At 37.0% G+C, this 144,179-nt stretch overlaps 2 protein-coding genes across 2 annotated transcripts; both read right to left on the bottom strand.

The window, feature by feature from the left end:
* Nucleotides 1-69,093: 69,093 nt before the first annotated feature.
* UPF3A (UPF3A regulator of nonsense mediated mRNA decay) lies at nucleotides 69,094-92,543 on the bottom strand. The gene is given in 12 exon segments (XM_043992442.1): nucleotides 69,094-70,180; nucleotides 74,314-74,608; nucleotides 77,130-77,290; nucleotides 79,504-79,662; nucleotides 79,755-79,810; nucleotides 84,301-84,411; nucleotides 84,521-84,580; nucleotides 84,583-84,618; nucleotides 85,839-85,945; nucleotides 88,309-88,319; nucleotides 88,321-88,416; nucleotides 91,888-92,543. Coding segments are annotated over 12 exon segments (1,605 nt in total). The 5' UTR covers nucleotides 92,227-92,543; the 3' UTR covers nucleotides 69,094-70,006.
* A 9,195-nt stretch (nucleotides 92,544-101,738) lies between these two features.
* Nucleotides 101,739-143,346, bottom strand: CDC16 (cell division cycle 16). The gene is made up of 18 exons (XM_043996782.1): nucleotides 143,088-143,346; nucleotides 141,081-141,135; nucleotides 140,880-140,977; nucleotides 140,369-140,407; nucleotides 139,817-139,957; nucleotides 136,869-137,028; nucleotides 135,753-135,844; nucleotides 133,706-133,839; nucleotides 133,103-133,182; nucleotides 127,152-127,201; nucleotides 126,246-126,319; nucleotides 119,025-119,150; nucleotides 117,629-117,781; nucleotides 116,691-116,754; nucleotides 115,432-115,493; nucleotides 112,989-113,124; nucleotides 111,547-111,637; nucleotides 101,739-103,457 (listed from the first exon to the last, which is right to left on the bottom strand). The coding sequence occupies exons 1-18, from the start codon at nucleotides 143,133-143,135 to the stop codon at nucleotides 103,189-103,191; spliced, it is 1,872 nt and encodes a 623-aa protein (XP_043852717.1). The 5' UTR covers nucleotides 143,136-143,346; the 3' UTR covers nucleotides 101,739-103,188.
* Between the last annotated feature and the right edge of the window lie 833 nt (nucleotides 143,347-144,179).

Here is a 144,179-nt window from a genome sequence, read left to right as displayed (position 1 = left end):
GATCTTTTCAAGGAAGTGATTGGTGGATTCTTTCAATGTCTATTTTACCTTCTGCTTCTAGAATATCAGGGCAATTTTCCCTTACTGTTTCTTGGAGGATGATGTCTAAGCTCTCATGTTTTTCAAGTAGTCCAGTTATTTTCAAATTATCTCTCCTGGATCTATTTTCTAGGTCAGTTGTTTTTCCAAGGAGATTTTTCACATTGCCTTCTATTTTTTCATTCTTTTGGTTTGCTTTATTATGTGTTGATTTCACATAAAATCATTAGCTTCCATTTGCTCAATCATTTTTTTTTTTTTTGGTGAGGCAATTGGGGTTAAGTTGACTTGAGGCTGGATTTGAACTCAGGTCCTCCTGAATCCAGGGCTGGTGCTTTATCCACTGCACTACCCAGTTGCCCCTTCAATCCTAATTTTTAAGCAATTATTTTCTTCAGAGAGTTTTTGTACCTCCTTTTCCATTTGGCCAGTTTGACTTTTCAAGCAGTTGACTTTTTTTTTTCATGACTTTCCTTCATCTCTCTCATTTCTATTTCCATTTTCTCCTCTACCTCTCTTACTTTATTTTCAAATTCCTTTCTGAGTGCTTCTATGGCCTGAGACCAATTCATATTTTTCTTGGAAGCTTTGGATATAGGAGCTTTGACTTTGTTATCTTCTTCTGAAGGTGTATTTTGATCTTCCTTTCCAGGGTCAGCATTTTTTTCTGTCTGCCCATTTTCCTATCCTATTTCTTGACTTTTAACTCCTTCTTAAAGTGGGGCACTGCTTCCAGGGTGCACTTTCCAAAGCTTCAGGGGGTCCAAGGGGGTACGATTTAAGAAGAGGCATGTTCTCCATTCCCCTGGCCTGTAAGTATCCACAGGTCTACTTGCTCTTTAACCCGGGAACAGAATTCTGTTTTACTGTGGTTGCAAGCTTGGGTGTACCTGCACCCCTCCCCAACCTGGGCCGCCACTCAAAATTGCTTCCTGGTTCTGAGCACAGGCAACACAACAGAGTTCTTCCTCAGTGCCAGAAGAGACCTCTGCAATCTCCCCCTGGCCAACTGCTCGACCCCCTCACCAGACCATGATCTGAGTTCTAAAAATAGCCTCTGCAGGGGGCAGCTAGGTGGCGCAGTGGATAGAGCACCGGACCTGGAGTCAGGAGGACCTGAGTTCAAAGCTGGCCTCAGACACTTAACACTTACTAGCTGTGTGACCCTGGGCAAGTCACTTAACCCCAATTGTCTCACACACACAAAAAAATAGCCTCTGCAGCAGCTGATTCCAAGGCTCTGGAGGCTTGTTTCTGTGGCAAGGCCTGCCTGGGGATGGATCTGTGCCAGTGCAGCCTGGGTCTGGGCTCCACTCTCACCCCAGTACAACACATCCTTCCTGCTGACCTGCTAAGCCATCCTTGGCTAGAAAATGATCTTACCCCATCCTTTTGTGGGTTCTGCTGCTCCAGAAATTGCCTAATGTCATTATTTGAAGGTATTTGGTGGGATCTTGAGGAGAGCTCTGGTAAGTCACTGCCTTTATGTCTAAATATTTTAATCAGAAAAAAAGAGAAAGAACAAAATAATTAGGTTTGCAACTTAAAAGCTAGAACGACAACAAATCAAAAACCTACAACTAAATAATAGCAGAATTTATGAAAATCAAAGAAGAGTTTAATAAAATTGAAAAAACCAACTGAACTGATAAGTAAAACTAGGAGTTGGTTTGAGGGGAAAAAAACAAATAAAAATAGATAAGCAATTGGAACATCTGATTTTTTAAAAGAGAGAGGAAAACCTAAATGTTCAAATCAGAAATGAAAATGGAGAATTTGCAATGATTAATGAGCTTTATTTGCTCTGTAATCATTGCAAATTCTCCATTTTCATTTTTGATGAATAAATAAAAAATTATTATAAAATATTTTGCCAAATTATATGCTAATGAAACTGATAACTTAGACAAAATTGATGAATACTTATAAAAAGTGTAAAATGCCAACATTTTAAAAAGAAAAAATAAAGTATTTAAATAACCCAATATCAGTAAAAGAAATCAAATAAGCCATATATGAACTCCCAAAGGGGAAAAAATACAAATAATTAAATCAAGCCCTGATTTTAAATTTTTGTCAGCTCTCCAGGTAGGTCCTTAACTGCTCAAGGCTCAATCTCCCCTCCTATCAATCACAGTAAAGCCATTGCTTTGTCCCAAAGTCCCTGCCACTATTGCTTCCTGTTTCCTTACTGCCCTCTGGAGAAACATCGGTCCATTTTTTTTCTACTGTTTCCACAACAAGTAAAGGCTCTTTTAGCTTTTAACAACCTCCCAGTCTACATGTTCTGGAGCTCTTATAGATTCAAATTGCCTGGGCCTCTGTCCTCACGTGTTATTTGACTATATTGGGGTCAACCTATCTCACCTCTTCAGCAGAGCTTGGGTTTAATTCTTGGCTTTGCATCTTTATTACCTGTGTAACTTTGGACAAGTCTTTTCCAGGTCTCAGCTTCAACTTTTGTAGAATGAGGAGCATGGAGTAAAGAATCTCTGAAGACCCTTCCAGTTCTATCTTCTGAGATAACATTCTTTGATCCGCCTTTTCACCTGCTGGGGATTAAACCTAGTAGCACCTAAAAGGGCTCCTTCTGTAGCGATGAAACACTTCTCCATTCCTTTTCTCTGGCCATGATTTCTATTTCGGTTAGGGCAAATGACTTTTCTTTCTTTTTGCCTCCCTACAATTGTAGCACCTAACATTGAAGTTTTGTGAGGTTAAGGTTAAACATACCCACTCTTCTTCACTGATCTTTTCCACTCCTGTCATGTCCTACCATGAGAGTTGTCTTAAAACTTTAATAAACCTAAGGTAGTTGCCAAAACATTGGCGGGGAGTAGGGAAGAGGAAGAGATGTGAGGAATTCATCTTCTACTGGCATTCTTCCCATTACAACAAAGTCCTTTCAAAACTGTATTTTTGAGATTATGTATCTCATAAATGAGTACTTATCTCAAAATATCCCGTTGGCCAGTCTCCTATAAAGCAGTACATCATTATAGAGATTTAGTATTCTTTCATCAGCTCCTAGGCATGTATAGGCATGCACATAGGTCAGAGGAGAAACCTAGTGGGGGAAATGGTGTAGAATAAAGCAGAAGCCACATAACTACTGCCAGGAATGTTATTATAGAACTGGTGCTAAGATAATTTAGGGTGTGTCCCTACTCAAAACCTCCCCGATAACAAATTGTATTTTCTATTCAGTGGTAGCTCACCATAGAAACTTCATTAACAAGTCTCAGCTAAACATTCTTCTCTGCCATGCTGATATTCCACTAACTCTGTTCATAAAATGTAAGTGGTAATAACCCTTGTGACTTGAAGTTATATAGAAATCCTACTGATGGTTTACTAATATTTAGACTTTTTATAAAACACATAAAAAGATCCCCTGTGGGCCATGCTGGTAATGATGATATACCTATAGGTCTTTTCCTCCTTCCTCTTTTCCCTTACTAGCTTTCTTACACTATTTCTGTCTCTCCTCACTTCTCTGCTTTACTTGTACTTGCTACCTTGCCCTCCTATTCCTAACCTCCCCTCCCCTCCAAGAGTCCTTTCCTTATCCTCCCTATCCCCTTGCCTTATTTCTTTCTGAATTTAGAAGACATTTATACATACATACATATACGTGTGTGTTTGTGTGTATATATATATATTATATATATATGTATATTATATATATTTTATAATATAATGTAATAATATATATATATATAAAATTCCCAGTGAGAGTAAGGCTCCAGCACTACCTGCCTAATCTCTACTAGCTTCTTCTGTATCAGTTTTTTCTTTTATGCCTCATTTGTAGGAGATAATTACTCCTTTTTATTTCTCCATACACAATTTTATTTTTTTTAGAATCACTCGATCATACTCACCTCAACCCATGCCTTTCTTTCAAACTACCCAAATAATGACAACATTCATAAAAGTACTGATACTGTTTTCACATATAAGAAATAAATAATTTGATCTTCTTGAGTCCCTTATAATTGGTCTTTAATATTTACCATATATTTTTCCTGGATGTTACATGTCAAATTTTCCTTTTAATTTTGTTGTTTTTGTTACAAATATCTGAAAGTCTTTCAGTTCATTAAAATTTCCATTTTTTCCCTTTCAGGATTATACTTAACTTTGCTAGGTAAGTTATCCTTGGTCATAATCCCAGTTCTTTTGTTCTAAGGAATATAGTATTCCAAGACCTACAGTCCTTCAGTGTAGCAGCTGCTACACTGTAATTCTTATTGTAGCTCCTGGTGTTTAAATTTTTTTTCTCATTGCTTGTAATATTTTCTCCATAACTTGGGAGCTTTGAAACTTGGCAGTGATATTCCTCTAAGTTTTCCTCCTGGGATCTCTTTCAGGTGGTGATAAGTGGATTTTTTTTCTATTTCTGCCTTGCCTTCTTGTTCTAGAACTTCAGGGCAATTTTTCTGGATAATTTCTTATAATTTTGTATCAAGATTCTTTTTTTATCATAATTTTCAAGTAGTCTGACTATTCTTATATTATTTCTCCTCCATCTGTTCTCCAGATCAGTTGTTTTTCTTAGGGATGTTTCATATTTTCTTCTATTTTTTTTTCATTCTTTTGATTTTGTTTTATTGTTTCTTGGTATCTTAGAGTATCATTAGCTTCCCTTTGGCCAATTCTAGTTTTCAAGGAATTATTTTCTTCCTTAAGATTTTGATTCTTTATTTCAATTTAGTCGACTGTCTTTTCATAATTTTCTTGATTTTCTTGAATTGTTCTTATTTTTTCCCCTATTTTTTCCTCAATCTCTCTTATTTGATTTTTAAAGTCCTTTTAAAGTTCTTTCAAGAACTCTTTTTATGCTTGGGACCATTTGGTGTTTCTTGTTGAAAAAGGAGTGGCTTTTTTAGCTCCATTATCTTCCTCTGAATATGAATCCAGATCTTCTCTATCCCCATGGTAATTATCTATGGTTGGCTTCTCATTTTTATTTATTTACTTTTGTTTTCTTATGATTAGTGTATCAAGCTATTAGTGTAATCAAGTTCTAGTCCTGAGGTGTGGGGAATGATGCCCCAAGGCTCAGGTCATATTTACTGTAATTTTCTGAGTTCTGTCCAACTTAGGGCTCTCTTATCTACTCCTAAGCCACAGCTAGGGCCCCCAGCCATGTTTTCCTGCAAATGCTCTTGCTCTCTGAGGTCCTTCCAGTCGCTGCAAACTATAGCTGTCCTCTCTACCCTGGAACTGAAATCAGAGACTCTTCTCTCCTGCAGATTCCCACAGCCAGCCGGGTCCCTACCTCTCTGTTACTGCATTCACCAGGTGTGTTCTAGCTCCTTCTCCCTGACAGTGGTAGCCCAGGACAAGTCTGGTCAGCACAGCTGGTTTGAGTTCCTACTCAGATGTCAGACCCCAACACTGAGATGAAAGTTGCTAAGGCTGAGGCTACCTCCCAATCCTAGCTTCTTCCAAGGCTTGTTTTTTGTTGATTCTGCAGAGTTGGCCTGGGGGTTTTTACCCCTCGTAGGGGCCAAATTTAATATGGGGAGAGTTAAATGGGTGGCTTGCTGTAATATCAGGGTTCAGAAAATGAGGGACCTCTAGGTCCAAAGCTTCCTCCCCTCCAAACTGCCCTTTTTAGTTATTTCTCCCGGGCTAATAAAAAAGGAGCTTTCCAGCCTCTTTTCCACAAACAAATCAGATTTTAATAAAAGTCAAGGACAAGGGAATAGGGAAGGAGGAAAACGGATAATCTCCCTGGCTCTAGCAAAGGCTGTCTCAAAACCCAAACTCACTTTCAGCTCAGCTAATTCAAAGAGCTGGATTTTATTAACTCACCACCAGGGGTCTGTAATTTCTATGGCAGCCAGTCTCCGGTCCACTCCAAAAGCTCCTCCAAGGCCAGAGAATTGGGGTTCCTTTTTCTATTTTTTTCTCTCTCCCGCAAAGGGGAGGTCCTTCAAGTTGTGTGGCTGAGACTGGTCCTCTGTTGATGACAGTCCACAGCCTCTGAGGACACTCCTCAGGGTTAGCCAAGTTAAACTAGGTTTAACGGGGTGGACTAGATGTGGCTCAAAATCTAATCATCTTAAGTGAGTACTTAGTAGTTTATCCAATTCACACCCAATTCAAACACTAATAAATCAATCAAGTCGGACCCCTGGGCATCTGCCAAATTCCCTTATTTTGCCACACCCTGGAGGTTGGGTCTTTCTTGGGTGGGTTTGGTATGGAGGGAGTCTGCTCAAGTTGTCTTAGGAGAACAGCTGCTTTACTCTGACCTTTTGTTTATTTCTTCAGCTCTACATTTCCTCTGAGGTGATGTTCTATCTTTTTTTGTCTTGGGGGGGGGGGAGCGGCGACAAGGGTTAAGTGACTTACCCAGGATCACACAGCTAGTAAGTGTCAAGTGTCTGAGGCCAGATTTAAACTCAGGTCCTCCTGAAGTATCTTTTTTATGAAAGGAAATTTGGAGAGCTGAAAGTTTTCTGACCTACTCTGCCATCTCCCCAGAATCCTCTTCACCAGTTGTCTTGACTTTTGTCTTGCCACTGGACTTCAGTGACTCTAAAAGAGAGAGTGAGGCTAATGACTTTGTATAGCTTTGCCTCATTTAAAATCCATTCACACAGGATTCAAGATATCACCCTGTGATGTCATTGATACTCTTCTGAATGAAGGGCAAACAACCACAGTACCACAAACAGTAAATACAACATAGGAATGAGAATATCAGTAGAGATGCTAATAATTTATGAGATAAATGACCTTATGTCTCATAAATTATTTTAGCAAGACTCAAGAACATGCCTACATATAAAGGTAAAAAATATGGATAATAATAATAAAAAAAATTTAGCTAGAATGTGGCTATAAGGAAGTAAATTGGAATTTAAAGGCATTACTCTCCCTGGGGTAAAAGCGCCTTATCTCCCCACTATCCCCAACACCAACCACCAATAGGCAAGCAATCCAAAAAGCTTGAAGCATAGCATCTCTCTCTCTCTCTGAAACACTGGCCCTGCTTCCAGCCAGAACCCTATAGCCATTCTCCCGAGGAACAATCCTTTTAGGTGATATAATGGATCATGTGCTAGCCTTGAAGTCTGAAAGACCAGAGCTCAAAACTTGCCTTAGATACATATTAGTTGTCTGACTTTGGGCAAGTCACTTAATCTCTCAGTCTTAGTTTCCTCATCTGTAAAATGATGGGGGGTGGATGTGATGATCTCTTATGTCCCTTCTAGATCTAAATCTGTGTTCCTAGGAACTGCCTCTGTAGGTGGTACTGTCACCACCTCCCTAGCAACCACAGCTACTGAAGACCCTGAAAAAAAGTTCAATGTCTTTGGCACTGTCAAACAGCTTAATGTCAGAGATTCATTTTAATCAATGTGAATGATACTAAAGAAGATTCATTATGATTTGCTTTGTTGCTGCACCCTAAGAATCATGGGACTTTTCCATCTGACTTCCAGCTGAAAGCTTCTATATGTGTCTCCTCCTATTAGAATGTAAGCTCCATGACAACAGAGACTGGCTTACAATTTTTATTTTTGTCTCCAGCACTGTGTTTTGCCCATAATAAATGCTTTTTTATCCATCCATCTATCCATTCTTTCATTTCAATGATGACCCCTTCCTCCAGACATTTTTGGAACTCCTCTTTGAGAATTGCCTGTTGAGCTCTTGGCCCATTTTACTAAGTGTCCTTGATAATGGAAGATCTTTGTCTTTTGAAGATGGATTTGATTTTGGAAATAGCCAAAAGTATTTCATCATCAGGTCTAGTTAATGAGGTGAGTTATCAAGTTGGGGGATACTATTGAGGGTTAAAAATGATATATAAGTGTAAAACTACTGATAGTTCATAATATAATAATGATGGGGACTTTAATTAATTAGCTATACATCTGTTGCTGTTCTTTCTCTGCCAAAAGCAGAGAAGCTAATGCCTGTTTTTATTTTTTTTAATTGCCTTAATGATAATTTCATTCTTTGGAAAGAGGAGAAAACAACAAAGATATAACCCCCATCAACCAGCAGACAACAAGCATTTGTTAAGTACTAACTATGGGCCAGGCATTATGCTAAGTGCTGGGAATATGGAAAAGAAACAGAAAGACTGCCCAGAAAGAGTTTACATTCTAATAGGGGAAAACAACACCTAAAAGGAAGATGAAAAGGGCATTGAGAGGAATAGAGGATGAAGGTACCTGGGGCATGATAAAAATCCAGAGAGTCAAGAATGAAGCCCAGTTAGGGATGAAAACATAGCTCACCTGGATGTCCTGAAAATGGAGAGTCTAGGAGGAACCAGCCAATCTGAGGGAGAGGTCAGAGAGGTAGAAGGTAATTCCATTGTGAGGAGTTCAGGGTAGGAATGAACTTCCAAGGGTGAAAAAGTTTCTGTGACATAGTAGAGAAAGTCAGGTATACAGCCTGGAAGAAGAAGGGACTGATTGCTGAAACACTTAAAGTGTGTTTTTCTTCACTGGAGTAATTAGAACTGCATTAAAAGCATACATTCTTTTCTGAACCGCAACTGCTGCTGGTAGGTGATCATCCTTAAAACTCTTAACAGCTTATTGACTCTACCTATTTCATCGAAATGGACGCTGGCAGCCACACAATACAGGCTAGCTAGAAAATTCCTTAGGCATTCTCATCTTCCTTTCTTAACTGCCTTTACTATTGTTTCTCTTGCCACTATCTCTCTTACAGCTACAAAATTCCTTTCAGCACCTTTCCACTTATAGCATTCCCAGAGTGTTCTGTGCCAATTTCTGGGGTTGAGTGAAAAAGAGGTCTGTGACTTTTGTTCTGTGACCTGAGATTGAAATTACTTGATGCCTTAGAAGATTGGCTTCAGATGTTAACTGTGGATGAAAAATCGTCATGCTGAAGCCAACCCAGGACTGAGCCTCTTTGAATTTAGCTGTGCTGGTCCTCACATGACAGATGAAGAGTCATCATAGTCATCAATTTGAAAAAGTCATCAATCAAAAAAATTGATAGTCATCAATTTTAAAAAAGCCCAAGCATTAGCTGCTCTGCTTTTGGCAGAGAAAGAACAGCAACAGATGTAAGGCTAATTCATTAAAGTCCCCTATCATTATTATATCATAAACTGTGCAATAATGCAAAGCCCATACTTGAAGCCTCTAGAATCTTGAAGTATCTGCTACTCCTTGTGTTCATTGTAGCTTTCAGTAACCTAAAGTAGCCTTTATCCTACAGTGTTGCATTATAGTTATAATTTAATAGCAGATCTTTTTAAAACTAGAGTCTAAAATTAAGTTATCTCAACCTTGCCACAGAATTGACTCAATTGATTTTGTGGCCAATTAAAACTCCCAGATCTTTTTTGGTTAAAGTGTATTGTGTAAGTTTATGCCATCTTGCATATGTATACAGGTAGTTAGTTGCTTTGGTGGGGGGAGGTCAAAATGCAGGACTTTAAATTTATCTAAATTTCCTTTTATTTTAGCCTATCATTCTGCCTTTCATTTGTATGTTAATTCTATCAAATGTATCAGTTATCCATTCTCAATTTATTTACATCATTTGTAAAGCTGATAAGCATATTTTCTACATTTTGACTTGTCATTGATATAGAGGCCTGAGGTAAGCCACTAGAGATATCCTTCCTATCCTGATATTAAAATAATATATTTACTCTGAGGTATCGTCTCACATCTGTCAGAGTGGCAAATATAGCAAAAAGGAAAATATTGTATGCTGATGGGGATGTAGGAAAACTGGGCCCTAATCCACTGTTGATGGAGTTGTGAATGGATCCAACCATTCTGAAGAGCAACTTGGAACTATATCCAAAGGGCTATCAAACTGTGCATACCCTTTGATCCAGCAATGCCATTGCTGGGTTTATATCCCGAAGACAGCCCAAAAAAGAGAAAAAGACCTATATGTAGAAAATATTTATAGCAGCTCTTTTTGTGGTGGCTAAGAATTGCAAATCAAAGGAATGCCCATCAATTGGGGAATGGCTAAACATGGTGTGGTTTATGATTTTGATGAAATATTACTGTGCTATGAGAAATGACAAGCAGGATGATTTCAGAAAATCCTGGAAAGACTTGTATGAACTGATGTATAGTGAAGTGAGTAGGAAAATGTTGTGCACAGTGACAGCAATATTGTTTGATGAAGAATTGTGAATGACTTAACTATTCTCAGCAATACAATGATCTAAGACAATTCCAAAGGACTAATGATGAAGCACACTACCCACCTCCAAAGAAAGAATTGATACTGATTGAACACAGACTGAAGCATGCTACTTTCACTTTCTTTCATTTTTTCTTTTATTCAAGTTTTCTTATAAAAAAAGACTAATATGGTAATGTTTTATATAATTGCACATGTATAACCTATCTGATTGCTTACCACCTCAGGGAGGGGGGAAGAAGGGATAGAATTTGGAACTCAAAACTTTTAATAAAAATGTTTATTATTATTATTTTTTAAAAAAAGGCTTCCTATAGAAGGGGCACTTTAGTAAAGACTTAAAAGAAGCCAGGGAATCCAACTCACCTCTATGTGACTTATTTGTGTTGAATTATTCTGTTAAGTTTCCAAAGGAGGAAAAATACAAAGAGGGAAATGCTAAAAAAGAATAATAATAATATGTTTATAAAGCATTAAAAATAATATGTTTAAGGTTTATAATGAATTTTTCTCCCAGAAACCCTGCAAGGTAGGTAGTTCAATCTGTTAGCACTCTTTGGGCATGGTTTTCATTAAAGGAAAAAAGTCAATATTGATTTAAACAGAGCTCAATAATTGTTGTGTTTAGTGACAAAGTCACTTAGCTTATACTTAGTTATTTCTATTCCTTTATTCATTGCCTGGAGAGGTTTTTTGTATAGTGGATGGTGGGCTAACCTTGGAGTTAGGAAGACAATTATTCACATCCTGTTTTTGACAAATTAGCTGTTTGACCATGGGTAAATCACTTACTCTTTTAGTGTCCAGTACCCTTTCTTACAAAATGAATATTAATCTTATTATTGTTGAAATTAATTTCATTATTGTTATTTCTCATTTTAATAAGTAGAAATTAGAGCTTTATTGACATGTGTACTCTCTTTTAAATAGATTAAAAAAATTTTTTTTAATCAGTGAGCCAATCATGTGCTATTTATCTAAACTCAAAGAAAACCTAATCAACAGTATATGCAGTTTTAAAAGAGCCCTACTATTCCTATAGTAGCAGCTACTTGAAATTCAAGAATAGTGCTTAGGAAAAGATATTCAGCCTCTGCAAAAGCTTGGACTAAAAAATCTAATAAGTTATGATGATAATCATATCATTTCATTCATAATAGGATCCAGCTTCATGAACCCTAAGAATTATATTACAGGGAGGCTCCAGGCTAATCAGAATTTTTTTTTTAAGTGAGACAATTGGGGTTAAGTGACTTGCCCAGGGTCACACAGCTAGTAAGTGTCAAGTGTCTGAGGCCGGATTTGAACTCAGGTACTCCTGACTCCTGGGCCGGTGCTCTATTCACTGCGCCACCTAGCTGCCCCCAGAATTTCTTAAGTACACTAGTCTCACAGAGTAAATGGAAAAGGTAATTCAGACATGTACTATGGGAAAAGCCAGCTAGATATGAAAAACTATCTGTATATGATTTAAAAGTCAAAGTATACACACAAATAAACTGGCTATATAAAGGTGTCAGGTTGTATTTTTGTGGGAGGATTGCCCTATGCCTTTCACAGAGGTAGGGCAAGTCCTTGCTGAGGATTGCATTGACATGGCAAAGTGTTTCTCTGATGTGATAATATGTAGCTATGTAGTCATAATCATTGGTTTTCCTGTGTAGGGAAGTCAATTAATAGTCTTCTGCCCCATCATAGAGAATCTAGGGGGCAACTAGGTGGCACAGTGGATAAAGCACTGGCCCTGGATTCAGGAGGACCTGAGTTCAAATCTGACCTCAGACACTTGACACTAGCTGTGTGACCCTGGCCTGGGCAAGTCACTTAACCCCTGCAAAAAAAAAAAAAAAAGGAGGAGGAGAATCTAAAACAGGAAAGGACCTTGGAAACCATTTATTTCTATTTTCATTTATTTCAATATTTTATCTATTTCAACTGAAGCCCAGAGATGGGGAAGTGACTTTTAAAGTATGAATAAAAAATAATTTTTTTTTAAAAGTATGACTTTTAAAATGTCACTAGCAGGAAGTAGCAAAGCCACGATTTGAATCTAGATATTCTTTTTTTCTGATAAAAGTATTTTATTTTTTTCCAGTTACATGTAAAGATAGTTCTCAACATTTGTTTATACAAGCTTTCCAATTTCAGATTTTTCTCCCTCCCTCTCCTCCCTCCCCCCTCCCCTAGAGAGCAGGTAATCTGATCTAGGTTATCTATCTATCTATCTATCTATCTATCTATCTATCTATCTATCTATGTGTGTATATATGTATATATATATAATAACATTAAACATATTTCTGTATTAGTCATATTATAAGAGAAGAATCAGAGCAATGAGGAAAAAACTCAAAATAGAAAAACAACAGCACCAAAAACAAAAGAAATAGTATGGTTCAATCAGGATCTATACTCCACAGTTCTTTTTTTTCCTGGATTTGGAGATCCCCTTCCATCATGAGTCCCCTGGAACTCCTCTGTACCATTGCATTGGTGAGAAGAATCTAGTCCATCACAGTAGATCAACACACAATGTTGATGATACTGTGTACAATGTTCTTCTGGTTCTGCTCATCTCACTCATCATCAGTTCGTGTAAGTCCTTCCAGGTTTCTCTGAACTCCTCCTGTTCATTGTTTCTTACAGCACAATAGAATTCCATAACATTCATATACCACTACTTGTTCAGCCATTCCCCAATTGATGGGCAACCCCTCAATTTCCAGTTCCTTGCCACCACAAAAAGAGCAGCTATAAATATTTTTGTACATGTGGGTTCCAATTAATTTTTAATCTGTTTCCATAGTCCCTTATTAAATATAATTTTTATCGCACTATGACCTTAAAAAGATGTTTTTAATATTTCTGCTTTTCTGCATTTAACTATGAAATTTTTATGCCCTAATTATATGGTCAATTTTTGTAAAAGTACCATATACCTCTGAGAAAAAAGTATATTCCTTTCTATTTCCATTAATTTCTTTCCAGATATCTATTCAGATAAGTAACTTATCTAAGATTCTATTCATCTCCTTTAGATTCGTTTTTTGGTTAGATTTATGTAGTTCTGAGAGGGAAAGTTTTTAAGTCCACTACTATTATAATTTTGCTATCTCTTTCTTCCTGTAATTCATTTAGCTTTTCCTTTAAGAATTTGGACGCTATAGCATTTGGTGCATATATGTTTAGCATTATTAATATTGCTTTGCTTTCTATGGTACCTTTTATCATAATATAATTTCCCTGTTTATCTGTTTTTATTGATTTTTTTTAGCTTTAACTTTTCTGAGATTATGGTACTTTTTGCATCAGCTGAAGCATAATAAATTCTACTCCAGCCCTTTATTTTTACTGTTTGTGTATCTCTTATTTTAAAATGTGTTCCTTGTTAGCAACTTATTGTTGGATTCATGTTTTTAATTCATTTTGCTTCTGTTTTATGGGCCATTTCATCACATTCACATTCAAAGTTATAATTCCTAGTTATATGTTTCCCTTCTTCCTTTTTTTCTCACTGATTATCCTACTCTTTCTCTTTTTACTATATCTTTTCCCAGACTTCTGACCACTGCCTCCCTAATCCACATTCTTTCTAAGAATTCCTCTTATCCTTTCTTCTTGCCCTTCTAGTTCTTAATCTACCTACCTTTGTAGGAGTCCTCTTATCTTCTCCCTTTACCTACCTATTTCTTGATCTACATGCCCCTCTAAGTCTTTCCTCTATCCTATCCCTTTGCCCTCTTATTTCTTTTAAGTTAAGAATTCTTATACCCTTCTAGATGTATATGTTAGTGCCTCTTTAACCCAGCTTTTATGAGAATAAGGTTCTACCACTACCAGCCCTCCACTCCCTTCTGCCCTCCACTATAACAGTTCTTCCATTCATGTCTTGTTTGTATGAGATAATAGTTCCTCTCCCTACCCAATTTTATTTTTTTAGGATAATCCCATCATACTCAATTCATCCAAGACCTTCTATGTATGCTCTTTTGAAATACCATACTAATGATGACATTCTTTTTTGTTTGTTTGGGGTTTTTTTGCAGGGCAATGGGGCTTAAGTGACTTGCCCAGGGTCACACAGCTAGTAAGTGTCAAGTATCTGAGGCTGGATTTGAACTCAGGTCTTCCTGAACTCAGGGCCGGTGCTTTATCCACTGCACCCCCCAATGATGACATTCTTAAGAGTTACAGATAACATTTTCCTGTATAAGAAATAAACAATGTGACTTTATTAAATCCCTTATAATTGGTCTTTTATATTTACCTTCTCATGTTTCTCATGATTTTTGTAGGTCAAATTTTCCATTCAGTTCTGGTCATTTCCTTAGGAATACCTGAAACTCCTTTAATTCATTAAATACCCATTTTTTTTTATACATGATTACCTTAGCTGGGCAAGTTATTCTTGGTTGCAAACATAGCTCCTTTGCTCTTTAGAATACCATGTTCCATGCCCTTCAGTCTTTTAATAAAGAAACTACTGAATCTTGTGTTATCCTGACTGTAGCTCTACAGTATATAAATTATTTATTTGTAATTGCTTGTAATATTTTCTCTGTGACCTGGAAGCTTCAAAACTTAGCTATAATGTTTGTATGAGTTTTCATCTTGAGATCTCTTTCAAGTGGTGATTGGTAGATTTCTTCTATTTCTATTTTACCCTCTAGTTCTAAAACTTCAGGGCAATTATCCTTAATAATTTCTTGAAGTATAGTAATTGGACCCTTTTTTTATCATAACTTTCAGGTAGCCCGGTGATTATTATTTTGTTTTTCCGTAATCTGTTTTCCACATCAGTTGTTTTTCTAATGAGATGTTTTATATTATCTAATTGGTTGACTTTCTTTTCATAATTTTCTTGCATTTTATTTTCTTTCTAATTTTCCCTCAGCCTCTCTTATTTGATTTTTAAAGTTCTTTTTAAACTCTTCTAAGAACTATTTTGGGCTTGTCACCATTTTACACTTTTCTTTGAAGTAGAAGTGGCTGTTTTGACTTCACTGTCTTCTGAATTTGGGTCTAGATCTTTTCTAACATCAAAGTAGCTATCTATGGTCAGGTTCTTTCTCTTTTTCTTAGTCATTTCTTGGCTATTAACTGGGTGTTAGAGTTGGGCTATAGTCCTGAGATGTTGGGGATAATGTTTCAAACTTCATGTTTTTTCATGATGTTGTTTTTTCATCTCTATCTGGGGGCCAGACTTCAGATACTTCTCTCTAGTTACCAGGGTCCCCAACAATAGTGTCACAGCAAATGCTCTTACTCCCTGCAGTTCCTTCTGTGGCTGTGAGCTTCAGCTCACCCCTCTGCCTTGGAACTAAAACCAGTGACACAGTTCTCCTGCTAATGATCACAGCCTGCAGGGTCACCACCCCTCTACTACCACACTCACTGGCATATGCTCATGCTTCTTAGTCTACAGCCACAGCCTGGGACCAGCTTTTGTCAGCACACCTAGACTCTGAGCCTAGTGCTGGTGGAGAGCTCTGGAGTCTTTCCCTCATCAGCTCTCTGACCCCCATACTTTTCCTGGAATGAAAATTCCTGAAGAAAAGGCTACTGCCTACACAGTTGCTTCCAGTCTTGTTGTTTGTTGAGTCAGAGGTATCTGTACTTTAGTCAGGCCAGACCACTGCCCTAAGAGGTCAGGTTTTCCTAAGGTCCTCACAGATTGTCTGAGACCATAACAAGAATTTTTCCTAACTACCTACACAGAAAAAAAAAACAAACAAATGGATGAAGAATTCCTATTATCCAGCCTATAATATGCTGTGGCTACTGTTAGAAGCAGGTAAACTGAGGCATGACTCCCAGTCTGGTGCAAAAAAGAAAGGACATTTTATTACAATCTTGCAAGAAAGGGCACACACTTCCAAAGAAGTTGTGCAAAGCATGCATGTCTCAGCAACTTTATATAGGTCCCTAATGCAAAGATTCCCTCCCCCTCACCCATTTTGCCCATTTATCTGGCTACTCTAGATGCACATTATTCACCACACTCCCAAACATGTCCCCCCCCCCCCCCCGACCCATGGGACAACTTCTGGATGGGGATTTCAGAGTTCTTTTGTTATCTAACTTTAGATAACTATTGCTAGCCCAACAAGAAAAGGAATGGAATTTGGGGGAGGGAGGGGAGAAGCTCCTGGGAGCTGAACAATGTAGTCTGCCCTATCTGAGAGAAACATATTCCTCTCAGTTGTAACTGCTAGCTCAGCAGTAAAGGAAGGGAATGGTGGGGAGGGGGAGAAGCCCCTGGAACTTGAATCCTGTTTACTGAGGAGGACACATTTAATTCTCTCACTACCAATCATTCTAGCTCTCAAGGCCTAGGTTAGTAAGAAGTAGAAAACCTAAGAATTGAGATTTGATACTAGTTTTGGAGTCTAGTGCCCTTATTACCTGGCCATTCTGACATAGTTTCCACCTGTAGAATCATGGAACTGGAGATCTTTTAGGATCATCTGCCTTCAAGTAGGATATCTAGGACAAATAGTTATTTGCTTATTTTGTTTTTATGAAAAGGAGAAAAATTTAAAAATTTAATGATTCAATTATATACATACACACATTTTGGATATATCAGGAATATAAGTATGAGCCCTATACCTCAAATTCCTTCTTCTAGACCATGTGTTGACTTATACAACGAGAGTTTTTTCTGATATATTTTTTTAAAAGGCAAGAAAAAAGTCTTTAAACTACAGGCCAGTGAGGTTAAATTCAATTTCTGGAAAAAATTCTACAATGGATCACTTAAAAAAATGATTATGGGGCAGCTAGATGGCACAGTGGATGGAGCACTTGCCCTGATTTCAGGAGGACCTGAGTTCAAATGCAGCTTCAGACACTTAACACTTACTAGCTGTGTGACCCTAGGCAAGTCACTTAACCCCCATTGCCTCACCAAAAAAAAAAAAGATGGTTAGTGAACATTTAGAAAAAGAAATGGTGACTTCAGCTGAAGCATAATATATGCTCCTCCAACCTTACCTTTACTCTGTGTGTATCTCTCTGCTTCAAATGTTTTTCTTGTAAATAACATATTGTAGGATTCTGGTTTTTAATCTACTGTGCTATTCACTTCTATTTTATGGGAGCGTTCATCCCATTCACAGTCACAATTATTATTATTGTCTATTTCCCTCCATCCTATTTACCCCCTTTGTACTTTTTTTTCTTCTTTCATTCTATTCCTCCACACCAGTGTTTTGCTTCTGACCCCTGCTTCCCCCAATCTGCCCTCCCTTTTATCAGCCCCCCTTCCTTTTCTTTCTCCTTTCCTCCCCTGCTTCTGCCCTCCTTTCTGTCAGTACCACCCTGGCCCCCTTACCCTAAAGAACTAAGTTTCTTTATCCAAATGGGTATATGTGTTATTCCCTATTTAAACCAAATCTGATGAGATTAAGGTTGAAACAATGCTCACCCTTCCTTTCTTTCCCTCTGTTGTAACAGTTTTTTTGTGCCTCTTCATATAATGTAGTTAACCCCATTCTACCTCCCCTCCCCCATTCTCCTTTTATTCTGCCCCTTAAGTTTCTTTATATCATCACATCAAAGTCTATTTAGTAACCATATCCTGATAGAGATACAGTTCTCAGGAGTTAAAAAATATTATCTCCCCTCATACAGATATAAACAGTTTAACCTTATTGAATAACTTTTTAAAAATACATTTTTACCCTCTGTTTACCTTTTTATACTTTTCTTAAGTTCTGTATTTGAAGATCAAATTGTCTGTTCAGTTCTGGTCTTTTCTTCAGGAAACCTTGGAAGTCCCATATTTCATTGAATTTTCATCTTTTCCCCTGAAAAAGAATGATCAGTTTTGCTGGGTAGTTGATTCTTGGTTGTAATCCAAGCCCCTATGCCCTCAGGAGTATCATATTCCAAGCCTTGTGATCCTTTAATGTTGAAGCTGCCAGGTTCTATGAAATTCTGACTGTGGCTCCATGATATTTAAATTGGTTCTTTCTGGCTGCTTGCAATATTTTCTCCTCCACCTGATAATTCTGGAATTTGGCTGCAATATCTCTTGGAGTCTTCCTTTCGGGGTCTCCTTCAGGAGGTGATTGGTGGATTCTTTCAATGACTTTTATTCTCTGATTCTACAATATCAAGGCAGTTCTCCTATAATATGGTGTCTAGACTCTTTTTCTGATCATGGCTTTCAGATAGTCCAATAATTCTCAAATTATGTCTCCTGGATCTATTTTCCAGGTCAGTTGTCTTTCCAATGAGGTATTTAACATTTTCTTCTTTTTTCCATTCTTTTGATTCTGTTTGACTGATTCCTGGTGTTTCGTGGAATCATTAGCTTTCATCTGCTCAATTCTAATTTTTATGGCATTGTTTTGTACAGTAAGTTTTTGTAAGTTTTTTTCCCCATTTGGCCATTTGTATTTTTTAATAAATTGTTTTCTTCAGTCAATTTTTGTGCTTCCTTTTCCAAGCTGTTGATTTTTTTTCATAATTTTCTTGTGTAGCTTTCATTTCTCTCATTTCTTTTCCCATTTTTCTTCTACCTCTCTCATATGATTTTTAAAATCCTTTTTGAGCTCTTCCAAGAAGGCTTTTTGGTCTTGAGACCAATTCATCTTCCCTCTTGAGGCTTCACATGTAGGCATTTTGAGAGTATTGTCCTCATCTGAATTCGTGTTTTGGTCTTCCATGCAGACACAGAAGCTCTCAGTGGTAAGGACCCTTTTCTGTTTCTTACTCATATTGTGGCTTATTTAAAAAAAATTTTTTTTGCAGGGCAATGGGGGTTAAATGACTTGCCCAAGGTCACACAGCTAGTAAGTGTCAAGTGTCTGAGGTTAGATTTGAATTCAGGTCCTCCTGAATCCAGGGCCAGTGCTTTATCCACTGTGCCACTTAGCTGCCCCCTATTTTTTTTTCTTTACTTTTAAAGTTGAGGTCTGCTCCTGGGGCACAGGGCCACTGTTGCAACCTTCTTGTGTTGGGGATAAGGGCTGGGTTACTGGCTTTCTTCTCTGAGGCCTCTGTGGCTTGTGAATTCCTCATAGCCCTGGGCTTGCTCGCTGTTCTTGCTGCCTGCACTGGGATGGCTTGGACTAGTTGCGCCTGTCCTGTGGATAGTTCTCTAGCTGGCAGTTTGCCCTCTCAGTTGCTGCTGGCAGGTCTCACAACTGACCTGCTGTGCCCAAGTGAGATTGACCTTTCCTGAAGTCTTCTAAACAAACCATCAATGAACTCCCTAGGAAAAAAATCTCCAGGGCCAGATGAGTGTATAAGTGAATTCTACCAAACATTTAAAGAACAATTAATTCTAATACTGTATAAATTATTTGGAAAAATAAGTGAAAAAGGAGTTCTACCAAATTCCTTTTATGACACAAATATGGTGTTGATACCTAAACCAAGCAGAACCATAACAGAGAAAGAAAATTATAGACCAATTTTCCTAATGAATATTGATGTAAAAATCTTAAAGTATTAGCAAAGGAGATTACAGAAATTTATCACTAGGATAATACACTATGACCAGGTGGGATTTATCCCAGGAATGCAGGGCTGGTTCAACATTAGGAAAACTTTCAACATAATCAACCACATCAATAAAAAAACTAACCAAAATCATATGATTATCTCAATAGATGTAGAGAAAGTATTTGACAAAATACAACACTCATTCCTATTAAAAATGCTAGAGAGCATAGGACTAGGTGGAGCTTTCCTCAAAATAATAAGAAGTTTCTCCCTAAAACCATCAGCAAACATTATATGTAACAGGATAAGTTAGAGGCATTTCCAATAAGATCAGGGATGAAACAGGAATGTCCATTATCACCTCTATTATTTAATATTGTACTAGAAATGTTAGCTTTCTTTAGCAATCAGAGAAGAAAAAGGAATTAAAGGAATTGGAATAGGCAAGGAGGAAACAAAACCATCACTCTGCAGATGGTATGATGGTATATCCTAGAGATTCAACCAAAAAACTACTTCAAAAAATTAACAACTTTAGCAAAGTTGCAGAATATAAAATAAATACACATAAATCATCAACATTTCTATGCATGACCAACAAAGCTCAGCAGCAAGAGATAGAAAAAGAAGTTCCATTTAAAGTAACTGTAAATTGCCTCACCAAAAAAAAATTTTTTTTAATTTTAAAAAAGAAAGTAACTGTAGACAATATAAAATATTTGGGAGTCTACCTGCCAAGACAAACCCAGGAACTCTATGAACACAATTACAAAACATTTTTCATACAAATAAAATCAGATCTCAATAATTGGAAAACTATCAATTGCTCCTGGATAGGCTGAGCTAATATAATAAAAATGACAATTCTACCTAAATTAATTTACTTATTCAGTGCCATACCAATCAGACTACATAAAAATTATTTTATAGAGTTAGAAAAAATAATAACAAAATTCATCTGGAAGAACAAAAGGCCAAGAGTATCAAAGGAACTAATGAAAAAAATGCACAGGAAGGTGGGCTAGCTGTACCAAATCTGAAGCTATACTATAAAGCGCCAGTCATCAAAACTATTTGGTACTGGCTAAGAAATAGAGTGGTAGGGACAGCTCAGTGGCGCCGGCCCTGGAGTCAGGAGGACCTGAGTTCAAATCTGGCCTCAGACACTTAACACTTACTAGCTGTGTGACCCTGGGAAAGTCACTTAACCCCAATTGCCTCACCAAAAAAAAAATTAATTTTAAAAAAGAAAAAGAAAAGAAATAAAGTGGTAGATCAATGGAATAGGTTAGGCACAAGAGACAGTAAATGACTAGTAATCTAATGTTTGATAAACCCAAAACCTCTAGCTTCTGGGATAGGAACTCAGTATTTGACAAAAACTGCTGGGAAAACTGGAAGATAGTATAGCAGAAACTAGGCATAGATCAACATCTTACACCATATACAAACTAAGGTAAAAATGGGTACATTATTTAGACATAAAAGGTGATACCATAGGTAAATTAGGAGAGGAAGGAGTGGTTTACCTCTCAGATCTATGGAGAGGAAAACAATTTATGTCCAAACAAGAAATAAAAAATATTATGAAATGCAAAATGGATGATTTTGATTACATTTAATTAAAAAGATTTTGTACAAACAGAAGCAATGCAGCCAAAATTAGAAGGGAAGCAGAAAGCTGGGAAACAATTTTTACAGCCATTATTTCTGATAAAGGCCTTCATTGCTAAAATATATAGGGAACTAAATCAAATTTATAAGAATGCAAGTCATTCCCCAATTGAGAAATGGTCAAAGGATATGAACAGGCAGTTTTCAGATGAAGAAATCAGAGCTATTTATTGCCATATGAAAAAATGCTCTTAATCACTATTGATTAGAGAAATGCAAATTAAAACAATTCTGAGGTAGCATCTCACGCCTATCAGATTGGCTAATATGACAAAAGAAGAAAAAAATGGAGAAGCTGTGGAAAAATCGGAACACTAATGCATTGTTGGTGGAGCTGTGAACTGATCCAACCATTCTGGAGAGAAATTTGGAACTAAAAATCCTATGAAAACAAATATCAAAAACTGTCTTTACATGTAACTGGAAAATAATAAAATACATTTATGATTTAACAACAACAAAAAGAAATGGTGAACAGATAATATCTGACATGGCATCATCAAGGACAGATTATGCCAGAATTATCCTTTCTTTTTTTTTTTGACATTAGGTATAATTTTCCTGGATTTGATAAAGCATCTGATAAAATAACTCATCCTATTCTTGTGGAAAAGATAGAGAGAAGTAGGCTCTACCACAATACAATTAGATAAGTTTGGAAAGAGAGTAGTTGGTAGTGATTCAATGTTAACTTGTCAGGAGCTCTGGAGAATCCTAGGGTCCCATAGTTGGACCCTGTGCTATTTAACATTTTTATCACTGACTAGATGCAAAGTTTATCAAATTTGCAGATGTCACAAAACTTTGAGAGATAACACATTAAATGACATTAGGAGTTTAAGAAGGTATTTCCTAGAACATTTTGATTGAATCAAATAAAATGAAATTCAAATGGGATAAAAGTAGAGGGTTCACAAATTGACTTCATGAGCATGAGGTGGATGAGGTACAGATAGATATCAGTTTGCCTGAAAAAGGATCTGTGTTGTGGGAATTGTGGGTTTTGAGTGAATGACACTGATTTCATCTTGTGACTCAGTTGCTAGATCTAGCTCAGTTCCCTTTCTATTCAATTATGGGTTTAGTTCAGTTTCTGTCTTGTGAGCAAACTTTATTCATTTAGGAGAATTATGAGAAAACTTTATAGCATTCTTTGAATCTAGTCCTGTGTGGCTGGGAAGCTGGGCCACCTCCAGAGACCCTTAACTAAGGACCTAGGTTATACTGACCAGAAACCCAATCAGATCTGAAGATTGATGCAAGGAGTTTTCTTACAATTACACATCTCAAGCAATCCATATTTCTTATCTGAAAACTGGATCCATACTGGTCATCAGTTATTGTTTCCTTTGATTGACACTTGTGGGGAATAGAATACTTCTTTTTCTTATTTCAGGGGATTGCACCTGTTTGTTCTTCCCTTCCCAACTCAGAAAGCCCCTAATCTTTCCTCCAATTAAAAATCAGATAACCTAATGTTTTGTCCTGGCTTATATCCTGTTCATTGTTTACTTTTTACATATAAAACCCTGTCTCCCCCTGTATTCAGAGTTTAGTGCTAACCTGAGGAGGTTTGGTCCGGATCTGTTATACAATTGGCATGCATATGCTTGGAAACTCAAACCTTTGTTTCTTCAGTTATTTCACCCATAACAGCAGGGTTTTATGGGTTTCAACGTCAAGATGAGTTAGTAGTGTGATGCAGGTGCCAAAAACAATCGAAAACCTAAATCAATCTTGGGCTATATTAAGCAAGCCACATGTTTAAGAAATAAGGAAATAATTGTTCTACTATATTCTGCCCTGGTCAGAACTTACATTGAGTATTGACTAGAGTTTTTAGTTCCACAGTATAGGAAGGATGTTAATAAGCTTGAGAGCATCCAAATGACAGCTACCAGAAAATTCATGGGAATTGATGGGAACTACCTTTAAGTTATATTTTAATTATGTTTTGTTAAAAGTGTATTAAAATGATTGTCCTTCCTTCCTTTGTTCCTTCCTTCTTCTCTTTCTTTTTCTTCTTTCCTTCCTTTCTTTCTGCTAGCTATCTCCCTCTTCAAACTTCCTTCATATAAAAAACAAAGATATAATCCTTGTAGTAAATAAGCATAGTGAAGCAAAATAAATAAATTTTCACCGTATCCATACCTAAAAATCTGTGTGTCTTGTTCTGCACCTTGAGTCCATCATCCCTGTGTCAGGATAGAATAATTCCTTATTAGTCTTCTGAAGTCATGGATAGTCATTGTAATAATCAGAGTTCTTAAATCTTTCAAGGTTATTTTTCTTCACAATTTTGTTATTTTATAATTTGTTCCCTTAATTTTATTCTGCATCTGTTCACATAAGTCTTTCTAGGTTTCCCTAAAAACTAACCCTTTTATGATTTTTTACAGAGTAATAACATATTTGTGTACAGTTAATTTGTTCAGCCATTCTCCAGTTGAAGAGCACTTTCTTTTTTTCTAGTTCTTTGCTACAACAAAAAGTGATGCTACAAATATTTTTATATGTAACTCTGCTTCTCCTTTAGGTTAGGTCGTTTTCTTAAGGGATTGCCTGTGATGTTGCATGCTATGCAGGTGGAAGAAGACATGATTTCTGATTGGCTGGGAGAAGACTGAGCTTTGGCATTGTGGACTGGCTGTGAATAGAGAAGGTATTTTTTAGAGGGTTGGAGGACTTTGAGAAAGGCAGTTGAGAGAGATAAATGAGGACTTTTGAATAGTGGGCTTGATCCAGAGATGTATGAGAGAAAGGACTCCCATTATTTGCAATCTTTGAGACTACTAAGGGCAGCTTAGATATCTCCAGTGAGATATCTCTTTGGCTGAACCTCAATACTATCTCTCTCCAAGACAAAAAAATCATTTACTCTGGTGTATTCTTTTGTCTAGCCCAGAGGTGTCAAACTCAAAGACTACAATCATCCAAGTCTCAAGTTCCTCATGAGCACAATTAAAATGTAGTTAGAAAATATTTGACAAAGTAAATAAAAACAAAATAAAACCTAAATAATATTAATTTATATTTTTCTATCCCTATGCAACCCACAAGGATCTATTTCTATTTGAGTTTGAACCAAATTGGTATAATTTCTCCAATTTTCTGTTTACTATCTACATTGATAAAGTGATTTACTAGCTGTTTGTGATGATTGCTTCTCTAACCAATGTTTTATTAGGAGTTAATCTAGTGTTAGTATGCTAAGTATTATTCTCCCCTTTGGAATGGTCATGGAAAATGGTGTTTATGCTAAGCCTCTAAGTAGTATACCTTTAAACTATAGGTATTTGAAATGTGGTAGATACAATTCCAGCCCAGTATTCCTCCAGAAGATGGGTGAGAGAAGGCTCCAAGTGGTTCTGCCCTTCCCCCATTAGCCTGTGGCAATATCGTATGGTCCTGCTCCTACTCCACAAAGATGGAAATCAGTCTCCCTTGAAGACTGGGTGGGCCAGAACCCAGAATAGATGCCACATGTTATCCAACTGCATTTATAGCACAGTATATATGGGTCTTTTTCCTCTTTCTTTGAACTCTTTGGGATATAGGCCAACTCTTGGGGATATAGTAATATCACAAGGTCAAAAGGTATGCACAACTTAGTGATTTGGGGGGGAATAGTTGCAAAATACTTTTCAGAGTTCATAGTTCCATCAACAATGCACTGGTCTATCTTCCAAAGCCCAACAGTTGTCATTTAAAAAAAAAATCTTTGCCAGTATGATAGTTTGAGGCAGAATTTCAAAACTTCATTTTAATTGTAATGGATATTTTGAATTAGTTATTTTGCATCTATTGCACTAGCCCCATTTTTCAGTTGAGAAAACTGAGGTAAACAGAGGCTAAATGACTTACACAGGGTCACATAACTAGTAAGTGACCAAGCTGGGATTTGAACTCAGGTCTTCCTGATTCCAAGTCTAGCACTCTATTCCATCCACCACCAGTTGCCTCTAAAAATGGTTGTGATGCTTAATTAAGAGAATATATGTATAATGGTAGTACATCAGGGGAGTCCCTGATCAATCTGAGTCCCCCATTTTCCCATTATATAGGGAAAGCATTTTGAAAATTTTAAAGTGATACAGAATTGTAACATATTAGTACTATTGCCCAAACTGAGAATTCACCCCATAGCAAGTCATCTTCTTACTCTCTCCAACAATAAAAATCCCAATAAATCAAGGTGATAATAATTAATGGTTTTTAACATTTACTACTGACAGCAAGAATATTAACTGTCTTTGAAGTCCATTTTATCTATGCATATTCTTTCAAGAGGCATAAAGCCTGCAAGACAAAAAAATAAATTTGTCTTAGAATTGGCAGGTCAACTTGATCTGTGTTGGGCAAGACAGATTTGGGGTGTGTTTGAGAGTACATTAAGTTAAGCAAAAGTAGAAACTTATAGAAAGGAAGAATTTCAAAGTTAATTATGACCCTTTTGGTCTTGGTGACTAAAATTCCAGGAATGCTCTGAGAGGCTTAATTAAAAGCCAGGTTCTTAGAGGGATCTTATAAACAAAGAAAAGCTATAACTACATATTTGTGTATGAACAGAGGCCCTGATTACTTTGTGTAAAACTGTTAGTACAGCACAGAACCAGATTAAGATGTAATTGGGAAATGTCCAACAAAATAAATAAAAATACAGTACAACATAGATAATGTTCATTTGTCATTCCCTAAGTCAGTTTTGCAGCTTTCAGGGTTCTGTTTCTATTTGAGTTTGATACCATGGTTTTAAACCAACTTGTGGATGATTTTGGTTTTGTTCTCCTCTGGCCAACCAATTTGGACATTTTGAACATTAGAGAGTCTTTGTATGCATTTTATATTATATCGCTGCAATTAGTTGAGAGATTATATGCTAGAATTTTGTTTAATGGGGCCCCTGAGTTACTTATGGATGACATCAAATTAAGCAACTGAGAAAGGACTGAAGGACTTCTCGCTGAGGTCTGGCTCTCCACCAATGGTTCAGTGCTCTAGAGTGTCTGGTGTGACTGCTAGCTATACCATTGCATTGAAGTTCCCCCAGGAGCTCTGTGAGATTTAAAATTGGATATTAGATCATAAATCTCCCCTCTTTAACCTTTCCCTTAATTTATTTCCCAAACTAGTAAATGGAAGAAGCTTCTGGTTTTCTAGTTAGAGCTTTATTGTGTGGTAGATACCAGGTGATGTTGATTAGAGTGGTAGGAAAGTAGAAATACAAAACAAATAGTCTTAAGTCTAAGCTTAGTCTATATTCTGTATAAAACTCACCAAAAGCCCAAGGCCACCTTTGGGGAGAGAGAGAGACCGAGTCAAGCGCGTGCTGCTAACCGCGAGCCGGGCCGAGTCGAACTCCAGTCCGCGTCTGTCTGTGCAGCGCAGCCAAGGGACCAGCAGAGCAGGAAAGAGAGCCCACTTCCGTTCTCTCCTTGCCTTTTAAGCTCGCACCCCGGAAGTCGAGTGCTCGGCAGGCAGACTGGCGTGTGTAGCTCATGCCGTTGGTCTCCTCCCCGAAAGGGTGGTCCTTAAAAAAACTGGCGTCTCTCCATTATCGCTAACCGACTGTTAAAACTTTTGACCACAGCTCATATATATAGTTCTCCTAACTGCTCAGAGAAGAATACCTAGGAACCCAGCAAAGCCTACTAAATACTTGTAAAAAAAAAAAAAAACTGCCTGGAGTTGTTGCTCTTTCCTCCTGTCAGCTTATAAGGATTCACCTAGAAATGGAAGGATCTTCACTTTAGGATTATAGGAAAAGGGATTTACAGCTTAGAGAGCTCCTCACTATCCTCTTTTATAAGTAAGGAAAGAAAGAGGTGAAGTGTGTTGCCCAAGGTAACTCAGCAAAAAATTTTTAAATGCATCATTGATGCCTTTTGTCTTTGTTTCATAATCATTTCAAACTATTGTTCAGTCTTTTCAGTTGTATCCGACTCTTTTTGACCCCATTTGGGATTTTTTTTGGAAAAGATATTGGAGTGGTTTGCCACTTCCTTCTCCAGCTCATTTTACAGATGAGGAAACTGAGTCAAACAAGGTTAAGTGACTCACCCAAGGTCACACAGCTAGTAATTATCTGAGGTTGGATTTAAACTCAGACCTTCCTGACTCCAAGCCTGGCACTCTAGCTGCCCCTAATTTCAAATTATGCCCCCCTTCCAAAGTAAGTACTTTCTTGTGACAAAGAACAATTTAGCAAAGAGATCTGATAAAGTGGTCATATCTGAGACATATACATATTCTTTCCTAGCAGTTCCCCACTTGCAAGGTTCATATGGTTCCACAGATTTGAATTCAGGAAGAGGAGTCTTCCTAACTCCAGGCCCAGCGTTCTATCCACTGTGCCACCTAGCTGCCCTAGGTTCCATCCATGGGTTTAGATAAGTTTGGCTTCTCTCACACTCACTCATAGGGCACACCGAGAATGCTCAAATGAGTCTATTCCATTGACTTGAAAGAGCAGTAATTATATTAATAGCAAACATTTAGTTTTGCTCATTTTCATTCTTCCTGTTTCAAAAATGAAAAGTTATAAAGGATCTTTGTAAAGTCACAGCATTATTGCTTTTCACGGGATGAATAAACCTTCAAGATGATCTAAGTCCTTCATACTAAACTTTTAAAATGTTGGTTAAAGTATATGTTGAGAAGTTTGTGGGAGGCATTCAAAACAAATTGTACAATGGTACCAGTAGCACTCATTCATGCTGGAGTTCAGAGACAGTGGGTTCAAATCCTGCCTCTGATACTTAATACTTGTGTCATCTTGGGCAAATTACATATTCTCCCTGGACTAAAGATAATTGGGGGGACTAGGTTAGAGGTGTAACCCACAACACTCCTGAGCATGACCCAAACCAGGTTAAAATGTAGATCCTGTATGATTTTATACTTTACATTAATAAAAATATTAATAAAAACAGAAATATATAAACGTGTCTGACTTTCTAAATTTTTATGTGGCCCACAGCTGCTAAGTGAGATGAATCAGGAAAACTCATCCTCATGAGTTCAAATCTGGCCTCAGATACTTCCCAGCTGTCTAGCTAGGCCCTGAGCTAGTAATTTAATCCAGTTTTCATCAGTTTCTTCATCTGTAAAATGAACTGGAGAAGGAAATGGCAAACTACTCCAGTATCTTTCCCAAGAAAACCCCAAATGGGGTCACAAAGAATTAGAGAGACTGAAATGACTCAACAGCAACATACAAATGTGGCTCACAGGGATTCTTATGTATGGTTAAGCAACATCCGTTTCTATTTGAGTTTGACACCACTGGACTAGATGACCTCTGAGATTCTTGAAATGGAAATTTATTGTTTTATATTGAATGCTCTCATGTTCTGTTTTGTTTTTTCTCATTTTGTATTTTTTTTAGTGAGGAAATTGGGGTTAAGTGACTTGCCCAAGGTCACACAGCTAGTAAGTGTTAAGTGTCTGAGGCCGGATTTGAACTCAGGTACTCCTGACTCCAGGGCCGGTGCTCTATCCACTGTGCCATCTAGCTGCCCCTGTATTTTTTTTAAAAAAAAAAGATTTCAGGAGAAATTGAGGAAGGCCTCCAGTATATTGGGTGGACCCACTTCACCTCCTCCTTTTTTTTTTTAAAGTGAGGCTGGTGCTCTATCCACTGTGCCACCTAGCTGCCCCATCCTCCTCCTCTTTCCCCCTCCCACCTACCATGGGGAATTTTTGGTCAAATACAGACAGACTTATACAGAATGGTTTGGCATGAATGGCCTTCAGTCTTCATCATCATCAGGAAAAATATCCAATGAACATCTGTAGGTGAAAAACATCTATGAAATCATAGATCCATCAAGCATTTATAGATTTTCTAATTCAGGGACCACATAAGACAATAGTTTCCCAGCAGTTGTTTCTTGCCTCTTTGCTTTGAGGAGGGAGCTGTGTCTCATTCTCTGTTCTTTGGACTGTTCAGTGGTTTTTGTTACCCCTGGAGTTTGATTTCCTTTTCATGATCTTTTCACTTACCTTGTTGTCACACAATGTATTCTTATTTCAGATCTTGCAACAAATGAAAATGAGCTAGCACTGTGTCCTGCATCCACCTTCTTTACAGAATTGTGTGACCATGAATGTGAAACACTGTGATAATGTCGGACTTTTTAATGTTAGTTTTGATGAACTGTTTGTTGTTGTTGTTGGGAGGAGCATATTGGGAAATGTAGGTTACATTTAAAAAGATCAATAAAAATGTTTTGTGTTTTTTTTAAAGACAATTGTGAAAAAATTGCCTTCAGTCTAGTGTGTTCTGGTGGTGTATGCTTTCAAGGCAATGCAAATTGAGCAATGGTGTCCTTTGACTTCTTCAAAGGACAATGCTGTCCCATTAGGGAGATGGTGAAATTCATCACTTTCTTAGGCGCAACAAATACTGTTTTGAGGTCTCAGAGCCTCTCACAAAGACAGCATCTATTCACTAAATAAGTGCACCAACAGTTTGCTAACCCAAGTGGAGACATGGTTCCCCTCTATTCATTTACTCATCATTGTTGTTGAACATTGGCTGTGCTTCCCCCACCCTAGCCCTTCCCCCTTCATAGAAATTGAAAGTGCTAGCCTGAATAAAGAGAGGCTAGGCCTTTTTCTGTTGGCAATTGTTCATGCCTAAAGACTTGACAGTGGAGTTTCAGTTTCTTTTGTTCCCTGGCACCTTGTTATGACTGAATGGGTTCCAGTCGCTTTTCAAACAGCACTTACATTGTTGCCTGCAGACAGGAGTGGAAGAAGGTGCTTTCTACCAAGGAGACATGCACAGGAACCAAGGTGACAAACTGTTTGTGGTATAAAAGCTGGAGCAGAGAGCGGAGCATGGGCATTCAGAACACAGAAAGTGTTTGATAGAAACAGTCTGACAGAGCTCCCGGTGCCTGTTGCTGGCTTCAAGCTGGAATTCTCACCTAGCTGCCATGACTTCTCTTCTGTTGAACATACTCTATGAAACCTACAGCCAGGCTCCTCCTCCTAGCAAGGACTTCCATCATTTTACCATCACAAAGACAGAGGTAAAACGATTTTTGAAGTAGGGCAACTTGTTTGACTGTTTGGTATGTTTATAAGACTTTACTAAAGTCCTTTTTGGCTGGCAGAACTTTGGTGAATAAAAATAAAGTATATCCTTCAGTAGTGGGAAAACTAACATTTATAATAGCCACTCTGTTATAGAAGCATTCAATCATTCTTTCATGCTTAAATACCCCAATGGATTGATGATCTGCTCTGTGTGTTCTCTGCAGTGAGTCAGGTCTTTTTTAAAATGAAACTTGGGAATTGCTAGGTGGCCCAGTTGATATAGAACAGGCTCTGGAGTCAGGAGAGCCTGAATTCCATTCCAGACTCAGACACTTACTAGATAAGTGGCCCTGAGCAAATCAACCCTAATAGTGTCTCTGTCTCTCTGTCTCTCTCTTTTTTGGGGGCGGGGCAATGAGGGTTAAGTGACTTGCCCAGGGTCACACAGCTAGTAAGTTTCAAGTGTCTGAGGCCAGATTTGAATTCAAGTCCTTCTGAATCCAGGGCCAGTGCTTTATCCACTGTGCCACCTAGCTACCCCTTGATAGTTTCTCTTTTTTATTATAAAAGCATTTTATTACTGTCCAGTTACATGTAGAGATAGTTTTCAACATTTGTTTGGTTTTTTTGTGTGTGTGTTTTTTTTAGTGAGACAATTGGGGTCAAGTGACTTGCCTAAGGTCACACAGCTAGTAAGTGTTAAGTGTCTGAGGTCAGATTTGAACTCAGGTACTCCTGACTCCAGGGTCAGTGCTCTATCCACTGCACCACCTAGCTGCCCACAACATTTGTTTTTATAAGATTTCTAGTTTCAAATTTTTCTCCCTCTCTCCCCTCTCTCCCGCCTCCCCAAGACAGCAAGTAATCTGATATAGATTATATATGTACATCACATTAAACATATTTCTGCATTAGTCATGCTGTGACAGAAGAATCAGAGCAAAAAGGAAAAATCTCAAAAAAGAAAAATGGCACCAAAAACAAAAAAAATAGTATGGTTCAATCTGCATCCATATTCCACAGTTCTTTTTTTTTTTTCTTGATTTGGAGAGCATTTTCCATCATGAGTCCTTTGGAACTATCTTGTACCATTGTATTACTGAGAAGAATTAAGTCTATCACAGTTGATCAACACATAATGTAGATGGTACTGTGTACAACATTCTCCTGGTTCTGCTCATCTCTCTCAGCATCAGTTCATGCAAGTCCTTCCAGGTTTCTCTGAAATCTGCCTGCTCGTCATTTCTTACAGTACAATAGTATTCCATTACATTCATATACCACAACTTGTTCAGCCATTCCCCGATTGATGGGCAACCCCTCAATTTCCAATTCCTTGCCACCACAAAAAGAGCAGCTATAGGGGCAGCTAGGTGGCGCAGTGGATAAAGCACTGGCCCTGGATTCAGGAGGACCTGAGTTCAAGTCCAGCCTCAGACACTTACTTGACAGTTACTAGCTGAGTGACCCTAGGCAAGTCACTTAATCCTAATTGGCCCCCTTCAAAAAAAATCCTGTTCAAGAGCAGCTATAAATATTTTTGTAGACGTAGGTCCTTTTCCCTTTTTTTATGATCTCTTTGGGAAAAAGACCTAATAGTGGTATTGCTGGGTCAAAGGGTATGCATAGCTTTATAGCCCTTTGGGCATAGTTCCAAATTGTACTCCAGAATGGTTAGATCAGTTCACAGCTCCAACGAAAAAGCATTAGTGTTCCAATTTTTTCACAGCTTCTCCAATATTTATTATTTTCCTTTTTTGTTATATTAGCCAATCTGATAGGTGTCAGATGGTACCTCAGAGTTGTTTTAATTTGTATTTCTCTAATCGATAGTGATTTAGAGCATTTTTTCATATGGCAATAGATAACTTTAATTTCTTCATCAGAAAACTGCCTGTTCATATCCTTTGACCATTTCTCAATTGGGGAATGACTTGGATTCTTATAAATTTGATTTAGTTCCTGATATATTTTAGAAATGACACCTTTATCAGAAGTACTGGCTATAAAAATTATTTCCCAGCTTTCTACACCCCTTCTAATTTTGGATGCATTACTTCTGTTTGTACAAAACCTTTTTAATTTAATGTAATCAAAATCATCCATTTTGCATTTCATAATATTCTCTATCTCTTGTTTGGTCATAAACTGTTCTCCTTTCCAAAGATGTGAGAGGTAAACTCTTCCTTCCTCTCCTAATTTACCTATGGTATCACCTTTTATGTCTAAATCATGTACCCATTTTGACCTTATTTTAGTATAAGGTGTAAGATGTTGGTCTGTGCCTGGTTTCTGCCATACTCTCTTCTAGTTTTCCCAGGAGTTTTTGTCAATTGTTTCAAGTAATTTTTAGTTGATTCTCTAGGATTTTCTAAGTATACCATCATATCATCTGCAAAGAGTGATAGTTTTGTTTCCTCCTTGCCTATTCTAATTCCTTTAATTCCCTTTTCTTCTCTGATTGCTAAAGCTAACATTTCTAGTACAATATTAAATAATAGAGGTGATAATGGATATCCCTGTTTCACCCCTGATCTTTTTGGGAAGGCCTCTGACTTATCTCCATTACATATAAGGCTTGCTGAAGGTTTTAGGTAGATACTGCTTATTATTTTAAGGAAAGCTCCACCTATTCCTAAGCTTTCTGGTGTTTTTATTAGGAATGGGTGCTGTATTTTGTCAAAAGCTTTCTCTGCATCTATTGAGATAATCATATGACTTTGGTTAGTTTTTTTATTGATGTGGTTGATTATGTTGATAGTTTTCCTAATGTTGAACCAGCCCTGCATTCCTGGGATAAATCCCACCTGGTCATAGTGTATTTATCCTGGTGATCACTTGCTGTAATCTCCTTGCTGATATCTTATTTAAGATCTTTGCATCAATATTCATTAGGGAAATTGGTCTATAATTGTCTTTCTCTGTTTTCATTCTGCCTGGTTTTGGTATCAACACCATATTTAGTGTCATAAAAGGAATTTGGTAATACTCCTTCACCTATTTTCCCAAATAATTTGTATAATATTGTTTTGTTTTGTTTTGGGTTTTGTGGGGGCAACGAGGGTTATGTGACTTGCCCAGGGTCACACAGCTAGTAAGTGTTAAGTGTCTGAGGCCAGATTTGAACTCAGGTCCTCCTGAATCCAGGGCCAGTGCTTTATTCACTGTGCCACCTAGCTGCCCCAATTTGTATAATACTGGAATTAATTGTCCTTTAAATATTTGGTAGAATTCACTTGTAAACACATCTGGCCCTGGAGATTTTTTCTTAGGGAGTTCATTAACGGCTTGTTCAGTTTCTTTTTCTAATATAGGCTATTTAAGGATTTTATTTTCTCTTCAGTTAACCTGGGCAATTTGTATTTTTGTAAATATTTATCCATTTCATTTAGATTGTCAAATTTATTGGCATATAGTTGGGCAAAATAGTTCTTAATTATTGCTTTAATTTCCATTTCATTGGTGGTGAAATCACCCCTTTCATTTTTGATACTGGTAATTTGGTTTTCTTTCTTTTTTTAAAATCAAATTAACCAATGGTTTATCTATTTTATTGTTTTTTTCATAAAAGAAGCTCTTAGTTTTATTAATTCTGTAGTTTTCTTGCTTTAAATTTTATTAATTTCTCCTTTAATTTTCAGGATTTCTAATTTAGTATTTAATTGTAGATTTTTAATTTGTTCATTTTCTAGCTTTTTAAGTTTCATGCCCAACTCATTGATCTCCTCTTTCACTTTTTTATTGATGTAAGTACATTTAGAGATATGAAATTTCCCCATAACCCTGTTTTGGCTGCATCCCATAGATTTTGGTATGTTGCCTCATTATTGTCATTCTCTTGGATGAAGTTATTGATTGCTTCTCTGATTTGTTGTTTGACCTATTCGTTCTTTAGAATGAAATTATTTCGTTTCCAATTAATTTTCAGTCTACCTTTCCTGGCTCTTTATTAAATGTAATTTTTATTGCATTATGATCTGAAAAGGATGCATTTACTATTTCTGCCTTTCTACATTTGACTATGAAGTTTTTGTGCCCTAATACATGGTCAATTTTGAATATGTGCCATGTACCACTAAGAAAAAGGCATATTCCTTTCTATCCCCTTTCAGTTTTCTCCAGACATCTATCATATCTAACTTTTCTAACATTCTATTCACATCTTTAACTTCTTTCTTAGTTATTTTGTGGCTAGATTTATCTAATTCTGAGAGGGGAAGATTCAGATTCCCCCACTAGTATAGTTTTGCTGTCTATTTCCCCTTGTAATTCATTTAACTTCTCCTCTAAGAACTTGGATGCTATACCACTTGGTGCATACATGTTTAGTATTGATATTACTTCATTATCTATAATACCTTTCAGCAAGATGTAGTTTCCTTCCTTATTTCTTTTCCTTAGATCTATTTTTGCCTTTGCTTTATCTGAGATAAGGATTACTACTCCTGGTTGTTTTTTTTTACTTTAGCTGAAGCATAAAAATTCTTCTCCAACCTTTTACCTTTACTCTGTGTATATCTCTCTGCTTCAAATGTGTTTCTTGTAAACAGCATATTGTAGGATTCTGGTTTTTAATCCACTCTGCTATTTGCTTCCATTTTATGGCAGAGTTCATCCCATTCACATTCACAGTTGTTATTACTGTCTTTTCCCCTCAATTCTATTTACCCCCTTTGTACTTTCCCTCCTTCTTTCACCCTATTCCTTCTCATCAATGTTTTGCTTCTCACCCTTGCCTCCCCCAATGTGCCCTCCCTTTTACCAGCCCCCTCCCTTTTCTTTACCCTTTTCTCCCCTGCTTCTGCCCTCCCTTCTATCAGTGCCCCCTTTTCTTCTTCCCCTTTTACTTCCCTAAAGAATAAGCTCAATTTCTTTATCCAAATAAACATACATGTTATTCCCTCTTTGAACCAAATCTGATGAGAGTAAAGTTGAATCAGTGCTTACCCCTCCCTTCTTTCCCTCCATTGTAATAGGTTTTTTGTACCTCTTCATATGATGTAATTAAGCCCATTCCACCTCCCCTTTCCTCTTCTCACCATAAACTCCTTTTTTTCACCCCTTAATTTTCTTTATATCATCACATCAAAGACAATTTATATTTATACCCTCTATGTATACTTCTTCTGTCTGTCCAAGTAGAGATACTGTTCTCAAGAGTTATAAGTATTATTTTCCCATGTAGGAATGTAAACAGTTTAACCATATTGAATAACTTTCCTCCCCATTTACCTTTTTAAAATTCTCTTGAGTCTTGTATGTTAAGACTGAATTTTCTATTCAGTTCTGGTTTTCATCAGGAAACCTTGAAAGTCCCCCATTTCATTGAATGTCCATCTTTACCCCTGAAAGAGAATGCTCAGTTTTGCTGGGTAGTTCATCCTTGGTTGCAATCCAAGCTCCTTTGCCTTCCAGAATATTATATTCCATGCCTTGCGATCCTTTAATGGTGAAGCTGCCAGGTCCTGTGCAATCCTGACTGTGGCTCCATGATATTTACATTGCTTCTTTTTGGCTGCTTGGAATATCTTCTCCTTCATCTGATAATTCTGGAATTTGGCTATAATATTCTTTGGAGTTTTGTTTTGGGGTCTCTTTCAGGAGGTGATCAGTGGATTCTTTCAATGATGATTTTATCCTCTGATTCTATAGTATCAGGGCAGTTCTCCTTGATAATTTACTGGAATATGGTGTCTAGACTCTTTTTCTGATCATGGCTTTCAGGTAGTCCAATAATTCTCAAATTGTCTCTCCTGGATCTATTTTCCAGGTCAGTTGTCTTTCCAATGAGATATTTCACATTTTCTTCTATTTTTTCATTTTTTAAAATTCTGTTTGACTGATTCCTGGTGTCTCATGGAGTCATTAGCTTCCATCTGTCCAATTCAAAAAAAATTTTTTTTAATGTATGAGGTATTTTATTTTTTCCGTTACATGTAAAGATAGTTCTCAACTTCCAATTCAAATTTTTAAGGCACTGTTTTCTTCAGTAAGCTTTTGCACTTCCTTTTCCATTTGGCCAAATGAATTTTTTAAGGAATATGCTTCCTTTTCCATACTGCTGATTCTTTTTTCATAATTTTCTGGTGTTGCCTTCATTTCTCTCCCCATTTTTTCTTCTACCTCTCTCAATTGATTTTTAAAATCCTTTTTGAGCTCTTCCAAGAAGGCTTTTTAATCTTGAGACCAAGTCATTTTCCCTGTTGAAGCTTCACATGTAGGCAATTTGAGAGTATTGTCCTCATCTGAGTGTCTCTTTTGATCTTCCCTATCCCCACAGAAGTTCTCAATGGTAAGAGCTCTCTTCTGTTTCTTACTCATATTGCAACTTACTTTTTAAAAACTGAGGTCTGCTCCTGGAGCACAAAGGTGACTGTTTCAAGCTTCTTGTGCTGGAAGATAGCGGCTGTATCACTGGCTTTCTACTCTGAGGCCTCTGTGGCTTGTGGATTTCTCCCTGCCCTGGTCTTGCTCCCTGCACTTGCTCCCAGCACTGGGATGGCCAGGCCTGGTCACACCTGTCCTGTGGGTGGCCCTCCAGCTGGAAGCCTGCCCTCTCAGCTGGTGCTAGTGGATCTCACCACTGGCTTGCTGTGCCACCAGCTTGCTGAGACAGGATCAAGGGTCCTCAGTTGCTCCACTGTGGCCAAGAGCTTCTTGCTGACTTGCCCAGACCCCCTCAGTGCAGCACTGCACTCCCCTTTTGCCTGGTGAGACCTACCTTTCCTGAAGTCTTCTAAATTATCTCAAGTTGGAAGATTGTGTCTCTCTGTCTTTTTGTAGGTTCTGTAGTTTCAGAATCTATTTAGAGGCTTGATTAAATGTTGTTTTTGAGGGAAACTTGGAAGAGCTCGGGCAACTTCCTGGCTTCTCTCTGCCATCTTTGCTCTGCCCCCAGCCCAGATAGTTTCTTTTCTTTTCTTTTTTTTTTTTTTAGTGAGGCAATTGGGGTTAAGTGACTTGCCCAGGGTCACACAGCTAGTAAATGTTAAGTGTCTGAAGCAGGATTTGAACTCAGGTACTCCTGACTCCAGGGCCGGTGCTCTATCCACTGTGCCACCTAGCTGCCCCACAGATAGTTTCTTTAAAAAAAAAAGAAATTCTGATTCTGAATTTAACAAAATGGAATGAGTATTTGCATATACGTAGTAGAACAGAAAAAGAGTATAATGCATGAAACCTAGGCAGTGAGGTGACCTAGTCACTAGAGCACTGGTTTCAGGGGTAGGAAGACCTGAGGTCAAATCCTACCTCTGTCATTTACTAGCTATGTGACCCTGGATAAGTCCCTTAACCTCTTTCAGTCTCAGTTGTTTGTTTTTTTGTTTTTGTTTTTGTTTTGTTTTGTTTTGGGGGGGTTTTGGCAAGGCAATTGGGGTTAAGTGACTTGCCCAGGGTCACACAGCTAGTAAGTGTTAAGTGTCTGAGGCCAGATTTGAACTCAGGTCCTCCTGACTCCACAGCCGGTGCTCCATCCACTGTGTCACCTAGCTGCCCCAGTTGTTTGTTTTTTTAATCTGTAAATTGGTCATAATAATATCTTAGGGATGTTATTAGAATCAGCTGAAGTAATGTATTTAAAACGTTTTGAAAACCTTAAAGCTCATTATAAATATTAGCTATTATTAATAATTTCAAATCTTCATTATGCCCTGCCTTTTCTTTTTAGTGTATGATAAAATCAACCTATGGTATTCAAAACTGACCTCCTTGTCTGGCCTTCTTTGTGACCTTCCTTCTGTTTTTTTCTATCCATTTCAGTGAATTAGATCTCAATCCATCTTTGTCAGTCCGTTATTTCCTGCCTGGGATTATTTGTCCTGTGCTCTTGTCCATGCCTGTTTTCAGTTGCACAACATTGCTTGAAAAAGAGTTAGGCCTCATTCAGGAGTACCAAAAACTTTGACAGCTAATAGAGAACTTCCCCCAACCCCCCATCCCAGTTTGAACACTTAGATTTGTATATACTCTATACTCCCTTCCATCAGCACCCCCCCCCATTTCACCCCTTCCCCTTTTACTTCCCTATAGGGTAAGATAAAATTCTATATACAACTGAGTGTGTATGTTATTCCCTCTTTGAGCCAAATCAGATAAGAGAAAGGTTGAAACAATGTTTACCCTTCCCTTCTTTCCCTCTGTTATAATAGGTCTTTTGTGCCTCTTCATGTGATGTGATTTTCCCCATTCTGCCTTCCCTTTCCTCTTCTTCTAGAATAATCCTTTTTGTTACCCTTTAGGGTATTTTAAAAATATTATCATCACATCAGGGTCAAGTTACACCTACACCTTCTGTCTGTGTATACTTCTCCTATCTGCCTTAATAAAGATATAATTCTTAAGAGTTACAAGTATCTTCTTCCTGTGTAGGGATGTAAACATTTTTAACCTTATTGAATAACATGTTTTATTTTTTTCCCTTGTCTTACATTTTCATGCTTCTCTTGAGGCTTGTATTTGTAGACTGAATTTCTGTTCAGTTCTGGCCTGAGATGAGCCTAAGGGAACAAAAGAAATGGAGATAGATTATTTCGTCAATCTCAGTGAAGATACACACCTAGATAATGGACTTTGCCCTTCAGTGTTGGTCATTTCATTAGGAAAGTTTTTAAAGACCCCTTTTTCATTGAATGCCCATCTTTTTCCCTGAAAGATTTTGCTGGGTAGTAAATTCTTGGTTGTAATCCCACTTCCTTTGCCCTTCAGAATATCATATTCCAAGCTCTCCAATCCTTTAATGTTGAAGCTGCCAGGTCCTATGTAATCTTGATTGTTGTTCCTTGATATCTAAATTGTTTCTTTCTGGCTGCTTGCAGTATTTTCTCCTTTACTTGATAATTCTGGAATTTGGCTACAGTATTCCTTGGAGTTTTCCTTTTGGGATCTCTTTAAGGAGGTAATCAGTGGATTCTTTCATTGATAATTTTTCCTCTGGTTCTAAGACACTGACATGGTCCTCCTTGATAATGTCATGAAATATGCTGTCTAGGCTCTTTTTTTGATCATGTCCTCAGGTAGTCCTATCATTCTTAGATTGTTCCTCCTGGATCTCTTTTCCAGATCTGTTGTTTTTCTGAAGAGCTATGTTACATTTTCTTCTACTTTTGTATTCTTTTGATTCTGATTTACTTCTTCCTGTTGTCTCATTGAGTCATTAGCTTTCATCTGCCCAATTCTGATTCAGGTGCTCATGACTACAGGGCCAGTGCTCTATCCACTGCGCCACCTAGCTGCCCCCCAATTCTGATTCTTAAGGAATTATTTTCCCCAGTCAGCTTTTGTACCTCCTTTTCCATTTGGTCAATTGCATTTTTTAATGAGTTGTTTTCCTCGGTCAGTTTTTGTCCTTCCTTTTCCAAGCCATTGACTCTCTCTTGCATAACTCTCATTTCTTTTCCCATTTTTCTTCTACTTCTCTTATTTAGTTTATAAAATCCTTTTTGAGTTCTTCCAAGAGGGCTTTTTGGTCTGAAGAACAGTTCCTCTTCCTCTTTAAGGCTTCACATGTAGGCATTTTGACATTGTTGTCATCCTCTGAGTTTATGTTTTGATCCTCCATGTCACCATAGTGATTTTCTATGGTGAGAGTTCTTTCTGTTTCTTATTCATATGTTAGCCTCTTTTGTGCTTTTTAAAGTTGAGTTCTGTTCCTAGGGTGCAGTGTGCACTGTCCCAAGCTTTCTTTGCTGAGTGCCAGGTGCCCAGTCACTGTCTTTCTGCTCTGAGGTGTTAGCAGCTTGTAGCTTGCTCACTACACTGGAGTGGCCCAGCCTAGTTGGGCATGTTGGGCAGCTGGGAGATTTCCTTTCGTGTTAGGGATGGGAGCCTCACAACTGTTCTGCTGTGCCACTATCTTGCTGAGCTAGGACCCGGGGTCTTCAGCTGCTGATCTGTGCTGTGGCTAAGAGACTTTTGTTGGCTTGCCCAGACACCCTCTGCACTTAGCTGTGCTTCCTTTTTACCAGGTGAGACAGACCTTTCCTGAAGATTTTCTAGGTTATCTTAAGTTGTAAGATTGTTTTACTCTGTCTTTTTGCAGGTTTTGAGCTCCAGAATCTGTTGAGAGGCTTAATTTAATGTTGTTTCTGAGGGAAATTTCAGCAGCTTCCTGGTTTCACTCTGCCATCTTGGCTCTATCTCCAGAACTCCTCTTGGTTCCAGAACTCTGGAACCATCCATTCTCTTTTTTTTATCATAAAAGTATTTTATCTTCCAGTTACATGTAAAGATAGTTTTCAACATTTGTTTTCTTAAGATTTTTAGTTCCAAATTTTTCTCCCTCCTTTCATTCCCTCCCCTCTCCCCAAGACAGAAAGCAATCTGATATAAGTTATATATGTACAATCACATTAAACATATTTCTGCATTAGTCATATTGTGAAAAAAGAATCAGAACACGAGGAAAAAAACCTCAGAAAAGAAAAAAAACAGCCAAAAAGTAGAAATAGTATGGTTCAATTTGCATTCAGAATCCACAGTTCTTTTTTTCTGGATGTGGAGAACATTTTCCATCATGAATTCTTTGGAATTGTCTTGGATCATTGCACTGCAGAGAAGAGCCAAGTCTATCACAGTTGATCATCATACAATGTTGCCTTTACTGTGTACAGTGTTCTCCTGGTTCTGCTCATTTCACTCAGCATCAGTCCACTGAAGTCTTTCCAGGTTTTTCTGAAATCTGCCTGCTCATCATTTCTTTCTTCTCTTTTTTTTTTTTTTTTTTTTTTGCGGGGCAATGAGGGTTAAGTGACTTGCCCAGGGTCATACAGCAGCTAGTATGTGTCAAGAGTCTGAGGCCAGATTTGAACTCAGGTATTCCTGAATCTAGGGCCAGTGCTTTATCCACTGCACCACCTAGCTGCTCTTGCTCATCATTTCTTACATCACAGTGATATTACATCATAATCATATTCCACAACTTGTTCAGCCATTCCCCAATTGATAGGCATCCTCTCAATTTCTAATTCTTTGCCACCACAAAAAAGAGCTGCTATAAATATTTTTGTATGTATAGGTCTTTTCCTTTTTAAAAAAAATCTCCATTGCCAGCTGTGTGAAGAATAAATTGGAGAAAGAAGATCCTGGAAGCTAGTCTCTTAGGCTGAGGGATAATGGGCTGACAATTCACATCTTCTAGTGGTATCCTCCCAATGTAAAAAAAAATACAAAGAAGGTACCTAGCACATTGTGTGGACCCATTGTGGTGAGCTCATGGGAGGACTTGAATGTGAGTAACAGAGGATTGGCAGACAGGATGTGTTGAGATCAGCCCAGGAAGAGAGACTACCCACATAAATAAGATCACAAATGTGCCCTTTGCATTTATAAGAGTGTGTGATTCTGTGGTTTCTCAACACTTGTTTTGGGAATTTTTTTTCTTTAGGATTTCTTCCCCTTCCCTTCCTATCCTCTTTGCTCTCCCTGATACAAGCCTCTTTCTGCTCATAGGTCTCCCCCCGCCTTTTTTGTGGGGTGGTGAGGGTTAAGTGACTTGCCCAGGGTCACACAGCTTGTAATTGTCAAGCGTCTGAATCTGGATTTGAACTCAGGTCCTCCTGAATCCAGGGCTAGTGCTTTATCCACTGCACCACCTAGCTGCCCCTGCTCATAGGTCTTATATACCTCAACCTACATTTGTTCCAACTGGTTTTGTTCTTCTGGCAGATGATCTGGAAGTCGTGGAGCGTAACTTTACGAAATGAACGAAGAGCAGCCTTCCCCAGAGAAACAAGGAGCCTGCATGCAGAATTTATGCTGAATGAGCAGCAACACAGCAAGTATTTGAGGCTGAGTGTTCTAGCACCTGTACTCAATGGCACCTGTTTTTCTCCCTGGCTATTCAAGAACCTGTCAACTAGCTGGCCAGGAATAATCTTGGCCACTTTCTTTTTCCTTCCTCTCCAAAGAAAACCTTTGGGTTCTGACTGATCAACCTATAGGTGGTGTACAAAGATTATTTTAAGGGAGGGCATCCAGGCACCACAATTAGCTTTGTTTGAATGCTCCCCAGCCTGAGGTTACCTGTTATTTTGTTATTGTTGTTGTTCAATCCTGTCTGACTCTTCATGATCTCATAGACCATACTGTCTATGAGATTTTCTTGGCAAAGATATTGGAGTGGTTTGGTATTTCTTCCTCCAGTAGATTAAGGCAAACAGAGTGACTTGCCCAGGATCACACAACTACAGTAACGATTGGAATGACACCACATGCTGGAGACTTACTGTAGGAAAGCTCCACCATGAGGAGAAGGCCTCTGAGGGCAAGGCCATGCGGCTTTTCTTTGGCGTCAGTAAGTGACGTTTGCTTGTGTGAGGAAGAGGGAGTGAGGCTGACGCTTTGTCTCTCTTTTGTCAGGATTCTGGTGGAGAGTGGAGCGAGAAATGTGCTCTCCCTTTAATAGATAGATGAATCTAGGCCTTTCTCTCTTTCTTCACCAAATTCTTATTCTCCTTAATAAATGCTTAAAAGTCTAATTTTTGCTAAAGCTTAAAATTTATTGGTGACCACTCATTAGATAGAATTTTAGCCCCTTACACTTCTAAGTGTCTGTGTCCAAATTTGAACTCAGTGTCTTCCTGACTTCAGGCCCAGTGCTCTATCCACTGAGCCACCTAGCTGCTTCCTCTGTTATTTACCATAATTAAGAGAAGAAGTAGGATGGTTTAATGGCTAGAGAGCTGGCCACTAGCCAGAAAGGTAGTTGCACCTATGACATTTTGGTACTGGCTGTATGATCTCTCAGTGCTAAGGCAATTATCTAAGACTAGAACATGCATACTTGCATTGGCAGAGGAAATTGCTTTCCTGTGGGCTCCTATATCCATCTCAAAGGTGGCAAAAAAAGAGATGGCAAGGAGTGAGTATAACTCTAGATTACTGATACTTCCTAAAAATATGGCCTGAATCTTCCCATGTCTTTTTGTCTAGGGCCTACAGTTGGTAGCCGGCCCTCATCTTCTCTAAGAACCAGAAATGCAGCATTTCATTGTCATACTTTCATCAATAGCCAGTCTAAGAATTCTGATAAGGTCTGCTGGATGGTGTGTTTGGTTTGCTACTTCTTTCCTAAGACTATTCTGGTCCCATTATCCTTGGGTTTAGTTTGGGTCTGAGCCAACCTAGGTTTCCAGAGGCCAGGAGGCTATTTCTTTCAGTCTCATTCCTGGGGTGGGGAGCTTTAAAAGATGCTGGGAGATAGAATCTTTCTTCCTAGGGGGGATTCAGCTTATTGCTTGTTTTTCAGTTCGTCCTTCTGGGTTCTAGACAAATCTAGACCCTCACCTTTCAAATGACCAAAATCCCTGTATGTATGGCTTAGATATAACTTAGTCTTCCCAGTTTTTTTGAGACTAAGGATGGTGCCAAACCAAAGGGTTACCATCTTTAAGCAACTGGTGGTATTGAGAACATAGGCTGATGGAGGTCTTAATCAGAGACTGAGCTAGCAGACTTTTAAAAAAATTATTATTATTATTATTATTATTATTATTGGTGGGGAAATGAGGGTTAAGTGACTTGTCCAGGGTCACACAGCTGGTAAGTGTCAAGTATCTGAGGCTGGATTTGAACCCAGGTCCTCCTGTATCTATGGCCTGTGCTTTATCCACTGCTCCTCCTAGCTGCCCCAGCCAGCAGACTTATTGAGCACACTTGTGCCTTTGCTTCCTCTTTCATTCATGTGGGAAAGGCTTCTCTAAGAACCTCACTTCCTTTTAGGAGTGTGCTTTTCCCTTCCCAATCAACTTGCTCCCTTCTCTTTTGAGCATGACTGGCTTTTCGAAGTCCAGTGACAGATGGTCTCTACCAGCCATAAGAAAACTCAAAATATCCTTGTTTTTTTTCCTGTATCCTGCCTGCTATTATTATATGCTTATAATTCATTTTTAGCTTCTTAACAGTTAAATGATCACTATCGAACTTTGTTCACCTATGCTGAATTAGCTCACAGACCACCAGGTTCAGATTTGACCAAACAATATATTTCTTCTTTCTACAATAAGGCTTGGTCTCTTCTCTTTATTTGTGAGGACTAAACAGAATATACACACAACCATTTTATTGCATTTACTGATTTCTTAAACAAATTAAACATCTGGGACAAAGGTATAGATAGGTAGATATAGAGATAGATGTAAATATGTGTGTGCATATATACATATATATGTATTTACACATATATAGCTATAAATACCATTTAGACACACATGTACCTATATATACATATATATATATATTTTTGGTTTTGGTTTTGGTTTTTTTGGTGAGGCAAGTGGGGTTAACTGACTTGCCCAGGGTCACACAGCTAGTAGTCTGAGGTCAGATTTGAACTCAGGTACTCCTGAATCCAGCGCCAGTGCTCATGTGTGTATATATATATGCACATACCTTACACAATTTACATATATACACATACACATTCATAGAGAAGTAAAGAAGTTTACAGTGAGTAAATGACCCATCATGCAATAAACTCTCATGAGGAGAAGAAAATGAGAGAGAGGAAAAAAGGTCGTAAGTTTGTTTTTCCATCCCAAATTGGATTATCTGAGCAGTGTTCTTTGTACTCACATCTACCCTGGCTCAGAAGTCTACATAACTGCTCTTAAATTCCTCTCTAACTCAGTATAGTATCTAGTTCCTCTCTGTGCTTCCTGCTTGCATCTCCCATCTTGCTTACTTGACTTGTCCATTTTCTATTCATAAGTGCACTCCTCTGAAGTCAGAGTCAGTGGCACTGAGTAATCTTCCCTCAGGTCAAGATCAAAGTTCTCTCATAGCTTAGAGAATGCTGATAAGGGGAGACGACCTGCCAGGAACCAGCCCACCTGCCTTCCCTTGTTTTTTGTTCAAATCTTTTGGGTGAGCTCAAAGAGATGGTTTACCCAACAATGGAACTCCAAACAAATTTTATACTCGCCCATACCATAACAGTACAACAGAAATGAAATAGCTTTGGTTTAACTGCAGTTACTGCCATGCTGATTGGCATTAATATATAAATTCTGGTTCTAAGCTTTATCCTGATTCATTTCTAAGTAAGAAGAGATTACTTTTTAAAACCAGATGTGTGTCTTTCCATGACCAAATGGAGTTTGCTTTGAAGATTCGGGAAACTCAGTATTAATTCCATGTTATTCTTCTATTAAATATTCATGACCTTATTCAGTGTTGTAAATGTGTTGGGCAGCTAGGTGATACTGTAAATAGAGTGTTGGGCCTGCAGATGTCTTCTTGAGTTCAAATCAGGTCTCAGGCATTTCCTAGGTATGTGACCTGGGGCAAGTTACTTAACCCTGTTTGCCTCAATTTCCTCATCTGCAAAATGAGCTGGAGAATGAAATGGCAGATCACTCCAGTATCCTTGTTTTTGGTTTTTTTTTAATTTTAAGTATTTTATTTTTTTTCCCGTTACATGTAAAGATAGTTCTCAACTTTTGTCTATACAAGCCTTACAATTTCAGGTTTTTCTCCCTCCCTCCCCTCCCTCCCCCCTCCCCTAGACAGCAGGTAATCTGATATAGGTTTTATATATATATATATATATATATATATATATATATATGTATATATGTATGTATGTATATGTATATATATATATACATAATAACATTAAACATATTTCTGCATTAGTCATGTTATAAGAGAAAAATCAGAGCAATGATGAAAAACCTCAAAATAGAGAAACATCAGCACCAAAAACAAAAGAAATAGTATGTTTCATTCAGCATCTACTCCACAGTTCTTTTTTTTTTTTTCCTGGATTTGGAGATCCTCTTCTATCATGAGTTCCCTGGAACTCTTCTGTACCATTGCATTGGTGAGAAGAATATAGTCCATCACAGTAGATCAACACTCAATGTGTGCAATGTTCTTCTGGTTCTGCTCATCTCACTCATCATCAGCCCTCGCAAGACCCTCCAGGTTTCTCTGAACTCCTCCTGCTCATCGTTTCTTACAGCACAATAGTATTTCATTGTATTCATATACCACAACTTGTCCAGCCATTCCCCAATTGATGGGCATCCCCTCAACTTCCAATTCCTTGCCACCACATAAAGAGCAGCTATAAATATTTTTGTACATGTGGGTCCCTTTCCCCTTTCCATAATTTCTTTGGGAAAAAGACCCAAAAGTGGTATTGCTGGGTCAAAGGGTATGCAGTGTTATCGTCCTTTGGGCATAATTCCAAATTGCTCTCCAGAATGGTTGGATCAGTTCACAGCTCCACCAACAATGCATTAGTGTTCCAATTTTTCCACAGCTTCTCCAACATTTATTATTTTCCTTTTTTGTTATTTTAGCCAATCTGATAGGTGTCAGGTGGTACCTCAGAGTTGTTTTAATTTGCATCTCTCTAATCATTAGAGATTTAGAGCATTTTTTCATATGGGAATAGATAGCTTTGGTTTCTTCATCAGAAACCTGCCTGTTCATATCCTTTGACCATTTCTCAATTGGGGAATGACTTGGGTTCTTATAAATTTTATTTAGTTCCCTATATATTTTAGAAATGAGGCCTTTATCAGAAGTACTGGCCACAAAAATTGTTTCCCAGCTTTCTGCCTCCCTTCTAATTTTGGATGCATTGTTTCTGTTTGTACAAAAATTTTTTAATTTAATGTAATCAAAATCATCCATTTTACATTTTATAATATACTCTATCTCTTGTTTGGTCATAAACTGTTTTCCTTTCCAAAGATTTGATAGGTAGATTATTCCTTTCTCTCCTAATTTACCTATGCTATCACTTCTTATGTCTAAATCATGTATCCATTTTGACCTTATTTTAGTATAAGGTGTAAGATGTTGGTCTATGCCTAATTTCTGCCATACTATCTTCCAGTTTTCCCAGCAGTTTTTGTCAAATACTGAGTTTCTATCCCAGAAGCTGGAATCTTTGGCTTTATCAAACACTACATTACTAGTGTCATTTACTACTGCATTTCCTGTGCCTATCCTATTCCATTGGTCCTCCACTCTATTTCTTAGCTAGTACCAGAGAGTTTTGATGACTGCCACTTTATAGTAAAGTTCCAGGTATGGTACTGCTAACCCACCTTCCTGTGAATTTTTTTTTCATTATTTCCCTGGATATTCTTGATTTTTTGTTTTTCCAGATGATTTTGTTATTTTTTCTAGCTCTATAAAATAATTTTTAGGTAGTCTGATTGGTATGGCACTGAATAAGTAAATTAATTTGGGTAGTATTGTCATTTTTACTATATTAGCTCTGCCTATCCATCAGCAATTGATATTTTTCCAATTATTTAGATCTGATTTGATTTGTGTGAAGAGTGTTTGGTAGTTGTGTGCATAGAGTTCCTGGGTTTGTCTTGGCAAGTAGGTTCCCAAGTATTTTATATTATCTACCATTACTTTAAATGGAATTTCTCTTTCTATCTCTTGCTGCTGGACTTTGTTGGTCATGTATAGAAATGCTGATGATTTATGTGGATTTATTTTATATCCTGCTACTTTGCTAAAGTTAATTGTTTCAAGTAATTTTTGAGTTGATTCTCTATCATCTGCAAAGAGTGATAGTTTTGTTTCCTCCTTGCCTATTCTAATTCCTTTAATTCCTTTTTCTTCTCTGATTACTAAAGCTAACATTTATAGTACAATATTAAATAATAGGGGTGATAATGGACATCCCTGTTTCACCCCTGATCTTATTGGGAAGGCCTCTAACTTATCTCCATTGCATATAATATTTGCTGATGGCTTTAATACTGTTTATTATTTTAAGGAAAGCTCCACCTATCCCTAAACTCTCTAGTGTTTTTATTAGGAATGGGTGCTGTATTTTGTCAAAAGCTTTCTCTGCATCTATTGAGATAATCATATGATTTGGGTTGGTTTTCTTATTGATGTGGTTGATTATGTTAATAGTTTTCCTAATGTCGAACCAGCCCTGCATTCCTGGTATAAATCCCACCTGGTCATAGTGTATTATCCTGGTGATCATTTGCTGTAATCTCCTTGCTAATATCTTATTTAAGATTTTAGCATCAATATTCATTAGGGAAATTGGTCTATAATTTTCTTTCTCTGTTTTTGCTTTGCCTGGTTTTGGTATCACCACCATATTTGTGTCATAAAACGAATTTGGTAGAACTCCTTCACCTATTTTTCCAAATAATTTGTATAATATTGGAATTAATTGTTCTTTAAATGTTTGGTAAAATTCACCTGTAGACCCATCTGGCCCTGGGGAATTTTTCTTAGGGAGTTCATTAATGGCTCGTTCAATTTCTTTTTCTAATATGGGTTTATTTAAGGATTTTATTTCCTCTTTAGTTAACCTGGGCAGTTTGTATTTTTGACCATGTATTAGGGCACAAAAACATCATAGTTAAATGTAGAAAGGCAGAAATAGTAAATTCATCCTTCTCAGATCATGATGCAATAAAAATTACATGTAAGAAAGAGCCAGGGAAAAGTAGAATGAAAATCAATTGGAAACTGAATAATTTCATTCTAAAAAATGAATGGGCCAAACAACAAATCGTAGAAACAATCAATAACTATATCCAAGAGAATGACAATAATGAGACAACATACCAAAATCTGTGGGATGCAGTCAAAGCAGTGCTTATGGGAAAATTTATAGCTCTAAATGCTTACATGAATAAAAAAGAGAAAGAGGAGATTAATGAATTGGGCATGCAACTTAAAAAGCTAGAAAAAAACCAAATTAGAAATCCCCAATTAGATACTAAATTAGAGATCCTGAAAAGCAAAAGAGAAATTAATAAGATCAAAAGCAAAAAAACTATAGAATTAATCGATAAAACTAAGAGCTGGTTTTATGAAAAAACCAATAAAATAGATAAAATATTGGTTAATTTGATTAAAAAAAGAAAGAAGAAAACCAAATTACCAGTATCAAAAAGGAAAAAGGGGATGTTACCACCAATGAAGTGGAAATTCAATCAATAATTAGGAATTATTTTGCCCAACTGTATGCCAATAAATTTGACAATCTAAATGAAATGGATGAATATTTACAAAAACACAAACTGCCTAATACATGGTCAATTTTTGAAAATGTGCCATGTACTGCTGAGAAAAAGGTATATTCCTTTCTATCCCCATTCAATTTTCTCCAGATATCTATCATGTCTAACTTTTCTAGTAATCTATTCACCTCTTTCACTTCTTTGTTATTTATTTTTTGGCTAGATTTATCTAATTCTGAGAGGGGGAGATTCAGATCCCCCACTAGTATAGTATTACTGTCTAATTCCTCTTGTAACTCATTTAACTTCTCCTCTAAGAACTTGGATGCTATACCACTTAGCGCATACATATTTAATATTGATATTACTTCATTATCTATAGTACCTTTTAGCAAGGTGTAATTTCCTTCCTTATCTCTTTTAGTGAGATCTATTTTTGCCTGTGCTTTGTCTGAGATAAGGATTGCTACCCCTGCTTTTTTTACTTTAGCTGAAGCACAATATATTCTGCTCCAGCCTTTTACCTTTACTCTGTGTGTATCTCTCTGCTTCAAATGTGTTTCTTGTAAACAGCATATTGTAGGGTTCTGGTTTTTAATCCACTCTGCAACTCACTTCCATTTTATAGCAGAGTTCATCCCATTCACATTCACAGTTGTTATTACTGACTGTCTATTCCCCTTCATTCTATTTACCCCCTTTGTACTTTCCCCCCTTCTTTCACCGTATTCCTCCTCATTGACGTTTTACTTCTTACCCCTGCCTCCCCCAATCTGCCCTCCCTTTTTATCACCCCCCTCTCTTTTCTTTACCCTTTTCTCCCTTGCTTTTGTCCTCCCTTCTATCAGTCCCCCCCCTTTCCCTTCCCCTTTTGCTTCCCTAAAGAATGAGCTAAGTTTCTTTATCCCAATGAATGTATATGTTATTCCCTCTTTGAATCAAATCTAATGAGAGTAGGATTGAAACAATCTTCACCCCTCCTTTCTTTCCCTCTATTGTAATAGGTGTTTTTTCACCCCATTCCACCTCCCCTTTCCTCTCCTCCCCATAGACTCCCTTTTTTAATCCCTTAATTTTTTTTTTGTATCATCACATCAAAGACAATTTATATTTATGCCCTCTGTGTAAAGTACTTCTCTCTGCCCAAATACATTTACAGTTCTTAAGAGTTATGAGTATTATCTTCCCGTGTAGGAATATAAACAGTTTAACCTAATTGAGTAACCTTTTTTCCCCTCCGTTTACCTTTTTAAACTTCTCTTGAGTCTTGTATGTTAAGATCGAATTTTCTATTCAGTTCTGGTCTTTTCCTCAGGAAAGATTGAAAGTCCCCAATGTCATTAAATGTCCATCTTTTCCCCTGAAAGAGAACGATCAGTTTTGCTGGGTAATAGATTCTTGGCTGCAATCCAAGCTCCTTTGCCTTCCAGAATATCATATTCCAAACCTTGTGGTCCTTTAATGTTGAAGCTGCCAGGTCCTGAGCAATCCTGACTGTGGCTCCATGATATTTAAATTGCTTCTTTCTGGCTGCTTAGAGTATTTTCTCCACCTGATAATTCTGGAATTTGGCTACAATATTCCTTGGAGTTTTCCTTTTGGGGTCTCTTTCAGGAGGTGATTGGTGGATTCTTTCAATGATGATTTTATCCTCTGATTCTATGATATCAGGGCAGTTCTCCTTAATAATTTCCTGGAATATGGTGTCTAGATTCTTTTTCTGGTCATGGCTTTCAGGCAGTCCAATGATTCTCAAATTGTCTCTCCTCGATCTGTTTTCCAGATCAGTTGTCTTTCCAATGAGGTATTTCACGTTTTCTTCTATTTTTTCATTCTTTTGATTCTGCTTGACTGATTCCTGGTGTCTCATGGATTCCTTATCTTCCAATTGTCCAATTTTAATTTTTAAGGCATTGTTTTCTTCAGTGAGATTATGCACCTTTTTTTCCATTTGGCCAAATGAATTTTTTAAGGCATTGTTTTCTTCAGTGAAATTATACACTTTTTATTCCCATTTGGCCAGTCAATCTTTGTGCTTCCTTTTCCAAGCTGCTGATTCTTTTTTCATAGTTTTCTTGTTTTGCTTTCATTTCTCTCCCCATTTTTTCTTCTACCTCTCTCAATTGATTTTTTAAATCATTTTTGAGCTCTTCCAGGAAGGCTTTTTGTTCTTGAGACCAATTCACCTTCCCTCATGAGGCTTCACATGTAGGCAATTTGAGGGTATTGTCCTCATCTGAGTTTGTGTTGGCTCCTTCCCTATTGATATAGAAGCTCTCAATGGAGAGGGCTCTTTTTTGCTTCTTACTCATTATTGCAGCTTATTTATTTATTTTTTAAGTTGAGGTCTGCTCTGGGGGGCACCAGGGTCCCTGTTTTGGGCTTCTTGTGCAGGGGTATAGGTGCTGTGTATAGGCTTTTTACTCTGAGGCCTTTATAGTGTGTGCAGTTCACCCCCCTGCACTTCCCATCTGAGTGCACTTGGCCAGGTGCCCGATCCCGCCTGTCCCGTTTGTGGCCCAACAGCTGGCGACCTGCCCTCCTGGCCGGTTCAGGTAGGTTGTTCCAGTGTCCTTCTTGGCCACCAGATTTTTGAGCCAGGTTCCAGGGGCCTCAGTTGTTCGACCGTGGCCTGTAGCTCCTGCTGACTTGCCCCGACCCCCTCGGCGCTAGGCTACTGCTCTGCGCTGGGCCTCCCTTTTGCCCAAGTCAGACTGACCTTTTCCTGATGTCTTCTAAATTATCTCTGGTTGGAAGACTGTGTCTCTCTGTCTCTTTGCAGGTTCTGTAGTTTCAGAATCTGTCCAGAGGCTTGATTTAATGTTCTTTTTGAGGGAACAGAAGGAGAGCTCAGGCAGCTTGCTGCTTCCTCTCCGCCATCTTGGCTCTGCCCCCTCCCAGTATCCTTGTTAATAAAGCCCTAAATGGGGTCATTAAGAGTTAGACTTCACTGAACAACAATAGGTATGTAGATTTTAGTGAAGCATTTAACAAAATCTCTCATGGTGTCCTTGTGGAAAGTATGAAACAATGAGAATCATATAACAGTATTGGTTGACAGATTAGAAACTAGTGGACTAGCCAGACCTATAGTAGTATTTAATAGTTTAATGTCACTGTGGAAGGAGAGTTCCAATGGAATGAACCAGGAATTTATGCTCAGACTCATGCATTTTAACTATTTCACAAATGAGTGGGATAAAGAGAGAGATGGTACATTTATAATATTTACAGATGACAGAAGAGATGAGTAAGACCCTTGATTGCAGTCATAATTCAAGAAGATGTTGACAGGCAAGAACATTGGGCAGATCTAACAAATCAATAGATTTGTTAATTAAGCAGAATTTATTAAGTTCCTGCTATGGGCCAGGCACCATACTGGATACAGGGGGAAGGGATACAGCACAGGGTCAAGCACTCAGCATTGGATTATTCCCTGTAGCTCAGGGTGAGGCAGTAAGGCTGGATATATAGATCTAGGAGTCATCTGAACACAGGTGCTAAATGAAACCATGGGAGAGCTAATGAGGTCACTATGGAGAGAGGAGAAGCCCAGGACAGAGCCTTAGCATGTACCCCATAGTTAGGAAGCAGGATATAGGTGATGATACTGCCAAAGACACTAAGAAGAGGCCAGAGAGGTTGGAGGAGAACCAAGGAAATACCACAAAAGCCCAGAGAGGCATGAATAGGAGGAGAGGGTGACTTGGAGAGTAAAATTTCAATTGAGTGATAAGGTCAAGAACCCTAGAATTGGGGCAGCTAGGTGGCGCAGTGGATAAAGCACCGGCCCTGGATTCAGGAGGGCCTGAGTTCAAATGTGGCCTCAGACACTTGACACCTACTAGCTGTGTGACCCTGGGCAAGTCACTTAACCCTCATTGCCCTGCAAAACAAAACAAACAAAAAAAGAACTCTAGAATTACCAAATATTTGAGGTAGAAGCTATCTTAGAGGGTATTTTGTTCAATCCCCATATTTTACAGATGAAGAAGCTGAAACTCAGAGAAATAAAGTGAACCCTGGAAAGCTAACACAGCTTATTAATGTCAAAGTCAGGAATTAAACCTGCCATCAGGGCTATGAACTTCCTGCTGTGACCAAGCGTTAAGCCTATGATGGAGGCTAATTCTGCAGGGTTAGAAATGCTTTTTGTGAAGGGAGATTGGAGGAGGGTACTCAGAGACTCTTATTAATGCAGTCCAGGTGGTGTTTCCCATGGGCAAAAAGAGAAAAAAAGGTCCACCAGAAACCTCCCATTATTCTTAAAAGAATTGTTGTATTATATGGTAGTTTTTTAAGGTGGTTCTAGTTCCAAGTCTCTATAGTATTACTTTGGTCATGAATCCAATTTATAAAACCTGAGTGTTTAGTCTCTAATTGTTTTGTTTTGTGGTGCATATGTGTATGCAAATGTAGATATCTTTGCATGTGTATATAAGCATCTACACACATCACATACACATAATACATGTATGTTCATATAGATGTAGATTCATCTATCGACACAAAGACACATGCACGAGCACATGCATGTTTATGTGCATGTTCACACATACATGTGTGAAACATAAATCACACATACCTATATTTCACCATATTTATGATTTTATTGACATAGGAGACCATCCTTAGGGAAACTCCCTTTACCAGTGTAGGTCTGCTAGTCCCTGCTCTGTATCTTCTCATCTTAGTGAGCCGCTGTGAGCATTGAGTGGTTAAGTTATCTGATCAGGTTCACAACCCTCTATGATTTAGGGGGTGCAACCTGTATTGGAGGGTAGGCTATATTTGGGCCAAGACAGTAAACAAACCCTTTCATATGATATTATAAGCATAGAGAAATATAACAGTTCCTCCTCATGGTATTATTTAAAATTCCAAACTATGATGTGGGTTTGGGGATTTTTTGAGATTAAAAACAAGTAATTGGATTTTGAAGTGAGGCATCTGGTGCTCCTCTATAAGGCAGTGGGAAGCTTTTAGTATTCAGGTCTATACTTTGTTTCTGCCTCAGCAAGACAGGCTTTGAGAATAAAATGAAATATGCTCATTCATCTGAAAGATGTCATTTTCCATCTGATGTGCCTAAGAAAATCACATTCACTGGGCCATTAAGCGTTACTGTGGAAACTCGCCAAGATTTCATGCAAATTATCAGTTAATTTTGTTGTTAGTTATTTTAAGTGTTCCGCATTTGTGATTGTTGGGTGATGGAGGGTGGGGAGAGAAGGGAGGTAGGAGGGAGGCAAACCACCAAATAGAATTTTAAAAAATTATTTTAAAAGTGAATGAATGTTTCTGTAACTAAATGCTTACCTACCACTGCTTACTTATCACTATAATTAATGGTGTAGCTTTATTTGCAAGCAAATGGACTTTTCTTCTTTACATCTTTAAACAAAGTCAATGAGACAAAGGAGTAAAACTAATGAACCTGAAGTGAGTAGATATTAGGGTTAGCTGTTACCATTAGCTAGCAATCTGAGCCTAGGCAAGTCACTTAACTCTCTGACTCTCAGCTTTCTCATCAGTAAAATGGGGGTTATAATACTTGATATTATATCACAGGTTGTTGTAAGGAAAATACTTTGTAAATCTTGCAGGGAGAAAGAGAGACAGTGACAGAGAGACACACAGGGAGAGAAACTTTAGAGACTCCAGACCTGTAGGGGTAACTGGCTTTTCAGCCATTCTTAATTTACAATTTGCTTCCCTACAGACTGGAGAATTTTCCCTTGACTGAAATTGAGGTCCTTTTCTTGGTAGAGCTGAGTTCTCATCTCACTCTCATATAAAGAGTTCATTCATTCTTGTTTATTTTCTGGCATATCCCAATCTGTAGTACTTCTTCAATTTTTCTTTGCTATCTGCTTGGATAGATGGAGTTAATTGTTAGTCACTGTTTGTGATGATCTTTTGTGTAACTAGCATTTGGTGAGGAGTCAAATCTGTGGATGTAAATTTGGGTTACAATTCCCACATAAGGGATTGCTACTAGGCAACCTAAAATCTTTTTGTTTTGAACCAAAAAATTTGTATCCCTGGAACAGCAATACTTGAGGAAGACTGATAAAATTCTAGTCTGGTATCCATATCTCTCTGAGGAGAATGAAATAGTGTCTCTTGGCATGTTCTACTGCCCTGAAGGCAAGAATAGTCCTTTTTACAGAGGAGTGGGTAAGATTTCAGAGTTATATCCATGCCTCCCACATGCCATTTAGACAATCCATGTGGATGTACTTAATTGAGATGGACAGGACATACTTAACATGCCATTCCAACCAAAGTGGACTCTTAACCATTTCCTTAACTCAGAATTCCATCTTCAGCACCTGTACATTCACAACAACAATCCCTCCATATTTCCCGCCTTCTAGAATTGTTGGCTTTCATTAAAGCTCAGTTCAGGTGCTTCCTCTTTTATGAAACTTTTTCTGGTGCCCCAGTTTTTATTCCCTGTAGATATTATCTTACCCCAATATCCAACCCCTGTGTGGAGGTGCCCCAGGATATGCAGAGGCTATGCCAGTCAGCTTCTTCTAGTCCAACAAGGTTAGAAAGCCTTGGAAAGCCTGCTATTGGTTGGTATATTTTCAGATGAGATGACAGGATCATAGATCCAGAGCTAGAAGGGTCCTCAGAGAAAATCCAGGCCACATTCTCTTATTTGACAGTTGAAGAAACCGAGCCCCAGGGAAAGAGGTTAAATTATTTGTCCAGAGTTATAGGGTAGTGTCTGAAGTAGGATTTGAACCTAGGTCCCCTGACTCTAAAGCCAGTATTCTCTCTACTGCATGATACTGCTATCAAGGTTCCCCCCCTCCCCTTTTTAAATGGTCAGTCCTGAAATTTCTTTCTTTTTTTTTTTTTAGTTAGAATAAGGTGGTAGTTTATTTAGGGGCAAGGGAAGGGAAGGGTGGGGGAAGAGAAACCATGAAAGAAATCCTTGCACTTCTCATGGGGAGGTAGGCACAAAGCAAGTGGCTCAGAGGTACCAATCTCCTCGAGCAGGAGACTGGCAGGTACTTTTATAGAGGACTGATGGGGGGTGGACCATCTGCCTGTGGAAAGTTCCTTTAGTGAGGGAGGACCATCCCCCACTGGCAGTGACTGGAGGAATTGGGTGAGGGGTGGCTATGGATCTCTCTTCAGGACACAAAGGCCACAGCCACACCCAAATTTATCTCCCCAGGGGTAAGGGAGACCAGAATGAAGGGTGGGAATCCGAAGCTAGCTCAGTCCGATTTGGTTCCGCTTATCTCTCTAGGCGTATCTGTCCTCTGGTTTAGCCTCTCAAGGACAAGATTCCTCAGTGTGCCCCAGAGAACTTCTGGGGTACTCTGCACCCCATGACATTTCCACACTTCTCTATATATAAGGAAAGGGGACGAAGATTCTTCTGAAACTGCTTCATGCTGACCGGGGTTGAAGAAATCACAGCACAAGGGAGTTGGAGGGGAGAGAAGTGGAGAAGGCCTGGAATGCACGGAGCTGTAAGGGGCCCAGAGAATCCAGAGAGTGGGAGGCGACACATAGGCACAATGGGTATCTGCCATGAATCCTTGAGCCTCCTCCAGGTTTTGTGTGCCAAGCATGGTCCAGATGTCTGGTTGAGCTTTCGTCGAGGGAGGGAGACTCAGGCTGCCCTCCACTGTCGCGTGGAAGCTGAAACTCTCTCTACCTCTCTGTGACTCGAATGGGAGGTTGAGTCAGGGAGAAAAGAAACCCAGAGGGGAGGTTCCCACCCCCCAGTTTTGTGTGCTAAGAGGAAAGAGGAAATTCCTGTGTCCCTTCAGACATTTAGGCGCCAAAATGTAATGGGTTAGGGGTTGGGGTTCTTAGGAATTCCTCTTTAAAGAATTACACCCTCTTGCACACAAAAGTAGTTAGAATAAGGTGGTAGTTTATTTAGGGGCAAGGGAAGGGAAGGGTGGGGGAAGGGAAACCATGAAAGAAATCCTTGGACTTTTCATGGGGAGATAGGTACAAAGCACATGGCTCAGAGGTACCAATCTCTGAAATTTCTTTAACATAAGAAAGTCTCCAGAGGGAAACTCCCTTCCCTGATGTGGATGGACAACTCCTCTAAGACTTGGGGAGCACTGAGGGCCTTTGACTTGTCTATGGGCACACAATTGGTGTGTGTAAGAAGGAGGGCTTGATTGCAGGTCTTCTTGTCTCTGAGGCTGGCCCCTCATATCCACTGTGCCATGCTGCCTCTCCAAGGGCTTAGAGCCTTATAGAATTTAGAGCTGAAATTGAAATGGACCTTAGAGGTTTAATTCAACCCCCTCATTTTGTGCATAAGGAATCTGAGAGAATGCGAGGGGAAGTGATTTGCCCAAGATCACACCAATATTAAGTGGCAGATTTGGGACTAGAACCCAGAACTTCTGACTCCTACTATATTGTTCTTTGCACTTTACCCTGTGACCTGGGTATGGAAAGACTCATTGCCAGAGGGTCTGATATCAGGTAATTGTGTGTGTGTCTATTTGGTCATGGCAACCCATTTGTTACTGATCTAGCAGAGTTAACCACTGGGGATAGTGATGCTATGCTATAGTCTAAAGACCTGCTGTGATAACAATGGGAGTAGAGCAAAGACCTCAAATCTTGAAGTAGAGGGAGGACCTCAAATCTTGCTGACAAAAAAAACCCCACCTCTATGAGATGGCAACAACATATTTAAATGCTGGCCATGTTGTGCAACTTTTGCTTTAATACAATTGCACCATTAAACCAATCACTCAGACTGCAATTCCTTTATTACTGCTTTCCATTAGTTTTTTTTTTTTAATGCTTGTTCCAGTCCAAGACCGATGTAGAAGTAACCTCTCCCTATAATGCTTTTTTTTTAATGGCAAGGTGTTTTGGGTCTTGACATATCTTGTCTTAATTTGTTTTTCAGAACAATTGCAGAAGGTGTTTGGCAAGAAAGTACTAGAATATGCTTTGAATTTATGTCAGGGGCATTATGATTTTTTAGTTCGAATGCCTGACAATCTACTCATACACATCTTCTCTTTCTTGGATTTGGATGACATTGAACAGTTGTCAAAAACTTGCAAAAAATTCCAGAAGGTAAAAGCCCTTGAAATTTTTTGAAGCTAAAAAGGGAGTTCATTTGGTAAACATAAAGGTGCTCCATGGAATGAAAGTTGTACTAGGGTAGTCATTATATGACCTCTTTCTTTTGGCCTATGTCTCCCCTGGAGGAATTGGTTCCCCTAGCTACTAGAGTCTTCCATCTTGGGGTTACCAGCTACTTTATATGTACTTTATATCTTGTTAGGAGTTAAACAGTTTCCAAATTCCTCAGTTATACACTGACTGAGATATTTGCATGTACTTAACAATGCCAGAAACATCCAACAATTTATATATATTTATTGTTCCTCTCATTAGAACGTAAGCTCCTTGAAGGCAGGGACAGGTTTCACCAGGCCATGTTTAAATTCCCCTTTCAGCTTTGCTTCTGACTCTCCAGATTTTGCCACCATGCCACCCATCTGGACACCTTCTCTTCTTCCCTCACCCCCACTTTTAGCCCTCCTTGATACCTATTAGAATGTAAGCTCTTTGAGGGCAGGGGCTTTCTTTTTTATTTGTATCTCTAGCACTTTGCACAGTACTGGGCACACTAAGTACCTCATAAATGCTTATGACCAGCAAAGGGAAGCTCATTATTTCTTGAGGAAGCCTATTTAAAGTGTTAGCAAGTTTCTTCCTTACATGGAACCTATCCAGCTATTTTTCTACAATTTCAGCCTATTCTCTTTTTTGTTCCACTGGGGTCAAGCAGCACAACTGTTATAATGGCAGCCCTTCGATACTTGAGGACATCTGTCACTGCCCTCTCATGGGTTTCTCTTCCAAAGCTAAACAAACTTTTTGGTTCTTTTTTAAAAACTAACCCTCACATGGCATGTTCTTCAATCCTTTCACCATCTCAGTCATGCTCTTCTGTGCCCATTCAACTTGTGAATGTCCTTCCTAAATGACGGTGCCTAGAATTGGAAACCATGAGAGATATTGTACTTTTTTTTTTTGCAGGGCAATGGGGGTTAAGTGACTTGCCCAGGGTCACACAGCTAGTAAGTGTCAAGTGTCTGAGGCCGAATTTGAACTCAGGTACTCCTGAATCCAGGGCTGGTGCTTTATTTACTGTACCACCTAGCTGCCCCCTGTACTTCTCTTTTTTTTTTTTTTTTTGGCAGGGCAATGGGGGTTAAGTGACTTGCCCAGGGTCACACAGCCAATAAGTGTCAAGTGTCTGAGGCCGGATTTGAACTCAGGAACTCCTGAATCCCAGGCCAGTGCTTTATCCACTGCGCCACCTAGCCGCCCCCCCCCTGTACTTCTCTTAATGGAAACTGAGCAGACCTTTTTGTTGTTGCCACATCACACCATTGACTCATATTGAGTCCACCAAAATGGGTCACATTTTTAAAAAAAAATATGAACTATTTTCCAGTCCCACCTCCTCCATACTGGAGATGTTACTGGTCTCTTTCAATGGCTTATGATTATTATTAATATAATTGTGTTAAAGTATAAGCCATTATTTCAGCTAAAATATTCAGAGGGAAACAAGAACTAAATGTAGAAAACTATGGATGGGAGTTAAACAGCTCTCAGCTTTCTCAGTTTCAACTTAGGCATTTACATGTATTCAACAATGTCAGAAACTTCATCTAGTTATTTGACTCAAGATTGAATTTTTTAAAAAAGCAGAGGGGTAGGGAGGAAGAAGGAACTGTGAAAGAATTCCACAAATATTAGAAATAGTTATCATAGATGGTAGAGCCATTGCAACATGGTGGATAGCCTCAGAGCCAGGACAAACTGAGGTCTGGGTCTAGCCTCTGACACAGAGCAGCAGTTGTAACCCTGGGTGTCACTTAAATTTTCAGAATCCTAGGCTAGAACCTGTACTGGTGCAGGGAGTTTTCTCACCTTGTAGATCTCTATTGTACTGAAATCAAAGATCCAGTCCTACTTCCCACTCCTTTCAACCAAAAATGTTAATTACCATTGAAAGATGTCACTAAAGTTCTATACCAAATGGTAGGTAGCTTCCTTGCTTTTAAATGAGGAAAAACATCAGTTGGTTTAGTTTCCACAAGATTAGTGATGTGTTTTACTGAGTCATTCAATCAACATTTATAATTACACTATGTTTGTAACCATTTATCTTTCAAACACTAACATTTTTCTTTTCAGATGTGTAACAGTGAAGAATTCTGGGAGAAGATTAGAACACTGCAAAACAAAAGTGCCTTTGACATAAAGAGAGAAGGGCTAATGGTTTATAAGAAGCTGATAAATTTCCATCAAAAAACCGACCATCAGAGGTTGCCCAAGCAAAGGAGACAAACTGCATTCTTCTAAACACTGAAATAGGAATTTTCATTCAGCAACAAGGATCACAATTACATGTTTATGGCTGTAATAGAGGTGGTAAATTTGAGCAATGTGATTTATACACACAGGTATCTACTGCATCTGAAATGTTTTCAAAATACAAATGAACTTATTTAGTGCTTGGAACATAATAAGCATTTAATGCCTTTTCATTTATCTGATCACTTTGGAGCATAGCCATATCTACATCACTATATCAAATATGGAAGAGTCAAATATTAAACATATTTGCTTAAGGTATAGCAGCATATTTCTTCTAAATCAGTAGTCTCCATAGCTAGTCTCCTGAGTGTGGGTAATGAAATGACCCCTCCCCCAGGGGGCAGTGGTTTGGCTCCCAGTGGTGGATGGTCAACCATTTAGTGAATGGGAAGATAGGTTGCATCTACCCCTATTTCCCTAATTGTGGGCTCATCTCCAATGCAAGTACATCATCATACCCTTTAATATTCCCCCACTAAAGACCCCTTCAGAGCTTTCCTTCCTGAGCAACACCCAGTATCAGCCTTCTCAGGATGATAACCTAAATCCAACCCAGGCACCTACAGCATCTGAGCAGGCAAAATCTACCCTGCTCTACTCTCTGCCTTCCCCACTCTCCCCACCCCTTAGTCAACTACTCTGGATCAACATAGCAGTGTTGAGTTCTGTGATGGCAGCTGGAGAATAAGCTCCACTTCACCCATGTTTCATTTTTCAGTGGGTGAAGAGTAGCACGGGTTGAGTGGGCCTAGATGTTGGTTGTTTTTTTCCTGATAAAAGCATTTTATTATTTTCCAGTTACATGCAGAAAAAGTCTTCAACATTTATATAAGATTTCCAATTTCAAATTTTTCTCTCTCTCTCCCCTCCCTCCCCAAGACAGCAGGAAATCTGATATAGGTTTTATATATATATATATATATATATATATATATATATGTATATATATATATATATGTATATATATATATATATATATATAAAATAACATTAAACATATTTCTGCATTAGTCAAGTTAGAAGAATCAGAGCAAAAAAGGAAAAACCTCAAAAAAGAAAAACAGCACCAGAAAACAAATAGTATGGTTCAATGAGCATCCATATTCCACGTTTTTTTTTTTCATGGATTTGGAGAGCCTTTTCCATCATGAGTCCTTTGGAATTTTCTTGTACCGTTGGATTGGTGAGAAGAATCTAATCTATCACAGTTGATCAACACATAATGCTGATGATACTGTGTACAGTGTTCTTCTGGTTCTGCTCATCTCACTCATCATCAATTCATGCAAGTCCTTCCAGGTTTCTCTGAACTCCTCCTGCTCATCGTTTCTTACAGCACAATAGAATTCCATTGCATTCATATACCACAACTTGTTCAGCCATTCCCCAATTGATGGGCAACCCCTCAGTTTCTAATTCCTTGCCAACACAAAAAGAGCAGCTATATTTTTTAACATGTGGGTCCTTTTCCCTTTTCTATGATCTCTTTGTGAAAAAGACCCCAAAGTGGTATTGCTGGGTCAAAGGGTATGCACAGCTTTATAGCCCTTTGGGCATAATTCCAAATTGCTCTCCAGAATGGCTGGATCAGTTCACAGCTCCACCAACAATGCATTAGTGTTCCAATTTTCCCCGCCTAGATGTTTTCTTTCCTTTCCAAACCTGACTTCTGAAATTTTCTATTCCTGTGGAAAGTAGCATCATCTTGCCAAGTCTCCTGGATTCTCAACCAGCCCCTTATAGGTGAATCCTTAAGACTTTCTAATTGCCTAATCTAGTGTCTTAGTTTTCATAGCCTTGGACCCTGTTGGACTCTGCTCCTGGATACCTTTATTCTGAGTAAGAATTTATACCACTTTGTTGGTTTTCCATCTTTCACCACTTCTCACTCACTTGTACTGGATAATCATATCATGTCTTCTAATTGTGGTTCTGTACCCCATGGTTCTGTCTTGGGCTTCATCAGCCCCCATGGATTTAATCCTTGAGTCTATGCAGCTGACTCTTAGACTTATGTACCCTGTCCTAATGTGTCTCTTGCTCCAGTTCCCCATTACAAATTGCCCACTGGACATTTTGAACTGGATGTTCTGTGGCCATCTCAAACTCAATATATCCAAACCAGAACCCATTACTTTCCCCCCAAAACTCAACTCCTCTCCCAAATATATCTATTTCTGTTGAGCATAACATTCTTCTAGTCACCCAAGTTGACATCATCCTTGATTCCTTATGTTCCCTCATTTTGTTGTTCAGTCATGCCAGACTCTTTACAACCCTGTTTGGGGTTTTAGTGTCAAAGATAATGGAGTGCTGCGCCATTTCCTTCTCTAGCTCATTTTACAGATGAGGAAACCAGTTATATGACTACCCAGAGTCACATAGCTAGTGGCTGAGGCCAAATTTGAACTCATGAAGATGAGTCTTCCTTCAGGACCAGCACTCTACTGCACCACCTAGCTACCTCTTGTTACATGTAATAAATTAGAACACTGAAGGACTCTAGGTGACATAAGGCTTCTCTATTTCCTGTACTGCCTCTTTATGTATCTTGGACAAATTATTTACCTTTCCATATGCTCCTTTCACAGGACCAGTTTTTAAGGTCATTAAGTGAACATATTGTTAAGTATCTTGAGCTACTGAAATGAAGGGTGGCATGACTCAGTAACTTTTAATCCTATTACCTGGGTTGTGTAGTCAGATCCAGATGGGATTTATTTTATGTAACATTGTCCTATCCTTTTATTACAAAGTTACACCCTCTTCCCTACCATTTCATGAAAAAAGCCTAGTCTGTTTTCTTGTAACAAGAGGTGAGATTTGAACCCAGTCAGTGCTTTTTGATTGAACACCATTAGTGCAAAGCTCAGTACAATTCTCCTATACTATGTAATTTTCAGTAAGTATACCTTAGTTATATTGGAATTCTACCTTGGTGTGGAATTGTCATCAATAGGTTTATTTAAAAAAAAAAAAAAAAAAAACTTCCCTGGCACATGTTAAGTGCCTAGTGTTTATTAAATGATTGATTCCCTAATCAAATCTTTTTTTTTTTTTTTTGTGGAGCAATAAGGCTTAAGTGACTTGCTCAGGGTCACACAGCTAGTAAGTGTCAAGTGTTGGAGCCTGGATTTGAACTCAAGTTCTCCTGAATCCAGGGCCGTTGCTTTATCCACTGCGCCACCTAGCTGCCCCCTCCACCCAAATCTTTAACCACATCTGTTATTTCATACACTTACACTAGACATGGTGATTTTAGTTTCTGTTACTTGGTAGCAAAGGTCTTCAGATGTGGGCAATTTTCCTTCCCAAATCACTCGGCAAATAATCCAAAATTGCTTGTTATATCATTTGACAAGCATCATGCTCATATTAGCAGCTATAGAAGCACCAGCTTTCTCTTATTGAATGAGGCTTTTTACATTTAGCTGTTTTTACAAATGTCTTATGATGCAAGAAATCATTTTGATTCCACACATAAGTTTTTGAAGATGTTTTTGCTTATTAAAAAACACCTTTTCCTTTGAAAATTTCTTATCTTGTCAAAATGATCTACATGTATAGATCAAGATGCTGTTCAGTTTATTAATTTCATGCTCTCTCCAGGTGAAGTGTTTACACAAAGCAAAACCCAGCCCATTTTTCTCTCTCACTAAAGTACTTGTGAAACTCAAAGATAAATGTAGTTGAAAACTCTTTTTGGATCTTGGCCCTTTACTTCATGTTTCTGTAGTTCTGCTACCTTAAACTGTCTGTTGTCTTAGATAGATTTCAGATGACCCAGTGGATTTTTTCTGCAAACTGGTTATGTATTTTAACCATCACAAATGGGTATTTTTCACTTCTTAAGTTAGAACAAAAAATTAAAGAGATTTACATTTAAATGTCCTTGTTGAAAATTTCAAATATTTGGGGGTTTTAGTTATTTCAATTAAGAACATATATTGCACTTACTCAAAATGAGTGCCACTGAGTATTAAAACAGGTATTATACTACTTTTGATTTCCATACTGATGGTTTAACTTTCAGTTTGTACACTTTATGTTCAAATGGAGTTTAAGTGGTAGAAAGATGAGGGCAAATCAACGTTGGACAAGTGCGTATTCAAATTTGACATTGTGCATATCATATCAAATAATCACTATACTACTTCAATTCACTGTCTTAGTCTCAATATTGTTGACTTTGACTGAAACAGGTTGACATAGTTATATGGGAATTAAACTAAAAATATTCAATAAATTTGAATACTGCTTTGCATTATTTCCTCCCCCCACCAACCCCTGTTTGGAAGATTCTGCTTTAGAAAACAATCATGTGCACAATTATAAAGGGTTTCCAATTTCATTGTAGGTAAGGACTCCTTAAGGAGGAAGTGATACAGGTGTTACTTTGGAACTATTAGCTCAATTCCACTCTCTTCCAACTCCCCCCATCGCCCCAATCTCATTCTATTTCCAATTACATTTATCATTCAAATTGTGGAGATAAACATCAAATTTAAGAGACTGAAAATTGGCATCTCCAAAAAACCTGTCATTTCAAAATGAGGGTTAAATAAACTAGGAACAGGAGGAACATTATAAATCAGAAACCTTGGCTCCAACACTGAAAAATTTCCTCAAGTGTAAAACAGAAATAACGCTACCTACCGCATAGATTTATTGAGGGCAAAGAACTTTGTTGACCTTAGAACACCATATAAATGTTGGCTATCACAGCAGAGCTAAATATGTGCTTATTCTACAAGAGGCCTACAGGCATTTCAAAGGCTGAGCTGCCAACTCTTGCTTGCTTGAATGTTAACTGCTTAATTCTCAGCTTTGCTCAGGCTTTTAGATTTTAAATCTCTGTGCTGAAAATATAGTAAACTAAACTTGTTTTGAGTATAGCTGTGTACTGATGTACTCCTCTGGATCTGTCTGCCCCTCCCCACTCCTGAGGCAGAGGTGGACCTTCAAGGTCAGAGGGCACATCAGAGAACAACAGGGGCAGGAACCGGGTTCCTTTTGCTGGGGCTACACACCCCGAGCCCACTGACCCTGTTCTGTGATTATTTAGCTGCAACCTAATGATGTCAGAGGTCCGGGGGACTTCTGTGGTCCCTGAAAATGATGTAATATGGCAGATGTTTCATGTATTTACTATACATTATCCTTTAGTTATTATATACTATTTATTTGCTTGATTCTGAAAAAACACGGTATTCAATATCAAAGTAAGCTTCTCTAGAGAGCTAACATTAGTATGCCAAGGTCACATGCCTAGCACTCCCTGAAATCTATCAAGTATCAGAAAAGAGGGGTTTTGCAACTGGGTAGAAGCTCAGAGCTGAATTCTTATTTGGTAGATCCATAGATTCACATACCCAGTGATACTGCCCCACAGAAGCAGTGTTAAAGGATAGAGAGATGAATGGCTTTTAAAACCAAAGAGCAGGGGATTTAATTAGCACTTCAGCCCCTAAGGGCATGAGCAACCTGCCAGGGTCACTGTGGAACTCTCCAATAAATGGCTATCAATACTACATGGTAGTTCTTTTATATGATAAAGCCATGTAATAGCCTTTCTTCCCTTGGACCTAACAACAAACTGTCTGCAGTGCTTACGAGTTTATCAATTAGGAAACTCCCATCTGCCAATAGATAGCATAGAAAATTATCTTTGACTTAGTAGATAAATCCTAGTGATACAAAGATTAAGCATGACTTGTCCAGGACCACAAAGCAGTTAAGTTCCTGATGAATTCCAAGTCAAACTCAGCTTCGAAGTTCTATCCATTCTATCCATGCTACCCTATTTATAAAGCACTAAATGTGATTTTTTTTTGGTATTATGGCTATGTGAGGCATATCACTCAATTAATCTCTTACCTGCATGAGGACAGACCTGTTACAGTATTTTGTGAACATCTGTTGAAATAAAACACTATTGTTGCTTCCCTAATTATGAGATGCACTTTAGTTGCTAAGAGAACAAAAATAGAATCACAACTCAAGAACCATTTTTAAAGTCTAGGGTAGTTCTGCTTAAATAAAGCTATATAAAACAATCTGAATTTACAGGACAAATTAAGTGATTATTTGTATATATGCACATGCAATTTGCTGGAGGTGCATGTGTGACCCTCCAAGTACCTTTAAAATTATCCAATGTATAAAATTTGACTTTAATATTTTCTTTGGAATATGCTGATTGAATATTAAATGATTTCTTATAAAAATTGTGAACTGTTCCTGATTGAATTTAACTTCACAGTGTCTATTTGCTAATGGACATTTAGAAATATTTTACTAAGCTTTTCCAAGTAGGAACATCATTTTACCATGGAATTTTAGGCATTTTATAAGTTGTACTAACTGCAAATTTATTGCCAGAGTAGTTTTCTCAGGAGACTCTTTGTTTAGGAAGTATTTTATTATCTTCAGCACCATGACGATTACTGTTATTATTGGTACTAGGCCAAATTAGGGGTTTCACCAGCATGGAGAACTCCTGTTCTGGTAACTCTTTCCACCAAGGCAGATGAGTAGTTGATTTGTAACTTCTGGTTTTAGAGTTGTCTGATACACTGAGAGGTTAAATGTCTTGCACAGGGTCACATGGTCTATGAATTGAGCAGAGGCAGGACTAGAGTTTTCCTGCTTTTTAGCACCATTCACTATGCACCAGGCCACATGACCGTTTGTTGTTATTGCATGGAGAGAAATGTATTACAAAAAAGTCAAGGATTTTATGCATTTCAATTTATGCTTGAAGAATGACTGAAGTGTTTATTCATAATTTACTGATAGGGCTCAAAAGCAATGAAAAAGATTTATAAACAAGCAAATTGCCAAGTAACTAAATGAAACCGAATGCTGGAATTCAAACTGAAAAGGAAAGTAAAACTTTGGGGAAAACTAAGTTAAATTACCATAAAACCTACCATATCTGGTTCACTGACAACCCTGGAGCCCCTTTGAGAATTTCGGTTCTGACAAAACCTGAAAAACTAGAATTCCCAAAGACTCAGAATTTTTTCTTGGGCACTTTTACTATGTGACGTACAGTATAAACAAAGGTTATTTGAGAAGTTTTATTTAACAATAAAGGCTCTTTTAAAACAGAATTATACTGTCACCTGTCATGTGACCCTGAGGAAGTCACTTAAAAGTCTTTTCTTCACAATCTTATTTGATTCTCACAAAAACCTGGTGGCAATTCTTAGCCCTACTTTCCAGACAATATTCAAAAGTGCATAAATGGTAAAGGACAGTACAAAAAGAGGTGCTAAAGAGAAAATTTTCAAAAATGGCTATTAAGATTTGGCAGGGTGGGGCAGCTAGGTGGCGCAGTGGATAGAGCACCGGCCCTGGAGTCAGGAGTACCTGAGTTCAAATCCGGCCTCAGCCACTTAACACTTACTAGCTGTGTGACCCTGGGCAAGTCACTTAACCCCAACTGCCTCATTAAAAAAAAAAAAAAAAGATTTGGCAGGGTTCAGTGGACACCCACCTCTTGCCTAAAAACAATTTTGGCAGGAAGTACTCAACACTTCCTCAAGAGGAGCCAAACCAAAATGTGCTGATATGCTCTATCTGGGTCTTTAGAGAGGTAAAGGTGGAGACCAAGAATCAATGAATTTCTTTTGGTTTCTTGTGGAGTAAAACTACAAACCTCATTTCTTGTCTGGAGGATCCCTGGGTGGCCCAATTAGGGGTTTGCTAGTGGTTTTTACATATTCAATGGAACATAGAATCACTACTTAGAGCTAGAAGAAACCTTACAGGTCATCTGGTTAAATCATATTTTACAGCTAAGAAAATAAAGGCAGAGATGTTAAGTGACTTGTCTGAGGTTACACAAGTAGTAAGTGGCAGAGCCATAATTGGAACCCAGGTCCTGTGACTCCAAATGAAGGACCCTTTCCTGCATGCACAGACCATCAGGATATATATGAGTGTCTTAGAACCATACAAAGCCCAAGAAAGATTTCTCTGATCATTCTCTGGTTTGCCAGGATTCGCCCAATGGCGGATCGTTGGGACCTTTCTCCATCTAGAACTCCCAAAGTCCAGGAATTATATATGGGGAAAAGCTAAGAGAAATACATATCCTTGTGGCTTTTGTGATATATGCTGACTGTACATTTTATAGGTCATTAATTTCTTTAATCTAATTCCCTATGGTACTTTGATTTGAAAATAATTAATTTAAAAATTTTATTAGTAGATTTAAAAAAATCTAATTGGATGAATTTAAACATAAGTAGAAGGAATCATATTTTCAATCTTGATATATCAAATGTCTTGAAAAATACAATAATTGGACTTTCAAATCTATAACACTAAAATGTCATATTTAATAAAACATTCAATGCACAGTGCTAAAGATAAACTAACATTTTTAGATTTAGCTAAAAGGACAAAATACTGTAGTTCATAGTTTCAGACAATTGAAAAAAGACACAGTGCATTAAAAATATCTAAAAACTGCAAAATGAATTAATAGAGCAGCCACATCTAATTCCTACCTTTCCCTTCCCCCAAATTTTATAACTTTGGGTAGATCCTACAACCAAAGTATATGTAAAGCACGAACATATGTGTTCATAAGTTTTTTATCAAATCATCTCTTTAAGTAAGTGCCCCAAACATAAAATAAATAAAATCAGGTATCATACTGCTGAAGTGCTGAGATTTATGTTAGATTGATTTGTTTTAAAATGTAAATGTCAAAACTTAGGAAATATTTACAACATAAAAGGCAAAAGTGGCTGAATTACAGATTCCACAACAATACAAGAACTGGAAACTTTGTGTCACACTTACCCGAAACTAGAGAATTTAGAAAACTAACACAAACACAATGAGGTACTGGTATCAACATGTCATGTTGTCACAAATGTGCAAACAATGAAGTTATTGTTATTCACAGAACATATTTAAAGTGCCTCAGATTTCAAACTGATGCAACACTAATTTTCTTCATTCTTCTTGACATAATATTTTCTGAAGGAGATAATTTTCTCTCTTTTAGCTAAATAAATACTAGTTCACACTAGCAGAGTAAACTTAAGAAAACACCAGTCCAGAACTGGACAAAAAGTACATCTTTGTCATAGAGGATGATTACTAGATGCCTTTTTTATGGGTTTTGGCTTATTTCACTGGAATCACTTCTAGTGCCCTTTTCTAACTACATAAGAATGAAATTTGTTCATCACCGTGACAAAGCTGCCTCACATGGTAGTTTACTCTGCCTCTTCAGGCTTCTCAGAAGCAGCTCCTGCTGGATTCTCTGCCTCACTTTTTCTATCACAAGCTTCTTCAGAGGACTTTGTAGTGCAGTCAGGAGTTTTACTTGTAGAGCCCGTACGTGTTCGAATGCGAGCTCCTGGTTGGTATAACTGCATGGCTGGACGATCCTGCATTGAAAGAAGTGAACACAATGAATTTATTACATTAAAGAAATCATTGCCTGAAACTGAGATTCAAAAATGATCAACTTGTAGGTATATTAGTTCATTTTGCATTTTTATGCTTTGATGATAAAAGTTATCAATTATGGGAATAAAAATGAATCTTGCAGCCAAAAAAATCTAGCCTTTTAAAAACATTTTTCTTAGAAGCCAAGCATTTTGAGAGGGATTAAAATAAACCCATGAATAAATGGATAGATAATACTTAACTGATGCTAAATTGTTCTCTAGGGAAATGCTATTATTTAGATCAAGAATGATTTATGGAGAATATTAGCATTAGCCTAAGACTTTAGTTTGTAATGGAATTTTTGCATCTACTTGGAGAGCAATAAAAACTCAACCATTCACCTTGGTACCAATCTTTACAATTCGCCCCTCAAAGTTATAAATATTTGTGGGCATATGAGGCAAATTGTGAAATGGGACAAGGAATATCCCAAATGTGCTTCTTTCAGGGCCACAAACCAACTCATACTGATGAAGCAAAAACCCGCATTAAACATGAATTGTTAAGAGTTTCAATATGGACTGTTCAATTCTACTTGTCTATAATGCACAACTTCAATGCTTCCTTCTTATAAAAACACTAAGTACAACTATTTTATTAAATAAATGAAGACAAAGAAGAAAGCTGGTATATAACGCACAGTATCATGAAAAGAATGTTTTAGGGCTAGAGAATATCATTATGGATAAAGGACAGATGCTAAAAATTATGCATGAGACCAATTCTTACCCTTTTGGACGTGAAGAGATGGCTTATATGATTCCATCTGGGAATATTTGCACTAAAAAAGGGGAAGAAGTGCTCTTCTACCCATATATGAGTGGAATGGCCCTGTGCTAGGGCATACACAGGACAAATAAAGGTACATGTAGCACATGTTATTGACTCTTCTTTGTCCATGGAGAAAAATCCTAGGAGTTTTACCTGGCTACTGATTGCCATTTGCAGGTTGGCTGTTTTATGTGTGTATATCCCTGGTTGGCAAAAGGTGGGCCTGAGACTGTCCTAGCCTGGTGAACTCTATACTCTTACCTTTTTGCTATGCACAGCACTACCTATAGACTTGAAGTGTTTGATGGGGAGACTATTCAACAGGTCATGGCACAGAACCAGTGCAAATATGCAGTGGTTAAGTTATTTTCCCTTCCTGTGGTGTAATCCTGATCAAAAAGGAGAATATGGGAGAGAGTGGGAAGAGGAAGTTCTAATCCCTTCTGTGCCTAAGGAATGTAAAAAGGACATTCCAGATATTTGACTTGCTATGGAAACTAGTTTCAATGTAAATATAATTGTAAATGGGTCAGATTTGCCTGGGTAAATAAGAACTGTTGGTAGTTCTGCTTATTTCTTTTCATATTTTTACATATGGATCTGAATGCAAAATCAGATCCAAAAAATATACTATGATTGGTCTTGTACTTACCATCTGTAAAATGATTTCAGATCCTCACTAGAAAGGGGCTATTAAATACAAAGTACTATTATTACTATCACATTATCATTAAATTTAATCCACAGAAGTATTTATGTGCTCCTATAACAGAAACTGTGTAAATACTTTACTGTTATGCTATTGCTAAAAGTCATTGCTTATACCAACAGTATAAAAGAAAGATGGTGTTCCTATTAATTTACAAAGAGCACACTTGTTTTCTCAATCAAGCCAGTACAAAAACTTTACATGTGATTAAATTTTATATTCATTCTCTAAAATCAAGAAACCAACAAAACCCTTCGATACATTGTGGGCACTTAGGGAATGAACAGGCTTTGGCATTTGAATCTGGGGTCTATTCTTTCTTAATGGATAAAATTCAAAGTAGACATAATTACTACTTGGGACATTGCTCAACAGGTAACTCAACTGTAAAAATCAGTCTAGGTTTAACTAAGCTTGGCATACACTAAACAAAACTAAAGGTAAGATGAAGTGAGCCAGTGTTTTCTATTGAGGCTCATGGCTTGCAGACCCCAAAGAAAAATATAGATGCCTCACACATTTTCTATCAAATAATTTCTTCTTTTGAGGAAACATACCGCAACTCCCCCAATCAAACTGTAACCCATTAATAAAAAACACACATGAGATAGTGTAATTTTTTCCAGAAATTGGTTTACCAGGCATAGGACGGACAAAACTTTAAACTTCCTTTGACCTTTTATTCTTAATCTCTACCTCCTCATATCAAAAACTCTCTTTAGCAACTTTCTCCTCCCCCACCCATGAAACCCCATTCTTCTTGTTTTAAACAGGATCCTCAACTTTTACTCTTCACTGCTTTTACTTACTTTCCTAGTCACCCATCCACCTTCAGCTCAGACTAACTTTCCTCTTCCACTCTACTGGTGGTACCAACAGTGGATTTGTGAGACTGCAATATAATGATAATTGGTTCTATAGTCCAGAGCCTGATTCATGCAGAGGACACTAAAATCTTTTTGGGGAATGGAGGAGGAATGAGGAAGGACTGATTATGAGTCCAGTGTGTTTTCCCCTTTGTGGTATGACAGGCAAAGATGCCTGTTTTTTTTTCACAAGGCTGGTTGAGAAAACAATGTACACCAATAATTAAAATATATGCACCATGTATTCTCCTAGAAAATAGTAGTTTCTACAAGAACAATCTAATTCTCCAAGAAATTGCAACAGGATATGTAAGGGAAGGTACTTTCACAATAAGAACTTGATAATCTTACTGACAAGACATGTTTTTGGCCTTGCTACTGTATACTTCTTCAAGGTCAGTTAGTGTACATTGTAGAAATTCAGGTTGTAAACCATGCATGGAATACATTGTAGTTTGGGGTTGGGGTTTTGGTTTTTTTTTGGTTCAATAGAGTTGCAAACATGTTCTCTTACAGGCAACTCAATTCTTTTGGGTCTGATTATTTGATCTTGGTTACTTTTTCTTTTTTCTTCTGCTTCCACTACCATGAGAAAATAAGTAAATTAGAGGAATTAAACATCATCTAATTAATTCTGCAAATTCAGTAAAACGTTTTTGTGGGGGTGAAGGGCAAAATGATTGGCTAAAATTAACAATTAGTATTAGAAGTAGATTTCATTGAATTATCTTTCTCTAACCTCCATTCCATGGACAATTTAGTAATATATCAAGATATTTTTGACATTCAGAATTTCAGAAAATGCCTTTGTAAACAGGCTCTACTTTTCTTTTCTTTTTCTTTTTCTTTTTTTTTTTTTTAGGGCAATAGGGGTTAAGTGACTTGCCCACGGTCACACAGCTAGTAAGTGTCAAGTGTCTGAGGCCGGATTTGAACTCAGGTCCTCCTGAATCCAGGGCAGGTGCTTTATCCACTGTGCCACCTAGCTGTCCCCTAGGCCCTACTTTTTAAAGTAATCTGTGTAAAGTCTAACATTAGATACCTATACCCAATGCAAATCATAGAACTGAGCTAATTACTTGGAAGAAGGGAAAAATATTTTAATCCTAATGCTTTATATTATATTGGTTATGCAGACTTTGCTCTTGGATCTTAGTTCAATTATTCCTTAATAATTTTAATAGCAGTAATAATATATAACATCAGTCAATGAAATGCCAATTATGTTCTCCTTATAATACTGGAAGATAACATCTTCTCACTGACTATGGTTCACTTAACTCCATAACTGTCTTGGCTCCATGCTGAATGAAACCTCTTATTAATGAATAATTAGGACTTTATTATAACAGATTCTGGTTGGCTTAGTTTCTTTTAGTGCTCTGGTAACTACTACTGAAATATTCAAAACACTAGGCTCTAAGTTCTAAGCTAGATCTGATGAGCAGTGAAAACCAACCCTCTCCTTCCCCCCTAAAACAAACAGAGAGACAAACAAAACCCAAAACCAAAAACACTCCAAAAAGAATCAAAATCAAAACTACTTTTCTTCTTCTTCTTTTTCTTCTTCTTCTTTGAAAAGAAAGTAAACCTGTTTTTTAAAAACACTGTTTAAACACAGAACGACTGCTGGAAAAGATTGTTTTAGATTGCAAAAGTAAAAACCATTGGCCTTGAAGCACAGTTTTAGAAATGAAAGATTATCCTAAATGAATAAAAGAACCTTATTTCTTATGCGCTCCTTTTTGGATGCCATGTCATCACACTTGTCCTCTTTACCCAGTTTGTCTACTGCCTCCACAGTGAAGCTGTAGCTGTGGTTCCCTTTCTTCCCTCTGTCTTGGTTGTATCCTTTGCCCCATTTCAGCTCTTCTTCGTTCCTTCTCAAAAACTTGTCAAACTCATAGTGAGTTCTATGTTTTCTGCCATCGTCCAAGCGATACCTTGGTCTTTCGGGTTCTTTTTCTCGAAATCTTCTATCCATATCCCTTTGTTCTTTATCACTGTCATTTTGTGACCTGAGGTTTAATAAAAAATTAGTACAAGTTTAGTTTCTCCTAAATTTGGCCAAAGGCACCTACCTACATATGTCAGAGCAATTTTACCATTTGTGTATAAGAATCGTAGCCTGCTGGCTGCTCCTTAAGGCATTTCATTCCATGGACTGTTTTATGCAAGGGAAAAGACAGTGTGGACATTTATCCCACATATTCTTACTTGCCACCATAAATAAGCTCCCAATGAGAAAACCTGCATTGATTTTGACTAGCCACCGATAAGGGCTGTTATAAATAAATAGTTCATTCAAGCAGGCACAAGACAACGTGGTGGAGTCAAAGGGACTGGGTGTAAATCTTTCCTGTGACGCTCCTTACCCTTCCTGGGCCTCAGTTTCTTCATTTGTAAAGTGAAGAGCTTGGTTAGATGATCCCTAAGGTCCTTTTCCTTGTTAAATCTATGGATCTATTGCTACTGTAGAATAAGTACAACAGGGCTCTTGTTATCAGCAAGTGAGGGATGGGGGCCTGGGCTCAGGGTCAAGTGCTACCAGGAGGGGGTGATGGGAAAGGGTGCAGCTCCTTCCTACCATTCCTAGGCTCTCTAGGCCTTGGGAGCCGGCAAGACCACAGTGCTCCAAAATGCCACAGCTTTGCCTGAGAAGCACACGGTAGGGCCTTGTTTCTTGACTCTCTCTAACAAAGCTCTAAGCAGGAGCTGTCATAGGGATGGGAGAGAAGGCAGTGTTTGGGTGTGTCCTTGCCCAGGAAGAGAGGAAACATGCTAAGCTCTGTTGTTACTTCCAGCTCACTCTAGCTTCAGTGTCCTGTGACAAAAACCCAGTAGTCCCACCCTAGTTATGGTTCTTCTTTTAGAAAAACAATTCAAAGTGCATACCCCATGGATGGGAGGTTAAGTAGTGGCATCATAACAGGTGCTATTTGGAAACAAAAGGCCTTGAATATTGTAGAATGTAATTTGAGAGGGAGAGAAAAAAGGAAAAGTAGGAAGAAAGAGATAGAATGAGAATGTTCTAAATTCAGTTGTGTTGTAAGACAGAACCCAGGCACATCATGTTTTTATGTATAGCCGTTTCACAACTTTATCATATAAAAGAAGCAATATAACGATAGGGACTGGAAGTCAGAAGACAAATTCTAATTCTATTTCTGATGCTGGCTTTCCAGTTTAACGCTGACCTATTACTTACATCATAATGAGTATATTAAAAGGATATTTTTGAGAATGAGCATACCCACCTAACCTTTCTATTGCAAGAGATATTATTCAATATTTTCAAACTATATACAGTTCATTAAAAAAAATAACATGTTCATTAGTCTTGCTTTAACACCCAAATATTTTACTGATCAAATTTAAACATCTACAAAAAGGAGAGTAACTACATTTAAAAAATGCATATAAAAAATCTCACTAACTTCTAGAAACAGATAGGCTTGTGGAAATTGATATAAAATTAGAACTTTTGATCACAATAAGATCTTTTAGTCCAACCCACTCTTTTTAAAGATAAAAACACAGAAACCTGGAGAGGTTAGGCCTCCTGCCCATGGCTGTACAACCAGTTAGTGGGAGAAAAGAACCTAGAACCTGGGTCCTCAATACCCTTATTATATACAACTACCTCCGAGGTCAGTGGTTCATCTTCTCATAGAGTTTCAGTGAGTGCAATACTGATCAAGTAGGTATTGGAAATAAATGGATCTAGTGTCAAACTATTGTGGTATAAGCAATGAAAATCTAACCTTCAGCCTTCTATTCTTTTTTTTTTTTTTTTAGTGAGGCAATTGGGGTTAAGTGACTTGCCCAGGGTCACACAGCTAGTAAGTGTTAAGTGTCTGAGGCTGGATTTGAACCCAGGTACTCCTGACTCCAGGGGCAGTGCTCTATCCACTGCGCCACCTAGCTGTCCCAGCCTTCTATTCTTAATGGAAAAACCACTTAAAATGTTAATTTGTATGTTGCCAATGATATTTTCTACAACATCTGAATAGGATGATTCCTATGTGGTAGTAGTAAAACTGTTAGAATCTATTAAGAAAATACCGGATAACAAAAAAATTATCCAATTCAGTAATATTTGAGTGGATTTGTATTGGTTATGAAAAAAACAACAGTAATACTTAGGTATATTTATTATTGAGTCAAGTTGCATACTTTGTGGGGGCTAATAAGATCAAAATGGTAATGCTTAATGCTGTATGGATTTGCAGGGCCCTTGAATAATATTTTCCCTTTCCAGGACTCCAGAGGCTAGGGTTTAGGAACTACTATTATACAATATAGTACTCATTATCTGGGGGCACATTAGAGTTGAGGAATTAAATAGACCACTATTCCATCAGGATTATTGTTCCTGAGGGATTTGGATGGCATGTAATAAAAAACATTCTAAAATAGAGGCATGGGTATTAGAATTTCTTCTTTTTTGTGGCTGACATAATTTGGCTAAAGATAAATTCCTATCATTAAATAACAGCTATTGTCTTAGATTTATTGTGATTGTGATTTATGACTCACTTTTCCTTGAGTTCCTTCAGTGAACTTTCCAAGGATTTGGATTTTATGCTTCCAGAGCTAGAAGATTTTTCCCATTTTCCTTCTTCAATATCAGCTTCCTCTCCTTTTTCTTTTTGCTTCTCCACTGCTGGTTCTTCTCCCTTTTCAGGTTTTTTAAGAAGCTGAAAAATCATATAGAAATTTAAATATCAAACAAACATTAAACTACAAAAAAGCCACTCAACTCACAAAACTTTAGATATCAGAGAATCATTTTAACTTGGGAACTATATTTTTAAAAAATATATATATAACTTTATTTCAATATCATTGGTTTCCTTTGTAACCCTATGCATTTTATTTTCTGCATTTAAAAACATGGTTCTGAGAAGGAGTCCATAGGCTTCACCAGCCTGTCAAGGAGGTCCATGACACAAAAAAAGATTAAGAATCCCTAGTCTAAAATGACTCAATAAAATATAATACTTTTTTTCTTCGTCTAGAGACATAGAAAAAGAATTAGTTGGATGGTAACTTGCGAAACATTTCATTTGATTTTTAGTTCTATTTGACTACTCTCCCTAACATTCTCCTTGCTCTTTGTTATACAGTCTTAGAACCTTTAGTGTCATGGGTAAATTCTAATTAAAAAAAAAAAAACTTTTTGAGAGGAGGCATCTGTGTAGATTTTTAAATATCTCATGTTGACTATATTTTGATTGCAATTGAGCAAAGTGATATAAAAATTCATTTTTATTGAATAAGTTAAAAAAAATATATAAGGCAATATTTATTTCAGGCATGCATGTAGAATGACCCTGTCTCCTGTCTCTGACAAATGATTCCTTCAAAAGATCAGCAAATTTCCAAAGAGAGAAATGCCCAAACTATTATTGGAAATCAATAGGGAATAAGTAGCACCATCTTTTAAAACTAATATAGTCTACGACCTACAAACTTTAAAGTCAGAATTTGCTCTGTAAGGTTAGTCTAACCTCCTGATGCAGTCTGTACTTATTACTTGTTTTTTCTTTTTATTTTAAATTTCTGGTCCCTTCTTTTTTTCTTTTTGCAGGACAATGAGGGTTAAGTGACTTGCTCAGGGTCACACAGCTAGTAAGTGTCAAGTGTCTGAGCCTGGATTTGAACTCAGGTTCTCCTGAATCCAGGCTGGTGCTTAATACACTGTGCCACCTAGCTGCCCTCTTTTACTTGTTTTTAAGGCCTCAGAGGAAATGAAAAATAGATGCTTGCTATCCTCTGTCATGGTCCTTTGTTCAGGAAAGGAAGACTCTTATTCAATCCTCTGCCTTTTCTCCTATTCCTTAATCTTTTCCTAACAGAGGTTATTATCAAATTTTTCTTTTGTTACCCTTCTCTGTAAACTTCCTGAATTACTCTTAGGTTACAGGTTCCCATACAGACTGGAGAATGCTCATAATGAATTAATAAAGGATGACTACAGGTTAAGATTACTTTTGATTTCTTATGTGTTCTTATACATCTATTTAGAAATAACAATTCTGGATTTAGTGACAAAAGCACATTATGACTCACTTTAGCTTGTGGTGCACAAAGCCTCTACAGTTTTGTTCTACCATATTTGCATAAAACAGTATTTTTCCCCCCATAGTGGTTCTATATATTTTGTCTTCTACCTACCCTTCAATGAAGCATGCTCAAAGGAAGGAAATCTAATGAATTTTATACTATTTATTTCTTCAACCCACAATGCCATTTTGGATTCTAATCTTATACTCCAAGATGATACCACCTCACTTGGTTTGCTGTCATCTACAAACTAATATCTGTCTTTATGGTATCTTTTTCATTAGCATGTAGTCTTTGAGGACAGAAGCTGCTACATCATTTTTGTACCCTCAATACCTAGCACAGGGTCAGGTACATAGTGGATGTTTAATAAATGCTTGTTGGCAGACTGAGTTAGGTGAGGAGATTAAAGTTAGCTTTAAGAGAAGGGGAAAAGTATGCAAGTACATTGATTAATATTAAAAAGTATTCTATAATCCAATGATCTTCGCCTAATTTATTCCTCAGGCTAATGTTTAAGTTGGTTAGCTCAGCTGGTTAAAATAGAGTACTAAAGAGGTCAAGATTGAAAGTTTTATTTTCATATGGGTCAGTTCATTTTACAGCAAGAAAAAGTGTTTCACACACATAAACAACATCCCTAATCCTACTTCTTTTAAAATGCATGATAGTGGTCATGAGGGGAACAAGGTACTCACCCACTAAGTATTGATAAAAGTTATTTGAAGCAGTATCTTAATGACCATGGGTCAGTAGTATTCATACAGAAACACCTTGAAAACTTGCAAGGTACTAGAAAAATATATTTTTTGAAATGACTTTATAAGATCTCTGCCCAAATTACCTTGATTCTTATCTCTTTCTCAGCAATTTTCTTTTGTTTTTCAGCTTCTTTTCTCTTACGTCTTTCCTCTTCTCTGCGTTTTCTTTTCTCTTCTTCTCTCAAGCGTTTCTTTTCTAATTCCCTCCTCCTTCGTTCTTCCCTTTTTTCTTCTCGAATTCTCTGAAGATGTGGAGAATTGTTTTATATAAATGGTCCAAATAAAAGTAAGCAGAAACAGAAAGGTTGTTCATCAGATGAAAGGCCAAACCTACCTGCTTTTCTAATTTTCTATTTTTAATATATTCCAAAAGAGGTGTTGTTCTTCTAGCTAAAACACAAAAAATTGTGATGTAGTATATAACTCCTAAAGAACTAGTCTTTAAAAAAATTGTACTTGTTTTAACATTTAAATGAAATAAGCATTAAACACTGCTATTCATTTTATCTCAAGAGTGAACATATTCTTAATGTTGGAAAGCATTCATTATGAGGTCAAGAGATCATGGTAATTATCAGTGATAATTATAGAGATAGAATTTGTGAAATGACTTGCTAACTGGCTTATTAATGTCTTAAAAATCACTAAAATAAAGTAAAATGCATTTGACTTAATTTTTCTATACATGCATCACCTGTGTGTCCAATTTGGACATTGTGCTTATTAATGATATACCTCCCCCCTCCCCCAAGAAAGTAGCATAAATCATTTCAGTCTATGACATACACATATCCTTTTAATTCCTTGCAATGTATATTCTAATAAATCAGCCTCAATTTTTTTTTATGACTGCATAAAAAATACACACCTTAGAATATTTCTTCCAACCTTGAAGAATATTTTTAATGACTGCAAGTGACAGTAGTATCTCACAAAGCACCAAACACTATGGAATGAATGTCCCAGGAAACATGTCACGCCCTCACCCTAGAGGTAGCATTTGATTTGGCTTAGGTGAAGGTCTGGGAATACAAATCCATAGCAGAGTAGGATCACGGGCATTTTTTTCAAGTCAGAGTGGGTGACTCATTCTTGTTCTGCAGAATCAAATTCTTGACATGTGAAAAGATATGGAAGATTGTTTATATCCATTCTATAGTGGGTCTGGGTAGCTTGAGGGATCTCTAATTGGAAAAAGGTCTCTAGAGCAATTCAGCTTAGGCCCTTCCCAGGTATTCCCAGGATCCAAATTGGTCCAAGGTCAAACTGAGCCAGCCAGAACAACTGTAGCACATACATTTCCTGGCTATTCTCCCCATGGCCCTTTGGAGAAATAACAACAGCTAGAATTTCTGAAGCACTTTAAGATTTACAGCATGCTTTACATACAATATCTCATCTGATCTACACAACAGTCCTGAGAGGAAGATGCTGTTATTAGAGCCATTTTACAGATGAGGAAACTGAGCTACAGAGAAATCGAGTAACTTGTTTAGGATCACAAAACTAGTGTCTGAGTCAAACTCAAGTCTTCCTGACTCCAAATTCAGCAATCTATTCATCACATCACCTAGCTAAGTAGGAGAATATTATAAATATGGTACTCCTTCATTATGTGCACATCAAATGAAATCTTAACTGGGGTATTGGTGGTCCCTGAAATTTCGTTCATGGCATAAATGGGCTACAAAGGTCCACAAACCTATGAAAGAATCCTAGTGTTTTGGGCCGTAGGCTGATTGTATGTATTACATTGACTAAAGTCACCCAAGAGTGCCAGTTAGCCAGTACAGAGATAACTAAATGGACCTTATTTAGAAATAAATGATAGAGCCTATTGGGAGGCACAAGATTGACCCAGGTCTTTTCAGGATTTGGTTTATGAGCCTAACTGGCCAAGACTTTCAACCCATACGGCTTTGCTTTGTGACTTACATGCCAAATTCTTCTCAACAGGTAGGTATTGAAAGGCACAAATAAAAGTTGTGAGATTATTGTATTTATTGCCCAAGGGAGGAAACTTACTACTATTTAATTGCTACTCAATATGATTATAGTACATTACCATTTTATCCTCATTTTCCACATTTAGTCATAAAAATTCCTTAAGGAACAACAATTTGCAATAAGATTAAATTCCATATTTAAATATGTAGAAAAAAGAAAAAGGGAGAATATTCATAGTCCAATTCCATTAGGTATATATTACTATCATTAAAATGAATGGATTTGCAACTGGCAGTAGATAACTGATTTAAAAGGAACAAAAGCATCGCAAAATAGCACTGGAGTGGGAAAAGAAGGAAAAATTCAAGTTTATAATCTCTTCTACCTAACCCACAGTATTTAAAGCAATATTTTAACAGGCAGGAAGAAATGAAAAGTAAAAGGTTTTTACAAATAACTTTTGTTTGCGTTCCTTTTAGAATTTTTCAAACATACAGAAGGGCAAACAAGCCAATTAAAAAGGTAGTACATATGATAGTGACTCATGTTATTATGCATATCTCAAAGCCCCCAAATTTAATATTTGGGCTAATCTTAGTGTCACTTAAAGATATATAGTTCTGTTTTTATTACATCTTCATCCAAAAAGCCTAAAATATTCTATTTGAAGAATTTATTTAAATAATCCCTGCTCTGTTCACTTCTCTTGACATTTTATTCTGAACTGGGAGATTATCCATATATTTTCATTAACAGTGACAAAGTTAATTAGTGTCAAAATTAATTAATATCTAGATTTCCTAATCTCTTCCAATTCCTTAAGCCAATTCTGTCAAGTTCCTCAAAAAATTCAAATGAGAACAAAAGCCTACCTACAGTGAGATGAAAGCCTTTGACTCTGAAACAGAGGCAGAAGGAAGTAATTCTCAAATAAATGGAAGATAAGAGTTTATATTTAGGACATTCTTTACTTCCAAGTTTCAAGACTGGGGATAAATTTACCCAGGACATACAGAGAATTAACGAAATAGGAAAAAAATAAGTTTTAAACCTAAAACAGTACTCTTAGATGATGCCATAGTCCTTTGGACACTTCGCCATAAATTAAATGATGCTGAATATTAACATTTCCCCCCACCCCCATTTTTTCAAACAGTCTGAAGGTTTTTGATTTTTTTTGGTTTGGTTTTGTTTTTTGGGTGGGGCAATGAGGGTTAAGTGACTTGCCCAGGGTCACACAGTAGTAAGTGTCAAGTGTCTGAGGCTGAATTTGAACTCAGGTCCTCCTGAATCCAGGGCCGGTGTTTTATTCACCACACCACTTAGCTGCCCCTGGAGGTTTTTAAAAAATAAATTATCATTAGTCTCTAAAGCTATTTTGTTTCAACTTCACGATCACTTTCAATAATAATAAACATCACCAGCTGCAGCATTTACATAGCACTTTTAAGATTTACAAAATACTTTACATATATTAACTCATTTGATCCTCATTACAAGGATGCTGCAAATTACAGAAGAACCTCGGCATCTCAACCAAGCACTCAGTCTTACTGTATGGAATGAGAAGCTTTTCTTTTAAGGTTCTACTTTTTGCTGGGCCCTTCTGTTTGCCATTAATTGGTTCTGCTTCATCTTGGGGAAGACTGGTAGCAAATTCACTTTGGATCAACACAATGCAGAGTATGTAGCAGGCAGATTAATAAATACTATTATAATTACGTTGAAAGAGGCTGGTGTGAGAAGATAAAGAATAACATAAGAGTACATTGAAATTACGTTCATTTCTAGTACCAAGAGGAAGATCTGAATGCTATTAGTCACTCTTGTTTTAATGGGAAAGAGACAAATGTCATTGTTGTTAGCTTTACAGCTCATTAACATATAACATTAATAAGAAATACTAACCAATTTACTTGAAGACCTTTAGACACAAGAGAACAGTATATACATGTTGAAATGGCAAGTCTGACATTTAATTGGAAGCATATTGTTCCCAGATTTTAAGTGCTCATGACTCTAAGTTAGGGATTTTTAATTTAGGGTTCAAGGATCTCCCATTGGGTCTTTAGAAAGATTTCAGAGGTTATGTGAACCCGGATGGGAAAACAATTACATCTTTATTTCCATTAACCTCTAATTGAAATTTAGCATTTCCTTCAATTATTTTAAAAACATTATTCTGAGAAAAGGTTCATAGGTTTCACCAGAATGCCAAAGGGTCCGTGACACAAAAAACATTAAGAATTCCTCTTTCAAGTATACTTTCTCCTAAATTTTTACCCCAAACTTCCCTCCCACCAACTTTCTAATAAAGTATAAATAACCTGACATTCAGAGCCTTTAATTTTTCTTTTCCTAAATGAGGATGCTACTAAGAGTTATTTATTTCCTAACACTGTCAGCTTACAATAGGAAAGGCAAAAGTATATAGTCAAATCAGAATCTTTAGTAATGGTTGATGCTATTTCCTTAGTTTATAAGGTTGACCAATGCATCTCTTTTGAAAGAATGCCAAATAGCAAATCTGAATTGAAAACTTCTTTTTTTCAGTGAGAGGCTGATAGCCCCCTCCCCCTTTTTTTTTAAAGAGCACTGATTTAGACATCATAAACATATTTCTCTCTCTGCAGGAAAAAAAAAAAAGATTGCTTAGGAGTAGGAAGTTCAAAAGGCCAAAACAAATGCTTATTTAGAACCATTCATATAACTTTTTCTACCATTTGTCAGCTAGCTGAAAATTCATGTATTTTCCATGTTGTAAGATTTTTTTTTCAAGCTGACAGCCTTTCACAGCACTGAGGGAGTATACTCAATGGCTTCTAATCCAACAGTATATCTTTATTTCCCCACAAAGAAGAAAAATGATTATGTACCTAAAAAAATCTATGTAAAAGGGACAAGGGGAAGGGAAAAAAGCAAGCAAAACAGACCAATGAGTTCCCGTGTCTTTGCCTCAATCTCTCCCAAAAGAGTTTCAGGATTGGCACTTATTTTCTCCTCCTCAACACAATAGGTTTCTAGAAACTTCCTATATTCTGGATCTGTAAATAAGAATGAAAAAATATTTCTCAGAAACTTGACGGATGCCAGTAAATAACCTCATTAAACTGAGTATATTTTTAGTTGAGTATTCTTTTTAAAAAAGATTACCTTCTTCAATGCTCCCTGCTTTGGCATCTTTTTTCTTTAATTTCTTTTTGGAAATCTTTTGAATGGAGCAAATTCTACTACAGCAGGATATTCCAGACCTTAGGAAGCAATACCACAATATTTTTTTATATTATACTTTTTAAAACATGGCACTATATTTGTGAGAAAAATTAACCACCTACTTGAATAATAGAAATTAAACAAAAAGGGAAAATTGTATGGCAATGATCATTTATTGCTACTCATCAAATGGTTTCTGGTCTACTCATGCATCACTTTAAGGAAACCCGGGCATATTAATACATATGAAATAGCCTGAGAGCAAGGGAAGAGATAGAAAATATATAAAAAGCAGACCGAAGAATCAAGAAGTGTAACACTTTGGTATTATTTTATATAGCTCTATATGCTTCAACTGCCCCAAGATTTCTCACTATATTAACAGCAGAGCAGACTGTCATGACCACCCTTTATCACATGCAAAAAATTAAACTGTTTCCAGTATATTCTGCTTAGAAAAGAAGGAGAGTATGCAATACACTTTATTAAGATTTACAGACACAAAACAAGATTTACATACAAAATGTTTATAAGTTTTGGTTTGTTTGGGGTTTTTTTTGGTGAGGCAATTGGGGTTAAGTGACTTGCCCAGGATCACACAGCTAGTAAGTGTCAAGTGTCTGAGGCCAGATTTGAACTCAGGTCCTTCTGACTCCAGGGCGGTGCTTTATCCCACTGTGCCACCTAGCCGCCCCTATTTATAAGTTTTTGTTTTTGTTTTTTTAGTAAGGCAATTGGGGTTAAGTGACTTGCCCAGGGTCACACAGCTAGTAAGTGTTAAGTGTCTGAGGCCAGATTTGAACTCAGGTATTCCTAAATCCAGGGCCAGTGCTCTATCCACTGCGCCATCTAGCTGCCCCTATTTATAAGTTTTTTAATGTTAGAGGAATCATGTTTCAGTTATTTGGAAAACTCAGAGAAACACCACATTATTGAATAATGCCAGATAATTCTTGAATAATGCTGGACAAATAAATGCCAGATACTACCACACTGCATAAAACTTTTGCTGGCATGGTTAGTATTGTTACACAATCACAAGTACATTACTTTATTAATTATCTAAATTACTGTCCAACAGTCTGGATAGAATTAAATTCATAATTATATAAAACCTTTTATAATAGCATTTTTAAAAAAACAGCTCTCTTCTAAGATTTTAGAATTACTTATATTGCATATTTATAAATCAAAATTATTTCAGCAACATTTATAAACTCAAAGTTTCTAATAAATCAAAAAATGTCAGTGATCTAACCTTTACTATCAATGAAGACATAGCCATCAAAACGGTCTCTAAAAAGAAGGATGTCATCAGGATTTCGAAAATTAATGTATGCTCTTGAGTAAAGATGAGGATAAAGACTGAAAGAGATAATATTATAATGAATTAGGGTATAATATTAAAAAATAAGAAGATTCATGGTAATAATAATCTTGACCATCTCTTAATTCAGATCTCTTTGATGAAATTAGTAAATAGAATTTTCATGTGAAAGATCCTCTCTAAAGAAAAAGGAATAATTTTTATATATTAGAAAAAAAGAACTTAAATGTTAAACATTACAATATGTTAACAAAATTATATAAATCTAATATCCTACCTCAAATTGAGAAAGTAAAAAACACAATATTCTCATTTTCCTCACAAACTCTTGGAAACATTTTTATTCATTTCATCTAATAAATCCCTGTTCATCCTGATAAGACCAAGAACAGCAAAACTAATTATGGATTTAAAATTTGGTTGTAAGTACCAATCTTACAAATATTCAGATTATCACGTTTTATGGAGCAGTATAGTAAAGGAAAAAGGCTTTGACTCTAGCCTTCTCCCTAACTAGTGGTACTTAACCATGGCAAGTCATTTAATCTTTCAGAGCTTTGTTTTCCTCATCTGGAAAATGAAGAGGCTGGACTAGAAAATGTCCTGATAGCTCAAATGCATCTATGATTTAGATTTTTGGTCACAAATATAGCCAATTCAATTATTAAGAAATCTAGATGTTAATTAAGAGAAGGTACAGGAAAATGGATAGTCACAAAAATCATGGTCTTTTTAGTGTTCTTAGTATTAAAAATATAGAAAGATAAAACATTTGAGAAAGCAGAAAAAAACCACCTTTTTAACAGAGTCCATTAATGTTTTGACCAAACTAGAAATGATAACTCTCCTTTCAAAGCAAAAAAGGAATGATGTCCTTGGAAATACACAAGCCACAGCTGAGACATTTCTGATAGTGTCAAAGGACTATTTTGGAGCCTATTTTCCTAGTGAGAAACAGACAGATTGGAGATATGAATGGGTTTATGCATAAATGCGATACTTTGTTACAGATACTGACTAACAGCCTATGCTAAGTGCAAAACACTTTGGTAGGTGCTAGAGAGAAAAAAAATGGACAGTAAGTTGGAAACAAACAAAACATTATTCTACACTTAATTTCATAGAGTCTGCATCTGGAGTAACTAACAGTTCTGATTGCCATACCCTTAAAGAAAATACTAGAACAAGAAAACATCCAAAGTGAACACTAAAATGATTGAGGATCAGTGTGATATGGAGGATAGTATATTAGAAAATGTTTAAGAGATAGGAATTTTCATATTGTAAGCGATGGCAGCTGTTCACAAAAGGTGAATCGAGATTTGTTCAACAAAATCCAGGATATTAAAATAAGAGCAAGGTAAGCTAAACAGGAAGCCTACTTTACACAATGGGCAATAAGTTTATAGAACTTGGTACTGTTAAGCAAAGGTAAAAAATATTCAAAGAGTTAAGATAAATGAATGTATGAAAAAACCATTACAAATGCCTGAAGGAATCTGGGATATTTAGAGTGAACCCCTGGCTTTGGAATATAATCCAGGAGAATAAACACACCTTTCTCCCAAGAATTCCTTGGATACTTGTCAGAACAGAATTCTGATGTTCATTGGACCCTTATGTTCTTACATAGACTGGAATTTAGTGATTGCTTTTTTAGGTTTGGCCATTGAAGATGATTCAAAATCCCACTGCTGTTTCTCTGGTCAAAAAGCACAAAATGGTGTGATGGTTACCTACATCAGTTGTGATGGCCCCAATTGGGGATCACTGTACAATGCAACTGTTTTCTGGAAGGTCCTAAAACAGATTTTCTATTTTAAAAGTTTCTCTTTCTTAAATTTAGAAACAAAAACATCAATTTGTAAAACTTTCTGAGAAAGACACATAAAAAGTTCATAAAATAAAAAGTTCACCTAAAATGTTACCAAAATTATATGTCAAGGATAGAATTCTATTCTTTTTGTTTCAAAGTAAAGATAAAAAGATAAATATTCTATTAATTTGCCTTCAGAGAAAATCTATTGTCCCTTTAGTCATGATTTACTTTTGAAACATCAACAAAGTAGGGGGAACTCATAACACTAAAGGAAAAAAGTAATTTTAGCATGACTCCACCTTTGTTTTTAGTCACCAGAAGTTCAACTCTGGAGAAAAATTCATTCCCATGTCATCTGGGACAATCTGAAAAAACACTATCTAGTGATTTATATGAAAAATTCATGCTTTTAAAAATATTATTTACTGATTTAGGGTGGTAATTTAAACAGAAAAATTGTGTGGGTGAACTGTGAACAGATATGAAAGGAATTATAGGAAGGGGGATAAATTTTTATTATCTTATGCTCATCACTAGACAATACTTCTTGGTTTCTTTGTGTTGAAAATAGATCCTTCTCACCTGGGATCAGCCTGTACAAAATTCAAAGTAATCATGAGCAGGAAGTGGATGTAACTGTTCCTCTAGCTGCTCCTTGGTTAGACTGGGAGGAAGTCGACGAATAACTACCTGAAAAATTCAAGAAAAAAAAGATATTAAACTTACTACTTTTCTTAAGTTGGCCAATAACATTCTTTTTTTCCTTTTTTTTTTTTAAAGTGAGGCATTTGGGGGTTAAGTGACTTGCCCAGGGTCACAACAGCTAGTGTAAGTGTCTGAGGCCAGATTTGAACTCAGGTACTCCTGACTCAGGGCTGGTGCTCTATCCACTGTGCCACCTAGCTGCCCCACCAATTACATTCTAATCCCCATATAAAATATACTCAGGACTGAGCTCCTGCTGAAATTTTGAGTTGATCAAAGACTATATACTTTAGGAAAGGATCAAGACTTTATTAAGAGATAAAAGGAAGAGAGGCCTTTAGTACCTAAAATCTGTTGTTGTGTTGCTCAATAACATTTCATTGTTGTTTAGTGAGGCTCAGAGGTCTTCTCAAGAAATGAATTCTACCTATTACCTTTCATTATTACAGAAAAGATAGGCAGTTAAAGAAGGTCCTGTTAGAGTTACATGAGTATATGAAGATCTGTGCCTAAGTCTATGTCATGGTAGGTACACGTTTAAGTATTAGAGGTGGATTTAAAACGAAAACTTTTCAGACTTTAGGCTCTGCATCTTATTTACCATTCACATACCTCTGTAATAGATAGTGGTACCTTTTTTATCCTCAATAGTTATAGACTGGAGATGATCACAAACACTTCCACAAAAATCATTGATCAAAAAACCATTAAGTTCTTTATTCTCAATAGTCCTCTTAGTCTTTTAGGTTTAACATTTGTTTGGGAATAAGATATGTAAAAAGTTATCTACTTTTCATTCAAACTCAGGAAGACCTTTATAGGGTTATAACTTTGTAGATTTAGAACTAGGTGACCTTTAAGGTCACCTAGTTCAACTCCCTTATTTTAATGACAAAGAAACTTTGACCCAGAGAATTAGGTAACTTTCCAAGGTCCTTTGATGCTTATAATCTTTGAATCAATTAGGGATTATTTTGAAAAGTCCCCCCATATACATTATGTTTGTTATTTGAACAAAAAATTGTCATTCTCTCTACTCTAAATGCATTTTATTTGTATTATGTTATAGAATTAGAAAATACTAGGTGACCAGAGTAAGAGAAGTCTGTTGTTAACTAGATTTAGGCAAAGCATTTTGACATGCTACCTTTGGATAAGATAAACATACACATAGACTAGTCGGTATGATTCTAGACTGCATGAAGACAAGGAAAGAGACTAGAACAAGGGAGGTGACCATTCTGCTGTATTTTTTTGTTTAAAAACCCGATTTCAGAGCTTTATTGTTCCTCAAGTGGAGTAAGTCCAAAGGGAAGGAAGGAATCCTTGCAAAAAAAAAAAAAATCATGATGGTTTCGGGAGGCTGGGCATCCCACCTACATCTCCAACTTGATACTCCACTCGTGTGTGGTGTAAAAAGAGCCAAACAATCTGCACAACAAAAAAAGGTGGACTTCTGAAGTTCCCACCAGCTTAAGACAGAATGTGCCTGGAAGATGTATCTCTAAATCCAATTCTGGAAGAGGGCCTGTCTGAGCAAAATCTTTATCACCCAGGATGTCTATTTCGGAGGGTATTGCAATATGAAATATGTGAAATGAAAATATGAAATGAAAAAGCTCCTGCCTCAAGAAGGAAAGTCTAGTTAGATAAATCTGGAAAACAGTATTCAGTATGGGGTATTTTAGGAAGGACACTGACAACTTGCAGTGTGTCTAAGGGAGTGATCAAGATGGTAAGGGAATGAGAAAGAATGAAATAGGAAGTTCACTGGAAGGAACCAGAGCTATCATCTTGGAGAACAAATGACTTAGCAGATACATATCATAGCTAGTCAAGTTGTTTTGTGGGAGAGGGATTAGATTTGTTGTTCTGTTTGAGCCCAGAGGGAAGAACTAGAAGCTCTAGAAGTTGGAGTAAGGCAAATTTAGGCTCAATGATGCAAAAACTTCATAACAATTATAGTCATTCAAAAATAGGATGGACTACCTTGGGAAGTAGAGATCTTCAAGCTCTTACTGGATAAGGACTTGTCAGTGATGTGGAAGAGACTGCCACCTCCCCCTTAACTCTCCCCAACCTAGGTCCTTTCCAACTCTGATATACTGTGCTTTTTTTTTTTTAAACTAGCTAGACTACATTGTGAATTTTCTTACATATAAAGTAATTATTTTGGTTCTTGGTGGTATAGTCCTCACCTTTCTTGGCATCATTAAAAATTTTCAGTTGCATGTATTGGCCATTTTTCAGTTATGGCTTTCTTTCACAATTGTAGGTCTGTTTGTTTTACTAATTAGTTCATCATATCAGCTTAAAGCCTATATTCTCAGGTCATGCTGTTATTTACAGCTCTGCTTTCTTTATCAGTATTCAGATTACATTATACTTTCCTTCAAAACTTTTTGTTAAATTTGTAACAGCGGGAGCTTCTTATTCAATCAATCAAGAAATGTTTATTCTTTTTTGTTTGTTTTTTGCAGGGCAATGAGGGTTAAGTGACTTGCCCGGGGTCACACAGCTAGTAAGTGTCAAGTGTCTGAGGCCGGATTTGAACTCAGGTACTCCTTTACCACTGTGCTATCTAGCTGCCCCAAGAAACGTTTATTCTTGAGCTCTTCCTATGTGCAAACACAGCGTTAGATGCTGGTGACACAAAGACAAAACAACAAACCCAAGAGTTGCCTTCAAGTAGCTTACGTTCTACTGGAGGAGTAATTACTACAGGTATGAAGTCGGCTTGCACCTGAGATATGCAGGAAATAGAACAACTCTGCCTCCTAGAGGGCAAGGACAGTATCTTTCCTAGTCTTTGTGTCCCCAGACCCTAACACAGTTAATTAAATTGTTTGCTGAATGAGGGTAGAGAGAAATGGTCACCACCCACGGATTTCTATAATGCTCCGGCATTGGAGAACCATATTCGACTGTCGTTTTAAAGCTAAATTAAAAAAAAAAAGTCTTAAGCTACTTCCACCTTGCCCTAAGGGGAGGAAAAAAAATCAAGCAAAATGGTAGCCGAGAAATCAAATGCCTGGAATTCCCATCTTCATCTTCTCGCTCCCCTGCCTTTTCTGGGTGCAATGAGACCTATCAGCTGTTTTTCAGGACAAAAAACATGATCGACGCTGGGTCTTTCTGAAGATCAGCCTCTCCAACCCCCATGGTACCTCCGTTCCCACCCTTCTTTTCCTTTAGGCTCCCTCGGGCTGCGGCTCCCCACCCCCCTCCCCCGGCCTCCTCCCTCACAGCCGCCAGAGCCTAGGGCTCCAGGGCGCTCTCCCCGGTCCTGAAATCTCATCCACCCTCCAGCTCTCCCTTCCTCCTTCATCCCGGGTTGCGGGTCCTCGCGCTGGGCTCCGCGCACTCCCTTCCCCCTACCGCGAGACCCTTCCCCGCCGACCCCCAGGCCGCGCGCCCCTCCCTTCCCCTCCCCCTCCTGGTATCCCCCCCCCCCACCTTGCTCAGAACCGTTTTCTTCTCCTCCCGCGGCTTGCTGCCGCTTCCTCCGCCGCCACTGCCTCCCCCGCCGCCGCCGCCGCTGCTTCCACCACCCCCGCAGCCCGAGGCCGAGACGGCGGTCGGCGGCGTTTCCACTTCGCGTCGGGGCGACTCGCGGCGGAACTGGATCTCCATCGCTGTCCCTCCGCGGGAAGATGCCGGTGGCGGTGGCAGGGGTGGAGGCGGAGGTGGTGGTGGTGGCGGCAATGGCGGCTTCTCCTTGCCGCCCGATCCCCGCCCGGCCCCGCCGACGCCAGAGCCCCCGGCCCCGCTGGCTGCCTCCTTCTCGGACCGCATCACGCACCCGCCGCTGCCTCAGGCTCTTTCTCCCGCCCGTTCGGGGAGTGTCCGGAAACCTCGCGAGATCTCTGCCAACGCTCTCGCGCCCCCGCCCCCCTCCCTTCAGCCCGGCTTGCCAGTCGTGCTTCTTGCCGACCGTCCAGCTCTGCCTAGTAAAAGCAGACACGCCTAGGCAGGCTAGACTTGGGGGACGAGGGGCATCTCAGAAAGGAGAAGCATGGGGATAGACGGAGATTTGACAAGAGAAGTTGGTTTGGAGGTTGTAGAGGATGGAATCCACGAGACCGTGGAAGTGCCGCTGTCCATCGAGAACATTAAAGGGGTGGGTGGGGCAGGGCGGGGCCGGTGTCGGTAGGAGAAATGGTGCGCCTGCGCAGAGGACCGGGGAGGCACGTTCCCGCTTTATCTGCATTGCCGTCTCCCGGTCGTGGGCGGCCAGCCCCGCCACCTTCTTAGAGCTTAGGCTGTTCCCACACCAATTATTGGGTGCTTGTGCACTGCCCTAGAACATATTTGACCCAAACTGGTTTTAGGGCTGTGGGGAATGGAGTTTCAAAGCTTACCCTTTTTGGTGCCCCGGGGGGGGGGGGTATCATTAGATTGACTCAGAATTCCGAGCCCTTAACAATAAACACGCTATACATTTAAAGCTGTCAAGAAAAACAGGGCTTGTCACATATTAGATATTGGTGCCTGCAATCCAAAAGCTGTTATATAATGAGCATATGTTCTGTATCACAGGGTAATCCAAGGTTGTTGGTAATAAAAATAGCACATAAGGGTTCAATTTAACAGGAAAATCATAAATGTTAACTTCTTGGTTGTATCCCAACCCTGACCCACCCAATCTTGGGAACAGCAAAGGCACGGCAGGCCGCTATCAAAATAGTAAAAATGATAAAAATCAGTGGCACCCTCAGATACTCGCAGGTAAATCATTTTAAATCTTAAAGTCTCCCAAATTATTTAATCACCCCTATATTTGGGTGCTTCCAATTACAGGGACATTATCAAGAAAGATCAAGTTCATAGTTGTTTATTTTTCTTTTACACATGCAGCTATTAATAAAAGCTTTGGGTTAAAATTTACATGGAAATAATTAAAAAAAATTTTTTTACAATATTTGCGGTTTATTTTTTCCACTTCATTCAACTTGGCAATATTTTTGTTGATAGCACCTTTCTTCCAAGCACCTCAAATAACGTTTTTTCATGACAATTAGCAAATACACTGAGGCACACAGTGTAAGATGAGGTTTCAGAAAAATGGAAAAATCCAGGTCCCTTGACTTTAGCTATTAAAACATTCTGAATGTTCTTTAAATGTAACATTAAATGGCTCATGCAAATTTGACGGAGTTCATACTGAATCTTATGGTGTTTAGACTAAAAATATTTCTAAAAAATTTTAAAATGAGATATGAATGGTCAATATTTTTTAAATGTCATGCTGTTAGCAGTTCTTCCCTCTCTTGTTACTATAAGCTATTTACATTAAACTCAACTCAGTTTTTGGTTGAGTAATTTGGATGGATTTTAAGATTATAAAATAAACCATCCATAATGGGGTGTTAAGAGACTCTGGGCCTTGGTTCTTATGTCACTTGGACAATAGGTACACAAATGAATAACTCCTTAGGGGAAATCTTTGCAGTAGGAAGAAAACACTGCTCACTTCTCACATGACTTTGTCAGCTAAAAGAATCCTGTTAAAAACTTTTTCTGTCCTATATAGGATTACAAAGATTTGCATGGCTGCATTCACACATTGAATGGCTACCAAATTAACCCTAGGTAAAAGCAGAATGCCTTTATTGCAGATAGGAAAAGGACTAAGAATATTTAACAATGATACCTAAATCTATGTTACTTAGCTGGAATTTAATCATATTTCAACAAACAAGGTCCATCTACAAGCAAAGAATTATATTAATTAGCTTGGGAAATAATATATACATAAAATGCTTTATTATTTACAAAGCACTTTCCTTACAATAACCCTTAAATGGGTAATAAAACTATTATTTCAATTTTACAGATGAGGAAATGAGGCTCAGAGGTGAAGTGAATTTGCCCAGGATTACCCAGCTAGAATCAGAGACCAAGCCCAGTGCTCTTTTCCACTATACTTAGAGTGTGTGTGTGTGTGTGTGTGTGTGTGTGTGTGTGTGTGTGTGTGTGTGTGTATTCCATTATACTATATACAAACAACACTGCTTCTTACATAGAAAATTTAGATAAGGTAGTGTGGTTCCCTGTCCTCATAGAGCATAGCAGAGGATTATGGCAGAAACGCAAATAATTAGAGCATGAGTGGTACAGATAAAGGACTATGGGAGATCTGAAGGGGGGAAAGTTATGACTAACTGCAAAGGATCAGGGAAGGATTTCTGGAAGAGTTGTCATTTGAATTGGACCTTAAAATATGCATAGAAATAAGAGGCCAGAGAAGGAGGAAGAGAGCATTTTCTAGTGTGAACAAAAGCAGTCTCGTACTGTTACTTTTTTGTTTTGTTTCCTCAACTAGATTAAATACTCTGTGAGGATAGACATTTGTTTTATATTTCACACTCCTTAAAGAACCTAGCACTACTATAATGTTCCTTATACATTATATATAAATATTTGTAGGTGATTTTAAAGTGCATGGTAATTTCAATACTGATATAAATGAACTTGAAAAGATAAAGCTCATCTCTGATCATTTTAATACTGATAAAAATGAAATCGCAAAGACAAAACTCACTTTTTGGAGCTGGCGTAGCACAGACTTGTTTAACACTGTCTTTTTGTCTACCAGACACAAACCTAACCTCATGGACAAGTGATTTGAGAATTCAAAGAGAAATGTTTTCAGTTGCTTTGAGTGGTCAAGGTTTTAGCCTGCTTACTTCATGGGGAAGAATCATAGAATGCTTATCTGGAAATCATGTTTCATCAAAAGTGAAGTGAGTAGGGCAAAACTTTTTTCCTTTACCGTTGGTAAAAAGCTTAAAAGAACAGATGCATCAGACTAACCCCCTCAATAAAACAAAACAAAACAAAACAAAAACACAACATGAAACAAAGTAAGAAGAGCAAGGAACAAGTCTTGCTTCTGCCCTCAACTGGTCTTTGGCTGGTTATGTTTTATTATCTGTAATACACTAGGGTTGAAATAAATGCTCTCTAAATTCCTTTTCGGATCTATGCTAAAGGAGCAAACATTCTTAGTGTAAATATTCTACATCTAATAGAATTGCCTGAGTCTATCTTTTATTATTATGAGAAGCTAAATTTTCAAGCTCTTGATGGGAATCACAGAACTAGAACTGGAAGGATGATCTGGTCCAATTCCTTCATTTCTACCAATGAGTAAATTGAAACCCATGGAGGTTAAGTCAAGTAACTTGCTCCAGGTTATACAATGTAGCATCGGAGGCAGGATTTGAACCCAGGTTCTCTTGACAGGTGCAAAGCCACTTTTGTGAGAACAGAATCCATGCTGTTAACTATCAAATGCTTTGGAAACAAGCAGGTAATAAATAATGGAGGGAAAGGGTTGAAGGTTGGGGAAACTGTTGCTCATGTAACCAAAGTGATGAACCTGTAGGTTTGGTCTGAGTTTCTAAAAAAAAAGCTCAGGAAGCTAAAGTGGCAGTGTGTCACCAAGACTCGAACTCCATTCCTGCCTCTCACATTTACTAGCTGTGTGACCCTGGGAAAGTCATTTAATACCTCTCTGTGCCTCAGTTTCTTTACCAGTCAAATCAGAGGATTGAACTTGATGGCTTCTAAGTGCCCTTATAGCTCTAAATCTATGATCCTATAACTTAAAAGATTTTCACCGGATAGAACATTTTCAGGACAGCAGGAAACAAACATCATTAATTTCCAAACATCAATTCCCTTCATTCAGTCAACTAGTCACTTAACTAACATTTATTAAGCACCTACTATGTGCCAGGCATTATGCTAAGGGCAGAAGCTACAATCCAGTCAAATTGGCCTTCCTAATGTTCCTTATGCACATTTCTTTTCCTGCCTCCACAATTTTGTATAGGCTGTTCCCCATATCGGGAATGAACTACCTTTTCACCCCTTCTTAGAATTCTTAATTTTTTTAAAAGCTCAATTAAGACATAAGGTCTTTCTTGGTGCTGGTACCTTACCCTTGAAATATATCTACATTTACTTTGCACACACTTCTCTAAATATACATGTTGTTTCCTCTAACATAATTTAAGTTACTTGTAGTCAGGGAATATTTTGTCTTTTTACTTCTAGAAACCAAGTATAGTGCTTAGAGTATAGATGTCATACCAGCTATTCTTAAGCCTAGTTTATACCTTTCTCTCCTCTCTCCTCTGTAAGTTATATTTAATTTGTCAGCTTTTTATACAAATCTACTAACGGAATGAGATAATTTTGTTTTTGCTTCTTGACAAAGAACTTTTGATCCTGCAAGTCCTGTGGGACAATGGTGGAAAAGCTACCAAAATGCATATATCACAATTTATCTTCATGATCTCAATTCCCAACAACTCTAAGGGCCTGGTTATGACAACTCATGTTTGTGCTGTGATTAATTAATGACTTATAAAGTGTTTTCCCTAAACCCCTTGTGATGGGTTGTCATCACTCCCATTTTACAGTGGACCAAACAGTTAACTGATTGGTTTAGGGGCACCCTGTGAATTTCATACATGAGGTTTGAGCTCAGGCTTTTAAACTTACAGTCCAGTGCTCTTTCTTCTCCATTTACCACATTGCCTTTTTATTACAATTTTTTGCTATTAATGATGCTAATTACGAAACAATTTACTCTTTTAAGCCCTCACAGACCAAACTCTTCTTCCCTAAACTTAAGATTTGAATGTTTGTGATACCATTTCCTTCCATTTAAAATAAATCTTAATAATTTTAAAAAGAGGCAATAAGAAGCACCAGCATGAAATTTCCTTCAAGAAAAGAGCCAGATGGTGCAGTGGATAGAGCACCGGCTAGCTAGCTAGCTTCAAGAAAAGAGCTAGATGGTGCAGTGGATAGAGCACCAGCCCTGGAGTCAGGAGTACCTGGGTTCAAATCTGGCCTCAGACACTTAACACTTACTAGCTGTGTGACCCTGGGCAAATCACTTAACCCCAATTGCCTCACTTAAAAAAAAAAAAAGAGCTTAAAGAAAGAAGGGTGACCTTTTTTGGAAACTTAATTGGCTCTGTCAGATGTTTCTTGATACTGACATCTGAAGTTTCCGTGACCAAAACAAAGTTATATTAACTTCTGACCAAATGTCAGCTGTGGAAGTGGGTAACTTCATCTTGGGATGCATTATACCCCAGTCTTTTATTTCTGTCCAAGGAAGTACCCAAGAAAGAAATGCTTATCCAAAGAAAAACTGTTGCTTTCTACCATACACATCACTGGCAGATGTTAGCCATTTCAACAGCAACAGCTTCTGCGACCATTTAATTTTTAACATTCTTTTAGGGATAAATTCCTAGCAAAAATATTTATCTGTCTGTTAGGAAAATAAGAAATTATGGAAATAAAAATTAGCGAAATTAGAAATTACTATTTGCTTTTCTTAATTATTCATTTACTATCTGAAATTATAAACACAGTCTAACTGTTACTTGATGAAAAATATAACAAGCTTGAACTGACTTATGGAAAGTTTTATCTAGCAACCTCAACTATCCAGAATATAGCCAAGAGCAGCCGGCACAAATCACATGAACATTTAGGTACATTACTCACCAGTAAGGAGCTCTCACTACAAGCTAATTTATAAATCTTGCTTTAGAAACAGTCCTAACAAACTTCCACCAATTATCTATTTCCTGCCACCTCTACCCCCCACCCCCCTTTAAAAGGAGGTAGGTTTGGACTAGATGACCTCTAAAGTCCCTTCAGTTAGAACATTCTATGATCCCAGATTTGATTATCTGATTTTTCTGCAACTGCTTATAAGGAGGGGTAGGCCAGAGACCTGAAGGCAAGCAAAATAATAAGAAACAACAGACTGAGCACAAGGAAGGGTGGAAACAAAATCTCAAAAAATTGTGGCAGACTAGGAAAATGGCCCTATACGCTACAAAAGCCCCTAAAGGCACCACTCTATGTTTATGATGATGGCCTGAGTATTAAAGAGAAGGTTTAATGATGTTCCATTCATTAAACTAGCTAAAAAGAATATAATACATTTTAGAAAGATTCCTTTATTTCTAAGTTCTAGTTATCATCATCATCTATTAAAATCCTTTTCTTCCTTCCAGGCCTAGCTCAGGTACCACTTTTGCAATGAAATCATCACTGATTCTTCTCCCAAAGCTGAAAGTATCCTGTTGCTCCTTGAATTTCACTGGGAACGCTTTGTTCTTTTTCTTTGCCCCATTAAGTTCTACCTTGCATCATATTTATGTTGCAAACCCCCTACCTCCACCCCATTAAACTATAATAACCTCACTGGAAGCAAGAACTGTGTAAGTTTTCTGTTTTTATGTCTCAGCAACTAGCACCACGCCTTGCACATAGTAGATACTAATGTATTGAGCTGATTTTTTTTGTTGAAAACAGTTAAAATTTTTAAAAAATTAGCATTTATGGGGTAAGCTTCTTTTATTTGCAGAATTTACTTTTGTGGAGCATTTTATTACCTTATAACCCTTTCTACCAAAGAGTAGGGTGTAGCCCCTCTTTGAAGGGTTGGTAAAGGGCTGGGAAATACAGAATTTATTTTACATGAATGAAAACAAGGCATTCCTTTTTTTTCCCTTTATTAATGACTGGTTTTTAATCTGGTGGACTGCAGTTGCTCAAAGTGAAGTCCTGGGTATATGATAAATTAGGTTATTTTTTTTGTACATAAAGAGGAAAGTCCCCAGAGTTTTTTGAGCTTAGCATTGCCAGTTTTGGAAATCAAGATACTGATATAGCAACTTTTTAAATTAGGAAAAAAAGAACATTCACAAAATTTTGATGGGATTTATACCAAAGGATTCACATTCATTCATTCATTCACTCATTCTTTGGTGAGGCAATTGGGATTAAGTGATTTGCTCAGGATCACACACAGCTAGTAAGTGTCAAGTGTCTAAGGCCAGATTTGAACTCAGGTCCTCCTGACTCCAGGACTGGTGCTCTATCCACTTCACCACCTAGCTGCCCCGGATTCAAATTAATTCAACAAATACTAAACACATACTATGTACAAGGCATATGCACTGAATGAAACTTTTGTGGCCTTTGGGATTTTTTGGTGTTATCATAGACAGGTTCTCTATTATCATATTTATTTCTAGGTATATGAAGAAAGCTAGCACAGATTAAAAAAAGAAAACAGTCAAGATAGTATTTTTACATTCAACAATAATTTTTAGAGTTCTACTCTAAAGCCCCATTGTTGTACAAAGTGACCCTGAGTTCTCAAAGGATATGCCAGTAGACTAACTCTGCAAAGGCCTAACATGCCAGAAAGATTTCAAGACCATGCATGACTAGGCAAGAACTATTACTTAAGGAGTGAACCATGAGGTTGCTTGAAAGTGAAAGTAAGTCTATAAAGGAACCTCACTGATCAGATGGTCATCACAGGGTATCTGACAACTAGATGATTATTTTTGACCACAGCACTTCATGAAACCTACTAAAAAAGGGTTGCACACACTGGTGAAATCACAAAAGTATTTTAAATAAGAGATATTGGAACATTTTTAGAGCATCAAAATGTATAGCTTTGGGTGAAGACATTAACTTGGAATATCTATGTAATCCAGAAATCAGATTAGTAGGTTATTCTCCCTTACTTAAAATCAAATGTCCACCAGTGGTGATACACAAGACTAAGTTCTTTATATGACATAGTTTAATGATTCAGAAATAAGTCTATGTAGCTTTACAGTGTATTAATGGGTAAATGTAAGCCCTATCTTTTTGGGGGTGGGAGGGAGTGGTTCAGTTCTGTGATTTCATTGTTGTGAAGAACACCTTGTCTGGAAATTCCCTCCACTAATGTAGCTTGGCAACTCTTCTGTAATGAATTTATGTTTTGTAGAACATGGATTCTTTTTTTTTTTGGTGGGGCAATGAGGGTTAAGTTCCTTGCCCAGGGTCACACAACTAGTAAGTGTCAAGTGTCTGAGGCTGGATTTGAATCCAGGGCCAGTGCTTTACCTACTGTACCACTAAGCTGCCTCTAGAGCATGGGTTCTTAACTTTTTTTGGTTATGGACTCCTTTGGCAGTCTGGTGAAATCTATGGATCCCTTTTTGGAAGAATGTTTTTAAATGATAGAAAGAAATGCTGTATTTCACTTCAAATTAATGAAATTAAGTAATTTTTTTACCCTATACAAGTTCATGGACCCTCTGAGTGCTATCCACAGGTCTGGATCCTTAACCTAGGGTCCACAATTAAGAACTCCTACTTGAGAGTTGGAGGCACGGAGACATTATTAAACAGTTTGCCCAAATTCACGTCAGATAAAAGTCCTTGAAACCAAATTTTCTGGACTCTACCTACTATAATGAGTCTATCTACTCTACTATTCCACCTCTGAAGTTCTTAAAAAAGAAATTTAGGGGGCAGCTAGGTGGCGCAGTGGATAAAGTACTGGCCCTGGATTCAGGAGTATCTGAGTTCAAATCTGGCCTCAGACACTTGACACTTACTAGCTGTGTGACCCTGGACAAGTCACACTTAACCCCCATTGCCCGGCAAAAAAAAAAAAAAAAAAATTAAATTTTCTGATGAAATGAGTGGGGAGTTTCAAACTAAGCCAGTGAAATAATGTCTTCTGGATTTGAACTCAGGTACTCCTGATTCCAGGGCCAGTGCTCTATCCACTGCGCCACCTAGCTGTCCCCCATGTCTTTTTAAAGTACAAAAAAAATCTCTTTTGGAGATGTTAATCTAGATCAGAGTAAGAATCTGTGCCATCAATATTTTTCAAAAATCTGACATATCCTGAAAATTATATTGAACAAAAATAAAATTTGCTGAGTAGAATTGGAAAAAAAAAAGGACTATAACTTTAAAATCTTCTAAAATAAGTGACAATGGAAAATCTTAAACTATGAGTTACAGATGAGTTAGTTGCCAAGGGACAATAGTAGAGGGATGCTCCACACTGGCAGTTTTGATGTTAGTTTGTTAGTGTGGTTACTAGACTAGAGAAATCATATGTTCCAGACCACACCTCCTTTACCTGCCACTTCTCTCTCCCTACTTTTCTGCCCCACAACAACCTCCCTTCCCTGTGTCTTTGAATATCATAACAAGAGCCATTTCCATAAAGGAGAGAGAGAAAGCTGAGAGGCTTTCTAAGGGCTCAAGTCAAACTCAAAGAATATGCTGCCAGTTTGGGGACTTGAAAATCCAGTCAGGCAACATCACTACTACCCTTCTGTACATAGATCTATGTCCCTTTGGACAAGTTCCAGCTCACCAATGGTCATTTTACAAGATTTCTCAAAACCATTCACTCAGGTGAAATACCTATTGATCTTTGTTCTTGCTTCTGTAGGGTCATGGGATCACAGATTTAGATATGGAAGGGAGTTTAAATACTATTCAAGTCTAACCTCCTTATTTTAAATTTGAAGACACTTGAGGCCCAAAGATGTTCAATGATTTGCCCAAGATCATAGAGCTGGTAGATAACTGATATAGAGACAATATTTGGGTAGATAAGGTGGCAGCCAAAATAGCTGTCTCAGTGACACTAACATGCATTATAACCTTACAGATTATTATAGTGTAGAAAATTTTAAAAAATAAATTGGCAGTGGATTTAGAAATAGCATCAAGCAGGCAATATATCTGCATTTATAATCTTTTCATAAGTGGAAATGGACATGATTAAGTTTAAAAAAAAAACCCAAAACCCATCCCAGAGTCAAAAAGGAACAAAGGAAATAATACTTGCTAAGTATATACAATGGTATTCGAGCTACTGAAGGGGTAATATTTAAAGTTTACATTGAAGCACTGCAGTCTCTTTTTGGTTCCCTGACTTAACAAATTACAAATCTTTTCAGTGAATTCACAGTAGGGTGATTCTTTCTAATTAAAGTGACTAAACTACAAAGAAAAAATAAAGATCACAGTTTTAGTTTCAAAATAAGACATTCTACACATTTTAACACAATACAGTATTAGGAGACTTCTTTTTGCGTTATACCCGGAGAAGGTTGCTCTATACTTTCTAAAGCAATTTCAGATAATATAACTAGATGGCATCTGTTCATAAAATTAAAATTATATACTATTAAAAGCAATTTCCAGCTTGTCTTTCACATAATCTTAAAATTATATAATTACTAAAGATGCTAAAATTAATTGCCAAAAATAGAACAAGAGAACCTAATACTTAACATAGTTTAAAAACCTGGTCATCAATTTAAAATATGCAAAAATGAGATGAAATCAAACACATTTTGGCTCCCATATACAAGGACATAGAAGTTAAAAAGATCAATGGATTACTTTGAAGTTATTTATTTTAAAGAACAAAATGCTAATTTTGCACTAAGATTCCCTATAATTCTTTTGGCTTTTTTAAAATGACAAGATGTGCTTCACTGGTAGGCTATAAGTATGGTAGCCTTAACACTTTAACAACCTTTAGCTGTTTTAAATTAATTTTGATATGTACTGTAAACAATTTAATATTAATTTCTTAGTATTTATCACAGTTTTAATAGCAGTTAAAGGGTCTCATTAGTTTAAAAAACATAAGATGGTTTACCTTCTTTATTCCATAATGTGTAACTTTTTTTTAGAATCAGTAAAATTGGAAAACCATCTGTTGTGAAGGTGTGCTATCCAGTCTTTTAAGGCAGGCATTAGTTCTCCGCTGCTAGATGTAGAGATGTGAATTGAATTCATATAAAAAATAGCAAATTCTTCAAACATGACAAGGATGTGACAAAATACTAACATATTAGGACAAAATGAAATTTCGATCAGGGCTCTATATCATGTACTATGGTCTGACATGGATGTTTCTAACATCATGTCACTTTCATTCATTTCAATTTCAAAGGTTTCTTCCAACGGAGGCCTAGAGTCTGTGTTCTTCCTTGAATGATGTGACGTTTCTAATGGTATAAGCCCAGTTTCTTCCAGAGTCTGTCTTTCTATATCATATTCCCTGAAATCCCATGGAGGTGAAATAATGTTTTTCAGTGTCTTCATTGTATGTACATCAAAGTCATAACACCTCAATTTGTCTTTGATCTCTGTACCTAAAAATCAAAGAAAAAATTCAAGTGAATATTGTCACAATGTCTAAATCTGTCACTTGTAGGGATATGGGCCTGGACTTGTGATTTCATTAGTATTGGGAACTCCTGGATGAAAAAACTCCCTCTTATCAATGCAGGTTGGCACCTACTCTGCAACTTATAGTCTTAGAGAGTTGCTTAGGGCTGAGGTGTCAAACTTGCAGCCCACAAAACTCCTGTGTACAATCTGAACCAGATTAAAATGTAACTGGGGGGGGGCAGCTAGGTGGCACAGTGGATAGAGCACCAGCCCTGGAGTCAGGAGTACCTGAGTTCAAATCCGGCCTCAGACACTTAACACTTACTAGCTGTGTGACCTTAGGCAAGTCACTTGACCCCTCACTAAAAAAAAAAAAATGTAACTGGGGAAAATGTAATTGGGATATGCTTAATAACCTAAAAATATAATAAAATATTGATAATGCTAATATGTGGTTTTCCAAGTTAGTATACAGCCCACAGAGATCTACTATATTTGAGTTTGACCCTACTGGCTTAGAGCACTAAGAGATTAAGTGATTTGCAAGAGTAACAGTCATCATGTGTCAGAGGTAACATTTGAACCCAGGTCTTCCTGATTCCAAGACTGGCTCTATTTTAAAGTAGTAAGAAATTGAGAGAATGGGAGACTTTACTTCCTCCAACATCAAAGGCAGAGGAAAAAATTCCATGTATACAGAAATATTTACAGCAAGACTTTTTGCAGCAGCAGAGAAATGAAAGCAAAGTAAATCTCCACTGATTGGGTAACAAACAACTAATTGTGGCAAAATAAAATTTTGTTCCATAAGAAATAATAAGAATATGGAAAAATTTGAGATGACCTGTATGAATGGATAAGGAACAAGGTAAGCAGAACCAAACAATTTGTACAATTACCAAACAGAAGGAGCAGAATACAAAAACTTTGATCAATGTAATGAACAATCTTATTTTGGAAGACTTGATGATGAAGCATGTCTCCTTCCTTTGGATAGAGAGGTGGAAGACTGCAGATATAGAGCCAAACATACACTTTTAGGCATGGCCAATTGGTTGATTTGTTTAGATTAATAATTTTTTTTATTATATGGAAGGATTTTAACTGGGAAGGAGGAAAGTCACTGAGAAGTGATAAAAATATAAAAACCCCCAACTTAAAAAAATAGGTAATACCATTTATAATAATGATAAAACATATGTCATATATCTGAGTACTGAGCTATCAAGATTTACACAAGAACTTCAGAAGGAAAACTATAAAACAACTGTACAGAAATAAAAGAATCAAATAATTGTAGAAGTATTAAATGTACATAATTAAATGGAGTCAACAAAGTAAACATGGCCATCATACTGAAATTAATTTGTGTCTTTAAAGCAATACCAGTTAAAATACCAATGGGCTACATATCTTAGAATTAGATAAAACAACTAAATATATAGAACTGGCAAAAATGTTGAGTGAAGTTATAAAAAAAAAAGGAAAAAAAAAGACTTGTACTGATAACCAGATCTCAAATTGTATAGCTGCAAAGATTAAAATGATCACGTATTATATAAAAGAAATAAGCTCAATGGAACAAAATAATTCAGCACTAAACTACTGTTGGATAAATGTAAGATTAAAAAATAGAGAATGAATTAATAACAACAAAAATATGGGGAAAACTGGTGAAAAACTATGATTTAAAAAATGGACTACAGCCATGTCTCACATTAATAAAACCCACATAGAGGACTGATTTATATAGAGTGTCCCAAAAAGACTTAGTGCAATTTAAGTATCAGCAGCTTAAGAAAATAAATGATATTCCATTATCTTCTCTTTTTGTCATATCTATTAAAATTGTCTGGAGTTGGAAAATTCTTAGTTGTTCGGCAAATATAAGAAATTACAGAAAATAGAAATAAACTTGATTGTATAAAAATAGTTTTTTTGCAAGTAATGCAAACCAGGAAAAAAAGGAAAGGAAAAAACTGAGAGAAAACATTTGTGATAAGTACTTCTGGTTAAAGTTTTAAATCCAAAATCTATATGGAACTGACAGACTTAAAAGAGATATTTGCATTCAAGCTTTTTAATAATTAGAGCAATGTAAATATCACCATATAGCCATTAAGTTGGCAAAAATATTTCGAAATAGAAATTCAGTGTGGGTAGACTTGTGCAAAGACAGCCACAGTACTGAATTGCCCTTGGTTACAGAATTATGAACTGGACAATCTTGGAAAACAATATGGAATGATCATAACTTTTCCCTTTGATCCAATGATTACATTTTTAAAGTTTGGATTCATGAATCTCAGCTCTGCTGTGTGAATTTTGACAAGGCTCTTGACTTCTCTAGAGATGAGGAAACCTGAGAGGTTAGGCTAGGTGGTTACTCTAAAGTTGACAGTATTACCTAATCACCTCTGAGGTCCCTTCTAGCTCTAGATCTATGATTCTGTAATTTCACTGGAAATCAGCAACTCATTTGTGACTTTGTGCCTTAGAGTTGCCTCAGGTCCTGATATGTTAAGTGATCTGCCTAAAGCACAACCCACTATAACACACTCTGTGACTTCATTATTTGGGTAGGATGCTACTGAAAATGAAAAAGAGATGTTTGTACAAAAAAATTTTTTTTAACAATTATTACTTTTAATAGAAAACAGTGTAAACAACCCAGGTGTCCAACAATTGTAAAGTGCTTGGATAAACATGAACATAAAAGGATATCACTGTGTCATAAAACGAGAACTATTAAGAAATGAACTTGTATTTATTTTGTATATACAGGGGGTCCCAAAGGTTCAATGCAGTTGAAAGTTTTAATAGCTTTTTATATCAATACAGGTAATTTGTCTAATAGAATGTAAACTCATTGAGGGAGTGTTTAAGTTTTTGACACTTTTGACTTTGTAACCTTGGCAAGTAAATGCTTGACTGATAGACTGGTTGACTATAATTATTCTATAAAAGGTAACAATTATGTAAAAAAATGATATACTTATGTTAAATTGTAAATAACAGGAATTTATGATTTCATGTACAACGACTTTATTTGTATATCTGAAGGTCTCTGTTGGTGGCTGCCAAGTTTATAATACAGACTATTTTTAGAAAAATGCTGCATAAAAGGGAAGGAATAATAAAATGGAGCATGGTTATCAAAATGACAGGAGGGGATGGGATAAAGAAGCATAGACTGAGAGGTTGATTAGGAAAGTAAGGAACTTCATTCTCTGGAACTCGGGAGGAGGAGGAGGGGACAGGTAAGTATACTGACAGGTTTTAATTGCAATACAGTTGAGTAAAGTCATGTTGGTTAGTCTCAATCTTCTCAATAAACATGAGTATAAAGTTAGGGGCCTGAGGAGACAGTATGAAAAAGCTGTTGTGGATGTAATATAGTTAATTGGATGAATAAAAGAACTGCTATACAGTAGTGAGGGTGCAGTAAAGGTTACATAACAAATTTTAATAATCTGGTTGTCTGCCCCAACCTCAATATTTGTGTTTATTTGGCAACTTATGTGGCCATTACATAGTACTAAAGACCAGATATAATTTGCTCTCTAAAGAGTTTTAATAATTTCAACAACCATTTACTTAACACATACTATATAGAGAGCACTAGACCAAAGTCAGGAAGACCTGAGTTCAAATTCTGCCTCAGACACTTACTAGCTGTGTGACTACTGTCAAGTCACTTAATCTACCTCCACTTTAGTATTCTCATCTGTAAAATGGGGATAATAATAATAGCACTAATCCTTCTGCCCCAGGATTGTTAAGAGCATAAAATGAGATATTTTAAAAGTACTCTGCAAACCTTAAAGTGCCTTATAAATACTAGCTGTTGTTGCTATCATTAATAATAATAACAATAACAATAATAACAACAACAACAATAATAATAATAATAATAATAATAATAATAATAATGCCATTAAGGACCCCTGAACTGAGGATGCTATGATCTAATGGGGGTAGGAGAGACAAAGCACATAAACATATGAAACAATGTACAAAACAATTTTAGTAAGTAAAATATAAATGAGCATCTTATGATATTGGTCTTAGATCAATGCCACAAGACCAAAGTATAGATGGAGATTATAAAGTGACTTTAAAACACTATAAAATGATGAAATCTACTCATTACATGGAAATTCAAAGTCTCACACAATCACATAACCTCAAAGGCAGAAGGGACCTCGAAGCCATTTAATCTAATCTATATCTGAACCAAGTATCTACCTTACCCAAGCCTTTACTCAGACTTCCAATGAATATAAAATACTACCTACTGAAGAAATCATTCCCTTATCTGATAGCTCTAGTTGTTAGGAAGTTTTTCACTATACCCAATCTAAATTTACTCCTCTGCAAGTTGAATACAACTTTCACATCCCCTTCTCATTCCTTTCTTCTCTAAGTCTTTCTATGTGCTAAACAGCTTCAGTCGTAGATAACTGGCCTTTCCTAACAAATGTTTTATTGGCTAACATTTCATGTTTGATTCATCTTGAGCTCACAGCAAGCCAACAAAACCCCAGATCCTTTTCAGATTGCTATCTAGCCAGAAATTCCTCTATTTTACACAAATAAAGCTGAAATTTAAAATCAGATGTAATAACTTTATATTCATATCCTTCATAGCTTGTATCTAATTGGAATCAGTTCAAAGTGCTAACTGTTAAACTTTCTGTCAGCTATCCCTTCCAAGTGTGTCTTTCAAATTATTTGCTATGTATATAATCTATTTCTTTATCTCAAATTATTGGGGTTTTTTTGTTGTTGTTTTGTTTGTTTGTTTTTTTGCAGGGCAATGAGGGTAAGTGACTTGCCCAGGGTCCACAGCTAGTTAAGTGTCAAGTGTCTGAGGCCAGATTTGAACTCCTGGGAGTGCCTGAATCCAGGGCGGTGGCTTTATCCACTGTGCCACCTAGCTGCCCCCCAAATTATTGTTAAAAGAGGGATAGGTGCACATTACTGGTTCACTATATTATAACCTGTCTTCCAATTAGACAAAGCCCATCTTCCAAGTAGACATCAAACCATCAAGCAGCATTCTTCAGTTTTACTGATTCAACCAATTTTGAATCCTATTTATTATTTAACCTGCATTTCCTCATAATGTCGACTTTGTCAAATGCTTTACTAAAATCAAGGAAAGTATTCTTCTGAACTACTACTAGTCTTTTTTTTTAAGTGAGGCAATTGGGGTTAAGTGACTTGCCCAGGGTCACACAGCTAGTAAGTGTTAAGTATCTGAGGCCGGATTTGAACTCAGGTACTCCTGACTCCAGGGCCGGTGCTCTATCCACTGCACCACCTAGCTGCCCCAACTACTACTAGTCTTGTAACCTTGTCATAAAGGATATGAAATAAGTTCCTTCATGAAGCCATACTGGCTCTTTGTATTCACATTCTTTTCTACAGGACCAAGTATTCCCTTTAGGATACATTGTAAAATTCTGCTCAATGATCACTTTATAGTTCACATAGTCCATTCTCTTTCCTTTTCTGGATGCAAGACAGTTGCTCTTCTGCAATCCTGCAGGGTCTGTCTTCTCCACAAGCTTTCAAAGCTTACTGACTCAGCAATAACAACCTGTTAATTCTTCTTCTTTTTTTGTGGGGGGGTGTGGGGGGGTAGAGGGGCAGGGCAATGAGAGTTAAGTGACTTGCCCACAGTCACATAGCTAGCAAGTGTCAAGTGTCTGAGGCCACATTTGAACTCAGGTCCTCCTGAATCCAGGGCCGGTGCTTTATCCACTATGCCACCTAGCTGCCCCCACCTGTTAATTCTTTTACCTCTCTCATGTTTATCAACTATTTTTGTTCTGTCCTGACTCCAAGGCATTTTCACTGGTTGTCCTCAAGGTCTAGAATTCACTCCTTTCTCAGCTCCATCTCCTGGCTTCCTTCAAATCTCAGCTAATACTTCATACTTATGCACGAAAGCCCTTTTTCCCAATCCCCTTAATCTTAAGGTCTTCCCTGTAAGGACACCCCAAACTTGGGGCGTAGGTGGCATGGCACAGTGGATGGAGCACTAGCCCTGAGGTTGGAAGGACCTGAGTTCAAATATTACCTCAGACACTTACTAGCTATGTGACCCTGGCAAATCACTTAACCTCAACTGCCTTAAAATCCAGGGCCCATCTCCAATCATCCCTGATATATATTTTGCCACTGGACCCAGATGGCTCTGAAGGAGAGAGTGAGGTTGGTGACCTGTACAGCACTGCCTCACTTAAATCCAATTCACTGCAAGTCATGATATCACCCTAATGTCATAGTCCTCTTCAAGAATGAAGGACAAACAAAACAACCTGTGTGTATCTTCTTTGTATACAGGTTTTGCATATATTGTCTGCCGCATTAGAGTCTAAATTCCTTTCTGGCTCCAGTGTTTAGAACTGTGCCTGGCACAGAGAAAGTATGTATTAAATGTTGGCTGGCTGTCCTTTTCAGTCCAAAGTTCACTTCCTTGGCAGAGAAAACAGAAGCAAAAGATAGATAAGTAATTATGCCTACTCTGTTATGATGAACATCCCATCTATTAAGAATTAACATTTTTTTTATCCTTTCTTTGAACCTGGTTTTACACGCACACACCCACCCACCCTTTCTGTTGTCCTTAGATCTCATTCTAAGATGCCATGCTTTTGTATTCAACTTCTATTACCTGCCCATGCATCCATTTTCCATCTTTTGAAAAATCCAAGTTGGTTGGTAAATTCCCTGTACATTAACACTGGTTTCTTTATATAACTGAACTGTTTCCTTCTCTTTATAATTGTATCCTGTCATCATACCTAAACTGGTACACAAAAAGGGAAGAGGTATAGGTGGATAGGAAGATCAAGGGTATGAGCATTTGTGTGTGTAGCTGAGATGGAATGGAAAAAGCAGGTCAAGAAAAAATGAGCTGAGGACCTGGGAAATTAGTACGTATGCTCAAGTCCCTTAGTAGAAGAAAAGAAATTGCTGTGGTCCTGTACTATATGCCCATGACAATAATTCTCTTCCCAGCTGTTTAACCTCTGCTACTCAACTTGAAATATTTTCAAGAGTTAAAGTCAAACTATCATAACAATCTTGCTCATTTTATACTACAATTCATGATCAGTCTTTACTGTAACCTACACAATGACTTCATGAGAGTGACTTTATGTATCAATACCAAAAATGCATTTTTAGAAATGTTTTAATATTTAATTAGGCGAAACATTCCATCGAATAAGTTTTGATGACTACCATCTCCTATAGCTTTGCTGTACCAAAATAATAAGATATTTTGGTGTATATAAGAATACTTAGGGGCAGCTAGGTGGCACAGTGGATAGAGCACCGGCCCTGGAGTCAGGAGTACCTGAGTTCAAATCCGGCCTCAGACACTTAACACACACTTACTAGCTGTGTGACCCTGGGCAAGTCACTTAACCCCCCTTGCCTCACTTAAAAAAAAAAAAAAAGAATGCTTAGAAAAAGAAGCTCCCACTAGAATAGTACTCTGATATCTCATCATGATGAAGACAACCTCAGGTTTTATTTTGGGGGGGGGGGGCGGCGGTGAGACAATTGGGGTTAAGTGACCTCCCCAGGGTCACACAGCTAATAAGTGTCAAGTGTCTGGGGCTGGATTTGAACTCAGGTTCTCCACTGTGCCACCTAGCTGCCCCAACCCCAGGTTTTTTGAACACTATGACAGTGGAATACCAGTTCTGGTAGATGGAAAAGCATTAGGTATAAGCCTGGGGAAGGACTGGATGCATGATGTTGGAAGATAAGCATAAGTTTGGAAATGCTCTTTACTCAATTGTTCATAAGATGATAAGTTTTTTGGCCATAGCAATTTATGAAGATTACCAAGTTAGAGATAGGTATTGTTTGATCTGTAGAAAGAGTACCTACTAATAACATTACAGGCCACTGAAGTACTGAATTAAAATAAAAGACTTAGAAAGGTAAAGTAGGTAACAAAAAAAGTGACTGTTTACAAGAAGGAAGACTTTACACAGTTAAAGGAGGTATCAAGAATGATACAAATAAGAAAAATTAGTATCTTACCAATATAAGCTTCAGAATCACCAATGTACATTTCAATGCAGTGCCCAAGCATAGTAACGGAAAACGTATCATCCCTCCTAAGTCCAAGGGCCTGTCAAAAAAGGGGTCAGAATATTAACTAGTAGAAAAAGAAATACATTTATGAAATGCTTACAAAAGCTTTGTTTCTCCATTTTGTGTAAGTAATCCCACCTAAGGTAACCTGTACAGTTTCATGAAGACTGGCCAATTAAAGAAATAAAAGCAAATATCACACCAATATCTAAAAATACTAGTTGTTTTCATAAGAACACAAAAATATCTCAGAGTAGCACCAAAGGATGTTTTGATTAAATTTTCCTTTAAGACATCATATGGATAGAGATATTATCCACACGTTTTATCTGTGAGGTTCATATTTTTGTTACATGTCACTTTTAATTTCATGAATTAAATGGAATCAAGTACTGGTAGTTGGTTGTATATTTTGTCATTTTGTCACAGATCCTTCTCCTCTGCAAGTTGTTTTATACACACATGTATATACGTATGTATGTGTATGTGTATGTGTATGTGTATGTGTATGTGTATGTGTATGTATTCAATTCTTAACCTGGTTTAAATGTTCCAGCAGAGAAAAATAGATTTTTAATACATGGAAGAGTCATTTCATACATACAACGCAAGCATTTATTAACTCATAATATAAACATTTGCAACAAATAGCAAATCAGTAATCAATAATCATCAGTTATAATGTGCCTAGTACTATCTCCAATCTCAAACACAGGCTCATATATAGACATATATAAAACTGTTCCTAGGTTTAATCAGTTATACAGCCTATAACCTCTTGCAAAGAAAAAAGCCCAGAAGGAACTCCCTAGTCTGTCAATCTGATAAAATAACATTCATCCTGCAAGGTTAAAGACAAATATTAAATCCCATGAAGGATTCTTTACTTTCCAACCACCCCCTTCCCCCAGTCTGAATAAAATTCTTTTTTAGATTCTCAAAGCATTTTGTTTACCCCTTCCCTGTGCAGTGATCGAAGTCTACTGAGGTTACTTTTGTATAGTTCTATTTCCCCTACCAGACTGTAGGATACCCAAGTGCACAAACAATGCTGTGTTCGTCTCTGTATGCCCTGTAGGGTCTTGTGCATAGAAGGTGCTTAAATATATACATTTGTGGAATTAAAGTTTGCAATTTAAAAAACTAAACACAAACCTAGGAAAAAAGATGTTGAAAAATTGGATGTAGGGGGCGGCTAGGTGGCACAGTGGATAAAGCACTGGCCCTGGATTCAGGAGTACCTGAGTTCAAATGCGGCCTCAGACATTTGACACTTACTAGCTGTGTGACCCTGAGCAAGTCACTTTAACCCCCATTGCCCCGCCAAAAAAAAAAAAAAAAATTTGGATGTAGTTTAATTTTAAGTAAGGTATAAATTAAAGATATACCGTGTGAAAATAATCAACTGCACTTTCAAAGTTGCCCATTAGGCTATGTATATAACCTATGGCAGAATAGGTAGAAGCATTCTGGGGAATCAACACTAAGGCTTGACGATGGTACTCTAGTGCCTCTTCATACTTTCTGTAAAAAATAACAATAATATACATTTTAAAAAGCCCAAAATCTCAAGTTTTATTTCTAAGTTCTAAGAATACACATTTCCACAAGAAATGTCACATAATATCAGTTTATTCAACTTGAACAGTATTTTCTTTGCTGCTGCCACCATGGACATTTTATTGAACAGTTTGGTCATTTCCTTTAACTGTATCATTCTTAGAGATATATCCAAAATATATACATCAGTTTATCATGGTCCTCCTAAAAAATTTTGGTTTTTTGGCCTATTCAGCTTGTAAAGATGAGCTTCTTACATTTAACCACTTAGTATATAAAGAAATATTTCTTTTCATTCATCCTAAAACCTTTATAGTATGTTATTTGGATCTAGTATTATTTGTTATTTGTACTAGCAAGACAATAAAATGAAAAAAAAAGGGTTCTGAATCAGAAAGATGTTGGTTCAGCTACAGCTTCTGACATATGCTGGCTGTGTGACTTGTGAAAAAATACCAAAAGGTGTTTCCAGGTTTTTGAAAAAAGTAAGTTACTGCAATTTTATATTCCAATGTTCTATACTATAATCCCATGGCACTTAAAATCTACTAGGGAACAGAATTTCTATTCAATAAAAACTACTAGAAAATTTGCAAAAAACAACCCACAAGGGTTTAGATCCACAATTCACATCACACATAAACTCTTAATTAGATAGCAACAAAGCATTTTTAAAAATTACTTTAAAAAACTCTAAGAGGGGGTAGCTAGGTGGCACAGTGGATAAAGCACCAGCCCTGGATTCAGGAGGACCTGAGTTCAAATCCAGCCTCAGACACTTGACACTTGGTGTGACCCTGGGCAAGTTACTTAACCCCCACTGCCCTGCAAAAAACCCCCAAAAAACCAACCCAAAAAACAACCTCTAAGAAAAAGGAATACTATTTGTTTCAATTATGGACAAATAATATCTCTAATGGTAACTTAATCTAAATTATTTAAAGAAGGTCTATTTGGCAAAAGAAGTAATTTTTTCTGCATAACAAAAACCATAATCTCTAAAATTAAGGAAAGAAAAAAAACTGGGGAAAAAATTAAAATAAATGTATCAGATAAAGGACCCTCAAGGGAAATGACACATATATTAAGAACAAGATAACTTCTCCTAATGGAGTAATGTTCAAAGGACTCAGAGGCATTTCTTAAAGAAATTAACAGTGATAAAGATAGGGAAGATGGACTGGACTGCCTAGAGAACTCAGAAGTTAGTTGTAGAACTTTCATGTGTTTCAGAAGGAACTTGAATCCAAGTTTTCCTGATGCCAAATCCAAATTATTATTCCAGACTGCCTCTCCAAAGGAAACTGAAATGGTTAATGACCATATGACCATATGAAGAAACCGTCAAACTCCCTAGTACTAAAAAAAAAAAAAGGAAATAAAGATAACCTTAAGATGCTATCTTCTTCTACCTCCTAGAATGATAAATATCCATACCTATAAATATATACAAATAAAATCTAATATGGGCAGTGTTGCCAAGGAAGAGGCACTCTCATACAGTGGTGAGTGTGGCAGTATGTGAGAAGAGTTATATACTCAAACCTTTTGTCCCAGAATTTTGCATTGCAAAGACTATTATTTTTTAAAAATCATAAAAAGGAAAAATAAGGACTTATCTGTACAACAATATTCTTAGCCGCCATATTAGTAATGGCAAAAAACTGTAATCTACATGTCTTAAAAATTAGAGAATATCTGAATTATTGTATATTGAAGTAATGAAGTATTATAGTACCATAAAAATAGGAAGTATTTTCTAAGGAAACATGGAAAGATAAATATAAAGTGATTCAGAATAAAATCAGAAGAACTAGTACTGTATACACACAAAACTACAACTATTTTTTTTTTAAAGGAAAGCAAAGAGGGCCCAAAGTTATAATTTCAAATTGACTAGGAAGGGAATACAAAATAAAAGTATTGTTACTTGTTGGTTCTTTTGGTTCTGCCAAAAGGGCAGATAAGGGATTTGGCTAAGATTTTGCCCCTTGTTTTGTGAGTTTGTAATTAAGTTTATAATAAAATTCTTAAAAAGAAAATTGGTTATCTCTGGTTCACTGTTTTTATCAATAGTTGTCTCTGTTGTTAATAATACTGACAGAGATAAACTGTTTTTGAAGTGATCTAGATGCTTAACAGCATACAGACTTGTAATTTGAGGGCCTATATGAGTGATACTTTCATATAGGAACAAAAACATTAAAAACTGTATACAATTCAGAGAAATTATATGAATCAATTCTAAAAATGTTCCACTTTATCACTTACTTAAGTTTTCTGCATACATGGCCCAAATTGTTCAACAAAGGTTCCCATTTATCAACTGTTACCTACAAAAGAATTTGTCATTAAAATTACTTCTTCATACTTTTCAACTACATGTGCACATATTTAATTACTTTAGAGATAATACAATACTTGCTATTTAATTACAATAATGAGATGTCAAATTAAAGCATACTGGAAACTCAAATTCTTTTCATTTATATTTTATATGACTTTAATGCAGTTCAATGACAAATCCCAGGCACTGGTTTCTCCTGGTTGTTTTGCATTTGATGCAAAACAAATTTTCAAATTTATATATCAAGAAATGTAATCCTCAGAATAGGACCTGTGCCTGTGGTCAAATGCATACTGCTAGAATTGCTATAGTCTGGGGAAGACTTGAAACCAAAACAAAAAGTGGAAGGTGTAGGTAAATGTGACAGTAATGCAATTGGGAAGCAGGAACTCAAAGTGGAGTCAAACAGAATTGGGCAGGAATGAAAGGAGGTACAATTCAGGAAGGCTACTATGAATAACATGCATAATCCTTCATCCTGAGAGCTAACAAAGGCTAAAATTGTTATCATTTTTTAAAAAATAGTGAATCTATTAAATTGTTGCTCCAGTGCCCATACCTTTACCAATCTAAAAAAAAAATTAATGCATATTCAAAGTATCCAGTGGTATTTTCATAAAGCAGTGCGGAGTTTAATATTTCAAATGTTAAATTCTAAAGCTGTATTAGAAAGGTAAGAAATTATAGCAATGCTCCACTATCCTCCAGGCACTACCAAGTCTGAGACTCAATAATACCTAGCTCGTCTGCCTCAGAGATGGAACCTGCTGAGTTTAGGAGCTAATGACATCATTAATAACTCTCTTCAAGCAAAGATGCAGTTATTTTAAGTCCTCTGGGTCAGGAGAATATTACACCAAGACTGGAAATGCTTCCCATAATAATTCAATAGGGTCCATATGACTAAAACAGCAAGATGAATGGTTACACTGCCACCACAAGGAAACCTACACCTGCTCTCTTAAATGGTCATTAATTCAGACAATATCAACTATTAAATGCTGTGAGAAGCACACAAGTCAAATACATGACTGCTCAAACAATTTTTAAAAGCTTTAAATAATGACAAGCACTACATTAACTTTTTTAGAGAGCAGAGACTGTTACAATGTAATTCAATGTAATTCCTTTTCTGTGGTGTCTTTTAAGTAGGTGTTTACATAATTGGTGACTAAGTAAATACCTCATTTCCGATGGCCTTTATTTTTTCTAATGCATCAAGAAACCATTTTTCAGCTGTTTTCCAGCTAAAATAAGAAAAAAGGCAATAAGTTATTCCAAATAAACAAATTCCATATACAAACAGCTGATAAATAATTCCCAGTAACACTATAAAAACTTGAAGGTAAAAATATACCTTTGTCAACAACCCGATTTAAACTGACCAAAGATAATTAACTATATCTGGCAACCAATTATCCAGTATTAGGGTTTAGTGAGTTCAAGATATCATAGGAATTAATGCATTAAGTAATACACGTGCATATGATTAAAGGCCAAATGTTTTTTTATTTAAAAAATGTTTTTAAAAAATGGAAACCAGAAAAATGTAATGCTGAAGGGATAATAAATTAGTGGATATGAATTTGAGGATATTACATTTTTTCTCTGAATAGTTTAAAAAAATATTTATTTTATTAGAGATAATAGTAAAATCATAATAAATTAGAATAGTCAAAGATTTTGTTGTTTCAATTAGCTACATTTTCAGTTCATCTAAGAATTAATCAGGAAAGGAATCCTTTTTGTTTCAACCAAAAATTTCTCTAAAGCATATTATTACAGTTCAGTGTGTAAATACAGTACAATTAACAAAATCAATATTATTCTGGATGATTGAGAATTATGTAGTACTCCTGGGTAAACATTTTGAACTTCAATGATGATTAAACAGTACTTTCAGAGTTAAACAAATAGGCAATAAATATGAGGCTCCAAAACTACTATTTTTAGACTGTATGATCCCAGCTTGCTTTCTGTCATGCCTTTCTTCTAAAAGTGAAATGCAGAATAAAGATTATACTTAATGAAGAATTAGATTAATTTCTATTTAGTCAAGGTTTTGATGAATTTAGAAAAAGAACTGAGGCTGATGCTATGTTTTTGTCTTTATGTACTTACTCTCCATTTTGAAATGCAACCACTCCAACCTCATGCATAACAAAAGGATCTTCAGGTGCTATACTTAGAGCTTGGCTGAAAAATCTTTCAGCCAACTTTGAATTGTTGGTCAAACCATATTCCAACCCGATATATAGCATTGGCAAGTGACACCTAAAACAATGTTAAAATCATACATTCAGTTGCATCAATGCAATAATTTAATAACCTAATAGAAAGACATCTATACAATCTTTTCTTAAAAAATAATTCAAACACAAACCAGTAACTAGGAATTTCAATCTACTTACATGAGTCCTGATAGTTTATGAAACAGCCTGCTGATCCTTCTATGACTAGTTCCACCCTATCTTACATTAAGATATGAACATTATTAAATTCCATTGTATTTTCCATAACACATTTACAAGATTAGGCTACAACTCCACTTATGATATTCTGAACAAGCCATGCTCATTTCTATTTCTGTGACCTTGCTCTGGAATATCTCATTTCTTCTAGATGGTTGATCTATAACCCCATCTTTCAAGTTTCCTTCATGAAGCATTCATGTCTTCCCTTTTCTAGAAAGTTCTTTCTTCTCCAGCTAACTCCCACCTGAATACCCTATACTTTTCCATCCAGTCACTTCTGGCCCTCTCATAGTATATGTAAGTTCCATCTCCAGTATGGCAGTTCTATGCTCATACTTTAAGGTGCCATCCTATGATCCTTTCTTTGCTCAATCTATATTCCCTCAGCAATCTCGTGATTTTATTACCTATATATCCATTATTTTCACACTTTTATCTTGAACCCTGAACTCTTGAACTTCTTTCAGTACCAAATTTCCAACTATTTGTCAGACATTTTTGCCTGAACATCCTCCCAGCACCTCAAACTCAACATGGCTAAAAATTAAACTTATTCCTTTCTACTCCCTGCCCTAAATGTTCCACTGTTCCCTTGCTTGGGAACATATCAATGAATTGTAAAGTGGATAAATGAATCCCTCCTGCTTTTGGTCCTCACTGTTTCTTTTAAGAGGAGAGATACTGGAACTGAGTGTAGAGCTAAAAAGAACCTCAGAGATCATGTAGCCAATTCGTTCTTCATTAGAGATGAGGAAACCAAGTCCCTGCCAGAGGGAGTGAGCATCAGAACTAGTGCTTAACTGAGGTCCTCCAACTCTAAACCCACTGCAGTTTCTCCTAAACCCTAAGATCTTACAAGGAAGATTGCTTTAATCAGCCACCTTTTTCATTCCACTGGGGTTTATCTTATAGATCACAAGGTACTGTTTAATACCACAATAGTGGTTTTAAAATACATTTAGTATTTAAATAGTAACACATAGTAACATTTAAGAGAACCATATAATTTCTTCATTAAACTACTCAGTTTGCTAGTCACATACCCTTTCATCAGCTGTGCTGCTGTGAAGTAAGCTGCCATTGCTTGGTCATGCTCACTCTCAACTGCAAATGAATGTCCATATGCTATCCATGCAGGTCCATAGGTTCTTTCTAGTGTTGTGGCTTTGCTAAAATAAATTCATTAAATTAGTACAAATTAGTCAACTCACTGGTAATTGGACAAAGACCACAAAGATTCCTAATACTTATGAGATAAAAAAAGGACAAGTTTTATTAATTCTAATAAAGGCCACCCATAGAATCCTTAGATCTTAAGTTGGAAGGAAACTTGGAGGCCACCTAATCCAAGCACCTCACTTTACAGATGAAGAAACTAAGTTAAATGATATGTCCAAGATCAAAATGCCCGTAAGAACAGGTAGGATGTGAGCATGAGTCCTTTACTACATAATTTTGACTTCTTAGGTCATAGCCTTAAATTGAGTTTTCTTTGAAAGAAAAGAAAAAGGTAGGTGCACACTATGGAAATACCATTCTTAACCACATCCAAGTAGTATACAAGTAAAATCTGGGGTGGGGGTAGGGGGTAGAAGTACAATCTTTATTTGTATCACTATGGTTTTAGAGCCAAAGCACAGAACTGTGTCAAAACCATGGATGAATATAAATCTTATGTTTGAATACTGGCTTTTGTTGAGCCATTTCCAGGTACTCAGTCCATTCGATTCATCCCTTATAAACAATTAGAAGCTTAGTGATAGGGTTAGATTGGGAGAAAGAGCACATGCAAGTACACTGAAGTACTATGTACCTGTATTATAAAGAGCTCTTTATAATCTGTAGACATTGGTAAAGAGAAGGCCTACTGAAGCTGAGTGACAAGGAACAACACCGGGCATGTAGCATCAGAGAGATAGGGAATATAGGAAAAGGTGGGTACAATGCAAGCCTACTCCACAGCATAAGAGGATCACAGATCTAGGACTTCAGAAGTCATGGAGTCCAACCCCTCATTTTATAGATAAGGAAACTGAGAACAAAAGTATCTTGAAAGGAATGTCACAAATTTTTTCGTTTTTTTTTTTTTTTAAATTCTAGAATGTTTCTGGGCTCATGCATATAGTTTATTAACTCACAGAAACATGGGATTAAAAAGTCTCGCTATGTCATGAACTCCATTTTTGCACAGCTTTATTTGGGAAGTTTTTCCTTATACTGAGATAAAGTTGGCCTTAGTAAAAGCTAGAATTATGGGGAATTGAAGTATATCTAAATACATATCTATCTCTATCTATGGGGGGGGGGCACATATAACATTTCACATACATGCACAATAAGTTACACACATGTACTATTTATATATCCACACAGCTTTTTGATGTAGCCCATACAGAGGCACTAGGGATAGGGACCAGACTTGTGATTTTACTTATGGGGGTTCCTGGTGAGGAATATCCTCTACCAGTTCAGGTTTACATCTTCTTATAAACTTAGAATGTTGTTTAGAGCACTAAAACATTAAGTGACTTGCTCAGCATTGCTGAGGTAGTATTTGTTACAAGCTGCACTTGAACTCAGGTCTTCCTGACTCCAAGGCCAGCATTCTCTCCATTATGCCCCTCTGCCTTTTTTCCTATATATACATTTATATAACAGGGGTAGAGTTAACAAAAAGTGAATAGGCTACCTCAAGGAATAGAACAAGTCCCCTGTCACTGGATAACCATTTGTCAGGATTATTGTAGCTAAGATTCATGCAATGGAAAAGATAACTAATGAGGATCCCCTTTAATGTTGCAATTCTGATTTTAACTGATTACTATTTCAAGTTAAAACCACAATTAAACCATTCTAGATTAATAAGAAGAGGACCCCTGAGGCTGGGACTTTTTTGCCTTTTTTTGAGTCACCAGTGCTTAGTATAGTGCCTGGAACACAGTAAGCACTTAAGTGTGTATTGATTGATTGATTGATATACTAACTTACCAGAAAGTACCTTCTATGAGCAAAGTAAGCTACTTCAATTGTGGTTAGAGTTCATTTTTTTTATTATTCTGTTTTGAGGGGAGGTAGGTAAGGGACAGACAGAAAGAGGGTGGATGGGCACTGCTGAATACACTCTTTGAAGAATGTTTCTTTGTATAATCTATATCTTTTCATAGCCTATCCATTTACTTTGGTTGGTTATATGGTATTAATAAGGCCAAATCTGCAATATGTAGTCCTTACCATATTCTAATCATATTTTTTAACCACTTAGTCTATAAGGTTTAATCTAATCCAACTCAATAATCATTTATTAAGCACACACTTTGTGCAATGCTTTTACTAAGCAATGTGTACACAAAAATAAAACAAGACAGTCCTTGCCCTGAAGGAGCTTATGACTCCACATGCACAAGGATGGTGACTTTTGCATGGGCACAAATAAATGGTGCAATGTAGAATATACTGAGAGTAAAAGAAGTAGCCCAAAGTTTTCTTGGGAATTTGAAAAACAAAGGTCAGTTCTAGCTGGGTGGGGCTATATATAGGAAGACTTCATGTAAAGAGAAAGAATCTGAGTTGGGCCTAGAAAGGGAAGGAGCTCAACAGGCAGAGATTCTGAGCAGAGGGTTGTTCTGGTGAGGGTAGTATATTACAGAAATGGGGGAAAAGCAAGAGAAGAGGGAGAGAGGATGAGAATAAGAAACAACAGTTGGTTTAGTTTGCTCAGAAGAGAATGTATGTGAATAATAATAGACATTTGTATAAAGCATTAAGGTTTTGCAAAGCACTTTACATATGTTGACACATTTGATCCGTCACAATGACCAAATCCTCATTTTACAAATGAGGAAACTGAGGTTCAGAAATGTTAAATGAATTGCCAGGGTCATACAAGTAGAATTCAAACTCAGGTCTTTCTGACTCCAAGTCCAGTCATCTCTCTCTCTCTCTTTATATATGCCAAATAGCTGCTTCCAGGAGAAGGGAAGGAATGTAAAATAAAATTAGAAAAGTAGGACAAAGTAGGACTGTAGAGGAACTTGCCAGTCAAAATAAGGAATGTGAATTTTATTTAGTAAGCAATGGGGAAAACTACTGGGGGTTTCTGAGCAGAGACATCATAAAATGAAGGCATTTGTTAGGAAAATTACTCAGGTGCCAGATGTACTGCACTTTTGAGGGGAAAAGTAAGAAGACAGAGAGACTAGTTAAGAGGAGTGTTAGTCCAAGAACAGACGTTAGTCCTGGATCTTAAACTAGGGTGGTAGAAACGAGAGGAGTCAATGGCTATTGTGGAAAAGAATCAATGGCAATCAAATGAACTTGTGGGAGGCGGTGAGTTTTGGAAAAAAGTCAAAGATAAACTCTTAAGGTTTGGAGGTTAGGTGCTGATACAATAAGCAGAAAAGGAAAAGCTGACAATACTCAGTACATGTGTCTTATTAATGGTGGTTTTAATACCCCATTTGTATATGAATTACAACTTCTAATATTGCCTCATATTACTCTGTTTTTTAATCTATGCAGCATGGCACAGTGGATAGAGTTAGCCTTGGGGTAGGGAAGACTTGGGTTCAAGATCTGTTTCTAACACACACAAGCTATGTGATCATGGAGAAGTTGCTTAATCTCTCAGTATTTCTGGCAACTCTCTAAGACTTTAAGTTACAGTTAAGCTGCATTAGTGGAAGTAATTTCAACACGATCAGTTATCCCATATACTGATGACATGACAGGGCTAGATACCCCCCAAAAAACTTCCATGAAAGATCCTTGGGGAGAAGGACCATATCATTTCTTTTTTAATCCTCCATAATGTGCAGGCACAGTGCTAAGAAGATATTAATAACTGCTGAATTAAATTTTCATTCTTTCAAATTGCTCTTTGAGCACTTAACTGCATTTAGAAAGAGGCAGCAGTAAATACTTTCCTTGAATAGGTAACTATTGTTAAGGCTAAAATTCTAGCTAGTCTGTCTAAAATATCTAATGAGTGGTCGCCAATAAATTAAGCATTTATTAAGGAGTATAAGAATTTGGTAAAGAGAGAGAGAAAGGCCTACATTCATCTATCTATTAAAGGGAGAGCGCATTCCTAGCTCCGCTATCCGCCAGAGTCACCAGGAAAGAGCGAGTCAGAGCACCAGGCTCCCCCTCAAAGACCTTCCTCATGGGCGGAGCTCTTCTACAGTAAGTCTCCAGCAGGTGGCGTCATTCCAATTGTTACACTGGAGAGACTTATAGCCAAGCAGGCTATCTGTCTCCCACAAACCTTCTCTAGCAAAACTCTGAAGTTTGTATTAGATTGAATAGTGATTAAGGGATCACTATTGTGAAACTATAGTAATAGCTTCCACCCCAGAGCTATAACAGGGTTTAGTGAGACACTTATGGGCAGTAGAAAAGGAGCTCCTCAAGCAAGGCTAGTGCCAGTGTAATCAAAGATAGGACAGGAGTAGCCTCTATGGCTGCAAGAGTGGATTCCTTCCCTGAAAAAGTCCCAGAATAATCAGAAAGCCATTTAGTATGAAGCACCCAGCATCAGGTGCTACAGCACTTGGACTGGGAAAGTCTAGGCTAAAGGACTCTAAAAGCCTTAACACTCTTCTGAGATGCCAGGGAAGGGCCTGGATATCTCTGACACTCATACATCCTTGGGGAGCTAACTGCCAGGAAGTAGAACCCAGGGCAATACCAAGCAGGGCAGATCGCCCAATGCAAAAGGCGCAACAAGGTCAAAGCCTGGTCCTGTCACAAAGCCCCAATTTAGAAACTGATGCTGGAAGCATTAATAAATTAAAGAAAAAATCAATTACAAAAAGAAAATGTTGTAAACCTAGTTCCACAACAACTGTGAACAGAGACTGAAAGAAAAAAATGAATTTCCCACAAGGACTACATGAATACCTAGGAGAAATGAAGTAAGAGATAAAAAGCAAAGGAAAAAAAGCTCTGGAGAAAAGCCTGGAAGGAAAATAAGTAACTTAGAAGAGAAAGTGGTAACTCTTACCCAAAAAATGGAATCCATGAAAACTAGAACAGATCAAAGAGAAATCAATGAGTCCATGGAAAAGCAAGGCCTATTAGAACAAAATCAAAAACTATTTTTAAAAAAGCATCTACTATTGAAAACAACTGCCCTTAAAACAAGTTACAGTGAGATAACATAAGAATCACTGTGGACTCCCCAAAAACATGGTTTTTAAAAAAAACCCACCAAATTATATTTCAAAAAATCATGACAACTGCCCAGCTCTATTAGGACTAGAGGGAAAAATAAAGATAGAAAAGAAGCCAAACACCTTCTGAAAGGGAAAAGTCCCAGGAATATCAAAATCAAAATCCAGAGCTCCCCCCTCAAAGGAGAAATATCATAACCTTCCAGAAAGAAACAATTGAAGTAATGAGAAACCACAGTCACTTATCACACAAGACCTGGCAGCTTTAACAAAAAAATGTTAGAATACAATATTTGAAAAGGCAAAAGATATAGAGACAGTTTTGGTTTTATATAATTCATATTATGTAAATTTGACTCCCAGAGGGCCTGGCAGGGAAGCATCCCTGGCTCTGCTGGTGGCAGTGACAGTAGCTCCTGTAGCCCTGTGCTGGGGGTCCTCCACTTCAGGTAATGAAGCTGCTCTGGGCTTTCAGGGCCACAGAGCTGGAGAGGGGCAGGGGAGGATTCCAGAAGGGAGACATCTGTGAAATAACTACTTACATTCATCAAGAATTGGATATAATATAGGCTTATAATCACTCGGCAAAGTTGAATATAATCCTACAAAGTGGAAATGGGCTTTTAATGGAATAGAAGACTTTTAAGCATTTCTGATGACAAGACCAGAGCTGAATATGAATTTTAAAATGCAAACAAATGAATCCAGAGAAGCCTAGAAAGGTAAATTTATTTGAGATATTGGAAGGATGACACAGTACTAATATTATAATGGAAAGAGAAGAAACAGGTGTCTCACTGGAAACTTAATGTCTTCAAAGGATACTGAGGAAGTTAAATAAGAGAAAACGAGGCCTAAGGCGTGGACTGGTTCTGTTTTGAAGGTTTTAAGAGAGGAAAGAGACCAGAATGAATGTAAAAAGAGGTAGAATACAACAGTGTAGAAAGGAAGACAGATTTAAAATTTCTACTTCTCATAACTGTAATAAATGAGAATATGCAAATATGGAGAAAGGGAACTTCCTCAAATCAACTTCATTCTTACGTAAAATGAACAAATGAGGCTTGAATACACAAGTGGTTTGGTGTAGAAATAAATCAAACTTAATAGGGAATCAAGCGGGGATAGAGAGGAGAGGGTTAAAAAGATAATATCAGACAGGGAATAGGCAAGTGCAAAATAAACTTCCTAATCTTGAAGAACATATTGGGGGACACCAGGCTGAACAAACTAGGGTAATGTTATTGTATAATTGTATAATTTCTTAAAATTATAAAAGAGACTATTTCAGAGAATCTTGAGTAGTATGATCTCACACAGACTGAATGTGAGCAGGACTGGAAAAACAATTTATACAAAGACAGCAACTTGTAAAAGAAAAATGAGCGAAATACTAAAGAACTCTGATAAACACAATGATCAATGCAATGTCTCCAGAGAGCCTATATGGTAAAGTATGTTACCTACCCATCTCTTGATGTGACAGACACAAGATTCAGAAAGACACATATTTCTGGACACGGGTACTGGATGGATTAATTTTGCTTAACCAAATTTATCTATAACAATTTTCCCCTCTTTGTCTCACCCAGCTAATTGGGGGGATGAGGGGAAGGTAAGGGGGCAGGTTAGCAATAGTAATATAAAAAAAAAGGATCATTTTAACATTTTTTAAAAAAATGCACAGAACAGAAAGATGTTCAGAAGAACAGAAAAGCAGGACGGTTTGGACAGTTAACAGTTAATAAAATTATATACTTTTAAAAAGAAAGTGGTATCAGGGGCAGCTAGGTGGCACAATAGATAGAGCACCGGCCCTGGAGTGAGGAGTACCTGAGTTCAAATCCGGCCTCAGACACTTAACACACACTTACTAGCTGTGTGACCCTGGGCAAGTCACTTAACCCCAATTGCCTCACTAAAAAAAAAAAAAAAAAGAAAGTGGTATCAAATGGAGATTCAGTTCCATATAGAAATTTTTTTTGTTCTGCTGTATGTATGACAACATAATTTTAGTGTTTAAGTTTAAAATAAAAAATAAAAAATAGGTATCTGTGAACTTTGCCATGAGTAGATATGAAAACAAACACATACCTAAGATATCTCCTTGCATGTTCATTTTTGTGTCCAACCATAAGATAATAACATCCTACTGCAAACCAAGATACCTAAATAAATTAAAAATTAATCATTACCAAAGATGTAACAGATCTAAAATACAAATCTAGACAATTCAATACAAGTACAAGTTGAACCATATTCTTCTGGCACCTAAGTTACATCCCAGTTGTAAGTTAGCAATATCTGTATCAGAACCTGTTTGCCAGGTATGAATTTTTGATAAAAGGTGGCCAGAATAATCTGCTGGTCCACATTTTCCTCCTAGCCTGGCCTAACTCAGGCATCATCATGCTCTCTCTACAGAAAAAAAGGACAGAGCCTAAAGGCTTCACTATTTTGGCATCAATCTATATTGTAATAGCATCTTGACCTGTAGTGCTTACCTTCCCTGTTTTGAACCTTTCAACTTGTGATACTGGCCTTGGGATTTCTAGTTCTAACTTGATTAACTAATCTATTGATTCCAATCCTGACTATATCCTGAGGTTGTCTGCTCCCTGCATTACTTTTTCCTGTAACTCTGATTTCTGGTTCCTGACAGATCGTGATCCCTAGCTCCTGTATTTGAAGTGCTCTGCCCTAAAATGGCACTGAGCTCTCAACCCTGACACTTTGGAAGCAGCATCAACCCTTTGAGGCTTCTAGTCAGTAAGTTGTTGTTTTAGTATGCAGCACTTTTTATGAAGCACTTAATGCAGAGTCCAATGTTTTAACTCATAACCAATGAGTAGTTAGGAAACAAGAGAATCTGGCTCAAAACTACTCTAAAAGAAAGAATTACCACTTGCTTGATTATGAATTTAAGCTTTTCTAACTTTAAGTTCTAAAATTTTAATAAATTTCAACTGTAAAAACTGTAGACACACATATATAACTTACAGGATTACTAGGGTATAAATCCACCAATTTATGAGAGAGATAGAAAAGCTCTGTATAGAAAAAAAAGAAAATTATTTGTGTCAAATATGAAAATATATTTAAGTATTTCCCCCTTATTACTAAACATATTTCATATTAAAATACCATATTGGTACAAATATAGGCCATTCCCTAAAATAAGAATTTATAAAAGGAAAAAAATTACAAAGGTTTACAAGGATAAATAATTAACAAATAATTACTTTATTAAAAAGATTAAGTTAGGTGATTTCAGGGGAGGAAGGCAGATTTGCTTGTAGGGTGGAATTGCTTTACCCTAGGTGGAGAGGAGGGGCCCCAAGACCTGATGGCTGTAAGCAAGCAGGTACCATGGGTAAATCAAAACACCAGCATATAGGTAGAGGAATAATCGATCCACAAAGCATTTATTAAGCACCTACTATGTTCTAGACACTGTGCCAAAAAAAAGTTTAGTATGAAAATTCCAAATTCAATCCCTAGCTCTTGCCACAGGAGTAAATAGATAGGACAAACAAAATTCAATCAAAGAACTCAGGTTGTTTAAAAGGAAATTAAGAAGAGGAGCATGACTGGAAATCAAAAGGATGCCCATCAATTGGGGAACTAGCTGATATGATTGTAATGGAATATTACTGTGCTATGAGAATGACAAGCAGGATGATTTCAGAAAGGCCTGGAAAGACTTACATGAAATGATGTATAATGAAGTGAGCAGAACCAGGAGAACATTGTGCATAGTGACAACAATACTGTTCTATGAAGAACTGTGAAGAACTTAACTATTCTCAGCAGTACAATGATCCTAGACAATCCCAAAGGACTAATGAGATGAAGTATCAACCTCCAGAGAAAGAACTGATATTGATTGAACACACACTAAAGCAGGCTATTTTTCCATTTCTTTCTTTCATTTTTTTCCTTTATTCGAGTCTTATACAAAATGCTTAATATAGAAATGTTTTACATAACTGCACATGTATAACCTATTATCTGATTGCTTGCCATCTCAGGGAGGACAGTAAGGGGAAGAGAGGGAGGCATAGAATTTGGAATTCAAAACTTTAAATAAAAATGTTTATTTAAAAAAAAAAAGAAATGCATGGCCTATATGTGGACCAATAGGACACACTGCTTTTTATGGTAAAGAAAACTCTTTTTTAGGGAAGAAGAAAGTCTCAATCTTCCCTTCTAGGTATGCTTTACATTTGCCTATGAAATGTAGAAACTCCTTCAAGGTAAAAAGTTTGTAAAAAGAATATCCACAATGTATAAATGGTCAAAGGATATGAACAATTTATAAACAGCAAAAAATTTATTACTCATCACTTGATAAAAGTCTCATAGAATTTTTTTGGAGAATAAAATAGTAACGCTAAGTAAAAGTTACTAAAACAATCACAACCTTTCACCTCATAATTCCACTGTTGGAAATATACCCTGATGGTGTTAAGGAAAAAAACAAAAGGGTTATTTGTTCAAAAATGTTCACAGCAATTTATAAATGTTCATAGTAACATATACTATATGTATATTTGTCTCTCTGTGTGTATATCCCCCCCCCCCTCCACTCACTCAGCTGGTCACATAGTGTCTGAGGGCATGATTCAAACCCAGGCCTTGCTCACTCCAAGTAAGGCAACTCTATGTACAATGCCATCTAGGCAGCTTATTTTAAAATACTGTTTAGCATTTTAAAGTACTGTTTAGTATTTTAAAATACTGTCTTAGACAGATAGACACAAAGACCAAGAAAAGTTAAAGAGATGAACAGAATTTTTGAAAAATTAGGTGTGATAGACCTCTGGAGAAAATTGAATGGGAACAGAAGGGAATATCTCCTTTTCTCGTGCTACAAGGCACCTACACAAAAACTGACCATGTATTTGGGCATAAAAAGCTCATAACAAAATTTTAAAAAAGAAATATTAAATGTATCCTTTTCAGATAAGAATGCAATAAAAATTACATTCAATAAAGGGCACTGGAAAGATAGATAAAAAATGAATTGGAAACGAAATAATCTAATCCTAAAGAATAAGTGGGTCAAAGAACAAATCAACAAAACAAATTTCATTAAAGAGAATGACAATAGTAAGACAACAAACCAAAATTTATGGGATGCGGCCAAAGAAGTACTTAGGGGAAATTTTGTATCTCTAAACACATCAATAAAACAGAAAAAGAACATTTCAATGAATTAGGCATGCAACTAAGAACACCAAAAAACGAGAAAAAGAACAAATTTAAAATCCTCAATTAAACACCAAACTGAAAATCCTGAAAAATCAAACGAGAGATTAATAAAATTTAAAGTGAGAAAACCATTGAACCTAAACTAGGAGCTGGTTTTATGAAAAAAAGAAAAACAAACAAAAACAATAAAATAGACAAACCACTGGTTAATTTGATTTAAAAAGAGGAAATTCACCAAAATATTAGCTTCAAAAGTGAAAAAGGTGATACCAATGAAGACAAAACTAAAGCAATTATTTGAAGCTATTTTGCCTAATTACATGCCAATAAATCTGATAACATAAGTGAAATGGACAAATATTCACAAAAATATATATTGTCCAGATTAAGAGAAAAGGAAACAGAATACTTAAATAACTCGATCTTAGAAAATGAAATTGAATAAGCCTCAATGAGCTCTTTAAGAAGAAAGATCAGGAAGAGATGGATTCACAAGTGAATTCCACCAAACATTTAAAGAACAATTCTAATATTACATAAACTATTTAGAAAAATATGTAAAGGAGTTCTACACCAAATTCCTTCTATGACACAAATATGGTCCTGATATGTAAACCAGGGAGAGCAAAAACACAGAAAGAAAACTATGGACCAATATCCCTAATAAATATTAATGAAAAAATTTTAAATAAAATACTAAGCAAGGAGGTTATAGCAGTGTATCACAAAGATCATAAAATATGACCGGGTAGGATTTATACCAGGAATCTGGTTCAATATTAATACAACTATCAGCATAATTGACCATCTTAATAACAAAACCAAGAGAAATATGATTATCTCCAAAGATGCAGAAAAAGCTTCTGACAAAATAGAATACTCAATTTCTATGAAAAACATTAGAAAACACTGAAATAAATGGAGCTTTACTGAAAATTATAAATAAAATTTATCTAAAACCAGCAGCAACCATTATCTGTAATGGAAATAAGCTAGAAGCTCTGACAATAAGATCTTAAGTAAAGTAAGGATGCCTGTTATCACCACCGTTATTCAGTATTGTTAGCTATAGCAATACAAGAAGAAAAAGAAATAGAAGGAATTACAATTCATAAGGAAACAAAACTATCACTCTTTGCTGATGATATGATAGTCTACTTGAAGAATCCTTTGACAATTTTAGCAAAGTTGCAGGATATAAAATAAACTCAGATAAATCACCAGCATATATTACCAACAAAGTTCAGCAGCAAGAGAGAGAAAGAGAAATTCCATTTAAAATAACTGGAAACAATATAAAATACTTGGGAATCTACGTACCAAGACAAAACTAGGAACCATATCGACACAATTACAAAACACTTTTCATACTAATAAAATCAGATTTGAAATAGAAAAATATTAATTGCTATGGGGTAGGCTGAGTCAATATAATAAAAATGACAATTCTAAGTTAATTTACTTATTCAGTGCTATACCAAACTACCAAAAAAGTATTTTATAGAGCTAGAAAAAATAATAAAATTCACCTGGAAGAACAAAATTTGGTCAAGAATCTCAAGGGAATTAATGAAAAAAAATATGTGAGGAAGGTAGTTTAACCATACCAGAATTCAAACTGTATTACAAAAGTGGTGATCATCAAAACAATCTGCTACAGGCTAAGAGAGAGAATGGTAGATCAGTAAAACAGACTGGGTACACAAAACATATTAAGTAAGGACCATACTAACCTAGTGTTTGACAAACCCCCAAATCCCAGCTTTTGTGACAAGAACTCATTATATGACAAAAGAGTGCTTAGAAAATGGGAAAGCAATTTGGCAGAAACCATAAACAAATTAGGGGAGCACAGAATAGTTTACTTTTGAGATCTATGGATAAGGGAAGAATTTTTGTTGTTATTTAGTTAATTGTTATTTAGTCAATAACAAATTGAGAGCATTAAGGGATGTAAAATGGATAATTTTGATTCCATTAAATTTAAAAGTATTTGCACAAACAAAACCAATGCAGCCAAAATTAGAAGGAAAGTAGAAAATGGGGGGGGGGATTTTATAGCAAGTTTCTCTGATAAAGACCTTATTCCTCAAATATATAGAGAACTGAATCAAATTTATAAGAATGCTAGTCATTCCCCCAATGACAAATGGGCAAAGGACACGAACAGGTAGTTTTCAGAAGAAATCAAAGTTATCTATAGTCATTTGAAAAAATGCTCTAAATCCTATTGACTAGAGAAATACAAATTAAAACAATTTGAGGGGCCACCTCACAACTATCAGATTGGCTAATATAACAGAAAAGAAAAATGATAAATATGGGATAGATTGTGGGAAAACTGGAACACTAATGTATTCTTAGTGGAATTGTGAATTGATATAATCATTCTCGGGAGCAATTTGGAATTATGTCCAAATGGCAATTAACTGTGTATACCCTTTGATCTAGCAATATCACTCCTATGGTCTGTACGCCAAAGAGATTTAAAAAAAAACAAGGAAGAGGACCTATATGTACAAAAATATTTACAGCAATTCTTTTTGTGGCAGCAAAGAATTGGAAATTGAGAAGTAGCCCATCAATTGGGGAATGGCTGAACAAATTGTGGTACATAACTGTGATGTAATATTATTGTGCTGTAACAATTGATGAGAATACTTTCTGGAAAATGTGGAAAGATTTAATGAACTGAGGCAAAATGAGTGAGCAAAACCAGAACACTGTATCCAATAATAGCAATACTGTTAAGATGATCAACTGTGAATAACTTTTTCTTAGCAATACAAAGATCTAAGACAATTCCAAAGGACTTAAGATGAAAAATGCTATCCGCCTGCAGAGAAAAGAACTAACAGAATCTGAATGCAGAACAAAGCATACTATTTTTTACCTTTTTTTCCCCCTTTTTTGGGGGTATGGGTTTTCTTTTACAACATGACTAACATGGAAATATTTTACATGACTACACATGTATAACCTATATCAAATTGCTTGTTATGTCAGGCAGAAGGGGAGAAGGGAAGGAGAGAATTTGGAATTCAAAACTTAAAAAAAAAAATGTTAAAAATTGTTTAACATGTAATTAGAAGAAAAAAAATTTTTTTTGGTTTTGTTTTTTTTTTAGTGAGGCAACTGGGGTTAAGTGACTTGCCCAGGGTCACACAGCTAGTAAGTGTTAAGTGTCTGAGGCCGGATTTGAACTCAGGTACTCCTGACTCCAGGGCCGGTGCTCTATCCACTGCACCACGTAGCTGCCCCGAAAAAAATTTTTTTTAAAGTAGTGAGCTCTCCATCACTGGAATTCTTCAGGGAGAGGCCGGATAATCACTTGTCTGGGATGTTATAGACAACATTCCTGCTCAAATACAGGTTGAACTAAGATGACCTTTTTGAAATTTATTGTCTTTATAAACTTCCTCTGACCAGAAGCAGGAAAATAGGGAATAAAGTATTCCATCTATCATGCTGAAACACAGGTGCACTACAGAGGGATCAAAACTATACTATTTTCCATTTATAATAGAATTTTCTTCATTTTTCTTTATCACATTTCTTGCTACCAAAACATACAGTTACCTGGGGGCTTATTTATACAACCAAATTTCAGGATTTAAAGAAATCTTATGACTTTAAAAGGCTAATAGATTTTAAATCTCTCTTCCCTTCCTGCCTCCCATATTGTAATACTTTATACAACTTTAATTTCCATTTTAGTTCAAAAATAAGCTTCTTACCATTTGCTTTATTCAGTTCCACAAGAGTCCCTATGTGCACAGGTAAACAATTTGCATGGAAAGGATCTTTTTCAATTACTCTGAAAGTCAAAGTACTATGTATTACCATTCTAGGAATGGAATAAAACACTCATTGTAACAACTTATCATTAACATATTATCAAGTCATACTAAGGTGATTATATTTATTTGTAGTTTAACTCTACGTCCAAACAATTTCACTAAACAGTTGTCCAACCAGGGCAGACATGGAAGGACCAATTAATAAAAAATCCTGGAATTTGAGAAATATGAATATGATTATAAAGTATTAATATTTTAAATCAGCAGAACTAAAGTACAGAAAATAATCAATACCAGTAGTATTTAAAGATTCTTTTACTATGCAACAACTTAAGCTGACCCAATCTATTTAATAAATAGATTTAAAAATAAATTTTTAAGAGTTTTAAATAAACATCTTCATATCTGTAACTTATTCTTTCATACCTTAGGAGAGTGCTGTGTAGTGAAGGTTCATTAAACAATGATCCAATGAGAGGATGCCAAAGGAAGGGCCTTAAATAACAGAACAGATGGCTTGAAATGCCTGTAGATACTTACACTGAAGTCAGCTTGTAGCACATTTTGAAATCACAGTTATAATAATGTCTTTCTGCCAAAGACACTACCACATCCAGATTTTCCTGCAGACCATCTACAGATTCAGGAATGACAGTTTCACTAGGCTTATTATACTGAAACACAGAAAATATTTTTATATAAAATGAGAAAATGATAAAACTAAATTGCTCAAGTTTTTTAAGTATCTTAGGGACATCTGGGTCCCCATGTGAATTGTGTACTTTCAGAAAGGGGTGAAAGATAATGGACAAAATATACTGACTGACATTTAAACAAATCATGAAACATGGCACAAAATAGCCTCTGAGGTCCCTTCCAATCTGAAGATTCCATATTCCCAGCAAAGTTCTTTTGGAGCAGTAATTTTTCTAATTTAATCAAAAGGGGAAAAGAGTAAACAAAAATTTATTAACTGAACCAGTATGCTAAAAGTTATACCTCATTTCAATCTCACAACAACTCTGGGAAGTAGATGTTATTATTATCCTCATTTTGTAGGTGAGGAAACTGAGGCAGACAGAAGTTAAATTGCTTACCCAGGATTATACAGCTAAAAAGTATCTGGGGGTCACATCTGAGTATTCCTGGCCTAGTGTTCTAACCACTGGGCCACCTAGCTACCTCAAAACCTCCTGGCCTTCATATTTCCATTTACAGATATTACAGTTGTTTTATACTTTGATTTGAACATTTTTATCACAGATTTTCAAAACAGTCTAGAATGAGCATTACTCTTACTGATAAGAACATGACCTTGTTAAGTATACCTACATGGCATGTATCATTCATAAAATAATGCAGATAAACACTAGCTATGGCCATACGAATTCAACAGCCAATAGAAAAGACATGAGAGGGTGTTGTAAACTGAAGACTTTGAGGGTCTATCATTTTTCATTTTCTTAGAATTTAATGACAGGATAAATGTAATGATCATAGTATTGTAGTTTTCTGTCACTATGTGCAAACTGTATTTTCCAGGACAAGAAAACTCAAGGACTCTGCAAAATTTCTCTCAAAAATGAAGATACAGTTTTCCGGGATTGAAGAATTGAAAATTTATAACTTTCCTATAATATCATTAACTAAAATTCATGGTGAACACTCAATAATATATTCCTTGGGAGTACAAGCACTTTTGGAAACTGCATTCACTTTTTCCTAGCATTAAGAATGCATTATGTGGGGGCGGCTAGGTGGCGCAGTAGATAAAGCACAGGCCCTGGATTCAGGAGTACCTGAATTCAAATCTGGACTCAGGCACTTGACACTTACTAGCTGTGTGACCCTGGGCAAGTCACTTAACCCCCATTGCCCTACCAAAAAAAAAAAGAAAGAAAGAAAAAAAAGAATGCATTATGTGATTTTGAGGAAGCAATAACCTTGCTGGGCTTCAATTTCTTCATATATAAAATGAAGGGGTTTGGTTAATGACCAGTAAGGTTCTTTTTAGCTGTAATATTCTATGACTTTACTCAATAAATTATTCCTTCCATGCAATAAGCAACCCCTTAGCCACCTAAAATAGTAATGCAGCATTTAAAAATACTTTATTAACCTCTAAACATAATTTACACACAGGAAAAATCTAGCAACATATCACTTCACTGTTTGTTAATAAGGAATAGAAGGGATAAAGAAAAAGAAACTTAATTCTATTTAAAGAAAATAAATATTTAGTCAGGGATATAGGTTTCAAGAACAATCACTGAAATTGATTTTAGTTTTAAAATACCCTATTTTTAGATCAACAGAATACCTTATATAGTTCTGAATTATGATTTGGTTTTTAATAAATGGATTAAATACGATTTCCCAAGTACTAAGACAGATCTCCTTACTATTTTAATTTCTAAAATTTAACCATGGGTGGAGAGCATGTTTGGAGATGACAGATTATTAATTCCATGCTTAGACTCTTCAGAAGATGAAAAAGGAGAGGTCCAATTTTCCTGGACAAGAGGGAGGCAGAATAAAGGGCTCAAGAGCCAACTGTGAGTATTGTGGCCATGGAATTTTTACTTACCTTCTTTAACTTATTCTCAAAAAGAAAACGCAGCAATTCTTGTTCTTCTGTGCACTGCTTGCCAAGAGGTAGAGATTCAAGTAGCTCTTTTTCTATGAAATTTTAAAAAAATGTTAAAATTATAATATTGATGAAAAAAAATCTAGCAATCAGAAAACGTTCTTTACAATGTATTGCCCTAAGTAAAGAATCACTCAAAAGGAGAGTCAATATACACTAGAAATAAAAACAGAATTGTTGGATTATCCCCATCGTGTAGAAAAGTGCAAGGACCAAATTTCCCAGTTCCCAGTATGATTCTAAGATCCTTCAGTTTCCTTTCTTCAATTAAAAGTGAGGAAATGAAATACTACCATTCCCTTTTATGCTGAGCTCTACTTCTCTCAAAAAAGAATTGTTTCCTCATCTGTAAAATGAGGAGACTAGACTAGATGAGGTCCTTTCTAGCTCTCTATTTATGAATTTTCTGAAAGTCACAGCAAAATCTCTTGACAAAAGCATAGGTATAATGACATGACAAATGGTACCGTATGTTTATACTCTTTGGAGAAGGGCCGTCTACGTTTATGTTAGTACTTTACAGTTAGAAGACTTTGCATTTAATTCTCAAGGAGATGAGGGTTGAGGAGGGGGCAGGAAGGACAAAAATGTAAGCTGAGTTACTTTAGCAAGAAGTAGGGATACTTCTTAGATAGGAAGGATGGAGGACAGAATAAATAGGTAATGATACTAAGAAGTTTTGAAATGGGGAGTTAAAGAAGTTTCCATTAGTTGGCCAAAATCTTCTAATAATCACTCGATGTAGGTGGATTAAGTTTTATCCCTATTTCACAAATAAGGAAACTGAGTCTCAGAGAGCTGACTTTTTTTAAGGTCAAACAGTAAATGATGTAACTAAGACCTGAATCCAGATGTCACTCATACTCTGGGGCTCTTTCACTACATTATGCCATCTATATCCTAACAGTTAAGTTGTTCAACCATATCAAGTATTTCCCTAATTTTGAGGATTTAGTGAAAATATTCTAAAAATTCAGCTAAATGCACTGAATACGAGTCTGCAGATTTAATTTTCCATAGATGTAAAAGGGAATAAAAATGCCTTAGTTTCCAAACCTTCTTGTGCTGTCAGCATGTGGTGTGATGTTAAAAGATCAAATGCTTCAAAGCAGTAGACATCAAGCTTCAAGGCTTCTTTGTAGCTATAAGTTGCTAAGGTTCGATTATCTAGAGCATCATAGATCTTTCCTCTCAAAAGGCAAATAGAACTCTTAATCTGGTGGGAAAATGACATATTAGAGTCTGAGTCAATGACTGAAAAGTATTTTATAGCTAATGGGATTTCTTTCTAAACAGAAATAGGAGGGGCAGCTAGGTGGTGCAGTGGATACAGCACCCTTCCTGAATTCAGGAGGACCTGAGTTCAAATCTGGCCTCAGACACTTAACAATTACTAGCTGTGTGACCCTGGGCAGGTCCCTTAACCCCAATTGCCTCACCAAAAAAACAAACAAAAAAAGAAAGAAATAGGAAAACAAAAGTTAAGAAGCTTTAGATGAAACTTGATATGTTCTGATTATTCCAACAAATATTCCCAATTTTTATACCTACTTATTATTAACGCTAACAGTTATATGTGTTATATATGCTTTTTATCTTTCAACTTTGAGAATTCCCATTTATACTCAACACTCTTTCCAAGCAGAGAGTTAGTTATTTTTACAATGTTATTTTTGCTCCTGCATAACTAATAAATACAATTCTTTGCACATAACAAATGGGTAATATAGCTCAGGGATAATGCACAAACTTCTTTTGGTAATGCTGTTGGGCTAGCTACCAGGATAATGTGTAACGGGTAAATCAAGTGCCTGGCACCCTGCATTTATTAATTATTTGAATTGAAATGTTTCATGTTGTGTATTGTAAAAATACGTGAAGGGAGCAGATGTTTGCAGACATCTTTTATATCAGACCACATGACATGTTCAATGTCATGCAAAGGATTAAGAGGTTAGAGGGATGAAATATAAAATTCCAGACTATATTAATTGTGAATTTACCAAAAAAAATTTGACTTGGTAAAGCAAAATGTAGGCTTACAGACTCTTTAAACAAGCTATCTCCTACATATGTGCTACCCTCATAGGACAATGAAAGATAAGACAATGGAGAAAATTTTGGATAAATCTGGTGAATGTCAACTAAGGCTTCAAATAGGGAAATGTACTAAAAGACCTTTGACCATGTGACAGCTGTCCTTATGCAAAAAAATAGAAGATGGAATCCCTAAGAGCAGAGCTTTTTCTCTAGATGTTCTTGTTGGGAATGCTATAGTCCTGATTACATTGCATTCTGGAACATTACAGTACTTACCCAACAAAAGCTACACCCAAGAGATTATTTTAGTTATCAGCAACAGAAAAAAGTGAATGAAAATGACCCACTGCTCAAATCACGACACTGGACAGAAAATTCACTATCAGTTCTCATCTTGGACAGAAATTCATATAGGGACAGTGAAATGTATTCAGAATTGACTAATAGGAGATCTTGCTGGGCTGAATTTGGTAAACTATAATGTTTTCAATCATCACAAAAGTCTATCTTTTTTTTTTTTTTTTTAGTGAGGCAATTGGGGTTAAGTGACTTGCCCAGGGTCCCACAGCTAGTAAGTGTCAAGTGTCTGAGGCCGGATTTGAACTCAGGTACTCCTGATTCCAGGGCCGGTGCTCTATCCACTGTGCCACCTAGCTGCCCCTATCTTTTTAACATTAATATTTTATCCTACTGAAACCATAAGATCAAATCAGAGGATTTTGCAAAATAATATGATTTCAGAAAAAATTTAAATGCAAGTAGTTTAAAAAAGAACTGAAATACATTTGGGGGATGGGGTTGTATAAGTAGGCTAAAGGACATTATCAAAATTACCTAGCAAGTGAAAAATAATTTAAAATAATAACAACATCAAGGACATAAATGACTAGGAAAAACCTTAGTCTAACAGTGAGGGATAAAAGAGAAAAAGAACTGAATCCTAAATTGGTATCCATGAAATAATGAAAAACCCCAAATAAATCTTTTAGTCTGTTGATATATATATATATAAAAATCTATGGCAGATTTATAGAAAAACACAGATATAGAACCATATAGGATGAAAGGTGTTGATGTGCTGTAATGTGAACAGCGTAGAAGTTCTGATGTAGATAAGGCAATAGATCCACTGCAGTACAGTTTGATGAAGAGTGCTAGACCTGGAGCCAAGAGATCTGGGTTCACATTTGACTCTGTGTGACCATAGGCAAGTCAATCTTTCTGAAACTTAGTTTCTTTACCCATAAAATGGTGTCAATAATATACCACTTACCCTTCAGTGTTGTGAATAAACCTTAAAGCACTATTTAAATTATTATTAGCTATTAATAAGCAAGTAAATGTAAGCCACAAAGAGATTAAACAAAATATATATACTGGGAAGGAAATAAGATGAATTTAAGCATATTTTAATAATACTTTATTTTTTAAAATGTTACCAACAATTAGTGTATTATGTAGTGATATATTGTAAATAAGTACTATCAAAAGAAACAAAAACACATTACTTACAGACTTTCCCTAGTATATATTAAAATATTTCCCAAGAAAGAATTGGAGTTAATCAGGGAAAGATTCCTAGAAAACGAACCAAAGAATTCACAAAAATAGAAAAGTGAGGACAAATTGGTTCACAGGTTTCAAGAAGCTAAAGGAGGGATTGTGGGAAAGAGAGAAATCCTAAACAGATTTAAACAGTCTGAAGAAATAGCTTTAAGGCCTGCTAGGACAGGAAAGTATTACACTACCATCAAGGAAAGGAGGGAGAAAAGGTAAAGAAGAATTAAGTAAAGTAGGTGATCAAAAATACAACAGTTATGTTAATGTTTACAATTATATGAAAAGCAATTTAGTTTTGCAATATAGCATATATACTTTTTTATAACATTCCTACAACATTTAATGCTTTCCCTAATCATAAAAACAACCATTGCGGGGAAAAACCCCACCAAACTACTACTTACAGAAGATTGGGACATTTCCCAGTCATTAGAAGGTTCTTTTAGCCCACTTTCATCTTTCAAGTATTTTTCAAATAATCTTTTGTTAATTGGTTCTTCCATATCAAGGATATCAAGAGCTTGCTGGTGTTCCTTTGCAGCATACTATGTAGAGAATTGCAAAATGTTTAAACAAGAGTGATTATTAAAGCTCCTCTACATAATGTTTTAAATTTTAAAGGGATGCTAAGTGGCATACCATTTCATTACTTAAATTTAAATTTTCCAAAAAGCAATCTTTTCAGATGCATATTGGCTTTCTAAAATTAATGGGGAGGTGGCAGGGCAGGGGGAGAACACTGTACCATATTAATTACTCAACAATAAACCAATATTAAGAAAATAATTATGTGAACATTGATGTAACAACATTACACTGACATGCTATTCCTATTACTGAAATTGTCACAATAATCAGGGAGAGAGGGGGACAGAAAAATAACACTATTATTTCAAATTTTGTTTTAATATGATTAATTTTCTTTTAATTAAAAAAATTTAATAAAACATACTTACATGACACCTAGCAGCAAGGTATCGACATGCTTCATATAACTAGAAAGGAAGTGAATTTGCAAAGTCATCAAAATAATTTGAAAATAATGAGAAATGGGAAATTTGAGTTTCATCTATCAGATTTCTTTTCCTTCTTTGCTTTCTAACACAGTTACCAATTATAAAAAAGCTGGAATTATTCAATAATCCTCATGTCTTTAAAAAGTGTAAAGATTTATTAACTGCCAGCAATTAACAAATTTTAAGAGCATGCTAATAGTTTCTTTAAAGTCAGCTGGATATCTTCATTAGGCAGAGAATAACAAACTAAACAAAAGTATATTTTTTACTTTTCCATCAGTATAACTATTTGAAATATGCATTGTAGATTCACTGATGTGTCAGGTTTTGCTTAATTGATTTTTCTTCCTTTGTGCCAAGACTAGGCTGGGGGAATTACTATGATATCAGAACAAGAGGCATCAATAAAACCTGAGACAGCAAATGTGAAATACCAGGTTAAGAAACTTACCTTGTCTAGCTTACGTGATCGAAGGGCATGTGCTGCCCTATGATACTGAGCAGTCAGGTAAAGACACTGGGCCAACCAATAAATGTCTTGTGGTTCTTCTAAAACAAGCAAAAAATATTATACATACTATCAGAGACCCAAGTTATAACAGAAGTTTTAAAGATTAATGGCATTAAATAAAATCTAACACTTGTCACTTACCATGAGACAAGGAGGCTACTTTGTCTGCCCAAAATAGAGCACTTTGATATTGTTGCTATAAAAAAGTAGAAATCATAGTGTTATGACAAGAGTCTTGTTCAGAAAAACCTCTTTGTAATTCTATATTAACAAGATAAACAAAATCCAGCAAAAAAGGGTTTGTCATGAACATCCACTAAAAATGATTTACTGTGATACTAGAAGAATATTATTACCGTAGTTTGATCTCAAAGGCAATCAAGTATGATAGGCTCTAAAGACAGAAAGGTTAAGATGTTTAGGCTTTTAACCTTAGAATTATGTTCAAATTATTTTTATGAATATTTGCTAAATTTCTTTTTTTTTTTTCATTTTTGCAGGGCAGTGGGGGTTAAGTGACTTGCCCAGGGTCACACAGCTAGTAAGTGTCAAGTGTCTGAGGCTGAATTTGAACTCAGGTCCTCCTGAATCCAGGACTGGTGCTTTATCCACTGTGCCACCTAGCTGCCCCCATCTGCTAAATTTCAATGACCAAAGGAGACATATAAGTTCATCTATAGTACTTGGGAAATACAGAGTGAAGGTGGCAATGTAAAGCCACATTAGGGCTGAAAAGAGTAGCATGTCTGACTAGTTTTATTCCCAGTTCTGGTGTCTATTCCCATGCAATCTTTACCCAGTCATAACTACTCCATTTCAGTTCCTCTTGATGAAAGCTAGAAACTGAGCTGTTCAACTACCACTTGAGGATTTTTATGGGACAGTTTTAGAATATATTTTTCTAATAGTTAAAAACCATGTTAACAAGTATATATGCCCTAAATATGCAATAAGTGAATACTTCACATTCAATTTGCTAGAATTATAAAAACAAAGATGTATCAAAATGGGCAGAAATGACATGCTTCAAAATAATACTCCTTAAGACTAATAGGCAATCTGAAAAAATATATCGTTTTATGGACATTTTAAACGTGAATGGAATGACAGTTTAGACAGTAAGTTCATCCTCAATTAATAATATTTGATCTTTACAGGATCGAAGCTGGAAGAGGCTTGGGGAGTCACCTAGTCTAACCCCCTCATTTGATAGATGAGACAACTAAGTCCTGGAGAGGTAAAAGTGACTCGTCCAAGGTCACACAGTAACCGGCAGACTTGAATTGAATCCAGGTTGTCCGATTATAAATCCATTCTTCTTTCCATTGTACATCTTCATCTATTAAACAAGGAATACAGTGTGTCCCAATACCAAGAAACAGTCCTCTCAAAAACAAATCCTTGCAACTTTATACCTAAACTAATTCCATATTCAGAGATCACATCTTCCTAGAACTCAACCACAAAAACTTATTCAGCATCTAAATAGTTCAAGACCTCGAGGGGGACAATAAAAACAGGCAAAATGTTTTGAATGCAGGCACCTGGGAAATAGCTCTTTTTGCCTTTCTTTGTATCCCCTAGCACTCAGTCTAGAGCCCGGCCCAGAGGAAGTGCCTAATCGGTTTGTTGACCGACTTCTCGCTCTGCACACTTTAGGTGATTTAATATGCCAAGTTACATAATAATCCCGGAGAAGGTCCGTTGAGTGCCTAATGGTAGAACCAGTAGGGGCCAGTGAGCTCCGGAGAGGGAATGAGCCCGCTTTTCTTCAGGCAAAGTGGCTTCGCTTTACCCCCAAGGGGAAGCCCTTGGGGCTGCAGTTGGGGGAAAAGGCCCATAAGAAGCCGGTGACATCTTTACTCGAAATAAAAACAAGTGTCAGACGTTTCGGAAAGAGGGATGGGGTCTGCACCCTTCCCGGACTCCGTCCCTAGGCCCCTCGCTCTCCCAACTCTGGGGCCTAAACCCCGGCCCGGGCCAGACACTCAACAGCCGGGCCGCACACACAACAGGTTCCCCGCCCAGGACCCCGCTTCTCCGGGGCCCGGGCCCAGACTCGGGTCCTGGGCGCTGCCCGCCTGGGGAGCCGTCTACACACACTAACACACGTGGACACACATACACACAGAGACACCCCCTCCACACCTGGTCTATGTACTGGCGGACGCGCTTCCGCAGCCGCTCCAAGTTCATCTTCTCGCGGGGACTAGGCCAGCGCGTGCGCCGGAGACAGCTCAGGGGAGGGGGGGCGGAGGAGGAAGAGGTGGCGGGCGTGCAGAATCCGGGGGCCGGCGCGAGGAGGAGGCGGGGCGCGGCGCGGCGCGGCCTCCGAGAGTGTGTCCGAGCGCTGCAGCAGCCTCACGCTCCCAGCCGGGGTAAACAGACCCGCAGTCTCGGGGACCCCTCAGCTTCTCCCCCCGGCCGCCCCGCCCCCGGCCCCAGAACGCGCCGGGACCCCCGCGCGCTATCTCCGCACGCCGCCGCGCCGCTACCTCCCGGCCGCCGGCCCCGCGGCCCAGGCCCACAGCCTGCCCTGGCGTGTGACAGGGAAAGGCGTCCCCCCTGGAAACGCAGCTCCGGGCGATGGTTCCGAGGCTTTCCCGACTTCCCCACCTCCTCTCTAGAGACCTGTAGGGGGAGTGGGTGGGGGGCGGGAGATGGTAGTGTCCGAAGCAGAGAAGAGAGGAAGAGGAGCAGGCGGGCGGGGATTATGACGTAAGAAGAGAAGGAGGGACTGCCTTGCTTTTTTTGTATCCGCGGTGTTTAGCGTAGCGCCTGGCGCATAGTATGCTTTTTAATAAGTGTTTATTGACTGACTAACCTATGTGACGTTAGAACTCTCTAGACCTCAGTTCCCTCATCTGTAAAATGAAAAGAGTGGGACTAGATGACCTCATTAGAGATTGTAGTAACGATATCCAGGGGTTTTGAGTAGGAGGAAAGAAGGCACTCATGATGAGTGGTGGGAGGGGAGTGTGTACAAAACATCATTTTAGTGAGATTGACCAGGTGGCAGCAGGAAAGATTTCTGATACTAGAAGAGAGATCTTTATTGTGGTCATGACGAAGGCCTGATGAAAAGGAAAGGGCAGGCATTGGAGATGTTACAAAAGGAAGAGTTAACAGCATTTTTTGTGACTGGGGTGCGTGGGAAGAGGGAGATATGATACTCATCTCACTAGCTTTCTCATAGAGTAAACATGGTGGGGAAGATGGGGGCGTGCCAGGATTCAGAGG

Source organism: Dromiciops gliroides, chromosome 3 (assembly GCF_019393635.1).
Source record: "Dromiciops gliroides isolate mDroGli1 chromosome 3, mDroGli1.pri, whole genome shotgun sequence".
Taxonomy (NCBI): Eukaryota; Metazoa; Chordata; class Mammalia; order Microbiotheria; family Microbiotheriidae; genus Dromiciops; species Dromiciops gliroides.
The sequence above is the reverse complement of the archived record's forward strand: the minus strand, read 5'-3'. Positions and strand labels throughout refer to the sequence as shown.

What these genes read in the sequence shown, in the direction of transcription:
- CDC16 (XM_043996782.1), bottom strand. Translation starts at nt 143,135, where the DNA reads ATGAACTTGGAGCGGCTGCGGAAGCGCGTCCGCCAGTACATAGACCAG. An exon ending in TCCGCCAGTACATAGACCAG is followed by an intron (nt 141,136 to 143,087) that starts GTGTGGAGGGGG and finishes ACTTTTTTATAG; the next exon opens with CAACAATATCAAAGTGCTCT. An exon ending in ATTTATACCCTAGTAATCCT is followed by an intron (nt 126,320 to 127,151) that starts GTAAGTTATATA and finishes TAATTTATTTAG; the next exon opens with GTATCTTGGTTTGCAGTAGG.